The sequence below is a fragment of the Varanus komodoensis genome, unplaced genomic scaffold, assembly GCF_004798865.1.
Source record: "Varanus komodoensis strain SLA01 unplaced genomic scaffold, ASM479886v1 scaffold8, whole genome shotgun sequence".
In the NCBI taxonomy this organism is placed as follows: domain Eukaryota; kingdom Metazoa; phylum Chordata; class Lepidosauria; order Squamata; family Varanidae; genus Varanus; species Varanus komodoensis.
The window spans coordinates 12,454,456-12,598,634 of NW_025336481.1; the positions used below are offsets into that span (position 1 = coordinate 12,454,456).

The window sequence follows — 144,179 nt, forward strand, 5'->3', positions numbered from 1 at the left end:
CAAATGCAGGGAGGTATTGGTTACTAAAGAAAAGGCCTTTAAGACACTGATACCCCATTTGTAAAAGAGGCTTACCTGACACCTGTGGTCTTTTTGGCACCTGTGGAAACCCTTTTAGTTCTTCAGTTGAAAATCAGTTCTAGATCTTTGTGCTACTGCTGGCCTTTACTTTGATTTTTCTATTTATTCTATAGCTTTAACTTTTTATCTTTTGGTATTCTATTGTGTCAAATCTTGTTTTGTGAAGCACCTAGAGAACTTCAGCTATTGGGAAATGGCTTAAGAAATGCAGTGAAAATTAGAAACATTTTATAATCAGTTGTAGAAACTTTGGCTTCTGATCTGGACAACTCTTCACTTGTATTTTTATTTTAGTTCATTACCATTCTTCCCTTTTAGTGTCAGTGACGTCCCTTCCAAAGTATTGACTGTTTCCTCATCCAGAAGATACCAATCAAGCACTGTTCCTTGGAGCACTCTACCCAGGATCTAGTTTATTTTTAAGTAATTTATTTTCACAAGGTACAATTAGGTACAATTAAAAAAAGAAGGAAATATGTAGGAGAGAAAGGTGTCAAGGGTCAACTGAAAGATACAGCATGTAATAGCAACATTTAAACACATTCATAAACAAGCAAAAATCTCCATCAGCCCCAGCCCCATCCAAACCATTCAATTCTCAATCAAAAATTTCTCCAGTCTATAAAATTAGTTGTAAATTATAATATTGCATTAGTTTTAAGATGAGGATAACTGATGTTTGTAAAAATTATATTTTCCTTAACAATTAATTAATTGGTCAAATAAGCTTTCCATTTTTGAGAACCCTGGATCTAGTTTTTGATGCTCTGGGAAAATTGGACACTTAATATTTCTCCCAGAGTTTCCCCTGCAGCTGTGCTTTTAACAGCAGCTTAATTGGCATACATTTGTTTTAGCTGCTAGCACATCGAGTCACTCTAAAAGTCACACTCGCAGGCCTTTAAAAAATGATCAGCCTTGAATTCATCAACTTGCATGGTAGCCATAGGTGATTCAGAATTTCACAGGAATGAATATACAGAAGCTCATATAAGTGGGTTTTAACTGAGCAAGTCTTCTATTCTCCACTGGCCTGCTGGTGTTGTTATGTGCCATCAAGTCATCTTTGGCTTATGGTGACACATGAAGGAAAGCCCTCCAAAAGGTCCTGCCTGTGACAGCTCCATTCAGCTCTTCCATGCGCAAGACTGTGGCTTCCCTTATGGAGTCATTCCATCTCATACTTGCTCTTCCCTTTCATCTTCTGTCTTTAACTTTCCCTAACATGATTGTCTTTTTAGGCAATCTTGCCTTCTCATGACCAGTGTGAAGTATGACACCTTCAGTTTTGTCATTTCTGCTTCTAGGGATAAATGCTGATAGAAGGCTTATTTCCAACTAGACTTAAAGGCTGATAGCTTTCTTTGTGCCAGCAAACACAGGCTATTAACCTCTTAGTGGGAAAATGTAGGATTTCCCCTTCTCCAGAACCAGTATGGAAATCGCTATTAGCTGTTTCGTAGCCTAGTCATAATTTTTGCAAGTTTTATCTACACATGGGTTTCATGCCTTGTATTATACAGCAAAGGTACGGTCATCAAGCACTCCATTATCAAGCACCTTGCTGTCTTAACCCTTAGATTTGGGTGGTAATAGCCTGGATGGAGGGGGAGAGTTGTTCTGCGCTATATGCTAAAGTGTCATTGGAGCAACTGTAGATTCCTAATGCGCAAGCAAAATTGCACCAGGGAAAACCTGCTTGCAACAATCTAAGAAAAGATTGAGAGTTAGAAATGTTTTGAGAATCATGCAAGGCAAAGGTAGATGTTTAAAATCTAGAACTGAGTCTGATTGTGGGAGATTTAGGACAGATAAAAGAAAGTGCCTTTTCACATAATACATAGTTAAACAATGGAATTCATTGCCACAGGAAATAATGATGACCACCAATTTGAATGGCTTTAAAAGTAGATTGGACAAATTCATGGAGGAGAGGCTATCAATGTGCTGCCTTCATTGTTAGAGGCAGTATGACTGCATAGGCCAGTTGCTGAGGAGTTCAGGCATGTGGAAGTCTTGCATCCATCCTGCTTAAAGGATCCTGTGGAGAGCTGACTTGCTACCACGTGAAAGGATTGCTGGACTGGATGGACTTTGGATTAGATCTAATCCAGCACCATTTTTCTTATGAAATAACAATTTGTTCCATATGGTTGTCTGAACTGACAATAATTTCTTGTATAAAAGATTGATTGTCAGTTGAAATAAAGGAATAGCATTATTCATTTCTGAATGTGTTATTAGTTCTACAATAACACCATCATTCCAATATATGTAAAATCTATATACACTCTATTTGTATTTTTTCAGTCATCATAAACTGGAGCTTTAATAGTTTCCCTTAAGTAGCCTTGGAGTCCAGTCCTTTAATAGAAAATGAAACAAGTTGAAGAATTGAATGGGGTCACACAATTCCATGAGAAAACAGAGTAGCTGAGAACTAGATATGGCTACAGATGAGAAATTAGTATATCGAAGACATATAAATGGTTTTGACGCAAAGAGGGTGGGATAGAAATTTGAATTACTAGATTAATTAAACATTTGTGAATTTACATATATAATATAGGGGTATGAATAACAATAGAAGATTAATTGGAATTGCGTACATATTGTGCTTAGTGCAAGTCCACATCCGCCTAAACCTGTTTCTCATAGCACTGTTGTTCAGCTGGTTTCTTTTCACTGTCACCCAGATCATTCAATTAAATGAGATTCAGAGTAATGCAAATCTAACTTGGAAAAAGAACAAACAAACAACACATGTTTCTTTTCCCAAGAACATAACTTGACATTGGAAATACTGACATACTATTGTTCCGATGCAGAGAACAGGCGACATAGTACTGTCTACGGATATAGGACCACCTTAGTATATCCTTTTTTCACTTAAGGTACAATCCTAAGCATGTTTAGACTGAAAAGAATGCATTTTTGTCTAGATTTGCATTGGATTGCGCTTCGAAATGTAGAATTATGTCAAGAACTACCCCATGTCATGAAGCTTGTATATTTCTAGACCTGGGTTTGAGTCTACCCTCCCAGATTAGCCATTGGATTTTTCTGGGCCGGAAGCAAAGGACTTCTTGGTGCAGCTGAGTCTGGCCTCAGCACTGGGGTCTGCCTGATTTCTTCCATCTCTTGTGTCATGCTGTTTGTTCTTAACTTGTTCCTGGCTTATTCTCTGGTTCTGCCTTCTGGTTTGCCCTCTGACTGGTTCCAAACCTATTGCCAACAGACCAAGTCTGACAGGACTAATTACTAAAAGGGCCTTCCAGGCAACTCTTCCCTGCCCTCCTTTAAATGTTAGTGCTAAAATACTGTTTGCCATACTAAAGCATATAACACACAGTGGCTTGGGTCACACTTTATGGCAAATAACCCTGTGCATTGGAATTTCTTGTTTTCAGCTTTATAATGTGCTTTTTAAAATTGTTGTTATTATTATTAGCATTAGCATTATTATTAGCATTTCGATCCTGTCCTTCACCTGGTTCTCAGGACAGTAATACAAGAATAAAATACATTATCAATGGCTTTGGTGCCTCATTGCTCCTCCATTCCATTTATCCCTATGATTTTATGTATTTTAGAACTGAAGATACCGAGTACAAATATTAGAATTTGTCTTTTTATTGATGGTTTATTGATGGTTTTCTTTCACATTTGTAATATAGTTGTGCATGTATATTCATATGCTGCATTTAGGAAAATACTTTGAGGAGGTATGAGTAGATTCAAATAATATTTTCCACTTTGCATGATGCTTTAATGACACTAATATCGCCAAAAGGATATTTTGATTTTAAATATTTTTGTGCCTTATAGAAATTTAGTTTTTCAAAATGAGATGTTATGTGAGATTTTGGTGAATAGGGAAAATCATTTTAGAGCACAATCCTATGTGTGTTTACACAGAGAATAGTCTTATAACTCTTACTGTGTCCCAGCCAGATGCATGCATGAAAAGAGGGTGTCATTCATTACCAGCAAAATTGCAAACACTAGCCAGTTGTTGTTGTTGTTAGTTGCGAAGTCAAGTTGTGTCCGACCCATTGAGACCCCATGGGCAACATTCCTCCAGGCCTTCCTGTCCTCCACCATCCCCTGGAATCCACTAAAGCTCATGCCGACTGCTTCAGTGACTCCATCTAGCCACCACATTCTCTGCCGTCCCCTTCTTCTTTTGCCATCAATGGTTCCCAACACTAGGCTCTTCTCCAGGGAGTCCTTCCTTCTCATTAGGTGGCCAAAGTATTTGAGTTTCAGTAGTGCCCATGAAAGTTAATACAGCTACAGTCTATGTAGTAGTTTCTAGTGCAATGAATATATTACCTGGAGAAGAAGATGCATTTCCTCTATTGCCAGTGTATGAGATTGTATACACTGAAAATGCCACTTTATTTCAAACTTTATATACATTATCCAGCATACACAACACAGACACACATATCTACACACCCCAAACTACATTACAAGAAGTCTTTAATTCCTATCCTAATTTCAGTCTCATATTCTTTCTTTAAAGAAATTGGTAATTAATAAAATCTGCACAGCATTACCTCATTATAAATGTGAGTACATGAAAAATGTGATTTTTTCAACACTTTTCCAATAATGGGAATACATTAGCTCCTCAACAGCAAATAACCATACAAATTTGTAAATCAGCTTTCCCTATTCTGATGTCATATAAATGTGTCGTATTACAATGCCTGCCATCTCCAGACAGCATAAGCTAGTTGTCTGGAGATAAGGTGCAGTTCAATAGATCTGCAGGGCACCAGATTGCAGAAAGCTCCTATAAATAAGCTATACAAAAAGGGTGGGACTTGCCATGAAGCAGTTGCTTCAGGGAGAAATTTTTATAGTGGGCACAACTAGCATTAAGAAATTTTATTCAGGATATACCACTTTAATTTTGTGTTTGTGTACAAAAATGACAATAATGCTTGGAACGTGTTATCAAACTATAAGAATGGTGTATAGGAATAGAACACAAATACTAAAATCTAGAATTAATGTTGAGTTTCCTGTTAAAGCTGTTACCAAGATTGATGTTTTTCACATAAACACACTTTTCTTTATGATGAACATGATGCTTCTGATGATGAAATCCCTGAGGGTGTTAATTAAGCAGGACAATGATGATCTACCAGTGATTTATAGTTATAGATTGCTAGTCCACAGTGGTTGGTCTGATAGCCATTTATTGCCTACTTAAACATTTTTTAAAAGAGTTGTAGTACAAAAGGTGATGAATGCTTTTTTTCTGCTAAAACAGTCCATTAAGATGATCCATTAACATTACAAAGAGGTCTGCAGCCTTCATTGGTGCCTGCAAAAGTCTGGGAAAATGTGAGAGGCATTTCCATAGGAAATTCATGCCGAAATGTGCTGATAGAATCTAACAAGTGCTTTCCGTAAATAACATACCCCCTTCCTCAATAGGTTACCTAGCCAGGTTCACATGGATGCTTTGTACAGCTTGCTGCCTTTGGCATAAGAGAAGTCTTATCTTTCCAACATGAGAGGTACTGAAGGTGTGTAATAATAAAATTCAGGTGCTAAAACTCATAGTTCTCTTTGAAACATCTTGGTTGGAATGTCAAGCCACAAGTTGCACAAGCACAGAATGAGAGAGTCGACTGTAACAAATTATGGTTAAGAAGGCCAATGCTTTATTAAACATATGTGAAATAAAAAGAAGTACTACATGCAGTCATTTGAGGTCAAATAACACCATGTAGCTGGGGTCTCTTTAAAAAACAATGGGAAATACCACATTTTCAAACAGTGCAAGTTTGATTTAGAAGGGCAATATTTAGGTTCCTTTCAACCCTGATACTTTTCTGGCATGAAAAGCTACAAGTATTGCCAGAGTAGAAGAAAACAACAAATATAAATTACTCTCCTGTCACCACAAATGCTTTATGAACGGCACTGGCTGGCTTTCAGAGAATATAACTTAAGATATTTTTGGAAATTTATGTGTCTGGAATCACAAACATGGTTACTTACCACCATCTGTGAAGTAATAATTTCTACTGTGGTTATTTTAAAATGTGCCAGTATATGGCTTTCTGTTCACTGGCAGGACTTATGATGATGGAATTACTATACAAATCAGTGTGGTAAGGCTGGTAGAGTATTTTATTTAAAATGGAGAAATTTCAAGTTCCCACTAAGTCAGAGCACTTAAGGGATGACTGTGTGCGAGAGTCACATCTCTCAGTACAACCTATTTCTCAGGGTGTATTTATTTCTTACATTTGTTTTTGCACCTGCCAAGGAGCCCAGTGTGGCTTGCTTCTGCCTTCTCCTCCTTTCCATTTTATCACCAAGGTAATAGGCTGAAAGTCAGTGACTGGCCCGAAGTAACCTGCTGAGCTGCAAGGCTATGTGGGGACTAGAATTCTGATCTACCAAGTTCCAACCACTATACCACACTGGTTCTCAGTGCTTTGGGAATGTAATAAAGGTAAAGGTTTCCCCTTGACGTTAAGTCCAGTCATGCCTAAATCTAGGTGGCGGTGCTCATCTCCGTTTCCTGGCCGAGGGAGCCAGCGTTTGTCCGCAGACAGTCTCCGTGGTCATGTGGCCGGCATGACTAAACACCGAAGTGCACAGAACGCTGTTTACCTTCCCACCGAAGTGGTACCTTTTTATCTACTTGCATTTGCATGCCTTCAAACTGCAAGGTTGGCAGGAGCTGGGACGGAGCAGCAGGAACTCACCCCGTTGTGCACATTCGAACTGGTGACCTTTCAGTCAACCAGCACAGCGGTTTAAACCACTGCATCCCCTGCATCCCCCGGGAATGTAATAAGTTAGGGTAAAATCCCATGAGGACACCTATAACCCTCCAAATTCAGAGAATTACAGGCATCCTATGCAAAGTAGGAGGAACATGGAGGTGAAGGTCCCCCCTACACTCCTCTCACCCTGAAGCACACCAATTTTGCCTGACTGGTGCTTCAGAGTGGAAAGAAAGGAAGCTAAGGTGCTGCTCGGCTATGCTGTCTTGGTAGCACTGCTCTCCCCTCCTCGTCTGCTGGAATGTCCCAATAAAGACCAGAATGATTTTCTGACAGTGGAGCTGGGAATCTGAAAAATCCTGTGTCCCCGCTAGATTCTGTCTAGGGGGGCACAGGATTGCTCTGCCTGTCCCTTATTATACTCTCCTCCTCAGGGCAACCAACAAATGAATCTTCATATTTATGTTTTCTGGCTGATTGGAGATGGTCCATAGGTCAATAAGAGAGCACGTGCTTTGCATATAGAAAGTTCCAAGATCAGCCCCTGGCTGGGAAAAGCTCCTGCATGCAGGCCAGAGAATCCTGCTGCAAACAATATCCAGTTATACTGATCAACTCTATGAATCATAAGCCACTTTCCATAATCCTGTGCATTATACTGAGTTTCTGTACTGTTCTAACTAGATTGAACTTTGTTTTAGCTTAGTATACTTGTTGGTTCTTGGGTTTCCTTTATTTTCAGAACGTTTGGTGGCTTAAAACTTGCACTGATTTTATATTATGGGTTTTTATATAGGAATGCCTTGGACGGGTTTGCTCCTAACAGATGTTCTATTAACATTTTAAGTAAGTGTTTGCTGAATGCTTACAACCCACTGAATCAGGCTGCATGAAATCAATTAGACCACCTGCTATTTTTGGTCTTCCTTGAAGGGCCTATGCCTTCAGGAAAATCCTCACCTTATCTGCACACACAGAGTGGTGTGGCAAATAGAGATACAATCGTTATGCATTAAATACAGAAGATGATGCATTGGATCAAAGGAATATGTTCCATAATATCCAACAGACAAGTCACGAAACAGTCTATGTTATGTTCAGCCGACACGTCTTTTAAAAACAGATTAAAAGGGGAAAAAGAAGAAAGGAAATCATGACATTAAGAAGCTTACAAAACATATTTGCTCATTTTGTCCTGGATAAATTAAAAATTCCTGTGAGCTTCTTTGGGTGGCTTTCAGAGAATAAGGTAAGGTGTTTTCAAACTACTTCTTTTTTAGCTGTCTGGAATTTCCAAACCATGATGTCTTTGAAGCTGAAGCCAGCAGACTACACTCAGTTTAGTCAACGATTTATCAGAAAGCCTCACAAGTAAACAGCTGTCTTTTGAGGAGAGACTTTTGAAGTAACAGACACATGTGGCATAGCTTAATGGTATGAAGCTGTAATACATGATACATTCATTGGTAGGCTTTGTCCTGAAAACAAGATCCCAAATGCCTCATAAACATGTGTGCATAAATGCAAGGCCTTGTAGGTCATTTTATTTAAGGACAGACAACTGGCACTGAAGGCGGATAAGCAAGTCCTTAAGAGTTTCAACATAAACCTGTGCTGCTAAGGGCACCTCCCCTTTAGTATACATTTTATTATGAGCTCAAGTCACTTTCTGGCAAAACGAGAGTTTTTACTCCAGTTGTATGGCACCATTGAGGTGATTGGTCCTCAAATATGACTGTGCATCTTGTTGTGTTTGGTGCATGTACCGTGCTGTTAAAATCTTCTCAGAGTTGTTGGTTGCAGTGTCTCACAAGGAAGACAGTAAGAATCTAGCCATTCACAACTTGATCCTGGGAACGTTTATTCTGAAATAAGTTTCCCTGCATTCAGTGAACCAACATTAGCTTTTTTATGTGAGAAGCAAATATATTGTTAATGACAGAAAGAAATGTCATTTTGTGGAGATTCACAGTTGCTCTTCATACTCCTTTTTCTGTATTGCTGGATGGAAAAACAGCATGAGAACATTGCATGTTTTGCTATGAAGGCATTAACAGAATGTGGTTGTGCATTGCAAAGCTTATTCTCTGTTAGATATGTGCTAAAGTTATAGTGGACAGCATAACTTTAGTGTCATAACAGAGTAATGAAGTCATGAAAATATAGTGATGGGTGAAGACAGACTCCAGCCTGCTCAATTGCCTCCTGTTCACAGAGCTTGCCAAGCATTTTACAGTACAGTGTCATGCATACCTACTCAGAACTAAATTGTACAGTAGGGGTGGAAATTTCAGGAAATAATGGGGGATATTTTTTTCACCCTGGTTTCCTCCATAGGCACCAAAATGTGGGGCAAAAGTAAGCAAATGGAAACAAAATTTTAAAATTGTATACAGAACTGCTGTGGAATACCAAAACAGATCAAGATTAACTTGCAAATAAGCTAATTTTGATCATTTTGTAACTTTATAGAGCTCCAGATGCCATTTTGTCTGAAAGGTTTTAACCAAATCTTTTGGGCTTCCCCTGAATTTCATGAGGTGTACACGTTGCCCATTCTTTTTATAGGACTGAAGCCTTAAACTCTCTCCCCGCTCCCTTCTCATTCCCATTACATTTGGTCCTTCTTTAGGAATGGTCCTTGGGCCATCTCATGTGTGCCTCTGTCTGTTGTGGCATTCCACTCAAGACTGCACCAAGAGATGGGAAATTATCCTTTATCCTTTCAGGTGATTGCATATTTCCATCTAGCCAGGTAGCCTATTGGTTCCCTTTGCCCAGTAGTAAATGCTTCTAGGTTCATCTTAGATTGTTGCTTCGAGGACCAAGCAGATCCTGGTTTAATTGATATGGCTCTCTCCGGATGATTTCCAGATGGAGGGTTCTTAGCACTAGCAAACAGAAGGCATTGTGTGTCTGTTCTGTCCTCCACAAATTTTCTATTTTAAGAAAAAAGAAGCAAGAAAGGAGGGTTACTGGTAGAAGCCAATGATATCTTTTGTAAACTTCTGTGAATCAGGAAACATGCCCTAGCACAAGTATCTCTAGGCCTTTCTGTCTATTTCCCAGGCTTTCTGTTTGTTCACCTTACCATCACTTTACAGTTCTTCCTTTTCCCAGCCTAATGTGTTTCCTTTGGCCTTCTACCCTCCCAGAGCTATAGTTCTCCTCTCTCCCAGACTTGTATTTCTATCACCCTGCATTCCTAGCTGCCAGTGCCACCCCCACCCACTCCAAGTGACACTAACCACAGTCAGACACGATGAAGAGTTTCATGCATGCATCCATTTTGATAATACCCACTCCGATGCACATGCCGCAACTGTGATATCACGCTTCTGTCGTCATTGAGTTTCAATAAGAAAGTAGGAGAAGCTGCATTTTGAAGCCTTTTCCAACATTTATGATACATTTAACCTTTCAAGCATAATTTTGTTTTGCTTTGTAGTGTAAAACTGCCTGTTACAAAGACCAAGCCTTGGATAAATTATTCTCCTAGCATGAAGAATGCAGACTAAGGATGTGTGTCCTAGTATAAACTTAGCCCATGCCAAACATTCAGATTATGAGTTCACAAAGCTCCTGACCCCTTTCTGAAAAAGTTAGGCAGCTCTTTCTTTGGCAAATTTAAATCAGTGTCAGTCCAAAACTCATCCAAATGAAGGGGTTCTATTATCAGACCAATCATCACCTCTTAATTACTGGAAAAGAGGCAAGAAGTTCAATGAGTACATTTTCTTTTCCTTTGGGTTTTGATGTAAGGTCACCTTTTGCATTGTATTTCAGAAACATTTGGTGTACCAGATAAAACAAAGGCACTAACCCAGAAGTGATTCATAACCTCTGTAACCCCAGAATGTATAGAAAGACACTTTTCTGATAGCTGCTTAGTTGTACACAACACCCGATACAGAACAGGCATTCATTTTCAGTAGCTGCAGGTCACCATAAAGCTTAGGATTTTGACAGGACTTAATAGTTTATGAATGGAAGATTTGATACAGATTTGCCCCTCATGGAATTTTGTAAGGTCAAGCGTGCTGAGGCATTCTAGTTTCATATCTCTTCTATTTATCTTTGCTCTTCTAGCCCAGCAGTGGGGAACTTCCACTCTGGGGTCAGATGCACCCCCTACTTAATTTCATCTTCCCCAGGCATTTCTGTGGAGCTCTTCTCTCACCTCATGACTGAGAAAGGCCATTGATGAGAGTGGCTGATTCGGTGCCACAACAGGAATGTGATCCAAGTCTCTTCCAAAAATGGTACCAACACCTCCCTTCTGCTGGCCTCTTCTGAGGGAAGTGCCACCAAACGGAGCAGCTAGTTGAATGCCACTGCTCCAAGCACCATTCAACAGTGGTGTCCAGCCCTCCTTCACCCATTTTTGTTGCTCCAGTAGAACTATTCCCTGACGGAAGGAGCACGGGTTTGTCTTCATCTACCTCTCTTTCCAGGGATAGTTATACTATTGTTCCAGTTAGTGGATTCCAATGTGAGTAGTCAGAGCTAAAGGAGATGACAACACTTGAAAACAATACAATAATTGTATTTATTTGTATTTATAATACAGTCAAGAAAATACAGTTAACAATTTCATAGAACAGTAGAGTTGGAAGGGACCATGAAGGCCATTAAGTCCAGCCCCCTGCTGTTGCAGGACACCAAGTTATACCATCCCACTCAGATGGCTGTCCAATTTCTTTTTGAATGTCTCCAATGAGGGAGAGCCCACCACCTCTCTAGGCAGCTGATTCCATTGTTGTATTGCTCTGACATTGAGGAAGCTTTTCCTAGTGTCCAGCTGAATCTGGGTCGTTGCAACCTGAACTGATTATTCCATGTCCTACACTCTGGCATCAGCAAGAAGAGATCCTGAACTTCCTCTTTGTGATAGGCTTTGAGGTACTTACACAGAGATATCATGTCCCTCCTCAGTCTTCTCTTCTCAAGCCTGAACATGCCCAGTTCTCTCAGTCTCTCAGTCTCATACGGCAGTTTCCAAACCCTGGATCCTTTTTGTTGTCCTCCTCTGGACCCTTTGTAATTTTTCTGCATCTTTCTTAAATCTTGGTGCCCAGAACTGGACACAGTATTCCAGGTGAGGTCTTACTAGTGAGGAGTATCGAGGAACTACTACTTCTCATTATTTGGAAATAATACTGCTAATGCATCCCAAATTGTGTGTAGCCCCTTGCCCCCACCCCATGTTGGGGATCACTAGCTCTTAATAGACAAAAGATTTACTACCTGTTGTAGTAAACATTGAGCAACATAGTGGTGGAGAGGGCCCAGCAGTGGGGTTACATGGAAGAGCCTGGTTCAATTTCCCTTTCAGTCACGAAGCTCGCTAGGTAACCTGACTCAGTTTCCTTCTCAATCTGTTAGATTCTAACTCATAGGAATATTGTAAGCACAAAGTAACAGTAGGAGAGCTACAAACAACCCTGCACCCTTTTTAGTCCCCCACCCTCTGCCCTTCATTAAATAATTTCTGTCAGAGTGTTTCCCTCAGCCCACAAAAGTCTCTCTCTCATTTGATAATTTCCTGAGACCATTTGTCAATTCTCCGAACACTGCTAGGGCAATTGTACTGGTCATGCTTAACTTATGTGATAAGACATTCTGATTAACTTGAATGAACTGAGCCACTTATTACTAATAAAAGCAAAACAAGATGCTGAATTCTCTTCAGTGAAATTTAGCTGATTTGCCAACTATTCATAAAAGCCAATTTATCTAACCACTCCCATTTTTCTAATTTCTCTTTCCTAATCCCTGGACCTTAGCCAAAAGACTTAATATTTACAATGGGAAAAATCCTATGGGAAAACAAACATCATCACAGCTTATTTTAACCCCCCCCCCCACAAAAAAAAGGAAGTTGACCTTACAACACAGGTGCTGTTTGCTGCCTCTCTTGCTAGGGACATTCTGACCAGCTCCATATCAGAACACTGCAGAACTCTACTGGGGATGAATTATTTATTTATTTATATAATCTGTATGCTGTCAATTACTTGCATCTCTGGATGGCTTACAACATAAATCATAATAAAATAGATAAATTGACTATTCCATGCTGGCTGTAAATAATAAAATACAAACAATAAAATCCAATTACTATTAATACATATTAAAATACTGATTAAATAAAAAGGTCTTAACCTGGCACCAAAAAACATATAGTGACGGCACCCGGCAGACCTCTCTGGGGAGCGCATTCCCAGGGTGGGGCGGGGGGATTACTTAAAGGAGTAATATTAAACAAGTGACTATAACCAAGGAACAAAGATAGGTGTGCTAAGTATCCATACATTAAAATTCTTCTAAAGATTACATTTTTATCTTATCTTTCTACCTCAAGGAATTCCTCAGGGCAACTTACAGGATTCCCACCCTCACCTTTTTTTATTGCTACTATATCCCAGTGGAGTAGAAGAGGCTGGGGGAATGAGTTCATATTAGTCATGATTGTGTGCTGTTGCAGTCAGAAGTTGGAGGAGGAAGGGGTGAAAAAGATGTCATCTGTTTGGAGTCCACCCTGAGTATATTAGCTTCCTTTCAACAGAACTCTCAACCAGTTGGTGTCAGACAGGCACCAACAGTGTTTTGGTTTTGGCATATGCTGAAAACATATTTATTTAAAGAAGCCTTCCCTGACTAACCTGTTGCAGTTTCACTGGGGCAATCTTGGTTCACAGGGTTTAAGCCTGTATGATGGTGACAATGGTTTCCCTGTTATTGTTCACTACGTGGATATTTTATTGATGTAAAGAAGTATATAAATTATGTGTATGGATGGATGAATAAAGGATGTCCCTGAACCACCAATATGGCACTCCACCTCCACCTCACATGATACACACACACATATCCATGAAATTTCAAGAGCCCTTTCCTGAAGACTCTTACTTGAAAATGGAATGAGGCCCCAGGGCAATATTCAGACATGTCTTGTTATTTCTACTCTGCTAAATCAGACCTCTATCTACTTTTGCTCGTTTTCTCTAACCCATTTTCTCCCAGTCAGACCACCAAGGTGGAGCGCAGAGCAGGCAACTCTCTGCGAGTTTCTACTTCATGTTCTGCTCTGCTTGGCCTTTTGAAAGGGGTCTCAATACAAGGCCTTGTTGATACCTCCACTGGTGCCACTGCTGATACAGGGGATCATTAGGAACAGTTTAGCCAGAACAAAAGGCGTTTTGTTTCCATTGTCCTCTCTGCAATTTAATGTCTTAACTGGAAAAAATCATATTAATTGTCCAACAATATATATTTGCCTACAGGGTTCAGCAAACCACAAAGGGAAAGAAAAGTTCCAGTTGACTATTGAAAGGGGGGGATAATTTATGACAGAGAGCCATGACATATATTGAACAAAGTTTTAGTCCATCACTTAGTAAAAGTATGCAAGAAAATAATTCTAGTTTTGCAGGCAGGAAGGCATAGTTGTGGTTATATATGATGGTGGAATCAGTTTTTAAATTAATTCCTCACACAAAAGCTCTTTGCCTGAAGTAATCAGGTACACCAATGAATGTTACACTATCTTTTTTTTCCTTGGTGAGTTAATGTTCCCTCTGCAGTGATGGTGGTGGTTGTTTTTAATATAGGTGACTACTCAGAAATATGATGTCTAAATCTGCCATCCAAACTGCTTCCTCTGTATAAATGCACGATATTTTCTGCAGATAGCCAACTTGCCTCACCACAACATTCCTCTTGATGGCTAATCAGTATGTTTTAAACTTGCTGTTTTTATATTGGGGCAACTCCCATCTGGAAGTCTGCTCTTACATTGCTGTGGTTCTACTTGATGCACAGAACTAGCAGACCCGACTTCTTGCCTTCACATGGCAGCAGAATGAGATGGTAGAATCCAGCAAGAGGAAAGTGGATGGTACCACTTTCCAACGCCTCTATGCTAAAAAAAATCCCAAACCAATGTGCATCTGGTTCACCTTTTTCTTTTAGATGTTCTTTTTTCATTGCATGATTTAAAAAAAAAAAAAAAGGTTTCTTTTGATAAGGCTTTTGTTGCATTTTATTGCATTGTATTTATTTATTTATTTATTTATTTATTAAAACATTTTTATGCCGCCCCATTCGCCGAAGCCTCGGGGCGGCTTACAACATAGATAAAACAATAAGTTAAAATATCCATATAAAATAATCTTAATTAAAACACACATGTGTTTATGTTTATGTACTGCCCAGGCAACTTTGTCTATTGGATGGTATGTAAATTAAATGAATAATAATGTCCTTTAGATCATAAGTTACAGGCAGGAGATGTCTACTTTTTATTTGTGTGTAGCATTTAGTATGCAGTGCAACAGGATGACAGCTCTAGGAGGAAGGGTAAATAAATGCTCAGTTATAATAGACATTGAGAAAAATATACAAAAGGATGAGATTGGCTCAGTAAAAAGAAACTTGAATTGTTCGGGGGTACCTTTACTATTAACTAAATCCTGTTATTGCATGTTGCCTGTATGGTTAGTTTTCATTAACACATACAGCAAATATCTAACCACTTTTACTTATGGAGATACAAGTAAAATGTGCTAGCAACTATTTTGTATGCTCCTAATGAATTCATTTCCCAGGAGTTAAGGAGGAAGGTAGCAACAGGAAAAATAAAAGGATGGGGAAATGCAAAACAGCCAAGCATGTTCAGTGAGTGACCATGGAATGTTGGCTTGCTACTGGAGAGGGAAAAACAGAAAATAGGAGGTTGGTGGAGTGGAATATCTTGGAAAAAGATGGCCGGCTAGCTGGCACATTACAGGTTCTACTTGTTTGTCATGAAAAATGAAAACTCTCAACTTCCAGTAGTCTATTAGTACAAAGGCACAAAATCAGACTAATGAACACTTGGCTTTTTATTTCTAATATAATTTATTTAGCAATTTAACTTTAATGTAAATATACTAAAGTATATGCCTTTAGGTTTTTAGAGTAGAATAGTATAGAAGTAGACGTGGAATGGGCCTCTAAGGCGAGTAAGTCCAATCCCTTGCTCCACTTCCACATGTGGTCGCCCATCTGTCAACAAGCCCGCACCTTTCCAATTTACCAAGGATGACTTGACGTACCAGTGAGATGTATAGCTATGCAGGCTATACATCTTTTGCCACATCACCTTTTTTGAGAGAGTATGGGCCTATTTAGGAGCACTCCCGGAACAATCAGTTCTTCTTAAACTGTTGTAGCAGTGGATGCCATTTTTAATACTTGAACTGCAATGGGAACATGCCATAGCTTATTACTATGTGTGAACTCACTGAGGATGGGTTGTTGGGCTGGTCAACAAGCCCCACAGAATCCATGGGAAATTTTATGGTTTCATGTAGCTTATTAACCACCCAAGCAATCTACCTTTGCCAAGTTCGTGGGGAACAACATATTAGGGTGCGCCACTGCAGCCTGAATGAGAAGCCCTGCAGGAAAATTCACCCATGTTGGTTTCTCATTATATCCCAACCAGGCCTATATATTGGTGTTGGATGTTAACTTCTTTTTGGCACTGGGTGGGGTGATCTCTTATCTATCAAGGAGATTCTTTCAACATAAAGCCCTGTTTACCTAATCCCTGTTACTGCTGCTGCCTATGGAGTTAATTTGCACACAAATTACCATAATGCATCATTAGCAAAGACTTGCTCAATTGGCATTCAAAATTACAGCAAAGGTGAACATGACAAGTCACCACAGGGAGGCTGGCCAGCTTAATTACTTGCCTCTTCCTTTTCCTGCTTGAATCTTCTTTTTCTAAAGGACTAGCTTTCACCTGGTCCAAATTCATGGATAGATGAAAAATAATTGTTTAAGAGGAAGGCACAACTTTTACATAGTTTATGAAGAAGCCCAAATGCAAGACCTTGGATATTATACTAGCAAGAGTTGCTGATCTGGTCATATAGCCTGAATGAAACTGTGGGAAGGAGGCACTGGGCTGGGTGCTTGTAATCGCTAGAAAGGCTCTGCAACAGCAGCTGCCAATGTACAGGTTACTTATCCTGGAAGAGACTCCTGGAAGAGAGGAGCAGGAGAAAGGCAGTAAAGAAGAAAAACTGGTTTTGTCTGAGATGAGATCATGGATTTACAATATTCCCATCAATCTCTTTTTATTACATGTATGAGCTAGAAGTGTTTCTCATGGATATATTCCTGCAAATTTGGAGAATCCACTTGGGGAAAACACACATTAATATATAAATATCAAATCCAGGAGGGAAGAGTGAGCCATACAAGTATCCTCAACAAAATAGGGCCTCCACCTTCCGCTTCCATGCCTGTGCTGTTTCTAGGCCTCAAACCTCACCTGGGGAGGCTGGGCCTGGATAGTATCTATCCTAGGCTTCTAAAAGAACTTAAATGCATTTTGTAGATCTGGCAAAAATATCTAAGACTTATGTGTTTACTGTTATCACAGAGAGCCAGTGTAGTGATTGGAGTGCTGGACAGGAACTGGGGGAGATCCAAGTTCTAGTCCCCATCTGACCATAAATCTCACTGGGTGACTTTGTGCCAGTTATTGGCTGTGTTTACACAACACAGCAAGCAATCCTGGATGGTTACCATGTTGTTGGTTGTTTTTTATTTTTACCACAGTCTACCTGGCAATCAAGTATTTCTATTTTGTTGTGGTCTCCATCATCCTCGCTCAGTCCTCCTGCTGTTGGCATGTATCTCATCAGCTACCATACTTGAAATTATTATTTAAAAATTCAATCCCAAGGTACATTGCTTCTTGCCTGTGTTGCCTGTTTCTTTCTCACTGATCTGCTCATAGTGGCTCCTGCAGTTGCTGCTCTTTCCAGGGGATTCTGGGGTAGTTGCACAGCATGGCTGTGGAAAGCATGCTTCTGGGTTCAGACAACAGAGAAAGCATAAAACAAACCATTGTTTCTTACTGTGTTTCCTGAAAGTTGTGTTTTCTAAAAGCTAAACCACAACCGGGTTCAGATAACACAACCAACCAACAATGGTAATAAACCACGATGGTTTGCCATATTGTCTGAACCCAGCCAGTATCTGGGTTCTGCCTAACCTATTTCACAGGGTTGTTGCAAAGATAAAAATAAAGGGGAAGAGGACTATGCAAGTCACCTTCAGTTCCTCACCAGTGAAAAATGGCAGGTTGTAAATATAAATAAATCATGTTGGCCAGTGCTTGTTACTCATTCCAGCGCTTCATTGATGAAACTCTGAAAACAGGAACACAGAAAAAACTGAGTAGACAGTACTTGGCTAAGTGGCTAACAGCTGAATCTGATACTTGTTGTGACTCTGCTCTGCCTTGGCTCTTCACGCTGCCAGGGGGCGGTCTTTCTTATTATCTGCTATCTGCTCTTCCGGATCCTGGAGAACGGATCTGGGACCTTCTGCACGCAATTCATGTGCTCTGCCACTGAGCTATGATCCTTCCCATACAACTTATTTCAAAATGAACAGACAGAATATGATGTTGTTCCTTATGTCTCTTTAACTAAATGAGCTGGATAATTTAAAAAAAAGCCAAAAAAGGAAGGAACCTGAAAACAGGAACATAGTCTGGTATAGCCTGAAGGGTCAGATTCATGTCACACCTGGTTGAAGCCTTGTGTGAAGCCCTGCTAAGAAAACATTTGCAGCCCAGACATAACTTCTTAAGTTTTGTGGTTGCCTCATTAATACCTTATACAATACACAACCTGGAATGGGTCATGAGCAAACAGAACAGACCTGAACTGAGGCAAATGCCCATGGAGAAATGCCTGCTTGGGGTGTGGGTGAGGGGAAGGACCTTGGGAATCACTGGACTAAAGTGGAGACCTCTGGCTCCCTTTATAATCATCCCTCAATAGCCATGCTGACTAGAAACTTGTTAGTGAACCAATCTATTTTCACCAAGATTGTAACAAATGTCTGGTCACCTTGGTAAAAAAAAAAAAAAGTTTAGTCGCCCTGGGCATTGGAGTGACTTTTGCATGCCTGCCTTGTCCGTTTACTTTCTTTACTCATATACAGTAAAGAGATACAGCCAAGTTAGCATGGAACAAATTAGCAGCAACTCATGTCACGGAGCTCAATCAGTAAACTTTTACTCCATCTTTTACATAGATGCTTGACCATTGTACCCGAGAGTTAGACTTTTGAGGACAGGCTGGGTAAAAATGGTTAACTACCATACAACTGTTTGAGGACAAAAGAATTAGGTCCACCCACACTTCCAATAATCCACTTTCATAACAAGCTTGTTATGTCAGATGAACTCTTCAGTTTCTAGCACCTGTGACCTGATTTCAAGTCTTTAAAACAAAGCTTAAGACATGAAGAATCATGAAAGCCTCTAACTGGAGAAATGCTGCTTTCAGATATGCTAAGTGCTGCATATATGCTTTCTGGAGAAACTTGCAATCTATCCAATTAATTCAAATGAGAAGTATTAAGGAAAGAACAAGTTCTTATACTTAGAATGTCAAGAAAAATCTTCTTATATAAAAATGAGTTCTACGTAAATACGATTAGGATCAGGCTGTTAAAGGAACGTCATTATGCAATCTAACCAGTAAACAGTCTAAGCATGTTTACCTGGAAATCTCACTGTATTCAGTACAGAGGACTCCTGCGTAAAAGGGCATAGAATAGCTGCTTAAGGGCTGGTCATACATAGCAAAATTAATATGTGGAAGGAACTTGGCTAGGATATATGGAATTCTCTCTCTGTCCTGGGAACAGTGGCATTGTAGATTAATGTATCCTGAAAGCAGATAATTTGATAATTGATCCCTGGATTGCAACTTTTGGACTGGGACAGAGGTGGGATGGTGATGCTGTCACATTTCAAAGCTCCAATGCAAAATAAAACACTTTTGCTTACACAACTAGAATGTCAGGGAGAAAACTCATACTGCTTGTCTCTGACATTTCAATGTGCTAGAAGGTTCATTTTTTAAAAATATGGAGAATTCTATCATGTACTCTCCCCCTCTGCAGACTGAAGTGGTACAATCCAGGAAAAAAATTATTGCCTGATCTGTTGTTGTTTGCATATACTAGGACTGAAATCACTTGGGCATTTTCAGTTGTTGCAATGATCACTGTGAATCTTCTCACACTTCCGCGAATGTACTTCATTCCTACTCAGCATTTGTGGGGAGGGAAGTGTGACAACAGTCCCCCTTCAACTGCTGTCACACTTCCCTCCCCACAAATGCTGCCTCAGACTGATATGTGGCTACACTTGTGAGCAATCCCATCACAACATGCTTCATGACAGTCTGAAGTGCGTAATTCCCCTCTGTATTTATCTTTTGTCCTCATCACATTCTTGAGGCTCTGGTTACCAGTGAAACGGACATGTTTGGGTAAAAGCCTGGTCTAATTCACTCCTTTCTGGCTTCAGCCTGTAGCAGAGCTGGCAAAATTGTGGGAAGACCTTCAGCATGTCACCAGCTTCCCTCCCCTCTTCCAAAGAACAGGTATAGTGCCATGCATGGGGGGGGGGGGGGACAGGGGACAGCAAAGGAAATGGCAGTGCAACGGATATCCACAGTCACATACAAAGAGGAAGGGGGTAATAGCTAAGGGAACCATATTTGCAACTCTTAATAGTAACCCTTCCACAGGGCAGGTGAGAGGAAAGCATTCCGAAATATGCACTACTCTGTGAAAAAAATGGTAGGTGCTGGAAGTCCAAAGATGTACTTTCGATAGAACATAGCTGAAAGATAGGCAACTTGTCGTGGTATGTTACTACATAGCCAAATATTTAAATTTCTGATGAAATCATTTTTAAAACTTTCACATGTCTATACCAACCATGAGAATAAGGCTCAGAAACGCTTTAGTGAAATTGTCTACCTAGCTTTGTATCAGTGCTTCAGAACTTCAGATCTGTGGGCTGTATCTAGCCTGCCTGGGCTCCCCTTCAGACCTTCTGGGACTCCTTAGAGAAGTCACACCCTTCTCCTCATCATTGGGTGGTTTCCTGGCTTTTACATGTTTTCCTAAAAGTTTGAAATGCCCCTTGTAAAGTTTAATTATTGGCAATAAAAGCTTTAAGCAAAAACCACTGGAATGCACCCCCGGGAGCTTCTCCAAAGCGGCACCTAACCCTCAGGTTGAGAGACGGTCAACCTCTCTGTGCTGTATGTTTGATCGGGAGAGCATGCCCTTCCTTTCCTCAGGGTCTGGATTGCACCTAACTGCAAGGGAAGAGGGCAGCTGGACTATGGAAAGGTTGGAGGCAACAGTGCATTTTTTAGAATGTGTTGCTACATTCTTAGAAGAACGATCCGCCTCTCTAGGCCAAACTGGAGCACTTCAAGTGCCTCCCATCAAGGGGGCAAACAGCCAGAATTCTGAAATCGTAGCACAGAAACATTATTTTGTTGATGTACTTATATCCTGCCTTTCTCCCCCTGCCCCCAGTTGGCACTCAAGGCCATGTAGCTTGTGCTAGCCAGAAACCTGCCTTACCTCTTTAAAAGTCTCCAAGGAATGTTCATGTATTGTGGCAGTCGGAATCAGGTCCTCTATCTGTGAGGCAAGATTATAGCAGTTTAGCATAAAGTGTTGGATCACCAGTTTGTCTACAGTCAAACTCAAGGCAAGATGCAACAGGCACACATGGGTGGGGTGGGCCAGATCGAGCACTGTTAAGATTGCGCTGCAGTGTAAGCGAACGACGATCGTATCAAGCTATTGCACGACGTTAATTATTTCAATCACCTCTCATCAACCCACAAGCTGGCTCTGTTTCAGTAGTCACCTTTCTTTTTTTCCAGTGAGCATAAGTAACCTTCAGCAGTCCTATGATTACACTTCCATACAGAATCTTCTTGAAACTGCGCTCGAATCAGACCTGTATGGAGGGCAAGAACTCTCTCATCTGGTTCTAATGTTTGTTTACTTTCAACATTTATGTATTGCCTTATTTGCACCAAGCCATTGGGAGCATCCAACAATTTAAAACAGTAAACCTCTGCAGCAATAAAAGCACGGAGAACACTAAGGGCCCCATCCAATGTTGCTTCCCACAGTCTCCTGAACTGGGAGGATTATTGGCATCCAGTGCAACACAGGCGGAACGTAGAGGCTAGATGGCCTCTGTGTGCCTCCCATCTTCCAAAACATTTAGATGGCCATTTCAGCTGTCCAATTGTTTTCCCCCTCCTCATGAGGAGGAGAGGCAGCGGCATGGCCAAGGATTCTTCAGAGGATGGAAGTGCCCTGCTTCTCCCCTCCATGTGTCCCTGAATGCCTTCCACTCTGGCTTTGCAGATGGTCTTCCATCTTTGGAGCTGGGCAGCATAGAATGAACCATGGTTGGCCGGGAGGGCAGAGGGAGGGCCTTCTGCAGCTGAAGTCCCAGTGCTGTTCTCAGACTTTTTCCAAGGTCACAGCTGGGACTTCCACCTGTCCTATGCATTCCAAACAATATTGGGTGTGTCCCCTAAAACATTAAATTATGAATAATTAAACATTTGAAGAGGCTAAATTGAAAGGATGCATCTTTGACACCTTTCTAAAGGCTAATAAACTGGGGCCAATTATAATTCTACAGGGAGCTCATGTTGCAAGTTGGGGACAACACAGGAAGAAGCCCTTTTAGGTGTGTTTGAGAAATGACTTTCTGGGGATGATGGTACCCTCAAAAGAGCTTCTCCTACAGATCTTAAGAGCTGGGCTGAGTCATATTAGATTATGTGGATAGGCAGGTTAAAAGCTGATTAATGGTTAACACCTTGAATTGGATATGGGGGTGGGAACCTGACAACCAGTGCAGGGCTTTCAGGCCAGGGGTAATAGGCTGTAATATGCCTGATGCAGAAATCTGGAGATCCCAAGAGCTTGCACATTTTTTGGTGAGCTTTTGTTCATCATCTATTACACTGATGCAGCTTTTGGGTTTTCTTCAGTACCCTCTTGGATTTCTTCACCTGGACATAAGAAGCCTGCCAGAATGTTTTTATGAAGCCCTTAATCATAGAATTATGAACAGTAGAGTTGGAAGGGGGCAAGAAGGTCATCGGGTTCAGCCCCATGCTCAGTAGAGGACTCCACTAAGTCTGCCCAGGAAAAAGAGTTTTTACACAGAGGAAGATTAAAAAATAGAGGAAGCAGGGAGCATTCCAGTCATATGATCTGCCCCCTATAGGTAGTAGCAGTGGTATACCGCTAGAATACTGGTAGTAATCCAGGACAAGTGTTCCTATGAGATGAGTTGTTTTTGTTTGGAATCTACCTACCATCTGAACCATGTTAGGCTGTCCGCTTTATTTGGTAACTGGTTCCTAACTTTTTGCAGACATGTAGGAAGTTTTCAAAATTTGGGAGGAAATGTCAGTCACTTCATCAGTTACATGTCTGATAAAAGAAGCATATAAATGCAACACCTCCTTGTCAAAAGAAGCGAATCCTTCTATTCCAATATGGTTCATTTGAATCAACTCTTTTCTGGTTGAACAGGGTCTTGTCAGATCCTTTTCCAATTCAGAGAAAAGAAAATCTCGAGGGAATATGAAAATAATGAGAGAGAGAGAGAGAGAGAGAGAGAGAGAATAAAAGGAAGGAAGGAAGAAGGAAGGAAGGAAACGTTAGAAATGAAACGTTAGAGAGAAAAGAAGCAGGATTCCTTGCAAGGAAGGGAAGTGTAAAGGCTTTGATTCAGCATTAGTGTGAGCTTATGCGGTCTGAAAGGAAACAGAATTCATCTGTATTTCCTAAGACCCCCAATGTATTGCTTCTCAAGGAATGGCTTGGCTTCCAAGCGAACTCCACACGCTCAACTACAGAAAAACTTGGTCCTTGCTTCTCAAAGTGTGTCTAGTTGGACATGAGAAACAAATACACCCCGGACCAGATTTCCGAAGATCTTCTTTGCCCAGGCGCGGCAGCGCCGCATGCCCGGAGACGATCCAAAGCGAAGTCACACAGCGCCTCGATTCCCTCCCAACGCGCTTACCTGGGAACAAGCTCCATCGGAGAGAGCCGGAGGGCGGACGTCCGTGGAAACACGCCCAGGACGAGCCGCACGACGCGTACGTAAAACAAGTGTATCGCTTTCTTTCCCCCTTCCCCCTATGGGGAGAAGGCAGTCCACGCTCGAGCCCCGCGCGTTGCTGTGGCGCTGGCAGGACACCCCGAGCTCGCTTCCCGCGCGTGTGAAGGAGCGAGCGAGCCCCCTTCGGGCGCCCCCCCCGCGCACTCGCCGCCCGGTCAAGCGAGCGATCGCACGTTCGAGCCACCCGGACGGCCAGGAAGGAGCTTGAAGATATTTTTGTGACAGGGAGTGAGAAATGCGGAGCTCCGCCCCTTGAGAGACGAACTCCCGCTGCCGCCTGCTTTGCAACAAAACAAACAGAAAAGCAAGCTGCATTTCAAAATTTCCTTGACTTGTGGCGAAAGGAGCACCGAGCGAGCGAGCGAGCCAGCGAGCAAGAATATCCCGGGGGAAGCGGCGGCGGCGGCTAGGCAGGGCGATCGCCCTCTCGCATTTCCTCGTCTCCTGCGCCCTGCATGGATTTTGCAAACTAGCCGCCCCTCCCGCCCCCCGCCGCCGCGGTCGCCTCGGCTATCATGCGCGCCTCGAGGTCGGCTCCTCACGGCAGCGCCCCGGCCAAGTGATCCCTCCGCGGGGCGCGCAGCTGCCCGCTTCCTTTTAATGGTCAGCCCTTTCGCCCGGCCGCCGCTCCTGCCGCCGCCCGGCCCGCCGGCCCCCGTGGTCTGCCCCCCGTGACGGAGATGCACGCGCCGGGGTGGTTCCAGCGGCTGGCGGCTGCTTCCCGGCTCCTCTGGATCCTGCTGGTCTGGGCGCCGCAGCCCCGGCGCGCCCTGGCGGATTTCACCCTGGAGAACGAGGTGCACTCGAGCTTCATCCACAGGCGGCTCCGGAGCCAGGAGCGCCGGGAGATGCAGCGCGAGATCCTGTCCATCCTGGGCTTGCCTCACCGGCCGAGGCCGCATCTGCACGGCAAGCACAACTCCGCGCCCATGTTCATGCTGGACCTCTACAATGCCATGTCGGTGGAGGAGGAGGGCGGCGGCGAGGAGGGCTACTCCTACCCCTACAAGCCCATCTTCAGCACCCAGGGGCCGCCGCTGGCCAGCCTGCAGGACAGCAACTTTCTCACCGAGGCGGACATGGTCATGAGCTTCGTGAACATGGGTGAGGCGCTCTGGCGTGCTGGCGGGAGGCGGCTGGGCGCAGGGGCTTGCTCGGAGAAGGGGCACTCCCGGCTGGCGCGCGGGACGCCCGCAGGAAGCCTCCGGGATGTGGCGGCTGCCGCCCTCCGCGCCAGGCCACACCGCCCCGGGCTCGGCTCCGACACGGGCATCACTCCCGGCCTCCCGGCTGCGTGGCGCAGCCCCCGGGGTAGCGCCACTCGGGGGCATTGTGGGACATTAAAATGGCCCGGCGTGGTGGGGCCCCCAGAGGACGTGTCCCCACGGCCCCTTTCAGATCCATCGCTGGCCCCACAGCAGTCCCCTTTTTGATGGGCACCCATCAGGTTCAGAGTTGGCATTCGCGTCCACTCCTTCACCCAGATGAGCCAATGGAGCTTTAGAATCAGCTACCCACTTTTTAAACCTTCTGGTTGTGGGAAAGAGGCAGTGGGTTTGACTGCAGACTTTCTCAAATGTTTTGATTTCTCCCCCGCTTTCTGGTTCTACGTTTGTTTTATCTTCAGTGCTTGCCTCTCCTAGCACCGACCATCCGGACAGAAGAACGTGGCCAGATCCTTGGCTTGCGCGTGTTGTCTGTGGCTGCTGTGTGCCAGCATCTGTGGATTGGGGCCCCTGCTTAATACTGGCGTTCAAAAGGGGAACTGCTAGGGTGGATTTTCAGAGCCCGCCCTAGAGCCCCTTTTGGAGAAGCACCCTTAGGTCAAAGCAGAGGCTCTTTCCCTCTGGCGGAGGTGGCTGGGCAAAGGGAACGCACTTCCCTCCACAACAGCACTTGTGAATTAGTGTGGTTTATCACCTAGGGGGCTTCAACTCACCAGATATCTTAAATAGTGAAAGGGTGGATCCAGTGGCCTCTAGATCTTATCCCTCCCTAGTACACAGGACCATCCGAAGCTGCTTTGTACTTGGCTAGACCAGTAGTCCATTTACCCCAGTATTGTTAACACTGACTGGCAGCAATAGCTTTTCAGGGTGTTGGAAAGAACATTTTCCAGCCCAGCCTGGAGATGCTGGGAATCAAACCCGGGGCCTTCTGAAATGCAAAGCATCTGCTCTGTTGCACTGAGGTATGCATAGCCCCATCCTTTCCTTTGCACGGTGCCTTCCAGGCATTCTGTACCCTTTCAAGAGTGGGGACTGCCCACAGTGTTTAAGAGCTACAAGCTTAATGGGTAACTAGTAAGCACTGAATGATCTCCAAATATATGCCGTTGCTTAAGGACAGGTGTTTATAGGATAGCCACAGGTGTTTATAGGATGCTTTCTTAAGGGTCAAACATTTGACTGTCTACTGCCTCCAGTTCACTTCTAAGGTATGCAGAATGGGCATTTAAGTCAGCAACTGTGGCACATCGAAAGGTGATATTAAATAATTAGCAGCACCGATGACCAATTAAGTGCCATTGTTTTGACCACTAACATGAACTAGAATCCTTGCTGGGACACTTTACTAACAGGCATAGATTGGAAGAGATTGAGAAAGTAATTGATTTGGCTGTTCTTTACACTTCTTGTGTGTATAACGGGGTTAGAGCCCGGAGGTTAGAAAATCATGAGTGTGGGTTCCATTAATTACCCTTTAATGCTTCTGATTTATTGTGCAGTTGAAAATAAAGGTGGGGACTAGCAGTACGTTTCTGACTTGTGTTTTAACAATATGCAAAAAGAACATATAATCTGCTTTATGGATTGAATGTGAAGGTTAGGAGAATGTACTTCCCAGAGTTGCAGTGGTGTGAGAAAAAATGCTATGAAAAAACTATGGTTTAAATATGGTTAAAGAGAGGTGTTCCATATCAAGGAGTCTTGAGAGCTAGCTGTAAAAAGAAGGTTCTTAATTACATATGTAATTGTGGTGCTGTTTATCACAACTTGATTTATTGCAAGCAGTGTTATCTTGAGAAAAGATGCAAGAAGTAGCGCAGAGATGTTTGTTGTGGTGGCTAAGTAATAGTTACTTCTTATCGTAATTCAGTTTGTTGTCTTTGCTCAGAAGTGCATCTTTAGGGCTTCCCTTTAGTTGTCGTCCCCTGTAGTTCCAAAACTCATTCAGGCTTGGGCATGTGAAGTGCAACAGGCCACAGACCATAGCAAATAACAAATGAGGGGGCTTAGAAGGCCTTTCACTAATTGTGATACTGAGGCAGCTGCTGTGGATGGGCAGGTCCTGGTGGAACAGGGAACATACAGAGAAAGCATTTAAGATGCTTTACGAGCCAGCTTTCGAGCGGCTTGCTGGGGTTCTTTTCTTCTTCGAGCGGCAGTCTACTCCAGAGACATCCTGTTCAGACCAGTGGGAGAGCTCTGCATTAAGTTGGCTGTGGATTGTGATCTTAATGACCTAAGAAAGGTTCCCTGGTAAATCCTCATTTGCTGCTCTTTCTAATGAGTGGAGTCTGGGTTGCCAGTCTTTCGGTGCGCACATGTGGATGGGTTTATGCAAATGAGGCAAAACTTGTCACTTTTCCGCTTGCGGTTGGCTGAGCCTTTTTAATGGGACACCCTCGGCCAATGGGGAGTTCTCTTTGTTGGCCATGGTTCTGAATACACTGGCTGGATTTGAGCAGAACACTTCAGGGGCAAGCATTCTATTTAAAATATATAATTATAGGTACTAGTCTCTCTGTATCTGTTTTTAGCCAGTGTCACGTGTGCCTGTGAAACCACCACATGTACAGATTGGATGCCTGTGAATCCAGACCAAATCCAAATTGAACTTCAGAACAGAGAGAGCTCTGAAAGGAGCCCTCCATCCTACTGCGCAATTTGATCTAAACAAGAAAGGATTCTTGCTGAGCCTGAAGGGACACACCCTTTGAATATGAAGTGGTACAAATGATAGCTTGACTCATCTTGATTTTTGCAATATGAACTGTGTTTGCTTAGGACCTCATGATTGTCCAAATGGCCCATGAAGAATGCCGATTACCAAATAGTGGTTTTGGAAGAGTCTTGCAAAGAGCTTTGGCAACATAAAAGGCTAAAAATTATGTGTGAGACTTTACAACTTGGTGTTGGACAACGGCAAAATTCAATGCATGGAAAACCTTGGTAAAGCTTGGGAATTTCCAATCCAGAATCTCATACTACACATAGAGTTGGTACCAAGATAATTCTTCATTTGCACAGGGACCCAATAAGCTGGTTAAAAGGAGAACTGCACATAATGGACCGTGAAAACCACCCAGAGAGCTTCTGCTATGGGGTGATATAGACATGAAATATTATTATTATTATTGTCTATTAGTCAGTGTGCACATACACCGAGTTCCCATAATTCTTCCACCCCCCACCCCTACTTGAAGGTAGATGGATCAGGGTATCTGTACTACATGCATATGCAGAATGCTTGATCTGCATGCAGTGTTACACTCTGTCAAGCAGTAGAGTATGATTGCATTGGAGGACGTGTGAATGAAGCCTCAGTTGTTTATTTATACAAGTGGTGTTTGCATGAAAAAATGTGTGTGAGAATGTGCATATGTAGATGCATGCAAGCACACAAACGTGTGTACAGAGAATTTGGGTTGACTTTATGAATCCAGGAAGACCAGAACCATGCTATACATAATGGATCTTGATTCACAGCCTTCTTTAATCCAGTCCATGAAAGAATATATCATTTGGTGTTAGTGGAGCTTAATCCCGGGTCAGTGTGAACTGCTTCAGGTGCATGTGTGCTACCTGATGGTTATAGCGACATCAAGCATTGTGTGAATAAGTTGTCAGATAATGAACATCACAGATGAGACTGGCATTTCCCCTTAAATACACTGCTTTTGGATGACTTGGATGCATCAGACAGTGACCCAGTTCACATGATCATCATGGGTTAAACAAACCACAGTGGCTTGTTTATGTTTCAGTGTGTGTTGCAGCACTTACTCACTTGGGCATGGCTTGTTGTATTGTCTAAATCCTGAACAATATGACTTTTTGGAATGGGAAACAACCCTCAAATAACCCATGAGATGAGTGTTGTTTCCACCTCCAACAAGCCATGCTACCTGGGTTTGGACAACATGGTGGCATGTGCTGCAGTTTAAACGAGCCACTATGGTTTGTTGGTGAGGCTTGTTTAAGCCTCGGGAGACCATGCAAATCAGGCCAGTGTGTAATCACAGAGCAGACAATAGAAGTGGTTAAAATAATGCATGGTATGGGAGACATTTTTCTCCCTCTGCCACAACTTGAACCTGGGGCCATCCCATGAAGCTGATTGGTGAAAGGCTGAGGACAGATAAAAGGAAGTACTTTTTCACAAAGTGTATAGTTAAACTATGGAATTTGCTGCCACCAATTTGGATGGCTTTAAAAGGCATTGGGACAGATTAGTAAGAGAGGAGGCTATCAGTGGCTACTGCTGTGCTGCCTTCTTTACCAGAGGTAGCATGCTTGCATACACCAGATGCTGAGGAGCTTGTGCAGGAAGGGGTCTTGCTAGGGGGCAGTAAAGAAAAGCAATAAGTAAATCATAAATATATGTGTGGAGTGCTGGATTAGATGGGCAGTGGTCTGCTCTTGCATGGCTTGTCTTATGTTCTTATAAATAAATGAATCAGTCCTTATTTTCATGTGTTAATGATATTATTTTAGTATGTCTTCCTTTTGTAACATACTATATGCTTGTCTAGAGGGGAAAATAAATTAATAAATAACAGTAGAAGTCACCATCATTAGAATTGTTGTAAAGTTGATAATCAGTTGGGTCTGTACAAGATAAATACAAGTGGCACTTCAGAGAAACAGAACATTTTCTCTTCCTCAGAAGCTAGTTGAATTTTTATAAATGTCTGAGAATCTGCATCTCTCTGTAATCAGAGAGTTTGTGCAACATATCAACAATTGTGGTCCAAAGAAGAATGTGAAACTTTGTAGTCAAAACCCTGATCAGAAAGGTCTTTTTGGTTATATAAAAGCAGACAAGATGCTTCTAAACTTTCTGGGTTGATGGGACAATCTAAAAATCGTAATGTATTTCCATTTTACTGAGTCTCCTCATCACACCATACATAGGGCCGGCATGTACAATTGCCTAATCTGCATCTCTCTGTAATCAGAGAGTTTGTGCAACATATCAACAATTGTGGTCCAAAGAAGAATGTGAAACTTTGTAGTCAAAACCCTGATCAGAAAGGTCTTTTTGGTTATATAAAAGCAGACAAGATGCTTCTAAACTTTCTGGGTTGATGGGACAATCTAAAAATCGTAATGTATTTCCATTTTACTGAGTCTCCTCATCACACCATACATAGGGCCGGCATGTACAATTGCCTAGTAAACTATTCTCTGATCTGAACCATTTCTGGCTCCTTGAGTGGACTGGAAAAGAAATCTTCAGTTAGAAAAAATAGTGCATCACAGAGAAGTGTAGACTGACCCTTTCTTCTTGATGGGCTAGGTTTTTTAATGCAGGGAGTTGGTATTGCTGGATTGCTCTGAAACTCCCTGGTTTAGTTCAAGAAAAGCTTTACCATTTGACCATGTGGATTGCACATAATAGCCTAATGCTATGGTGCAGGGGAAAAAGATGCTTCAAGAAATCATGGTTCTGCGATAGCTCTGTTGAATTTACCTGCTGTTAGACAGGGCAGTAAGATGATAGGCAAGATCCAATAGTTTTAACATAGACAGGTGGAACTATTGGCAGCAAGACATGTCTGAGAGTTTTGTCTGTATGGTTTTGTTTCCCTGTCAACAGTGCATGCCAGGACGAGTTTAAGAAAGGACATAGATCTATAATAGCTTTCTTCAACCTTGTGCACACCTTTCATCTCATTATAGTCACAGTTCTTTCATCTCCATGGGACAAAGGCTGGCTTGTTTATAGACTTCTTAATGAATTAGACCAGTTGCTAGCCAGACTATAGAGTCAAACACAGCACCTGCTTTTGGACATACAGATTTCTATTGACAGTGAAAATTAGAAGATGTATTGAGGGGTGGGTTCCCCCCACCATCTTTAAAGGCTTTCTGTAGCGATCTTTTAAAATTGCAGCCTGTATTAAAATGTGGGCCTTGGTTTTGTAAGAGATACCCTTGTGGGCATTGTATTTCCCAGGTGGGGTTTTGTTACATACATTGAACAAGTGCAGCAAGAAAGCCCCATAATACCAGAAATTTCAGCAAGTGCCATAGTCTCTGAAAACCATTTCTAGTTACGTTTAAAAACACCCCAAGTTCAGAAAATCGTAAAGGAATGCAAAGCATTAGTAAAAATTAATAGATTTTAAGTCACTTCCTATGCTTTTCTCCCCTTTGTATGTCTGGCCATCAGGAACAAGAGAATTGAGTTTTTCTGGGAGGTGCTAGGTTGGTGAATTTTTCAGGGAATGGGAGAAGATTGAAAATATTTTGCATTTTGAATAAATGCTCTTTTATGAAAAGATACAGAGTAGTGTTGTAAATTTCAGGGAAGCATCAAAAGGCACAGGAGTGAGTGGTGGTTTTTCTTTTATTTTTACACTTAGGCAGTAATGTATGAAATTTTAAAGCCTTGAATGCCCTCCTGATCCTCAGAAGGAGCAGTTTTTGGTGGCACTTCCTGGCCCTGAGATTGCCTTAGGAACAGTAATAATACAGCATTTAGGGCTGCAACACCTGCCTTCTGGAACACTCTTTCTATTGACATCAGACAGTTTTGACTTTTAGTCATTTCCTGTTTGGGAGAATTGGGCTTTGGATAGCCGTGAATATGTCTAGTCATACAAATGTGACTTAAGGTGCAACCTGAAGTGTGCTTACAGAGAAACATAGTGCTATACTTCCCAGCAATCCCTGGGAAAAAACTGGGAGGTGTAGGACATTTTCTATCTAAACTTGTGTCAGGTTATGGCCTTAGATAGCTTTGCAAGCACAGGCTTTCCCCAGTTAATTATGGCTATATTTTCACTGCTAGTCAGTGACTGCCAACATTAATGCAGTATACAAATCTGAGCCCCATTTTTTGCAGATGCCGGACAATCAGATAAATCAAGGTTGTTGGTTCCTAAGAAGAGTGAATTCACTCTTAAGCCAATTTATGTTTGGAGTCGGTGTGATATGTTCTTAGTGTGAGAATTTCATCATCAGTTTGCTATAGATCCTGCTTCTTGCACATTTGTGACTTCAAATGTGAAGAACTGTTGTGACTTCATATCACAACAGTTGTACATAAAAGGGGGAAAACCCCTAAAACACAAAAGTATACATTGTTTAATTATTCCAGTGATGCTTTTCCTTTCCTCCAGGGAGGTCAAGGGGTCTGTGTGCTCTCCTTCACAGCTGTACATTGTAGCTTCACAGCAATTGTGCAAGGAAGGTTAGACTGAAACATAGTATCATGTCACCTTTTGAAATAGTCCCCAGATACCCCTAGTCCATTTCTCTAACCCAGTAGGAGACAGCCTGGCATCTTGCAGATATTTTGGGCTACAACTATCATCCAGCATCCCCAGTGCTTGAGGTCTGCAACCTTGAGACATTTGGCAAGGTAAGGTAAGGAGGTGTACTCATTCTTACTCACTCAGAAATGGCTTATTCAAAGTAGCCCAGACATGATAGCAACCTCCTTGTGCTTTCTGTTTTTGCATCCTCAGAATAGGCCTCAGTTGCTGGTTTTCTCAAAGCAATGACTATGTCCCCCATACACTTGTAAATAGCATTTGGGGTATGGAGAAAATAGGGTATTGCTTCTTGCTTTCCGTGGGCTGCTTACCAATATGAGCATACCGATATGCAGATTAGGGACTGAAAGTCGGCAGTCTTTCTGGTGTAAGTTGAGGTTTGAATTTATTGTTCAGAGCTCTGTTGCACCTCAGCCTATAGGCCAAACTCAATTTCCAAGAAGCTCTTGGGGAGCACATCCCAGTGGTGGGAAAAACCAAAGGAAAAAGGGGAGTAAGGTCAAAATAACAGCATAGTTTAGCCAGAGGTTCTCGGTGCCAGTAAATAAGCCTTAGGAGATGCATTTCAGCCTTTTAGAATGATGGAAAAACCATGCAAAAGCCAAGGAGGTTCCAAGCAAAATCAGGTGGTGGGGGGGTTGGGGGGCAGGGTAGGTATGGATCATATGTGGCCCAGGGACTCTAGGTTCAACATCCCAGCTTCTCATTTACTTAGAGAGTGAACCTTACTCATGGAGACAGTTTTGGCTTGGCTTCATAGGGTAGATTTCCCTAAGCAGAGTGGTCTTTGCAGCATGGCCAGGACACTGTTGGCAGCTCACATACCATCCTCTGCATGTCTGCCCTTGACAGTGCGCGCCCTTGGCTGCTCCACTGAGAAACATTGCAGTGCATGTGGAAGCGCATCACACAATATTAGTTGGTGGCACAAGCTGTTGAAAAGAAGCATCGTCTGCATGCTAAATGCATGTGTGAAGCCGCCATGCTTTTCTGCTGAACTTCAAGAGCTGCACCTTGCTTTTGATACAGCCGCTTGGAGGGATTACTCTAAAGAGAGCTATCCTTTTCTATTGTTTCTGCTTTCCCCTTGTTTTATGCTAAGAGTGGTGAACTCATATTATGGTTCAGTGAGTGAGGGTCCTTCCAGATGAGGCCTCATAATGTCACTGCCCTGCCTTGTTCACAGCATTTCATGACTCCAGCTAGTGTCCTCTTTCATTCCTAATTCCCCTGTCCTTTTCCACCACTGCTTCTGTGGTTTGTAGAAAATCCTTTAATAATAATAAAAAGATGGCACAGTTGCACAGTACCCTTTAAGTGATAGTTCTAGCAATCCTCCATCTGGCAACTCTTGAGAAAAGGGGAGGCTGTGTAGTCCAGTGGGTAAAGAGTTGGATTTGGGTCTATAAGTCCAGAATGCTACTCCCACCTCTGCCATAGTCTTCTGGACTTGGTCTTCTTGTAAACATAACAAGTTGTGTCTACCTTCCCTGTAGATCATAGTTATTCTCTAAAACAGCAAAGATCTCCACCTGCAAGTAACAACATCATTCTGTAAAAGTATAAAACTCAGACTGAAAAACCACCTCTCCAGTTGAGGTATTAATTGTTTGACCATTGGGAAACCCATAATTACTGAGGTGCCTGACGAGACTCTGTCCTGTTAAAAGCCAAATGTGGAACACTCAGTGTATTTGGCCTGGTGAGTGCTTTGCAGGTGAAGTGACTGGAGCAAACTTTAAGAGGGGGCAGTGAGAATGGCTCTGTGATGATTCTGGAACTCAGGCCTCCTGCTTGCAGAGATATGTTTCCATATTGACTTGATTGCCAAGGAACGTCTGTTCATCTGCTCCAGACAATCTATGTGTTGCAGAAGATCATTGGGTGTATGTTGAAACACATGCTCAGATTATGGGGTACATCAGCCCAGCCAAGTTTGGGCTTATCTCATGTGACTTCTGTCCTCCAGTTATAGGGAAAATCAGTAATGGGATCCAACATTCTTTCTGAAATGTTTGTTCATTGTTATTGTCAGTCCCTTTTGGTACTGTCCGTGGGGTTTTCATCTAGAACCCAGTTTGGAAACCACCTTTCTAGAACAGCCTTCCCCAACATGGTGTCCCCAAGCCTCAAACCTTCCAACGCAACCCAGCAGATCATACTGGTTGGGAATGATGGGAGTTGTAGTCCAATATATCTGGAGGGAACGAAATTGCTCTAAAGGCATCCATGCTACTCCTTTACATATTTTTCTGGGGGGCAGTCAGTCCAGCTTTAACTCTTGGCCAACTGATTTTATCATTGACAAATCAGTCTGAGTGCTCAGGCTACAGAGTTGGAAACTGTGACTCATTAATTTTCGTAAATAAAAAATTAGGGCATGAACTCTTCCTTCTAGTGGTGATTTTAGTGGTAAAGTAGTGCTAAAAGGTTAGTCCTGGCATACGTGCATCCTCACTCCAGGTGTGCTCGTAGCAGGCATTGTTATCTTTTTGCTTTGGCAAATGCATTTTTGTAGGATTGAAGAGGGATCAGAATGGAAGCAGTTTCTCCCTGCTCACTCAGCCCCAAGTAGCCCTGTAATCTTCTACGTGGGCTTCAATTTGACAAGGTTTCCACGAACAGCAGTCTGCATTGCCCTCCCACCTGCTTGCAGCTCCTGGCTGAAAATATTTGCTAGTAACAGCACCCCCACCTTCCCTTTTTCCTCTTGGGCTCACCCTGAGTGAAAAATGCTGTCAACTCCAGTTGCCTCATTGACAACTATAAAATTGTGGTTAAATGCTTGACAAAAGTGAGAGAGACAGAGAGAGAGAGCAGCAGGGAGGGGGAATAGGAAAATTACTCATTCCTGGAAAAAGCAGACAAAAGTGGCTTTTGGTTCATGTAAACGAAGATGCAGGAACCCTTGAGTTTCAGTTTACTTCATACCATCTGGCTGTGTATCCCCCCCCCCCGCACTCCCTCCCCCCTGCCTGCTGACAAGTGTTTGGCATCAGAAATCCATCTCTTTGCCCCCTTTAATAACAAGCTTTTAGCACTGTAGGGTATTAGTCTTCATTCTATAGCAGTTTAAAAGAAAAGAAGACGAAGAAAACACACACACACCCTCCTCTGGGAATTACTTTGTAAAGTGAACGCAGGGGGCAGGCATTTGCAGCTGTAACCTGGCTTGTGTTAAAATTTGGAAAGGCAGCTTTAAATTCCATCTCGCTACAGGCCTTCCTTGGTGTACAGCCAAAGGTTAATATAGATGTCGCAAACTTTCTTTTTCCCCACCCTTCCACCAAACTGCCCCCCACTTCGGACAACTTCAGATATAAGCGTATGTGTACAGCTGTGTTTGCAGTAACCCTTTCATAATCACACTTTTAAACTGCATTTTCCTGCTTGTGTAAATCAAAAGAATTTTTTGAAGGATATTTGACCTACATTTGAACTTATTTGATCTTCGTGTATTTCCCACTTGAAACAAAGCAGATTAAATCTTGGCCCTGAAATGGCCTGTCCAGGATCACATGATGATGTGGTCCATACATCAGGGTAAACACATCTCTCTCTCCTTTTAAGTCTCTCTGGCTGTTTTGAAAGCACGTACATTGGATCATTATATACTGAGGTTTGTAAGCCACCCAGAGACTTGCAGCAAAACAACATCAGTGTAAAAAAGACATTCCTACAACAACATGAATACTGTTAATAAGGATAAGCTGACAGGTACTTTGATCTGCATGTATGAAAACCATTCAGATATAAAAATAAACTTAGCTACCTGCTCATTTCTTATTAAATGTTCGCTCAGTTAAACAGCTGTTACATGGGACTTTGGAAGAATAGAGTTTCAGGGCTGGGCAGCAGCATCTGTGGTCACTCCCCCCCCCCCACAGCCCACCCTATGTATGTGCAGTGGGTGTACCTAATACATAAGCAGAACTATTAAGCAAACAGCAAGCCACAGTAATTGCATCAGGATAAAGAATGGGGGATGAGCTCTCAGGATGCACGAGGCATAAAAATGGCCATATGTAATGTATCCAGAGTTCAGGTGGTGTGAAGTTTTTCAAGAGAGTTGATAATTTATAGCCATGGAAAGAATAAAGGGGGAAATGGGAAACGTATGCTTCAAAATTCAGATCCAGCAATGCATTTATAGGGGTGGGGGGACACAATCTGCATGCTTTTAGTAATGTTCCTGAAATAACCCCCTTTCCCTTCTCCTTTCTGCCTCAGGAAGTTTTTAAAACTTGCTCTCTGAGTTGGGAAACATCCAAACTACTTGGCCTGCTTAAAGTGCTACTTAAGAGTGCGGCCAAACTACTGAAGTGTAGGGGTATCAGAAGGACTACACGACAGAGGAAGTGAACTGTGGGCATGCCAAGTCTATTTTGGTATTTCATGTTCTTGTCTGATGTTGAATAGTGATGAGGGTATTATTGCTGTGAACTCCAACATGAGAGGTATTTTCAGTTCTCTTGAAAATGTTTGCTGGGAATATTTTTTTGGGGGGGCTATTTATTGAAATGGGGAGAAGTTTCTTAACTAGACACAAATTTAAAACATACTAGTTTCACGGCAAGGATTACAAAGTTTAGGATACCAGTGAATTCATCTAAGAACATCTTCCATTCTGAATATAAACATTTTAAAGTACTATATTCCCTATATTTGTGGCATAATTCTATGCTTGTTTAGGTAGGAAAAAAGCCCTGCAACTCTCAGGATTGCTCAGCCTGACTTAGCAAAGCAAAAATACTGCAAGTATAGGATGAAAATGGGTTTGATATATCATATAAACATCTTTCAAGGATCTATCCAAGAAATCTCATTCTAGAGATTACTGCTCTGTGGACTCTCACTGGAGCCTTTACACTTCCTTTTGAACCAAACAATGCGATTTTGCTTAACCTGTCTGGTCTGTGGAAAGGAGTTAGTCAGCCACTAGCTCGCCGAAACAAAAACAAAAGTGCCTGAAACTTACCACCACCCTGGCTGAAACTAGCCACACAGGTTAGTTGACTGCCTTTCTCTTCCCCAACATGTCCTTCCTTCAAATGTGGCAGAGTGTGACTTCCATAATGGGTATCTTGGCCAAGGCTAGAGTTAGAGTTGATCATATCTTGGATGAGGTGGCTACAGACCGAACATGATTACATCAATGGTAAATTTCCTAACCACTTTCGGACTTAGTTGTAAGTTGTGTGTTGCCCAAGCAAATCTGCATGAAGTAAGACGGTAGTTTTTGGTCAGTCGGTTTGTGTGAATGGCATGTACATGCTTGTTCCAGTACCAGTGCACATACACACCCTTTGAAGAGGACCTCCCCTCTGTAAAACATGCCATAGGCTTAGGGAGAGTTTATTGTACCTCTCAGTTTTGATATAATGGACCTGTATATATTTGCATGCATCTGTATAATGTGTGAATATAATCTGAAATCAGTGAACATCATGTTGCAGATAAGAACATCTGTATTCTTACCAGGAAGGCAAGGCTGGGAAATCTGGCCAAAATTTATTTCTTAGAATTATAGACTGCATTCTCAGACTGCCGTGCAACCAGGGGGATGGACAATCAAAGCATTAAAATTTTTGCTGTGGTCTTGCTCTTGTTATGTGCCATCAAGCTGTCTCTGACTAAGAGTGCCTCTGTGAATGAGGACCTTCCAGAATGCCCTGTCCTTCCCAGCCCTGCTCTGCTCTTGTAAACTCAAGGCTGAGAGCTTCCTCTATTGAATAGATCCATCTGATAGGTGGTCTTCTTCTGCCTTTGATTTTTCTTAGCATCGTTGTCTTCTCCAGTGAGTCTTGCCATCTCATGTTGTTTCCAAAGTATGACAGCTCCAGTTTTGTTCTGTTAGCTTTAGGGTGAAAATGTGTATAGGCACCAACATTATATGACTCCTCTAGAATAACTGTTGGAAGACAGGTTGAGTGAGATAGTGGCCACAGTCATTCTCAGAAGTCTTATGGAACAGTGCAGAGGAAATCCATTGAACCCAAATTATGAAGTGCAACAGTCTTGGGAAAGCTGTGTGTACTTTTTCTGAACATGCTGACCAGCTCTAAATCACAGAACTTTGACCATCACTACAGCTTACTGTGGGGCAAAATGAAGGTTGGTGTGGAGTGTGCAGGAGGAATTTCAGATAGAGGCTAAGGAGAGTTGTAACGTTGGTGTGGAGATAGACCAGGAAGTTATATGTGTAAATGCCATGTATCACTTGAAATAAATGTCCAAAATGCATTGATTGTGCTATCATACCATCTTCAGACCATCCCTTTCAGTTTGGAAGGACTCATCTATCCTCTAAGTTGTAGTTCATTCGGGATTTTAAGAAATGGCAAGGCCAGAGACCAGGGCTCAAGTAATTGAATCTTTTAATAGCATAGCCTGGGTAAAGCGTTGGACAAGGCATTGGGTAGGATCCAGACTCAGTCATGCTTAGAATGGACCCACTGAAACCTGTGGGATTCATGCTGGCCATGACTGTCCCACTGATTCCAGTATTAGTGACAGGATGTTTGCTCTTTTTTAAAAACTCAAAAGTGTGGCGACTTAACGGTTCTGCTCAGCTCCTTGCAGAATGACCTTCTGGAAGATCCTGATCCTTGTTGTACTGTCTGATTGGAGGAAAATCTTCTCAGCATGGTAGGCTGGTGCCTTCTGTACTAGAGAAATGATAGGGTTTTAAATTGTCCATAGAGCTTCAGCTATTATGTGGCATGAAAATAAACATAATCATAATAGGGTGCAGCTGATACCTAGAAGTCAAAAAAATGTTGTCACTGTGCCTACCTGAGTGAAGAAAGCAACATCTACAAGTACTTTTTAACCTGTTGTGCTCAGATAGAAGAGCTGATGTTAAGGAATAGCTTTCACTTCTGACACTTACGGGATATTGGAGTATTGAAGTGTCTTATGATCCACCACAAGCTAATTGACTCTAGAACCTTAGGAAGGAAGCTTTGTGGTCTTTGGAAATCACCCCCTTCCCCTTTTGTAGCCTCTCCACTCAATGCCTCAGAGGAAAAATGACTCCTCGTGACATGTTAATGAGGTGTTAATAGCTCTAAGAGAGGTGTGAATGGTTGCTGAAATGGTCTTAATAGCAGCTGTACAGAAGTCATACTACAGAGGAGAACGAAGAAGAACAAAGGCGAAGGAAAGGTTCCTTTAATAGGAGTGGTCTACTATGTAGAGCTATTTATCTGGAGGGAGGAGGAAAGCAATTGCCCAATGAAGGTTTGGCATGTTAGTTTTGGCAAGTCAGTTTTGGCATGTTAGCCCTATTACCTTGTTACAAGCCTGCAAAAGGATGAGTTATTCTTTGTGTAAGAATGTGGAGAGATGAAAAGAACAGAGCAAAATGTGCTAGTAAAGTTTTTTTTTTTTTGAGCCAATCTTTTTCAAGTCACTTCTTCAAGTGCAACTGTTTTATTCAGTTCACAGGATAACTAAAGCAGTATTTTTATAGAGTCTCCAGATAACTGACTTTGGTCCATTTAGGGGGTAACATCCTTAGTTATCTTCTGAATGGCTCAAACCAAGTGCCCGGAAGAAGAGTTAGAAGAATTGCAGTGAGCAAATAATTTGTTTCAAGCCTTTGAAGTCTTTTATCCTTTTCTTGGTCACCCATTCTTTCCCTTCCTTTGGCCAGAAGCTCGGCAGAGGGTGGTCTTTTTCTTCTGTCCAAAGCTGTAGTTTTGATTCTACTTGGCACAACCATTTATGAAAGTCTGCAGGTTTCCCCATGCGTAATAATGTACTGGGAGAACATTCCCAAAGCCATCAATAAACAAGTGGGAAAAATTTTCCTTCCTGCCATACAATGGTGGCTAAAGCTAGAGAAGCATTCACACATGATAGTCTCCTTTAAATACTCTGTAAGGTATAGGATGGTGATTCATATTAGTGACCCAAGGAACACCCCAAAAGACCATTTTTATAGCAGATTGATGCTTTTAGTTTGATGGGATGATGCTGTGTGTAATTGGAGAGCATCTTCTTGTGGAAAAATGGTGAATGCGTTCAGATAAGTGTTTGACCAGTGCAATTATCCCTTGAGTTCTGAGGGCTTAATCCTGAGTATGTGCATATAGGATTACAGCCTAATTCATGCTTTTGCATCTCAATACATTGCTGCCATGATTTGACATGGCATTCAGGCAGACCAGGCAGGACAAGGGCAATTCTTAAGTGCATCCAAACATGTGAATCTGCTTGACTTCCTTGGATCATCAGAAGCCGGTACTCTGGGAGCAGATGCTGCCAAGGCCTGTGGTTTATGAAATGCCAAAGGAAGCTTCTGAAGTAAGCTTATATTCAGCTGCCAAAAGGCTTAACACCGAGTTCTTGTAATGCTGCTGGGTTTATTGATGGACAGCTTTGATATCTGTGTATGTAGAAGGGAGCAGGAACAGGTATTTGCAATAGTGACAATGTGGGCTTCAGGTTTTCTGTGGGGGCTTGGTCAAAAGAACCCCAGGGGACCCAAAACCTGAGTGTTTCCTCCTCCTGCTTGTGGTCCAGTTAATTTGTCCTTTCCTTCTGCACCCGACTGGTATAAGTGCACAGATTGCCCTTATTTACATTGAATCTTATGGGGAAATTTGACTTGGGTCACGACCAATATGGGTCACAACCAGAGTCATGGAACGGATTAAGTTCGTGAGCCAAGGTACCACTGTACGAGGCAAATGAAGGATGGTACACGGCTTGCTTGCTTAGAGAGGGCAGGTGAGTAAGTTGTGAAAGGGAGGAGGAGCAGGGAGGGGAGAGAGAGCCCGGGGGGCTCCAAAGATTAGCAGTGCATCCCCTGCAGGATGAGTGGATCTGAGCACCTCTGAACAATGAAGGGAATATTTTTATTCCAGGATCCACAGTCCCCTAATTTGGCTTTTGTGTGCTTCACTCCATTGTTACTTGTTTGGCTGTTCTGATTAAATGCATGGATGCCACTTAGCTTCTCTTAATAAAAATTGCATCCATTTGGGGACATACTTGGAGCGGCTGAGGAAAGGGGGAGGTAGGGAGTGAAAGTGGCTGGAAATATATGTATATATTTAAAAGCTTATAACTCTTAAAGCCTAGTCAGGGGTCGTTGACAGATTTCTTTTTAAATGGGACAATGTTATGCTTTCATTTAATGCTTTCTGGCAGTGTCACCAGGGTTAAGGCTAATACAGAGATGAGTGGATCCTGTCTTGTTATTGTCAAGAGGAATGTGGGGATTAGGTTTAAAAGGGGTGGCGGGTGAGTGGTGCAGCTGTGTACACTTATTATATATATAAAAAAGTGGCTTTTAAGTCCCACTGCTAGAATCAATATATTAAATGGCAAGAACCGTTGCTTTTAATTAGTCGAAATAAAAAATGCCATTGGAGCGGTTATGGCTTCTCTCCTTGAACCGCAGTGAGGAAATGTTAATATTTATACAGAAACTGTTAATTTGTGGTTAAAATGATAACATGTTCGGTTTTTACGCAGCTCAGTGGTTCGAATAAATGTCACAGAGTGGCCAGGATGATGGATTGAAATCAGCTGAGCGAATGAATAAAAGAGTTTGACAGTGGCCAGGTGGCGGATTTTGGCTAGTGAGGCCCTGAGTTGGACAACAATGGTGTCCCTCTGCCTCTTCTAAACCCTTCAGTCACCCACTAGATTTCTTTCAACAGTGCTCATTTAGGATCAATTTAATTGTCCCAGTTTCATTCCTTTAAGAAAGAAATTGGAGATTGCTGTTCATCTGATTTTTTTTTTTTTTTTAAGACAGGGCCTGGCACTTGCTTGCCCCCAGGCGGATGTGGGCTGGGAGCTGTGTGCCAGCTGTGGATCTAATGCTGACATGGAGAGGGGCACCTTTTTTCCTTAAAGGGTCTTTTCTCTTGGGAGCAATTTGTTGGAGACTGCATGCCTGTGGAGGGAGGGTCCGAAGCCAAAGTGGATTCCTCTCTTTCTTTCTGCCATCCTCATTTCTCTCCTTCTGCCATCCTTTTCTCCCTTTCCATTATTCCTTTCCACCATCTCTTTCTGCCATCCTGTTCTCTCTCTCTCTTCTGTATCTGTCATCCTTCTCTCTTTCTCTGTAGCACACTTTTCTTTCTTCCTGCCATCTCATTTTCTCCTGGTTTCTCTTGAGGAATGCTGGCATCCCTCAAGCATACACTCCCTTCACTTGATCACCACCGTGGCCCGCTGCTGAAGACCTTTCAGCGCTTTGCTGGGTGAGTGGTCTGTGCCAGGTGCTCTCTGCAGCAGTGGGCAGGCTGATGCATCACTCCGAGAGCCCCTCGGAGTGAGCCATGGGCCTGCCGGTCCCGAGTGGCCAAGTATGCCCTGACCAGTAGCACGGGGTGTGTGGCTAGGCCTGTGGAGGGGTGAGGCGGCGGCGGGAGCAGCACAGTGTTGCAACCACACCCCCACACTGCCACTGCCACAATCTTTGGGGATCATTTGGCACCCTCAGGATTTGGTGCCCAAGGCACCAAATTGGTTTGCTTCACAAAAATGGTCTCCAGTTTCTTTCTCTTTTTCTGCTACCTCCTTCTCTACCTTCTTTCTTACCGTCTGTCTGTCTGTCTGTCTGTCTGTCTGTCTACAAAGGTCTTTGAAGTTGGGTTAAGAGTTGAAGGTTATTCACCTCTGCAGTAACATATCATTTAATGGTTTCCGAGCTTCTCAAAACTTGGTAGAAGGCAAACACATACCCAAAAGGAGGTATACCATTCACTAGAAGAAAAAAATGACCTTGACCTTAGTTATACAAGTTTTAATCCTGCATTATTTCAAGTGACCTCACATCCTATTTATAGGCAATACAACTTGACTAGTATGTTGCCAATATCCCAGACTGAAAGGGCTGGCATAGGGCAACCTGTTGTTATGGTGGCCTCTTATGGTTTCTATTCAATTTGACATAATTGACAGGGGAAACAGAATGATCAAATGGTACTGTTGATAATATTTGAGTCTCCTTTCTTGAACTGTAGTTGGATTCTCAGTATTCAAATCTGTTATAGTTTCTTGTGTTTTCTGAACCTGAGCAGCAAAAGTTTTTCAATGGTTAAACAACCCTTAAACAGAACAAACTGAGGGTTGGTTACACACAGGGCTGGTTTGCACAATCATCGCAATGCAGTGTGACTTAAATAAGTGACAGTAGGACTGCAGTGGTTGTATAAACCTGGACCATGTGAACCTCAGTATACTGCAAGGTGAAATCAAACGATCAAATGCATATGGAACATAGGAAGTTGACTTAAGCCAGGTCAGAATATTCTTCCATCTGGCATCTTCCATCACGGGTTTCAGGAACAGCCTGCTATGGGGATCTTTTCAAGTTAAGATAGCAGGCACTCAGATGGAGACTTGTGCACAGCATGTGTGCTTTGCTTTGGGGAGCCACTGAACAGTAAAGTTCTTCCAACTCTTCCCCTCTATGAAAAAAATTCTGCTAATAGAAAACTAGCAGATTAGAGAAAAAGTTAGGGATGTTCTTAACACTTTAGCTTTCCAAAGACAGGGATTTTTTTTGTGTGGGGGGGTGTTATTTTTGTTGTTCAAAAGGGAGACAGTTGGTCCTGGAATTTCCCCCAACTACAATTTGCAGTGCTGCAGCCTCACAAGTTTGCCGAACATGTAGATCCGGTCTGAGTGTACTCAACTCAGAGACTACAAGTTCCTGTGTAATTGCCTTATTGTTTTGGAACCAAGATGTTTATAATCTAGATCCTGTGCAAACATGCTGAATGTGTGTTAATGTGTTTCAAAACCAGACCCCCTCAGCAAAATCTCTGCTTTTCATTAATTGACATCAGTAGCACATGGTACAGTATTTCAAAGTGCCGGCCAAATCTGAACTGTGTTTCTAATTTCCTTACTTTCCTGTGTTTGGAATGCCAATGTTAATTTGTTCCCATGCAAGAGCAAGTGCTGCCAACCATCGGTTTATGTAAATGGCTCTGCAGTGCAAGGCTGCCAGCATTAAGCGATCCTTGGGGGAGATCCCTTGGCCAGTCCCGCCAGAATTGTACCTAATTCTGGGAGCGCAAAAGTAAGGATGGGATGCCATGCACGGCTGTTACAGCCCCTCGCTCAGAAAAGATGTAGGAAAGAATGCCTCCAGCTTTAAACAGTAATCAGTTCAAATCCTGAATTAGTTCATTGAACAAAATAGCAACAGAACTCATTTGCTGTCTCTGCAGTTACAAGTCTTACCCAAAGCTGCTTGAAGCTTGCAGGTGGAACCCAGCCTGCTTCCTTGAAACTAAATTTCACTGATTTCAGTGAGATTTTCTGTGAAGGAAATACAATTCAGCTTTAAGAGGAAAGTACTTCCTGCAAAAATTGGGAGATACACTCGGTATCTAGTCTAATCTGTAGGCTACTTCTGTGCATTTTCAAGAGCTTTTAGACATGCACAAAGCTATCCTATGTCCACTGGATGACTTTTCAGGCACCATAAAATGTGGCTCCCCTCCCCTGAGGCTGGAAACAAAGTGTTCATCTTGGGGGATTTAGATCTGATTGAAGATTACCCTCATCCCTTTTGGCCAAGGTGGATCTCTGACCTCAGGAGGAGGATGCAGAGGCAGGGAGGGGGTGTACCAGAGGGTGGGATGCTGAGGGCAGGTGGGAGGCCAAAGCATCACTGGCTCCAAAGTCCTCTCAGGCCTCACTTCTCAGCAGTACACAGGAGCTGGCTTGGCCTGGCCACCTGGCTAGTAAAAGGATGCTGCCTCCAATCAGCATCCTTTCCCCCTCCCGTTTCCCTGTCCTGGGTGGAGGGCTGCAGTCTTGGAGCCCTTCACTGGAAGAGCAGCCATCCTTTTGGACTGTGGTAGTATAACCAGTTGTGGCATACTAACAGGCTCTCTGCAAACCCACCCTGCATGCCCTTTAGAGTTTGCTGTAGCAGTTCCATGCGGTACCATTTCGAGCAGGTGAGCTTAAATTTAATGCATTTGCTCACTTAAGTAAGAGGCACTTTTTCCACCCCCAAATACTTACATATGCACACACTTATATGCTTATAAAAGGCCTGTGACAATTATATAGTGAATTTATTTATTTATTTAAAACATTTTTATGCCGCCCCCATCACAACAAAGCCTCGGGGCGGCTTAAAACAGGAACAAAATTATACAATAAAAGTATTAAAACCCCCGGTGCATCTCGGCTTAAAAAATTTAAAATCCTACAAATAACCAATAAATTAACACTTAAAACACGTTTTTAATAAAAAGGTCTTAGCCTGGCTCCGAAAAACAAATAATGACGGCGCCAGGTGGACCTCCCTGGGAAGCGCATTCCATAGGTCAGTTGTTACTCAAGTACTTCTCCCTGACTGACTTTCTCTCCTTTTCTCCTACCTTTTTCTTCCTTTTTAAATACAGATAATTTTAAAGATATACTTGTTTTTTCCATTATGGCCTTTCTAACATCTTGATAAGTTATCATAACAGAGATGGCGTATTTGTGCTATGGGTATACAGGTTTAACAGTCATTTCTTCACCCTTGGAAGAAGGTCTCTGGATCTTAAAGCACAAATGCTCATGTTTCTGTATCGAGTAAGAAATAACTGCTTATGCTAGTGGTTTACCGATGCAAGCACCAGAAGATCTAAAGTGGGGGCTTGATGGCCATTGTGTTACCGGCTGATGCAGTCCCCAAAATGGCAAGATGCAAGTTGGAAGAAGTGTCTCCTGAGATTTTTCACTGCACATGAAGTGCTGCTGCAGTCTGTTGAGACTTTGTGCAAGTGTTCATGTCAGACATAAACTGCCACAAAGCAAACAAACTGGAAACCTTTCCAAATATACCATCTGCATTAACTTTAGCATAGAATCCTCAGCAGCTCCATTCATCCCATTTGTAAAAATTCTTTGGGGAAAGCTAATATGGTTAAATTGATATAAAAATGAAATGTTTGTAGTGTTGGTGGGTGCTACATTAAAAGAAAGCATCCCTTTTCCTAGGAGTCATAAAATCATATTTTAAACATATTCACTAGATTTATGCTTCACTTTTCAACTAGAGTCTTCAGATTGATTTATATTTATCTGTTCTAAATTTCATGAGCCTTGAATGGGGCCTTGGGGTTATCCTGGAGGAAGTTTCCAGGATGACTTAAAAGACTAATTTATAAGAGCTGGAGAGGGCCTTCTAGTCCAACTCCTGCTCAGTGCAGGAAATCCAGAGATAAAGCATCTTCAACAGATGTCTGTCCAGTGTTGTCTTGAAGGCCTCCAGCGAGAGAGAAATTATCATCCCTCCCAGTAATTGGTTCCATTGTCAAACTGTCCATTCCAGTGCAAAAATCCTTCTAATATTCAGCTGAAATCTGTCCTCCCGTAGTGCAAGCCCATTAGATCTCTTCTTGCCCTGTGGCCCAGCAAAGAATAAATATTATTTCTTCTCCTTCTCCAGGCTAAACGTATTCAGTTCCTTTGGCCTTTCCTTGTAGAACTTGCATTTCATACCACTGAATATCTTTGTTCCTGCTACATACAATTTATCTACTTTCTTGTTAAAAGGACGGCCCATGGCTAGCGTAGTGCAAATACAGCTGTTCCTTACCTTGACATGGAAACGGTCCATTAAATGCAACCTGAAATCGGTTAGCCTTGATGGGAACCTTCGCTGTGGTTATGCCATGTTTAATGCCATTTCATCCATTGGTTAACGGATGACCTCACAGATATATTTTTTTAATTTAATATTTAAAACAGTTGTATGCCATCCAATTGTGCCACATTGCCTCTGGGTGGCTCACAATTACAATCTGAATGGTACAGTCTGGTAGACACCAGACCACATGTTTAGGTGCTGTGCATGTTTCTTTGGAAGCAAGTCATGTGAACTTAAGAAGAGGATCAAAGCAAAAGGTATCTATATTTAGCATCTTTTTCTCCTGCGGTGTCCAATCAGGTGCCTTTGGGAAGGTGACAAGTAAGTCCAGAGAGCAATAGACTTCTCTGTTGTTCCCCGGTGATGACTATTTATTTAAAGCATTTTATCCTGCCTTTTAGCCAAAAACATTCCCAGAGCAGTGTACAAATATCAGTAGTAAAACCAAGCCCAGGCCTCAGGTTTACAGTAGAAAAGTTGTGACACACAAGAAAAAGGGGGTAGGGCTTCAAGAGGAAAAATGTCTGATCTAATATAATTTTAAAGCCATCTGAATAGGTGCCCAATGGTGTTTACTCTGTAGTAAATATTAGGATGACAAGCCAAGTAACACTCAAAGGGCACTGCGTGGTACAATTATTGCTGATAATTTTATGCATGCATGCATGTGTTTGTTTGTTTGAGCTACTTCTAGTGTTTAATTTACTAAAGTGCATAAAGTGCAATATAGACTGATAAAGACATTAACATGTTGAAACACGAACAGTAGAACAGAGCAGTGCAATTACAAGTCAGGGAAATCCTGGATAAACAGATCCATCTTCAGGAGGCATTTGAAGCTCACCATAGTTTCCACCTCTGAATCCACCCATGGGAGAGCTTCCCAGAGCATGGATGCCTCTACCGAGAAGGCTGGCTTTCATGCTGATGTCTGGCATTGTATGAACAACTATTAAGGCTTCTGTGGAAGATTCAGAATATATAGGGCAAGATAATTTGCTAGGTATTCTTGTCCCAGGTTCTTCAGGCCATTGAATGTCAGTAGCCAGGCTTTGAACATGGCTCGGTTGCAAACTATGTGATGTGCAATTTGTTTTTTTTTTAACGCTAGCAACTTTTAAGAAAAGAAGGAAAACCATATTGCATGGCTTCATGTGTAGTTGTAATCTTGTGGAATCTTTCTTTGAAAGATTCAGAGCAGGTATTTCAATTCAGGGCATTGTACTTGTTGTTTGAAACACAGAGTAAGATAAACAGTAGGTTTGCTCACCCACCTCTTTGCTTGAGGAGGTGTTTCAAATGCAGACTGCTTTAGGTTTCATGTGGCTAATGATACCAAATGGTTTTGAATCTCCTGTTTTATTGGAGCAGGTGTAGTGTCTGCCATCTGTGCCAATACCTTCCTAGGCCAGAAAACAGAGTACTGTTTTGGTTCAATGGATTTAAAAGTCTCTTGAGAGCAAAGCAGTGAAAGAATGCAGAAAGCGCCTGGCGAAGGAAAGGCACTTTAAGTAATGAGCTTTGTCACTCAAGGCTTCTAGTAAATTGCCTTCAAATATTTCCAAACTATTTTGTGTTGTGAGGTGGATGCAGGGGTGGGGGGTGGGAAAGAAAAAGGTTTTTTTAGTCTAAATAGTACCATTGCATGTTGTTCTTTTTCATATCTTAATCTTCTTGCAGGCGATTTCAAGGAAGATGTTTTTCTATTCTCCTATGCAGAATTGGGGCAAGGTGAGGAAAGAGTTTTCTGTTTTCCACTAGCCAAATCTCAATGCTGAGACTGTTCTGTTTATAAATTAGGGAAAGGTCCAAAATAAGATTCTTCAGAACCTTGAAAAGAGAAGGAAGAAACCATGATTTTGTAACTCTGAAGACAAAATCATGTTGAAAATGCTACTAGAGCAAGCGCATCTCCTGCCATCCTCTTCTGTGTCCGACCTGGCAGAGTTAAGTCAATGTGTCTGGAAAACTCTTAACAATTTTGTGCCTGAGGGATGGGAATGAGGTTATTTTTTTCCCCTGTCAGTGTACAGCCTGCAGTATCAGGTCTATTTGTCTTGGGAAACCAAGCTGGCATTTTCATCTGGAAAATCCTCTTAATTTTATTGCTACAGGAAACCCTTTAAAACTTTTTAAGCCTTGTCCACAGTCCTTCCCCCTTGGCACACCTTTACTTGAAATACTTTCATGAGAGAACAGTCCTCAAATAGATAGCTTTATATAGTTATACAGGTGCTTGTTAAAGGGTCTTCTGCTCAGGCCAAATGGTCAAAGAATTTCTTTTTCTCTTTGTCCGAGTGGAGGCTTTTTTAATGCAAGTGTATATCCAGTGCAATGTTGATAGACCTAAGCGGCTGAAATACAATAAAAATCCTGAATAATCCCTTTTCTTTTTCTATTTGTTTGCTTGTATTTGCATTTTGGAGTTGGAAGAAAAAGTACTTCTACCTGTTTGTTAAAAGGGTAAGAGGAAAGAAATTTTGTGTCCCTGTTGGCACTGATATGACACCCCCTTTAACGTGGTTGCAAGACTTACAGTTGCCTGAATATGAATGTATCCAAATCTTACTGTGTTTTGTGATTGTGCCTAACATTTCCTGGGAAGTTCTCCAGAATGGAATGTGAAACAAAAGTCTGTACATGAAGAAGGTTAAACTAGATTCTGTACTTATAAAGAACAAATAGAACTCCTGAGAAAATCGAAGTCTTTTTTATGTGAAGGTAAGTTTAGGGCGCATGGTAGTTAGCTCCAACAGACTCCATTTTTTCCTTTTGTCAACTACTTCTACTGAGGGTGCCATTTAATAACAAACGGTGGATAATTTCTAAGAAATCACCTTTCATTTAATTTCATTTATCATGGCTCCATACTGCCCCACAGGGAAAACTCTCTCTGCAGTTTACAAAGATTAACACCTTAAAAAATACATGATAAAAACCATTTATATAAAAACATTGGACATGCAGAAAGGCACACATAATCTAAAACCGTTTTTTTAAAAAATGATACAATGTAAGACTTAAGTAAAAAAGTGGCAAATGTCTGAGAGAAGAAGGTCTTAACCTGGCACTGAAACGATAACAGTATTGGTGCCAGGTGGACCTCATTTGGGACTCAAGCATGCCTGGAAGCCCATCCCACTGCTCTTGGAAGTTTGGAAGCATCTACACATCCTTCTCTCCCTCCCTCCCTCCTTTCTTGTGACAATTCAATGCTTCTTGGGGTTTGGATTTTCTCATGTACAAAATCAACCTATGCCATGTTTCCTCAAAATAATCTTTGGCTTTCATGTTTTTGAGCTAAGATGCTTTGATGACTTTCCGTGAGGACAGTGTTGTACTCTCTTTCCAACCAAGCCTCCAGTATCAAATTAGCAGCTGTTTTCCAACTGTTTTCTTGCTGTGCTAGAACTTGTCTGGCTGCAGTCATAAAGAGGATTAGTAGATCTTTAAACATTAGTCCTTTTAAATCATCAAACAAGTTTAGCAGCGCTAGTTTGGGGATGACAGGGTGCTGTTTGATCTATAATAACTGGTACTTCATACATTATTAGTTTCCAGAAGGACAGAACCTTCTTGCAGCTCCACCATGAATTGAATCTCTTGATGAATTACTTCAGCAATTTCATGTTGGCGCCTGAAATTCTGTAGGTTGAAAATGACCACCTGAAGGTCATTGACAGAGAGTCCTGGGAGGTTATGTACATTGCCATTCCTGATGTCAAGAATTCTGTCCGTTTACTCTTTTATGTCGCAATAGGTCTGCTCATCCTGTGTAGAATGCACTAGCGCAGTGTGCTCTTAGGCTAGGTCAGACTCAGGTTTAAGGTGACCGAGGGACAAATCCAGTGGCTCGTCAATAACTAGGCAAAGAGTCAAGCGCAGAGGTGTCAATCTGCAAGAGAGCAGTTAAGGCAAAGGAGGCCAGTAAACTGGCAATGGTTAAAAAAAAAATCAGCATTACCAGGCAAGAAGGAGAGTACTAAGAGAAACCGAGGCACCATCAAGATTCAGACACTAATAAGTACTACAATATTACCATAGTCCAAAAGGCAGAGTCAAGAAGGGGTCCAGATGTCAGTAGCACAAAGGGGTCAGTCATGGAACAAGGCCAAAGAAGGAAGGCATCAACACACTGGAAGGTAAGGTAAAATGTCATTAAGTTCCAGTGGACAACTGATGTGGACTCTTGAGTTCCAGTCAGTGCTCGGGTTCAGTGCATCATGCCCTCTGATGAAAATCCTACTTGTGAGCAGGTTCTTGTGCATGAAGAGGCCTTTGCCACTGAGAAGCCATGGAGGTGTGTGTGCCCTTTGCCTCCAGGTGACATTCTGCAGCTCCATCTTCTGGTCCTGCTGAATTGATACTTGGCTTCCACCTCAGACTCTGCAGGGAATGTATGATTCTTAGGGGCCCATGCAGGGTTTTTTTTAGTGCCCGCTGGTACTGGAGGAGCCAAGGGAACTTTCCTGGATACTATGGAAGGCTGGACCAGATATAGGGACAGAGTTGGCATCTCTGTGTGCCATTGAGTGCCGTTTCTTGGTCTGCATCTTTGTTGTGATCCCTGTTACTTGTGAGCATCGTTTTTAGGTTGGTTAACCGGAAGCAAGAACAGTATGGTATATACTTATAGTATTGGACTGGGACTCAGGAGGTAACAGTTTCTAGTCACTACTCCACTGTGAGGTTCATTAAGTGAATATGGGCCAGTCACTGACACTGAAGTCTAACCTACCTCACGTGGTTGTTGTGAAGATAAAATGGACAGGAGAAGGAGGAAGATTGTAAGCTGCTTTGAATTCCTGTCAAGCAAAAGAGTGGAAAAAGAGAGCCAGTGTGGTGTAGTGGGTCAGAGCACGGGACTGGGACTCAGGCGATCTGGGTTCTACTCCCCGCTCGGCCATGGAGCCACCTGGGTGACTTTGGGCCAGTCACAGAGTCTCAGCCCAACCTACCTCACAGGGCTGTTGTTGTGGGGATAAGATGGAGGAGGAGAATGATGTAAGCTGCCTTGAGCCCTTTGTAGGAAAAAGGCAGGATATAAACTGGCGGCGGCAGCGGGGCGAGGGGATATAAATAAATAAATGACAGAGCTACCACCAAAGGCCTGCAAGAAAGAATTATGTTTGTAATTTCCTTTTGGAGTGTTCATTCCCTAATATCTGTAAGAATTCAAAAGTACCCATTTTTCAGTTGTTTGGAAGCTGGAATGGCATATTGGCCTTAGAAGCAGAGCATGTATGTCAAAAGTGAGAGGAGAAGTTATGTCTTTCTCAGTATGCTTAGAATTAACCTTGGTGAGCACTTAAAAAAAAACAACATAGTCACCAAAAAATCATCCTCAGAGAATTTTATTCTTGCACACTTTCCCTCATTTTGTTTCAACTATAAAGCAGTTTTAAACTATGAAGTTATAAGCCCAGAGGGACCTTTTGAGGGTTAATAAAATATAAATATCTTGCCCATCACTTTTCCTGACCCCAGTGTAGCCCTATAAACATTTGCATGGGGGTTTATGTTCCTCTTTTTGATTATGAGTGAAAAAAAATCATTACTGATGAGTGGCTGGGGTTGTTTTAAAGGGGGAAAATGTAACTTTAGTTCCATGAACTGCTAAGTACATGGAGTAATAAATGTTTATTTGAGACAGGGAAAACTTAAGCTAATAGTGGTTGGTTGTTTCCTTTTGGAGGAAACGATAAATTCACCCGCTTGTATTTTAACTACATCACCACTGGGCCTCCTAATTACACTCATATACATGTAATAAGCTGTAGTGAAGGGAACTTGAAATATTTTAGAATTTACTCTTGCTCAGTAACTCCGGGTACAGTTCTCTACATGTTTAGGCAGAAAAAAAGTCCAATAACTCCCATCATCCCCCAGTCGGTTGTGCTATGCTGGCTGGGGTGTGTTGGCAGTTGTAGTCCTGTTTCTGTCTAACACGTATAGGATGGTGCCTTGTCTCTCTTTCAGAGGACTTCCTGTTCAAAATAATGCTTCTTTCCCTTCATGACACATACTCTGTAATTCAGAAGACCTAGAGGAATGTTTATTGCATTCTTCAGCATCTGCTGTGCAAAGAACTCCATTATTATCATGGTCTTCTGTGGGTCTCATGAAGATGCACTATGAATTCACAAAAAACTACCTGTATGAATGTGTGTCATTAATGATGTTCTCTTTATATTCCTCTGAATGCAAGAATACTAAAGAAAGCCATATCCATGAAAACTAGAGATCCATAAAGTTCTAGGAAGCAGGGCTGTTACTTTTGGAGCAGACCACTGTTTTTCTCCTGAGTGCAGGAGGCTAGTGAGAGTTAAGGAAGGCCACCTTGATCTCAAAACTAGCCAAAGCAAGAAAGAAAGTGAAGGAAAGCAAAGAATAAGAAAGAGAAGGGGGGGGGGAGGAGAAGAAGGCACTGATTCTGCTAAGCAGCCAGACAGAGGGTGTGCACAAGGGGCTCCTGGAACAAACACCCCCACTTCCCTAACTTTCCCGCATGCAGCAGGAAGCATCCGGGCTCAGGGCTGCAACTGCACTGCGTGGTCCATAAGCCGCTAGCCCTCTGCCACGGAGGCCGTGCATTGGGAAGTGCCTACACTCGTGCTTCTTGCTGTTGCGGCAAAGGCAAGCTGGAGAACTTATTGGATGCCACCACCAGCAAGGCAGCAAAGAGCTGGAGCTCCTGCACCCTACCGGAACTCCCCCAGCTGCCCCCGCCCCCCAAGTGCTGCAGCAGGGGACAGAAGAAGAAGAATGCAACCGATGCAGCTGGCCATGAGCCTCCAGAGCCGGGTAAGGCCACACTTCCACAGCCACAGGGGTGTGGTGGGTAAACCAAGAGGGACACCCATCCACAGGCTGACAGGAGGGCCCTCTAGGAGAGCTAGCCCAGGGCTTTCCAACAGGGCCATGTCCTGGCCCCTCAGCCTTGTGCGCTTTCCTGCTTCTCCTCTTAGGGTTCCCCAAACATCACCCAGAAGGAAGGTCCCTCGCACCCTCCCCAGACCACACAGCATTACCAAAGGCCCAAAGCAAAGCTACGCTTAAACTGTTGACGGAGGCAATCTAGCGAATGAAGGTGCAAACCTCTGCCGGGAGCTGCAGGGACTCCTATGGGTCACTGGGCAGGAAGGGCTCTTCCAGGCACAGGCATAGAGAGACAACTACCGTGGGGGGCACACCCTTCCTGACTGCCTCCACAGTAGCTGATCATGAGGAATAGCTTGCAAAAGGTACTGATCAGTCAGTTGTGATCATGGTTGCTCAGCCACAGGGAGTGATAACATAGCAGGTCCTGTCCAGCTTTTGACACAGAAGCATATCTTGCTAGCAGTTTTCATTTCTCTAAAAGAGAAAAGAGGGCTGGGTTCACACATAATGATAAGCCATGGTAGAAACCACTCTGGCATGGTTATTTGTGTTGTGTGAACCCAGCCAGAGTGGTACAGCATGGTAAAGATGGTCTCTGTGTAAGAGAAACAATGGTTTGTTCTATGGTTTTCACTTTTGCCATTGCTGTGTGACCCAAAACAACAGTGTAGTGTGGTTTCCCCACTGCTGCTGTACAGTCCTGTGGAAAGAAAGGCCACTGCTGGAGGAGATACTCCTGCCTACATTCTGCCTAGCAACAGAAAAAATCAGTTCCAGCTGTGCTCCGATTGGCCACTATGTGCTTCCTTTCACCTTTGCCTTCCAGATGCCCACCTGTGGCTTTGAAAGGCCACTGGCAGTGGGGAAGTGTGCCTCTAGCAGCAGCACCCTGAAGACACCCCTTTTCAGTGCTCCAGCCTGGTTCCTGCAGTTTATGCAAAACACTGCTTGTGAACTGCTCTGCCTTTGTTTTTCTGGTGGAAGCTTTGCTCCCATCTTGACAAACTTGCCCCTGCATGATAGGAGCACATGTAGGGGAAAAAGGACGGCACCCCAAAAAGCCCATGCCCTCCACTCTGGCTCCCTCCACCTCCACTCCTGTTTTGTCCCTGGCATTCCTTGTAACTGTCAACCAGCCCCACTGTTGCCTCGCTCCCACCCTCTGAACCTGCTGGTACCCCCAACTGCCTGGTATGAGGTGCACCTTGCCAGAAATTCTCAGTGGAAATTTCACCCCGGAGGGCCCCATCCCATCATGGATGCCAGCCACCAACCCAGCAGTAGCCACATTAGAGTGCCTTCAGGGCTTCTGCCCACCCTGCAGAGGGATGTGGGCATGGCGGATGGGCCCATGGTCCAGATGCTTCTGCCCCCACACCACAGCCCCGTGAGCTGCTCTCAGCACCCCACACGTGGCTGCAAGGTAGCTATGCATGTAGGTGTGTAGGCATATGTCCGTGCAGTTAGGGAGTGGGCAGTGCCAGACATAATGCACGGCAGGCGTGGGGCACCTGCATCCAGTTGGTAACACCCGGCACACTTTTCTCGCTGGCATACCTTTCCTTGCACTGAGTTCCCACGATGCTGCAGAAATAGAGACCTGTTTTGCAATGGGGTACGGTTCTTGTGGGGAGGGCTGGCTGTGGGGCTGGCTGGAGAGGGGAAATGGGCAGTGCCTGGTAAGTGTGGCACTCACACACGATGGTGTGGGCAGAGGGGCTTCTGGGTGTGGGAGCCCAGGCCGCTAGACGGAGCTGGCTGTGAGTGTGGCACAAAAGGTGGAGGAGGCACAGCTTGCCTGTGTGCCTGGTTTGTGTCGGGAAGGAACATTTGGCTCTGCAGCTGAGACCTGGATGGCGAGACCAGTTGCAGTCTGGCAGGTGTCCCCGTCAGGCAGACCTCTGTTCATTGAGCTTTTGGACAAGGTACTGGTTGAGACCAAAGATAAAAAGTCCATGCTGAGTATCCAAAGGAAGCAGGCAAGGGCCAAAGTCTTCAGCAGCTCCTGTCCTTTAAACTACTCTCTCTAGGAGGACAACCAGACGTGACAACCAAACCTGGGGTCGCACGGAAAGCAGCTTCCCAGAGGGGAGGAAGGCTATATGGCTTTTCAGGTGCCTGATGGCAGCTCTTTTCTGCCCACTGCAGATTGTGGAGGAGGGCTACTTCCTGGAATTCAGGACAATGTCCAGGGATACATCTTCAGGACTCGCCTCCTAAGAGCACCTGAGGACCATGGAACACCCACTGCAGATACAGACTATAGAAATGTTTCCAGATAATGAAAGGAGGCAGGATGTTTACTTGGTTTTCTCCACTGTCATGAAGAAATTTTGAGGCGCCCAGCCCTTTCTGGACCTCAGAACAGTGAACTGCTGCCTTAGGAAGCAGAAGCGTAGAATGGAGATCCTTGATCCATAAGGGGGCACCCAGGTAGGCATAGTTCCTAACCTCAGTAGACCTGACAGAAGCATATCTTCACATCCTCCTCTGTCCTTCACACAGAAAGTTCCTGTGCTTCAGGTGGGGCAGGAAGCTGTACTGATTCAGAGCCTTCCCCTTTGGCCTGGCAATAGCTCCTGAGATCACTATAATGAAGTGCCAGTCCTGGTGGCACACATACAGGTGGAGGTGTTCAAATCCACCCCTTCCTCCCCATCCTGATCTGCTCCCGCTCAAAGGAATTGAAACTTCAAGACTCTGTCACCATCTTGATGGCTTCACATGGCTTCAGTTTCCTAGCTGTAATGTTTAGACTCTTGCCTTTATTACCACATGGTATAAATTGTTGTATACCACCTGGACGGTGTTTTAGCAGGTAAGCTGGTACATAAATGTTAATAAAATCAATATTCACATTATGCGTTAAACTGAATGAGTTCATCCTATATTAGTGTGCATTGAGACTATGAGAGTCTAATGTGATAGCATCATTTTGATGTAATTTTATTTATTTATTTATTTTTTGATTTATAGCCTGCCTTTTTCCTACAAAGGGCTCAAGGCAGCTTACATCATTCTCCTGCTCCATCTTATCCCCACAACAACAGCCCTGTGAGGTAGGTTGGGCTGAGAGTCTGTGACTGGCCCAAAGTCACCCAGGTGGCTCCATGGCCGAGCGGGGACTCGAACCCAGATCGCCTGAGTCCCAGTCCCATGCTCTTGACCACGACGCCACACTGGCTCTATTAATTATTAATATTGCCCCTGCTTAGCGGTCAGATTCCATTTTGAAAGTGCAAAACTTGGAAGACAGGAATTGCCTATGCACCTTCAGGTCTTTCATTCTGTAGCCACTCCAAATGGCAGACCCATTGTTCTCCTTTTCTGTCTTATCCAATTTCCTAGCTGGTTAAATGTTGCCCTGGCTAGAGCCCAACCAGTCCTCCTGGGGAAGCAATCTTGTGTATTTTCAATTTCTCTTTCTGCTTCCTACTGGGATTTCAATTAAACTGCTAATAACCATTGTTATTTGGTGGTGGCTGCCCACCTCCTGTGCGTGACGTCATGAGTTCCTTAGAAGACTTTAACTGGTCTGTTGCGCTAAGTGCATGAGAATCTGCTTTGTTCACCAAGGTGAAAGATGTTTATGTTTGAAAAAGTTGCAAGGCAGAAGATGCCTGCATTGGAGCCTCATCGAGCAATGCCAAGTCTAGAAGGCAATAAATTAATCTGCTGTCTCTGTTGTGGGTCTTTTGAACATGTCTTGACAAAGGACCTTGTAATCTGTACATTTGCTAAGCCCTGTTTGACCAACATCACTGAAGCGAAACAGAGACACTACTTGGCTACAAGGAATCTCCTGTTTTGTTATTTTTATTCAATGACCTACATCACAGTAGGCAACTTTCCAGGACTGTGGGACATTTGGCAATTTGAGAAACTACCACAAAATGGATGCCCTAAGGACTGAGTAGAGCTGCAAGATACAGGGGTCTGAGTGGGCATCACCTGACCTACATGCTTTCTACTGATTTAATAAAGCATCTATGAAAAACCCAGAAAATGTTGACCCTTGGTATAGAAATGTAATAAATAAAATAATGAGTATTTGGCAATGAGTACTAGAATTAGCACTTGCATTTCACGAAAGAGACTCCCACAAGCATGGTTTTGATGTTTGTTTGGTTAAATCTAATAATATGCTGAATTAAGCCTTAAAAGATCCCTGGCTTACAGACAGAGGTGGGCCAAGGCTTAAAAATGATCCTCTGCCAACTTGTGTTTGATTCTGGGTATTGATTCTGGGTATGTGGGAAGCTAATAATCTGTGATTTAATCTGTGAAAGATCGTAGATGTTATATGTAGTGGAGTGATTAAAAGGTAACACCTGGCCTCTCATCGCAGTCTAATTATTGCGTGAATCTATGATACACCTTTGTTTCTAAATTTTAAAACAAACAAACCTAAGCTAGAATAAGATGTGCTGATCCAGTGCAAAGGAAAAAAGTTGTAGGTCTTCCCGTGACCTACAGCTATGGAGCCATTTTTGGGAATACCCCGTGCTGCATCCATTACCCTCTTCACCTTTCCGGTGTGATTCCCCCCTTCCTTCTCTTGTTGGTTTCAACCATGTTTCACATTACTACTTATGGATCATGCAAGCCAAGGGTTCCATCCATGTCACTATCCAACTTCAGATTCGGTTTATGCTGGGGATTATCTATTTGAAAAATACAGATCCCCTCTTCCCTAAGAGTTCATAGTGGCTAATGATCAAAACACAACTCTGTGAACAGTATGTAAAAATAAGTGCAAAACTTGCAGAACATATCTTTAAAGCAGGAAAATAAAAGCACAAAACAGCCAAATAAAGATATGGCGATTGCACAAGAGGGCAAAGCACATGTGTGAAGGAGGAAGCAATGGGAGGGAAATGGGAAAATGGCCAAGAGCCAATGAAAAATATGTTGTTATTGCGCTATGCATGTCAGAAATGTAGATGTCCTCCTTTATTTCTGAAACACAAAGGATAATAAACATTTTTCATTGGCTCTCGGGACAGATTTCATTCTTTGCCCCCCCCCCCCCCCGCCCCGGCTTTCTACTTCAAAAAGACAGAAATGTTTTGCCTAAGGCTCAAATACTGGCAGTAAGACTGTTAAGCTAAAATAGGCTGCAGAGGTTTTTTTTATTTATTATTGATTATATCTATATCCTGCCCTTTCTGCTGCAAGCAGCCAAGATGGTTTACATAATCCTCCTTCCCTTTTTTGTTTTATCCTCACAACAACCCAGTGAGGTAGGATAGGCTGAGACGGAGTGACTGTCCCAAAGTCACCCAGTGAGCCTCATGACTAGGTGGGGACTAGAACCCAGATCTCCTGAGCCCCAGCCCAGCTCTCTTAACCTCGGCAGGGCTACTGTCTCTTCTGCCTGTGGCTTTGCTCCCTTTGGCATTCAACCGGACCCACCGCTGGAATCTCCTTTGCTCCACACAAAAGCGTAACCAAAATGGGAATTGCTGTCTGGCTTCCAGAGGTCTGACATGTTTGCGGTACCCTCCAGTCAAAAAAACCTCTGCTAACTACTCTCATATTCATGGTGCATAGTCCTTTTGATATTTTTAAAGAACATTAAGAAAAAGCACTACTTCAGTTAAATTCATAGTTCATTTGAGCATTGAAAAACAAACATGTTAGGGTGGTAATCCTACGTTTGCCGTGTCCCATGTAGTTTGCCTGATCTAAAAACATTGTGGCATTGAATTTACAAAGAAAACAACTTCCAGCATCCTTGCCCAACAGGTGCCCTCCTGTTGGGCAAGGTGGGTCTGCTACTCCCATCATCCCCAGCTAGCATCTGGAAGACACCAGACTGAGGAAGCCTGCACAGGCCATCAAAGTGTGTTTGTTTGTTTATTTTGAAGAAAGCCAGAGCAGGTGTGTTGAGATTCAAAGGCTGAGAGAGGAAAGCTAAGGGAATTATATTAAGAAACTTTTTGCAGGATAAGAAGCCTTGTTTTCCCAAGACAACTTATCTAGTCAACATCGCTTGGAAATGAGTGCATTCCACTGATAGCAATAAGCCATTAGATGATTCCTTAACCTAATCTCTTTCCTTTAAGTGTTGCCAGTTGATGGATGTATGTTCTATATGCTTGAGCTTTTGAAGGACTTTTATTCTGAACTCAAGATGTGGATCTTATGGTATTAAGGAAAACAGAACAATGCTTTATTTAGCTGCACCTGCACCTTAATGCCTAATGAGTTTAGTTTGATGGAATCCAGACCTCAGGAAGGATTATAAATTCTCATTTGATTTCATTTACTTCTGAAATACCTTAAACCAGCTGTACCAGTCTGGAATCCAGTTGGCCCTTCAAGACTGTGCTTTGCAAAGGTTTGGGAGTCTGTTGTATTTGTAACTTTAACTTTCTAATATGCACACAGTAATAAAGAACAGAAGGGCAAGTCTGAGGGGTGGGGGGAATTCTCCTGGAAAGATAAATTAAACCTGCATGAATTCAAAAGCAATCACCTTAGGGACAAACTCTCCCCACACCCTTTCCTTTGTCTTATTGTGCATGAAAAAAGCATTGAAAAATAATAGAAGACTATACCTTCAGGTTTGTTTTGAGAGGTGTTTGAGAAACTGCCCTATTTATGAAGCATAAATTGCCTTTGAATCACTCTCTTTCTGGGCCACTTGTGTATCAGAGCTGCAATTCCAGCTTTTTAACTCAGGCATTCCAGGGTCAAGTGGCACACACATGTTCTTTCCTTAAATGATGGTGTAAGAACAACGGCTAGGAGAAGGGTTTCATGATTTGTGACCCCAAAAACTCTTGTTTGTTTGGGGGTTAAATAATCCAGAGTTAACCTAACAAATATGGTCAATTGTTGGGTGAACTTTGGGTTGTTTATGAGTTTCCAGGCTTGCACACCACAAAACAACCAGGAACAGGGCATTTCTGGGTTGTTAATTCAAAGCAGAAATGACAAGCATATGACCTATGTGCTCCACTTATCCCCACAATTCCTGAGTTAAACGAATCTCTCTCTCTCTCTCTCTCTCTCTCTCTCTCCCTCCCTCCCTCCCTCCCTCCCTCCCTCATATTTAATTTTTTAATATGTGGAAGAGAAAGCAGAAGAGATATTTCTAATATAGATATGCTTCCTGATAAATATAAGTGTTAACTTTTTCACTGCAAACCAATAAAAGCAGATGTCCTACTGTCCCTGCACACAACAGGTGTGGTTTTGCACAAATTTCCATTGAACTTGGTGGGGTCTGCTTCTAAATAGAAGTGCACAAGATTGGTCACATGTCTCCTGTTGAAGTGTCCAATGACCCAAGTAGGACTATTAGTTTTCCGGTTTAGGAACTTTGAAACCAGAAGTTTTTTTTATATTCAAACCTGGTGCCATCAAGATGTCTTGACCTGCAACTCCAGCCAGTGAGAGAGACTAGAACAGAGGAGGCACAAAAGAGGGTAAATGCACTGAATTATTTCTCCATCTGAATCAAGCCCTCAGGGCTCCCTTTCTTCTAAAGTTTAAGTACATGTTTTCCAGGGTTTAACTCATCCCATCTCTGGTCTTCCTCAACTAAGCATTGCCCATGTGTTGGTGTTATGAGGAACTGAGATGTGACCAGCAGTAGTTTGTTATGGTGAAACTTAGGGGCTGTTCACACACAAAGGCAACCAATCATTGGTTGACCAACTCCTAATTATTGGTTAATTGTAGTGACTACTAACTGCTAATGTCCAGATTCAGACATCATGTACAATTACCATTTGGGAGCAAACTGGCTGTGGAACATGCCTGACAAACATCACAGCAAATCATGGGTTAGCTAAACTGCAATTTGCCATTGTAACATGTGAACCAGGGTTAGTTTCAAAAAGAATAATTGACAATGATGATAAAATGACTAAAATAGTGTATGTAGTTTTTTTCCTTGATGTTTTATAAAGTGTTTTTGCATTTGCACACATCTGAGGGTACATCATCCCCCCCCCCATTTTTAAATCTGTGAACATTAATGAAGTCACACTGTGCTTGGGGAAGAAAGATAAATGGTGAGTTATCACCAAGATATGTTGCTGCCTATGACAAAGGACCAGGTGGCTTCTCCATCCATCCATTCCACAGAGTGAAGCTGCCTTGGCTGGCAGGTAAATCTTACTTCAACACTGGTGATGTTGCATCCACCTCTGTTGCAATTTGAGGGCAGCAGACTATGTAGCATACACAACTCTGACGTTTGACACTTTGATCCTGCTCTTTCTCACCTGTGCCCCTGCCTGCATTCACTATTTGAGGCAGTCAACTTGTTCTGACTAATCACAGGGCCAGCTTTGTGATAGGATCAGAAGTCTATCCTTGACGGATCTGGAACCTTTGTTTTTCGGCGCCAGGCGAAGACCTTTTTATTTAAGCGGCATTTTAACTGTTAGTATTACTAGATTTTATCTGGCCAGGGCGGCTTATTTTATATTGTATTTTTGTATTTTTAATTTAATGTTTATATTTATTGTAATTTATATTATAATTACTTTTAATTTATTGTTGTAAGCTTCCCCGAGGCTTCAGCGAATGGGGCGGCATAAAAATGTTTTAATAATAAATAAATAAAACGTGCATCATTACCGCCTGTACTTCATAGAAGCATAGAATAGTAGAGTTAAAAGGGGCCAAGAAGTCCTTTCCCTTGCTGTTGCAGGTCACCAGTTTACACCATCCCACTCATGTTGCCCTTCCCCAAAAAGCTAAGGAGGCAAGAACAAACTGCTTACAAAGGAGTGCTGAGCAGGTTGTGAAGAAGCTGTCCATCCTGAAATGCTTTTTTCCCACAACTAGTCAATACCAGTTCTTTAGATCTGGTAACCTGAAGAAAAACCTTTGCTTCCCACCTGGCCTGTATTGTTCAATTAGTCCAGCCTTTCTGTAACCTTTTGCCCACCAAATGTCATCTCACATAAGGCAAAGCAGCATGACCAGTGGTCAGAAAGGTTGTGAGTTGTAGCCCAAAACATCTGGAGATCACCAGTTTGGGTGAGTCTATATAAGTTGGTAGTGTTTAGTGTCTGGTCTCTGGCACCAGACAGTGGGTTTGTTATAATCTGCAAATTGGATTGCTGCCACTGAAGGAAAGACGTCCACAAATTTAACTCAACTCCTACGGTTCACAGAACAGCAGTGAGAGGCACATAACCATTAAATGTCACCACATAGCCACAAACACGGCCAAATTTGTTTGGAAACTCTTCACAAAACACACCCATAAAGCTGGACCCCCACAGATGTGGATAAATATGACTGTGGAGGAAATGACATTGTTGGGGGAGGAATCAAACACCCTAAAAAAAACCATGTGTGAAAGATGCAGACATGACCAGCCAAAATAATTTTGCAAACAGCCATCTTTCAAACAATTCAGTCACAGACAGACATACACATAATGGACTGTGGTTAGAACTTAATTAATTAAAGCAATGCTTAAATGGATCTATGCTAAACTTGCAGTGTTTCTTCAATTTATTATGGGAAAGGCTTGTTTGCTTCCCTGACCACCTTGCATAAAAATGCCTTCACATGATGTTACTCTGGCTGCAATAAGAGTGTGGAAGGAGTTTCAAATCCTGTTTTCCTAGAACTCATACAAGTTGTTTCCTTTCATTCCCCCATGACACCAATGAGTAAGTTGTCCCCTGCACCATCCTTAACGTCTTCACTAAAGGTAACAGCTTTCTTTAGCTTTGTCTTTCCACTGATGACTTGTTTTCTGAGCCATTTTTCATCTCTTGTTTTGCAGCTATCCTAAAATAGAGTTTGTAGAGCTAGACAAGAGCCTTTAGTTAAGATGTAGTCACTCTGGAATTGAGCACTTTATTCGTTTATATATGATATTTTCGATGCAGATGTGGCCTTTCCTTTTTCCTTGCCCTGCTACCAACTCCTTCCACCCATTTTCTGACTCAGAATGACTTGTGTCATTTCCTGCCACATAATAAAATGGAAAGCTCCATAAAATGAGGAATTTAATCTGTTTTCACCATTTTATGTATGGATGATTTTTCCCCTTTTCCTTCTTTCTTGGGTTATAGGAACCTTCAACCTGGTGGCTGCCAGTCATGTTGGATTACAACTCGTAGCCTGTCATGAGATGGTGGACGTTCTAGTCAGACACACGTGGAGACCGTCAGGCTGGAGCAGACTGGCTTATAGCCTAGTTCTCCACTTTGTGTAGAGAACTCTGGGTCGTCTTCCCAGTCCCATTGTTCCCATGTTGCCTGCTAATGTTGGTTCCCATGGAAGCCCACCACCTCAGCCATCCACTGCTCCTTTGACAGCTGGATGGCGCAGGGGCTGCTGGCCAGCAACCACCCTTGCTAGTGTACCCCTTGGCTGGCACTGTGATGGGTTGGAAGCTGAGCAGCTTCTTGCTCCCAACTGTGTCACGTGGCTGCCGTGTTTTATCGGCTGCAGCTTGGCTCCAATCCCTGCTGCTCGTGGGTAAATTCTCTTGCTTGCTCAAGGAAGAGGCTGCTGTTGGTGGCGCATAAGAGGCCCGAGAGGTGGCAGGCATTCAGGGTGCCCGATGAAGGCAGCTTGCTTAGGACTGCTGGAAACTTCGAACGGTGCCTGGACGTTCTTTCCTCTGGCTGTGTTTGCATTTATTCTTTTAGTGGTGTGTCCTTCGCTCAAACACCCAGTGTCTGGTATTTTATTCCTGCTAGGGCACATATTGCCCAAATCTGTAATGGAAATGCCGTTTCACATGTTAGCAACACTGTTATGCACATTGCAGTGACTTGCTGCACAAGTGTAAAAATGCTCAGTACTGATTACTTCCTGAAGAACTTATGAGATAGCAGGATATGGTGGGCTACACTCTTATGTAACATTTCCTCATGCTGTGGGAGCTGCTGGGACACGGGGCTATTTGACCAGAGGATTCTGATGCCAGCTTGGGATGGCATGACTTGCCAATGCTGTATTTTGAAGGTGTAAATATGGGAATGACTGCCACAGGATTGCGTAGACCATTTTTCTGGAATTCGATTCCATTTGCAAAGAGCGCATGACAGCTCAAGAGATAATTGAATCCATTTTCCTTTTTGCTCTGGCTTCATGGTGCCTACACAATGGTGCCATTGTTCATGGTTTCGTGGCACACATGTTGACATTAAAGTGTTTAATCTTGTTGTACAGTATTCACCCCCCAACATCTGTATATGATAAGAAGTGGTTTCTATTAAGGGGATTTGTTGACACAGTAATAGCTAATGCTTATACATGAGCAGATGGAAAATGTCTTCCCCCATTCTGTTCAGCAGGAGAGGGGCGGTCCTAATTTCCATTCGGACTGCAGATGTGATATGCCCCATTGCTATTAGAACTGTCTTTATTTATTTCTTTATCCAAGTGAGAAGTTTGTGTTGCGGGGGAGAATACAGAAAATACACTGTTCTGTTCTAGGTGAAATGGTTTGGTCTGCAACAACATTCTTGAGATGAATTCCTAAAGAATGCATTGGGTGACCTGAGGGAAGCTGATCTGCTCTAGAGGTTTATAAAATGGATTAGATGCTACACCAGTCCATATATTTAAAAGCCAGCCTTCCACATCTTGATGCCCTCTAATGCATTGGGACTATGATTCCCATAAACCCATCGAGCTTGCTAGCTGGGGTGATGGGAGCTGTAGTCCAGCGTATTTGGAGGGCACTAAGTTGGGGTAGGCTCCTTAAGGGTATGTTTATGTTACAACAGAAAAATGTCCTACAATTCCCAGCATCCCCCATCCAATGGGATGATGAGAATTGCAGTGTAACACATCTATTAGCAAACAGGTTATGTGGAGAATGCATAAGATTGCACCCTTAAACTGTGACAGACTTATGGAGTCCATGTTTGAAAATAGTTATATTTGGGAACAGGAACCAAGTCTTCTGAGATGCCATGCACCAAATGAAATTTAAATCGCAATATATTTGCATTAGCTACCATGTTGGCTCTAACATTAATTTGCTTGCTATATTCAGTTGATTACATGCTCTTGTCATTGTTCTAGCCACAAAGGAAGAGAGATGCATTTATGTGAAATTACTGAACTGAATCAGTGTGCATTCCATGTGCTTTTATTTCTTTAGCCACATTTGTGAGGCATAAATGCACATCTGCGAGTTGGATGGTAGAAACACAAGTGTTTTTGTCTTTTCTTGAGAAGGCCATGCCCATCACTAGAACCAACAGATCAGTTTTCCCCAACCTGATGCCCCCCAGATGTTTTAGATTCCAACTCCTGTTAACCCTGGCCAATAGAATTCTGGGAGTTGTAGTCGAAAACATCCAAAGGTCACCAGGTTGGGCAAGTTAATGTAGTTTGAGCTCTACCCAAGTACATATGATGCTAAACTTCACATTTTCATGCAGACCAAATCAGCAGTGATTCTTCCAAATGAAGAATCCTTGCCAAGCAAGATGAATTAGAAAAGTAGCACGTTTGTCGTATGTCCTTTACATACCTTGTGGATTCTGAAATGGACAAAAGAGCTATATAAGTTGTTTTTTAAATCTTGTTCAAGAAGACTTGCCTCTACTACAAAGAAATAGTCAGGATGAGTCGAATCTGTTTTAGTGGCATAGATTTCTTCTTTGGCAGGTTTGCCTTTCCTGCTCAATCAGAAGTGTTGTTCGTGCATGCAGAGCCACTGTGGGAGGCAACTCCGTGAGTCAGCAGCTAGCAGTCCTGAGTGCTGCCTGGCCCCGGAGGAGCTTGCCTGAGCTGCAGCGCTGTCCAGTACAAGCACAGGGTTAAGGACAGCAATCCTGCAGTCTGGCTTGCTGGTTGGCGTGCCCCTGTGCTTTGCACACCATGGTGCTACTGCACTGCCAATGGTAATACTTGAGGAAGCCTGTGTTTGCAAAACAGGCATGTGGGCTGCAGCAGTGAACCAATTATCAGATTAATTTACTGGAGATTAGGAAAGCTGTGTGTTGTTTTCCTAGCGCAAAACCTCTTGCCTTAAACAAAATCAATTTGCTTTCTTTTCAGGACATTCCAAAATAATCCACTTGGGCAAGGGAGCTGATGCCTATAAATTTTGACTTGTGTCATGTGAATACTGTTTTAACAGTATTAAAGAAACATTTTCGCATTGGTTACACACTGTGGGGCATTTGCTGTGTTCTGCTTCCAGAACCCCTTTTTATGGCTTTTTTTAAAGTGCTGACTCAGCTCGAAGCACATAAATCTTTTTGTCTAGGGGGCTGGGAAAAATGAAAGCTAACTTGCATAACGTTGTGTGTCTACATTTTTGCTCATTGTAGTCATTATTTTTCTCAATAATCTGTATGTCAAGCACCAAATGGAGTTAAAAATCCATTACATTGTTATTGTGGAAATTTTGCTCCGCAAGCGTGTCTATCTTAAGAGGCTTTAGGGCTCATTTCATGTACTCATCAGATTTTAAGTGCCTTGGTTTGGGTCACCACAGCAGCTTTTCAAAGATAAAGGGTTTTTGGAGACTTGGCTAGTGCAGTTCAGAGAGGTTTTTGCTGAGGCGTGAAACTGCCTTGCCAAGATCCAGTAGTAATATGCCTGAGTACATCAGTAGCTGGGGAGCGTGAGTTGAAAGTTTCTGTTGTGCTCATGTCCTTCTCGTTGGCCACTGTGTGAACAGAATGCTGGGTTAGAGGGACTCTCAGTCTAATCCCGTACGACTCGCTTTACGTTCTGAGGAGGGTCTGGATGTTGGCTTTGATCTCCCTGCAAAGGCTTCTGGCTTTGGCATGTATCTGATGATGCTGACCCCTGATGTTGGCTTTGGCTGTGGCATCTGGAATTAGAAACAGCCTGTAAGTTCTGTGATTCTGTAGTTTGAAAATGTCTTGCAAACTTATCTGGGTATATGCAGCCTGTAGGGCAGAGATGTTGAACCTCTGCTGAATTCAGCACTGAAGAAGCTGGGGGAAAAGATGGGCTGGACGAAAATACCAGCTTATTTTATCTTAAAGCTTTTACTGTCCTAGGAAAGCATTTTGACCTTTAAGAATGGGGATGACTATCAGGAAATGGCTGGGAGGTGTGGTTCTACTTCTTCTCTGTGTTTATGGGAGAGGATTATTTTTCTTCCACTGGGTTCCTTAGTCACAGAATCATAGAATAATAGTGTTGGAAGGGGCCAGAAGGCCATTGGGTCCAACCTCCTGCTCAGTACAGGATTCCCAGTTAAACCAACCATCTCAGATGGCTGTCCAGTAGTTATATGAGAAGGCAACTAGTACAGTGGTGGTGATGGTGTGCATAGGGGAGCTTTTCCAATTTAGTGCTTTCCAGTAACGTTGGAGTACAAATCTTGGGAGTTGCACTCCAGCTAGACTGGCCGCTTATGCATTGTGGAAAAGAGGAAGCATATCACTCAAAAAAGAGGATACCAATTGGTACAGCATTTGCATGCATTGATTTATATGCATTAGAAATAATATAATTTAAATGGAAATGTCATGCATCTCACCACAGTGAGATGACCAGATGACCTTGGTTCCTAATCAGGCTGCTCTCTGGGTGCTCACTGTTGGTGGGCCGTGTAAAGACTACTGCTCTCCTTTTTTATGGGTTATCTTTAAACTGTACTTGGACTGGTCAGGCTTTCAAATAAAGGACATTATCAAATAGAAGACTGACCTTCCACAGCTCTTAAAATAGAGGAGAGTCTTCCAGTGACATAGAACAGGATGCATGGCTACTCAATGTCCTGAGCATCTGGAAGGCTCCAGGTTAGTGAAGATTGGTATAGAGAATACCTTGTTTTCTCTTCTGGAATCAACTTTCCCTTCACTTATCTTTCAGTCTCAGGAATTCAAAACCTTTTCTCAAGGGGGAGATTAAAGACCTTCAGAAGGCCTTATGGCCTTTTTTGGGGAGGAAAGAAGTTGCAGGCATTTAAATGCACATTCCTGTTGGTGTGTTTCTCTTTCTGCCTCTTTCCCTTTGCTGTGTTATGGCAGTGAATTGGAAAGAAGGAATGGTTCCCTGAGGCAACCCCACCCATGTCATCCCTCTCTTTGCAGTGGTGAGAACAGAGCGCTGCAGTTTTATTTCTTTATGGAAAGTGTTTTATCCTGCCTTTCTAGCAAACCGTTGCTCAAGGTGGCGAATGATGAAAAGGAACGAGGAGGAGCCGTGCGGCACATTAGTAGGAAGCAAGTTCATTCCAGAATGAATTTATTAGGCCTCAAGGTGCCAGAAGATGCATTCTGTTTGCCGAAAGAGACTTGCAGATCTACTCTTTAGCAATCCTAAGGAAGGGGAATGTGTCAAAAAGCAGACTAGAACTTATTGAACATGTCCCGTAAGAATAACTCAGTCATGAAATGCACAGCCTTTGTAAACAAAGTCGAACCCAGCTACATGTACAAGGAGTAAAAAACGTCCCTTGGAACCCAGCCAATGGGCAGAAGGCTGTGGCTTCCTTTATGGAGTCAATCCATCTCATAGTTGGTCTTCCTGTTTTCCTGCCTTTCACTTTCCCTACCATGATTGTCTTCTCCAGTGACTTTTGCCTTCTCATGATACGTCCAAAGTATGGCAGCCTCAGTTCTATCTTTTTTACTTCTAGAGAAATCTCTGTCTTGATTTGATCTAAGAGCCACTTGTTCATGATGCCTAGGTTATTTGCAGAGCAGCACCGTGTTTCAAAGGCATCAGTGTTCTTCCTGTCAGCTTTCTTCACTGTCCAGCTTTCAGACAGAATCCTCAGCACAATGGAATTATTATAGTAAGATCACTGTAGACTGCATATGCCCTGCCCACCCCTCAACTCCTGGCAAAGCAGTACTCATTGTTTTAGCCTCAGTATCAGACCTATAAGCAGAAATGTTATGGTGAGGTAGCCTAAAGTTAGGCACAGTGATGTAAACTGCTGAGCCACTGGGGTTTTTGATCAAAAGGCTGGTGGTTCAAATTCGTGTGATGGGGTGCGCCCCGGTTGCTTTGTCCCAGTGCTGCCCTTTCCTAGCAATCTGAAAGCATGCAGATGCAAGTAGATAAATAGGTGCCACTATCTATGGGAAGGTAATCGAATCTTGGCATTTAGTCATGCCGGCCACATGACCACAGAAACAAATGCTGGCTCCCTCAGCTAAGAAACGGAGATGAGCATCTCCCCCTAGAGTTGGACATGACTGGACTTCATGTCATGGGGAAACCTTTACCCTTTTAACCTAGAGTTACATTGGAGGACCTTTCATAGTTCACTGTGAAACAGTAGAAAAGCTAAATAGTCTGGCGTAGGTGCAGTCCTACACCTACCTAGTCAGAAGTAAGCCCCATTTGGTTCCCAGAGAAAGTTTGTATAGGATTCCCAGCTTCCTTCCACTCCCATACAGCTGCCACAAGAACCTCAGAAGAGTTTAGGGAAGGTAGAAGGGGACAGGATGGGGAATGGCAGGGAGAGGAGAGGCATAACTCAACACGTTCCTACAACTTCTCTGACACAGTTCCTGCCCATAGTCAGCCAGACAAGCTCAGAAACTGTCTAGCTGAAACTGTGCACCAGCAGGAACAGGAAGCAAAATCACCTCCATCTTTCCTCCAGCCTGGTCTCACTCTAGTCAGGACATTTGAGAGGACTCTCATTCATAGGGTCACCATGAGCTGAAGATGACTTGATGGCACATAATGCACACAAAAATTACTAACCTACGAACATTTCGGATGTAACCCCTTGCATGTTTAGACAGAAAACTTCCTAGAACCCCCCTACTTACAGGGAGAGGTGGGGGACGCAGGATGGGTTGAGGCAGAAAAAGGTCCAGAATGCCTAGGACCACACCCATAGCTGCCTGCTGCAAGCTCGCATGGGAGGACGGCAGACACTGCTCCTCTGGCAGCAGGCGGGTGCATTTCTGTGCTGGCTGCAGAGTGGGGAGGGCCTGGTCCCGCCTCTGCCAGCCTCCCTTTGTAGAATTGCATGCACTTGCCTGTGGCTTAAGGGCAAGGCTGCATGAAACAATAAGGATGCCTTCTGTGAAGAAGAATGGATTAGCTTGGCCTTTCCCAACTGGCATTCTCCAGATGTTGGCCCTTCTGGCTGGGAATGATGGGAATTGCAGTCCAACTCATCAGGAGGGCATTGACTACGTTAGGCTCTTAGGAAGCGGGCAACACGTCGGCATTGCCCAGGAGTGTGCGAGTACAACTGTAATTTGAATTCCAGCACCATGCAGGGAAAGACAGGAATACACTCCACCACTGGAGCATTATTTTAAACACAGCACTCAGCATGGCTCTTCAGACTGTGGGCAGCCGGTGGAAGATGCCAGCTGCAGTTCTCACCGCAGCGTGTATGTTGCGCCATGTTCAGCACTGGTGTGGTACTTTGAGATGCCGATCACTCTGGTTGCAGTAGACTGCTGTGGAAGTAGTCCTTTGGAGTGGGGCAGGCAGGCAGCGAAATGCACGGCCTGCCTTTTCTGGGGTTACTTCACAGTGGCCTTTTTCTAATGGGTATCCACCCCCTCACAATTTGCTTAACATTGCTAGCAGTGGTGGTATCCCCATTCGGAATGCTGGTAGAATGACTTGAGTTTTGGCCCGGTAAGCATCAGTCATGGGAATGAGACCAGTGCATGGTTCCCACACGTCACAAGGCTGTTCATGCATAAAGAGGAAAGATTTTTGTTTGCAATTCCCACTGCAGCTGCACTGTTGGCATGAGAAGTGAGAAAAATCTTCAATTACTGGGGGTGCTGTCAGACTGGTTAGGTCACGATAGTCTGCTGCTCCGTACAGTGCCCTATTATTAAATTATTTGAAAGCAGGCCTAGTGCAATTGATGGCTGGCACAAAGAATGGAGGCGAGATCCTGACCTCTTGATTATTAGAACCCATTCTCACGTCATTTAAATAAAGTCGTTAAGTGCTTTGAGTTAGATATCTGGAGTCAAAGATTGGAAGTTTCAGCTGTGATTGAATCAGTATGTGACTTTCCCACAAAAATAGTGTTCAGAACCGCTCACATTGCTCAGAAAATAGAACAGTGACAATCAAAGCACAGTTGGTTATTTCCAGACTAGTCCCATTCTGATCCCACTGAGTGACTTACCCACTGATTTCTGCAGAACTCAAGCATGTCTGACAGTTTGGATTCAGCCAAGTACAGGTTAAAAACATTAACATCCCAGTATGCAAAGTATCAGCATTTATTTGAAGACCTTCAAAAACATTATGAAGAAGCATGATCTTAGAAAAGTTATCTTTTGGATATTTATGAGCGGTTGGGGCGGTGGGGAGCTCTTCAGACAGAGCAGACAGAATGTCAAGCAAACGGCGTATCAGAAATGGGAATTGCAGCTCATTTGATGTAGCAAAGCCTTCCGTCAGATGCATGCACTTTGTCAGAATTGGATGCATTGTGGCTGCCCTCTCTGAGTAAAGCCACGCACACTGACATTGCTAGGCACAGTGCCTGCCTGCGCACCCCCGTAGCCCTGGGATCTGTCCATGCCCTGAGTGGGGCTGCCATACTCTCACTGGGGGGATCTGATGACTAGCTGTAGCTTGGGCTGCTAGTCTCCTCCGATGTGACTATATCAAGTGCGGAACAGTGTGCTCATTAGGGCAGACTGCTATGGCGTGACTGAAGAGGCAGCTGAAAGATTCAGACACGGGCACTTTTAAATCCATGAATAGTAATTAGAGAGAAATCGTATGACTCCTTAACAGTGAGGGCCCACAGGATAGTTTGGATTCCCTGACCTAAGGCTGCAGACGGCGTTATGAGACCCCTGCCCCCTGGCATGGGAAGAAGCACGTGGGCTGTGCTTCAAGGTCGGGAACTCAGCCTGACGAAGGGGATGAGTTGCCATGATACCTCCTTCCCTACAACTTGCTTCTGCTGTCTATTGCAGAAATACAATTTGCTTAATATTGCTAGCAGTGCTGGGAGGCAGAAATGGTCTCTGCCACTCTCCTGCCCTGCAGGGGAGACTTGTGAGCCCCTGAGTTCAGTGGCTTGTGATGCTCAAGGGCACCACCTGTAGGGGCGCACTGCTGAAAGCTTGGAGTGCCACGTTTTGAGTCCCCTGAGTCTGACTGCCAACTTGCAGGTGTCTGTGTTTCACAGTCTTGGCACTGCCAAGGAAACAGCGAGAGGTGAAGGCACTTACATGTCCCAGAACAGAACGAAACATATTCTTAGGTGCCTAAAATACTTCTTATTATACTGAATGTATTCCTTTCTCTTACCTTTCTAAAATCTGTTGCAAAACCTTTTTCCAAAGCTTCCTTAAAATGCTCAGGCTGAGTAAAAATAATAAAAATCATTATTTTCAGGTGTCTGGGAATATTTTTTCTTCATTTTGAGATGGTGTCACTGACAGACAGAAAGACTGTCCTTTTTTATTGATGCATATTGAATACAGCCCAGACTTCTATTCTGCTATCCAAACTATTCTATTATGTGATATTCTTAAAGGTTGCTTTTCATTAATCAGCTCCTTTTAATCCATTCAATTAATTAGTTTCTTTTAAGCCAAAGCAGATTCTGTAAAGCAACTTAAAAATGTGAGATAGTTTAGGCTGAAAGTTGGTGACTAGCCTAATGAGTTCGTGAAGCTTCAGAAATGAGCGGGGATTTGTTCTCCTGTCCTCATCAGCCCTTCCTTCCTTCCTTCCTTCCTTCCTTCCTTCCTTCCTTATTTATTTATTTATGAATGATATTTGGATATTTATAGGCCGTCCATCACTGTTGTCTCTGTCTTAACCACTGTACCACACCAACTCTCACAGGAATACACTGAGAACATACTTGTCTAAATGGATTTTGAAAAAGAAAATAATACTGACAGATGCTACCCAGTGTTTGTGAAGTAGAGGCCTGTTCCCATGCTGAAATTCCTCCAAGCAATTATCCTCCAACATGTATATGTTTGTGATTTCATGGAGAAAGTACCAGGTGTACACTTCAGTAGTAACCTCCACTGTAATCACAGCCATGTTTAGACTTGGCCATCACAATAACAGAAATTGCTAGAAAGTATATTGGTTTATTTCCTGTTGGCTTGGTTCTTCTCCATGCCATCGCACACATGGGTGGGCTTGAATGGAGAAAATTTAGACCAAACTGACCTTGCGAGCAGGCTCTCAGAAACAAACCCATCAGTGCGGCTGCTTGAGGTTTAACTAGTCAAACAAGAAGGTCAAGTGGGGATTTGTTGATAATATATGTGTAGCTACCCAGGGTTAATTGTTAACCGGGTCACACAGGAAGTGTAAGTGGGATCAACGGATACAAGCTAAAGCCAAACAAACACATACAGGCACCCAGGCACACATTTCAGCCATGAATGGGTAATTAATTTTGGGGTCATTTATGAAGGGACTTGGTTGTAATAAGAATCTTTTTTCTTCCTAATTAGTTTTCAGGTCAAAGATACAAACAGACATGACAAGGAAAATGTAGATTGTGATTGAACCATGTAAGAATTCACATTTAAACATGACCTCATTGCATGTGGAATTCTCATGTTGGCACTTGGTGACTTGAGTGTATGCTGCGTTGTGAGTACTTTATCCAGTTTTCTTCACCTGGGTATCTTTCAGATATGTTGGATTCCAACTCAGCCCCAGCTGACCTAGCCAAACAGTTGTGAGTGCCAGACTTTGCAGTCCAAAACATCCAGAGGGAGCACCAGGTGGGGAAGGTTACTTTACCATAACCTGTATCACATCGGGTTTGCCTTAACTTGGTTTCAGAAAAATGATTGGATTAAATGCCCAGTTATATCTAATCCTCCATTAAGTCAGATTATTCAGTTTGGGAGTTAACCATACCATCCATATGAAGTCTGTGGTGGCGGATTGTCAAGATAATGTACTGCTAGGCAATATTAGATGCATTCTGCTGAATCACCTGTCACAGCTTTGCTGCCTGGCTCAGGTTGCCAAACCATACTTGGTGGGAAAGTGGACATGGAGGACCTATAGGGATCTTCCTGAATCTCCTCCTAAGTTCTTGGGAAAGGGTAAATGACAAGTGGTAAAACTTTGGCAAGGTGATGTTCCTGATCTGTTTACAGATGAACTTGTACCGACTGGGTTCATACGATAACATATACTCAAGGGTTGGACATAGGTTGCCAATGAACAATGGGTTTTTGTTAAACCATGGATCATCATGTCATCTGAACTCAGTCAAAGTAGCAAACCATGGGGAGCAGTCCACTGTTCATAGCCCAACGACAAACAATTGATTTACTTCATGGGTTGGTTGTGGTTAACAATCCATGGCTGGGTTCAAACTACCTGGTAATCAATGGTTCAACAACAACCCTGGGTATGGGTCATTGTGTTGTCTGAACCCTGCCACTTCGATACAGTAAAGCAGGTGATTTGTGCAGGAGAGAGACTAGCTCATTCATTGGTAGAGGAAATGCCTTGTGCAGAGAAGGCCTCAGGTTCTGTCCTAGGCAGTGCTACTAAAAGGATCTCAGAAGGTGATGTTTCTCCTTTGCTTGAGATTCTGGAGAACCACTGCTGCATAGAGAAGACAGTATTACATTAAATGGACAAGAAGTTTGACCTAGTATAAAGCAGCATATAAAGTGTCTCATGCACTGAGAAAAGTTCAGGGCAGTGATTCCAGGTGTGATGCCAGGGCATGCTAATATGACATGGCCCACAAGAAATAAATGAAAGGCTTCCATGCACCACAGGAATCCATCTGGAGACGAGGCCGCCTGTTTTGTACATGCATGATTTGGCAGTAGCCTTGCCTTGTTCCTGTCGTCGCTCATGGTGTGTATGGGAGAGCCATTTCTTCTCCCACCCTCTGCATTACATATGATTGGAACATACCAGATGCATTTCAATCATCTAAGACGGTGTGCTAGTTAATGGATTTTTAATAATACAAGTATTTCTAAAAAGGGTGTAGGTGGGCGGGGGACCTCCAGATGGGCATGCACTGCCGTCGTGGTCTCTTTTCTTCCCGTGTGTATTCATAAAGCAGAACAGAGTCAAAAGGTGTTATGATTTCTTCAGTCTGGTCATGGGGCTATTACATTAATTTCTGTATGATGATTGGAGGTTGATAGGATCATAGTACAGCACATCTGGAGGGCACCAAGTTGGGGAAGGCTAATCTAGACTGTGTGACTCATTACTTTTATTCAGGTGAACAAACTTAACGCTTCATAATTACTGGATGATAAAGTTGTGAAATGCCAAGAGCACCAGACTCATTTGTTGAAGCTGTGATAGTGATTGTGCATGTGCTGTTGCTTTTTTATTTTATTTTATTATTTTATATTTTTGTCCATATGCCAGAACTAAGGAGAATGCATTCAAGACAGTTTTGGCCATCATATTGCTTTTACAAGTCCCCTGTTGAACCCTTGGCATTCTTGTAGCATATTTTTCTTAAACATTTAATTATACTATAAGATGTACTGCGGTCACCGGTGTAGTCACTGATGCTGATTGAGGGTCGATGTTGCTCATAAATTAGTTCTGAAAGGATTTGTTACTTCTGGGTCAGTAATTACATCCAAGGACCAAGGAGAAAAATGAGGAGGGGGAACCAATAAACTCCAGCTGGGAAGACTTTGGGGTATTCTCTTTTCAGTTGCACATCCAAAAGAAGTGTTCTGCCATGCAGTGAAAAATAACAGAAAGCTGGTCTCTGCTTCGAACACCTTTTAGACGTTCTAGCATTTTAAAACTGGCAGAATTACTCCCAAAGTAATTGCTTTATTTCAAAACTGTTCATAATGTGTTTCTTTCACTGCTTCTCTTTCAAGTCTTACATATCCACTTACATCCTCATTACTGATGGATTAGTAGGACCTGACCCCAGTGATGCCTCAGTGTGTCTTTTTATTATGTCTTGGGGAAGTAAAGATTCATGGGAGATTTTGTTGGGGAAAACAGGATGCCGAGAACAATCCATTCTTAAACTGGCTACCAAAATTGCAACTATTGCCCTGCTTGATTCTTGTGATTTAATTATTTAGTACAAATCTGCAATTTCATGCAAGTGTTGCTACAGGCTAGGCCTGTGTTGGTGGGATCTAAATGGCATTCCACATTGGTCAGAAGCAGGTCCAAGCAGGCAGAGATCAGAGGGGACCAGACACAGGTGCCTACCCATTTAGAATCCCTGTATTCCACCTTCGTCACAAATGAGCACACCACAACTTAGGTCAAGGTATAGAACAAGTACTAGTAAACCAACCATTAACTCATGCTATCCCACTAAATTTCTTTCAGCCCTAGGGTGGAATTCTGTTTGGAAGAAGGTGTTGGGGCTAAAGGGGATGGGCCAGAAATACCAGACAAACAGTTTACTGCAACTGCAAGTTTTTTCTAAGCTGTAGGCAAGGCATTTAATCAGTCGAGCAAGGGCTTAAGCAGACTGTCCTCAGGCAAGGAACAAGTTTCAGGGACCAAGGACAAAGCGCTAGGGCGTTATAGTCTTTGTAAGACATGGTGGGCAGGGACTGACTCTTAGTTGTTCAGTGTGTTAGTTTAGTTGGTGTCCTTGAAGCACAGCTCCTTTTGACGGTTGTGGACAGGAAGGAGTAGAATACTTCTGGTGTAGGAGATAAGGGTGCAAATAGAAAATATTTTTTATTTTTTCCTCCCTTTCCTTTTTTCTTAGTTTATGGTGTCCTATTTTATATTGTTTTAACTATTGTGGTTTTATTACTGTATTATTGTAATTTTATATTATGTAATCCATCCTGAGCACTTGTCAGAAGGACAGGATATAAATATTTATAATAAATAAATAAGCGGATGGCCATTTTGTAAAGTGCCCCCACTGATAGTTTAAAGACCTCTAGTAAACAATAACTTGTAAACCAGTTGGGGCATGCTTGAAAATGTGCTTGAGAAGTATAGCAATTTTGGTTGGTTGGATTTTTAATTTTATTGTAGTCCTGAACCTGGTTTGTAAATATCTGCTTGCCTGGTCTTGCACTGCTTAAAGAAAAGAAAAGCTGACCTGTGGATGACCAGTGAAGGAGTCTCTTTCTGTTTTATTGGAAAGTTTTGTCAGGCAGTAGCTACGGATGACTACACTAGGTATGAAAGGGCAGGTGAACTGCTGAAATGGTTTATGTGCTGCTGACTTTTGTGAACTTGTTTACAAGCCAGTTCTAAAAGTTTTGTAATTGTCAGCTAGTCAGTAATGTTGAGAGTCGCCCTGCCAATGTGTAATTGTCTGGGATGGAATGTACTGACGGCTACCGAAGCATGTTATGGAAATCAAACAGTGACGTTAAGCTGAAGTAAGATGAAAGTCAGCAGCTGGGCAAAATGGCAGCCCATCTCACAGGCTGGTTGTGAGCATGAAGGTCAGCCCAACTGTGATGCAGGGGTGTGCATGGCATTCATCACACCCTTCTGTGTTCAGGATTCCACCTCATCTCCCCATGCCTGTAGCTGCCATAGTTTGAATGCCACTGACTTTAAAACAGCAGAGTGCAGCTGGATGAAGGACTGCTCAGAAGCCAAACCGAGACACATGTGCCTAGGGGTGCCCTTCAGTGATCTTGGTGGATCATGGACGCTCTGTGTCAAAAGTTTCTGCTTAAGTGTCACAAAGGTGTCGTAAACAAATGGGCCTTTTCTAGCATTAGCCTGCTGTGGATGTGCCAAACCAGTGCCTGGCTGAGGGCTAACAAACTGAAGCTGGAGGCAAGTAAGACTGAGCCGCTGTTAGTGAGTGGTTCTTCTGACCAGAGGGAGGAATTAAACCTGTTCTAGAGGGGCTGCATTCCCTTGAAGGAGCAGGCTTGTGGCTGGGGTTTGCTGCTTGAGCCAACTTCGTCACTTGCGGTGCAGGTGGCTTCAGTGACTCGGAGGGCCTTCGGCCGGTGGCCCAGCTGCACCCCTGACTGGGCAGTGATAGCCTGCTCTCTGAGATCTAGTGATGTGATCATCTCTACACTAGATTACTAAAAAGCACTGTATGCGGGTAGCCCTTGAAGACTGTTCAGAAGCTGCAGCTTGTACAAAATGCGGCAGCCAGCCTCCTAACAGGAACTGGGTGGTTTGAGCATGCGCCACCAATTCTGGCCAGCTTGTACTGACTGGCTGTTTGGTTCTGGGCCCAGTTCAGTCCTGATTGTAACCTATAAAGCCACACATTTCTCCAAGGGAGGCTCAATGGGTGGCAACAAGGGGGCGCCCCGTTTCCGTGGAGCGCCCCCCCCCCAGTGGGACAAGTTCCTCACTGAGGCTTGCTTAACATCAACATTACTATCTTCAGTGCCAGATCAGTGCCAGATCAAGACTTTACCGCAGGCATTTAATTAGTTGGGACCCTGTTAATTTTTTAATCCAGGTTCAATCAGGTTTTATCAGAACTTTATATTTTAAATGGGGGGGGGTTGGTGTGGTAATTTTTTCTCCAATATTTTTAGATTGTGATGCATTTTAGACTGTGTTTTCATAGATTGCTGCAAACCTCCCAAAGAGCTTTGGCTATTGGGTGGTATGGAAGTTAAATAAATAAATAAAGCCAGCTGCCTCTTCCTTCATCCCAGTAAAATGCTTTTGTGTAATATTTCCTACATCCCAATGAGGTGTTCTGAAATGTGTGCATATTCATGTGCCAGAAGAAGTTTGTTCCAAGAAAAGCTACCCTATGTTTGTTTAATCTCCCCTTAAAGCAGTTTCATTAATCCAAGAAAGCAAGTGTGACGGAGGTGGTTTTGATCTGGAAGAGATTCTGGCTGCAGTCCTGTTCACTGGGGGCAGGCAATAAGCAACCCAGAGGTCCACATGCCACTCCCACTGCAGCCTGCTTCACATCCTGCACCCCCCAAATAACAATGATGCTGATGTTGATGCTGGTGATGCTGATGGAGGCTCAGAAGAGTCAAATTTTGATTGCAAGCAAGCAAGCTCATTTTGATGCTTTGAGCTCTGCAGGCATTTTTAAAAATGTCCCAGTGCACATGGCATGTGGCTCACAGAACAAGGAGTGTTTTTCGCAGGAAAAAATGGTTCCAGACCTCCAGCACTGGCCTAGACATTTACCTGGAGTAATCACCACGTGGCATGGTTTACTTCTCTTCTGAACAGACATGGCTAATATGGAACTGTTAAATGTGGTTCTGAATTCTATGATTTAGGATGTTGGCTACCCCCTCTTCCTTCACTAAAAGGTCAAGCAGTTGTCTGGTTGCTGGTTCCTTGGGGTACAATTCCATGCAAGAATGGTGCATCTGTAGCCATTACATAAGCAGAACTGGCTGGAGCAGAGGGTCAGACTAGATGACCCAGGAGGACCCTTCTGACTTGCTATGTCTCTGTACTGAGAGCCAATGCAGTATAGTGCTTGCACTGGGACTCAAGAGATCCAGGTTCTAGTCTCCACTCAGTGATGAAGCTCACTTTGGGTGACGGGCCAATCTCTCACCCTCAGCCCTGCTTCATAGGGTTGTTGTGAAGATAAAATGTAGAGGATGGCCATGTTATGAATAAAATAAAAACAAGGCAGACACATTTGATTCATATCATTCTTTTTTGTCGGCTGGTCTTTAGCTGTAGCTTTCAGAGGAACGGACGAAATAAGATCATAAAAGCATAGTAAAATCAATATACAAGCAGAACACAAAAATAAAAGACCTGGGCAAATAAAAAGTTTACACTGGACACTGCAAAAGAAGTAGACAAATCAGTATGAGCCTCTCTGCGAGGGAAGGGAATTCTGGAGATGATGCACCGCAACAGAGAAGGCCCTCTGAGTGCCAGCCAACTCGACTCTGAGTGGTGGCAGGCAGGGACAGAGCAGAGGCTGTAGCTCCCTGGCAGTTCAGCTGCTCTGCATGCAGAATGTCTCAGACCTGCCTGGAGAGGAGTAGGTTAAAATCCTGCCCAAAGCCCTGGATTGCAGGTGCCGGTCTGCATTCGCTGCCTTCACTGAGATGGACCACCCCCCATGATCGTATGCCTAGGCCCACCAGGATGAGCTTGATAACTAGCCTGGCTCATGTGGGAACATTTTATGCTTGTTCTCTGGCCTGAGAGATTCTGCACAACTTTGTTTGCAGCCAACAGACCACCAGACTGGACTGATTCCTGTTTGAGCATTTGCTTAGAAACACTCTTACTGGAAATATAAAGTATCCCTATATCTTACTTTAAGGACTGCTTAGACCCAATCAGCAGGTTATCTTGTAATGCTCACTGCACTTGATCATTAGATTTATATCCCACCCTTTTTCTTCCAATGAACTCCAAGTGGCTCACATAATTCTCTTCCACCTGCTGTCAATCAATAGCCATGTGAGGTAGTTGGGTTGGGACTCTGTCTGGTCTGGGCCTATGCTGCACCAGAAATATCTTGGATATTAAAATGCCTGTGCACCAAAGACTGACCTGCACCCTCATGCAGAAAGCTGACTTCTGAAGCTCCTGGAGAGGACACTGAACCCTGAGGAACAGAACTGCACCACTGAAATTTTAACAAGACATTGAACCCTTGGGTGAGCAGATATCATGTTCCCAACCTAAGCCAAGATGACACAGTGGATAGCAGTTCAGATCCCTCAAATGTCATCCTGCCACTGACACTCTTAGCATCTCCAGGGAAATCGCACCAGGCGATCCAGTCCTGGTAGGCACTGAGGACTCCTTTGATGGCACCTCTGAAGAACATAATTCTCCTGTAGACTCTGAGAAGGAGGCTGAGTCATAGAAGATGGAAATAAAGGCCACAAAGTGTCACAACAATAGGGTTGATTATGAAGCTAAGCCAGTATTTGAGGACTCCTGTGCATCCCCAACCAGCAAGAACATTACCTGAGATTTACTAGTGATGGGGACCATAAACCAGGATCTGTCCCTTGCAGATAGATGCAACTGGAATGAGTGGTTCTCTTATTCATTCAGTTGATAATCCACCTTTTCCTGAAAGGAAACCTGGGTGGCTTACATCTCCTCTTCCTTCTTTCCATTTCATCCCCATGACAACCCATGAGGTAGGTAAGGCTGAGAATTAGTGACTGGCCTAAAGTCACTGAGCGAACTTCCTGACCAAATGAGACCTAGAACCCTGGTCTCCCAAGTCTCAGTCCACCGCTTGAACCACTGCTTCATACTGGCATTCTATACATGATAACGGAAGCAGCCAGCTTATTGAAATGGCCTCTGTATTGGTAGGGTCAGTGTTTTGGCATTCTATGGCTCCTTATACTTGCCCCCTGAAGAAATGGCTTTGGGTTTTCAATGAAGTTCTGGCTAGAAAGAGAGGTTTGACCCCTGGCACCTTCAGTTTAAAGTCTTGGGTGGCCGTTGATGTGGCCTGGAGGACTCCAGGAGCCCAAGACTCTAAATTGTTGGCACCAAAGCCAACAATTCAAAGCTCGAAGGACAAATACCGTGACCTATTTATAAAGCAGGTTCCCATTTCAACCCACTATAAGGAGGCTTCCTCTGTCAGCTTAGCTGCAGGGTATTAATTTGTATTTTCCTGGGAATTGTTGGGAGGAAACCAGTGAGGCCGTTTCACTTTGAATAAATATGTGCTTGCATCGTACATAACTTGTTTAATCTTCAAAGGGTTTAATAATGAATTCTCCCAGCCCATCCCACAAAGTGGTATTGCTACTTTAGCAGATGAGAAAGCTGGCAGGAAGATAAGAAGCTTTCCCGTGGGTACATACGAGCAACACAGTCAGGATTGGATCATGGTTTTCTTTGAGCAATCTGTGCTGAGTCAAGTTAAAAACATTGTGGGGGGTGTGAAGGGAAGGTGGATGTGGATGGAATAATATTCTGAGGCCTACAATGGCTTTCCACTTAATCCCTTGTACACAGGTCATGTTCTGGCAATGAGCTGCTTCATTTTAATACATTGCTTGCCTAATCCTATTTGGATGCTTTGTGTACAAGAGTGCATCTCTGTACATAAAAATGTAGACTTCTTCTGGATCAGACCAAAAGCCCTTTTAGTCCAGTCCTGCTCCCTCCGTAGTGGCCAGTCAGAGGCCTACAAGAAGCCCACGAGTGAGATAGAGGATCAGTAGACTAGTCCTCCATGAAATCTGTGTGGTCCCCTTTTAAAGCCATCTAAGTTAGTTGCTGTCACCACACCGTGTTACATGGTCTGAAATAGCTGTCCTCTCTAGTCTTGACTTTACCTAGATTAACTTCCTCCACAACTGTTCATGGGATGTGAAAATATGCATTTAAGGGGCAACATTATTATGGTCACAGGGAGCCTCTGAACTCGAAGGCTTTTGCTCCTCCAGGGTGGGAGGAATGGTGGAGGCAATCTTCCGCACCTCCTCCGTGCACTCTGCAGTTTTGCCAGACAGGCCTTCTTGCCAAGCCAGCGACAATATTTCAAGGAGGGAGGGGAATAATCTGAAATAACCCCCAGCCTCTCAGATGCTGTCTAGGCACCACTGGATTACAACCAAAGAGAGACAACCTCCAACCTTTGAATGAAATTCATCCCTTGAATCTTCCTGATTTGGACACCCTGGTTGTTTGTTTGTTTTTAATCACTTACTCTGGAGCTGGAGCAGGATCTGACTTGGGGCACTGGCTGAACGGAAGCAAAAACTGAGGAAAGCTGAGAAGGAGCCAGAGGGCTCCAACCCTCCTCACTAGCTAACTGCACGGTGTTGCACTCCCAGCACTGGCCCCAGTGAGCCTTCTTACACACATGGAGGAGTGGGGTGGGAGATGCAAAATGGCGGCTTAGGAAGCAGGGAGGGGTGCAATGTCTGGCTTGAGATGTGCAGGGCATGAGAGGCTGCAAAATCCTCAGCTCGAGAATTGACGGCAGGTGTGGAACCTGGTTGATTGGAAGGCTGGTGGTACATTCTTGGACCTGCCTATTTTCCCTGTGACCCCAGCCTTCATGGAATGCAGGTCCCATGACCTTTCCAGGTTGGAATTTGGCCCTCTGGCGGGAGAAAATTTCATCAGCTCTGACCTAAAGGGTGAAATACTGTTTACCCAGCCTAATTATGAGTAAAGCAGCAAAGAGCGTGCTTTAGAGGGTACCCAACCTACAAAAATAATGAAGAGCATGCACTGGTCCCAATGTGATCGCATCTGCATTCCCATGGGACGCATGACAACACTGGTGGCCTCCCTGTTCCTCTGAGCACAAATGGGAGGAATGCCCCCCCCCCCCCACATACAATGCAAGGTGCTCATGTTCCAAAGGGGAACTAGTTCTTGCCAACCCCTAGGGAGAAAATTCGTGGGTGGTACTACCCTGTGGTGAGACAGCCTTCCACAAGTTAGAAAAAATAGTCAGAGAGAATTAGGCATGGCTAATAATTAAATGCAGCCCAATTGCAGAGCCTCCTTTAAGCAGGGATTGGACTAGATGATCTCTGAGGCCCCTTCTAACTCTATGAGTCTTACAAGAGCAGAAGCTATTGTACAAAGTGACATCTACATCTGCATTAAATCCTTGTCTGCTGACCAAATGTAATGTCATGACAACAGAGGCTGTTTAAATTTCAGATTTTAAGAGTAAAAGTTGTTGGTGGGAGGGTGCTAAACACATCTGCTCAAATGGCTGAATTCTCCCCAGCCTCTTCTCCAACCCTACTTTTCCCTCCAGTACTGGAAATATATGGAGTACCCCTGAAAAACGGTAATCCTGGGATGATGGACTATGTAGAAGTAAACTACATGAGAGCAGAAATCCTTGCGCATGTGCCCATTTGGCTTTTAATATCCCTGCCATTTCCCTGTGTGACTGGGTCATGCCCGAGTTTAAATACACACATTGGTACAGTCACTTCTCCCGAACCCTGTGTGATTCATGCTTTATTTTGGTTTGAGTGCAGCCCTGAAGGCGCACTTCAAGCAATGCACCTAGACTTTAGCATGCTTAGGGAATGGCACCGGAATGAGGGGTCTCATCAGTGATGTGCAGACTCCGTCTCATTGGTGCCAGCAACATGCCGCTATGTTCTACGCTGCACTCCAGAGTTGCAGTTGTGGTGGTCTCCAAGGAAGGTGTGTTAGGAAGGGAACTGCATTAGCCCAGGGACAAATAATTGCAGTTAGAATGTGAAAAATGTGAACAAGCACAACTCAGAGGAAAACATCTGGATTCTTGACAGCAAATGAACAACAACTACCCTCGTTTAAAAAAAAAAAAATAGTTGCTTGGAAAAACACTATCAGAGACTTTCTGAACTTTTGCTTTTCAGATCTGACTTTGCATATCTTAGCATTCTTAGTTCATATGTCTTGTGACCCTTGTTTGATTGTTGTGCTTTGGAAATGCTTATGAATGAAAAGCCTGCAAATTGTCTTTACCTCTGTGCTGTTTGCTTTTGCTGCTGCTTTTTATTTGCTTCTACTGACATTTGATTTTGCTGTGTTTTAAGATTTTATTACCAGTTTTTTTTTGCAAGGAAAAAAAGATGATCTAAAGATGATCTCTCTGATGGATTAGATGGCCATTATCCTGTCTTGAATGGGGTCCCACTTCCCCTAAAGAACAGGGTCTGCTACTTGGGTGTGCTCCTGGACCCAATACTTCCATTGCTGTTTCAGGTGGACTTAGTGGCCAGGAGTGCCCTTTTCCAACTGCAGGGAATATGACAACTATGACCTTATCTGAACAGACAGAGACAGACCACGGTTACACATACGCTGGTAACATCCAAATGAAATTACTGCAATGTGCTCTACATAGGACTGCCTTTGAAGATGGTCTTCAACTGGTCCAAAATAGGGCTGAATGTTGGGTGTCAGTTCATGTGCCTGCACAACACCTACTCTGTATAAATTACATTGCTTGCTGGTTGAGGCCTGGGCCCAATTTAAAGTACTTGTTTTAACATGCAAAGCCCTAAATGGCTTGGGGCCTGGTTACTTGAAGGACTGCCTTTTCCAATGTACTCATGCCTGCCTATTGAGATCTGGGAATGAGGTCCTTCTGAAAGAATTACCCCTAAAGGGAGTAAAGGGGATGAGGATTAGAAAAAGGGCCTTTTCAGGGCCTGCCCCCCACTTTTGGAATGGGCTTCCTGCAGAAGTCCACCTGATTCCCCCCTCCTTGCAATGTATAATTGAGTGATTGTATTTAATGCATTTTAACTTGGTTAGCTGCTTAGATAGGGCTGTTGGACTATTCAGCAGCATATACATTTGAAAAGTAGGTAAGTAAGGAAATGCTGGATAAAGGTATTTTAATAAATAGAATCAAATAGAAAGTTTGGTTGTCTGAGAATTTGGAACAGCCTTGTGGGATTTGGGAGTGTAAACTCAACCCCCCTCGTGGAAAGAAAAAGCAGTTATTTAAAAAAGGAAATGGTAATAGTGAACAAGGCTATCATGATGACTAATGTTGCTGTAACTGCTCAGAGAACGCCAGCTATTGGATGGCATAGAAATTAAATAAATAAATAAATGATAATAATGACTCTATATTACCTCTGGTATTGGGGGATTATCCCATTACTAGAAACATGAGTAGGAGGGTATTGTTACACTCACATTCTAATTGTCAATTTTCCCTGGATGTTTTGTTAGCCACTGTGTAAACAGAATAGGAACACAGAAAACTGCCTTTTACTGAGGCAGCTCTTTAGTCTATCTAGTGCAATACTGTTGAGGCTGACTGGCACTGGCAGTAACTTTCCAGGGTTTCAGGTAGGAGCTTTTCTTTCCTTACCTGGAAATGATGGTGATTAAACCTGGGCCCTTCTGCATGGAAAGCATGTGTTCTACGAGGGAACTACAGCCCGGAGTACTAAATGCAGGACTAAACAGGCCTTTGATGTGAGCCAGTATAACTCATCTTACGATGTGATGCTTACTATACCCAAGCGGTGCATGGAGTACCTCAGTCTCATGGCATGCTTAGCTTTGGATCAATGCTTTCATCTGGCTCTTGATGGGCAAGGCCAAGGAACATAATAAGCATTTTTTGTGTATGGATTCTCTGGAGAGGATGGGAAGCAGACAGCCACACAGCCAGCTTTGGGTGAATCAAAGGTATTACTAAGATCCATGATGTGCCCTTCAAGTTCACCACCACTCCTGCATGACTCAAGCAATACGACGCAATGGGAGCAGTGGACACTGGTGCGTGAGTCACAGAGGTGATGTGGCCAGCTGTAGGACCTTTGCTGGAAAAAATAGCGCTCAGCATGTTTTTCCTTCTGTACTTACTACTTGTTTCCCTACGTCATTCCTCTGTCTAGTCTACCACTGCTGCCTCATCAGGGTTTTTTGTAAGAACAAAACAAAACCCCACACATTCGGTAGCATGGGCTTGTCTACATCAGTAAGGCATTCTTACAGGTACGTGGAGTTACTGTGAACTGAATGAGGCCAGCAAAATGAAATTTTGTCCAGAGAAGATAAAAATATTGATGATAGGTGGCACTTTGTCCTCCTGCTCCATTGTCCGCTCTTTCCTTGTTCTCTTCCTCTTCCCTTTCTGTAGCGTCCCAAAGCTCTGTCCATGTAATTCACAACAATTTATACATACAAGTAGCATAATAAAAATGGATGACAATAGCATACAACTACATAAAATACAGCATAAAGATTACTATGCAAAATGTAAAGCAATTTAAAGGACTAACATGATTTCAATAATGACATTGGGGCGGGGTACTTGGTCTGCCCTTGTAAGGACTTCCCTTCCCCTTGAGGACCAGTTTCACAGCCTGTTGTTAGACAGAGCCCTCCATGCCAAGCAGCATCCGTGGCGAACAATGCTTTTCATCTGCTTTGGTTACTGCTCCAGCTCTGTCTCCTCCTAGAAAAAGATGACCTTGCCATAGATATCTGTGCTCTGGTGCCACCAAGCTGCATTGCTGCGATACGTTTTAGGTGCAGAGGGCAGCCTGGCGGACAGGTTGTGAACTCGGGCCTTTTCCACTCAGTGACAATGCACTGACAGTGATGGGAGTTGTCCTCAAGATGCTTTGACTGCATCCGGTTGCCTAGCCTTGCTTTGCAGGAATGGCTTACAACAGAGAATACTCCTAAGTGGTTCTCACCGGTGCGTGGTCCCATCCAGCCAGTGTGCCTGTCCCCCTGCCAAGACCACCAAACGTCCTGTACCTTAAATATTTTCCTGCATCTGTGGTGGGTCTCCACTGTTGAGGGAAACCTCCTTTTAGCCTGCTGTATATTCCTTTCTCCCCAGCGGGTTGTCCCTGAGCACAGACATACCACTCTCCTAATAAAGGAAGTTCATTCTGGCATAGGATGGTTTACGGGTTGACTAAAAGCATGAGTACCAATGTGTTGCCTTTTCTTTTGCAGTGGAGCATGACAAGGAGTTGTTTCACCAGCGCAGCCGTCATCGTGAGTTCCGGTTTGACCTCTCCAAAATCCCTGAAGGTGAAGCAGTGACTGCTGCAGAGTTTCGGATTTATAAGGACTACATCAGAGAGCGTGCTTATAATGAAACATTCCAGATCAAAATCTACCAGGTCCTCCAAGAACACACAGGAAGGTGAGTGGCTAATGGAAGACCCCGGTCACAGTTCAGAATGAAAAAAGCAAGACCCAACCAGGTTGCGATACAATCACACTGCAATCATTGCTTTGGGCTTATTCAATTATTTTAATTTTATTAATTAATTAAAAGCTTTTATAGACCGTTCTTTAGCAAATGCTTTCAGAACAGTGCACATTAGCTGCATTTACATGAATGAACAAACTGATTCTTTTGACTCTTGGGGCAGGATAAACATCTAATAAGCAAATAAACTTGTTTGAGATGATGTGAACGAATAGGAAAGCTCTGTCTGTAGTGCTTCGTTTGCAGAGACTTGGTCACATGCAAATAAATCCTTAGACTACCCTGACTACCCATAGCTTGTTGTAGGGTTTTTTCTGAACCCGTGATCACATTGGCCAAAGATAGTTAACCGAGTCCTTTGTGGGTTCCAGAAACTGGTGATGTTGCTGCTTGGGAAGAGCACTGTTCTTTGCAAATGCATCTGGGTTGGTGCTTTCCATCCATTTATATACCCATAGTCCCCTGTCAAAATCTCATTCAAAAGAACACCCAGGGTTTTGATATCTAACTGTCAAAACTCCTTTACCTGGAAAAGAGACTGAAATGTTGTTTTGCTGTTTCCTGAGCAGCTGGAGTTCATGGAGGAAAGTGCAGCGTGAGTAGACGCTCTGAGTATAGCCAGGAAAAAAGATGAAGAACTTCCTGGGAGGCCAGTATACATCGCACCACACTCTTTGTACAAGACCTCTCATGCCTTTGCTTTCCCTTGACAGCTTAGCTTTTGACAGTTGTCAAGACAAGGAAAAGAAACCTGTTTTTTCAGTCTCCTTGGCTTAGTGGACAAGGTTATCACTAGCTGCCCTTTGGCAGCAGGGACCCCCTAGGGCAGCTGCACTGATAGAACTACACAGATCTACACTCACAAGGGTGGCCAAAAAAGTAAATGAAGCAAATATTTGTGCCCCTTGTGGGTGCTGCCCTGCCAAAAAAAGGAGTGTCCTAACCACTGAGATCTCCAGAGTGCCACTGGGCACTTTGAAGTGACTGTTGGTGGCTGCTAAATTTATTTATTCATTTATTTAAAGCTTTTATAGACTGTCCCATTACTAGCGTCTCGGGATGGTTTACAACAAACACAGATAAAAATAGTGTGGCATCCAGCAAAGCACAATAAAATCACAATTAAAACCAATTACACATTAAAATAACGGGAGAATAAAAGGGTTTTATCTGGTGCTGAAAAGAAAAAAGCGCCAGTGCCAGGTGAGCGTATTCCACAATCAGGGCGCCACTGCAGAGAAGGCCCTCCTCTGGGTAGCCACCCTCCTAATCTCTTTCATGAAGGGCTCCCGAAGAAGGACCTCTGCCTCAGATCTCAAGGCAGGAGGGCACATAGGGGAGAAGGCGCTCCTTCAGGTATCCAGGACCCAAGCTGTTTCGGCTTCATAGGTCATCACCAGCACCTTAAATTGGGCCCAGACTTAATTGGCAGCCAGCGTGAGCAATAGAGGTAGTAAAAACTGTTTTTCCAGCCACGGAAAGCTATCTCGGGGCAGGTGACAGGAGCAAAACCAGTATGAAAGCATTCACAGTAGGGGAGCAGGCAACTCGGTCCTCTTGCAGAGTCCCTTGGGATACCAAAGAGAAAGGCTGGAGAGGGAGGGAGAGATGAGTAGCCAATTGCAAGTCCAGCTGTCTCTTAGCTGCACTGCAGGTTCTTTGTACAACCAACCCTCTGTGGTTTATGGCGACGGCAGGCTGGCATTGCATGCAAACATGCCAGTATATCTTACTGGCTGTCCATGCAAGATGGAGGGTTTCAATCAAAAGACATTGATCAGTTAGTTTGTCTTTCTCTCTTTAATCTATTTTCTGTGATAAGAAAAAATGTACATGGAAGAAGTGAGGGGAAGAGGTTACAAGAGGAAGACTGTATCTTCTGGACCACCTATACAATTCCAAGAGCAATTGCACAGTAAAAGTTCAGAGTGATTGCACAATAAATAAGGCATTTGGAAGCACCCCAGGCTTGGTTGGAAGAATCAGCGAATTTTGAGTTCATTTAAATTCTCCACAATTCACTTCAAAGTTCATTTTGAATCACTCCCATGTTTGTTTCTGACCAGTTTTAGCTCATCGCATGATTTGTGAACTGAAACAAAATTCTCAGCCAGCCCTGTCCCAGGATGCAATTTGCTGACTGCCTTCCTTGCTGGTCAGTGTTGCCACCTCCCTAGTCCTGAAGAGGGCTCCCAAAGCTTTTGGGTGGCTTCTTGCAATAGGCTTCAGTAATGGATAGTAGAAGTCCTGATTCTGAGATCTGGCTCACCTTTCCAAGGCCTTCATTAGGGTTTGGTTGGGGCATGTAAAATATGAATGGAAAGTTCAGGTCCTGACTCTGACCTTGCCAAGTGCCCAACCTTGCTCTGTGCTTGCTGGAAAGCAAAGTGCAATGCGTTCTTTCCCTTGCAATTTACTGTGGCTTTCCTCAGCTGAGTAACTTATTAACAGGCATACCTCGGTTTGATTGTGTGTTGTGTCTTCTGCCTTCACGACATTGGATTAAGAAATCGTGTCTTTTTTTTTGTAAGCAGAAAAAGAATAATGGAACAAATGAGTTGTTTTGCTTGGAATGAGTTCCATGCTTACGGACGCGCCTCTTCTAGCATTCATCGGGAGCTGGAATAGGGAGTGCTAATGCATTATTGCTGCACAGTAAATTATCGGACACTTGGGTAGGAAAGTTGCAAATGTGTGTGGGAAGGATGACTCCTTTTGATCTCTCTTGCTGCAGGGGTTTCCCCTCCATGCCTGCTGTTTGTACAGGATTATAACAGACTACAGGAAAACAAATGCATTATACAATTTCCCAGGCTGACTCATGATATGTACTTGGATGCGTCATGTGTTCGTTTCGGCATGGGATTATAATTTTTTTAAGGACTGCCTTTTTCTGAGTAAGGTTAATAATAAAAGCAGTAACTTTGAAGAAGTGGTTGCTTTCTCCCACTAGGCTCCATTAAACAACTTTTTTCATGAATTGTGGTTTGTGGGTAAAGAAAGATGGTTGAGTCAGGCTGTAAAGGAAGCATAAAAGTCCTTCACCTCTGGAAAGTTCACATCAGATGTTGGTATGTGAGTCCAGCAGCAATGCCTTCTCATCCTTGTTTCCTGTGGGAATTGCTTGGTCGAATGTTGGTTATGATTTTGAAAGCCCTAAGCAGACTCTCAGTGATAAAAACCTGGCTAACAAGCTGTGCGGTCTTCATGACTCAAAACATTGTCTGTTTCCATGCAAGTACTGTCAGGGAGAAAAGGGCAGTCTGATGCCCTGGCTTTCATACTGTGGCTCAGGGAATAGAGGAAGATGCCTTGTGAGCACAGTTTGGCTCATATGGCCCTGGGATGTTGAGCTTCGAATCCTCTGGCCCTTTGCGGTGGCAGCCCCCAACTCTGACAACTTCAAAAGGGAAACAGACATCTTCACAGGGATCAGTAGCTGCTAGTCCTCAAGACATCTGTTCCCCTGTGCTAGGGTGCTTCCCATAAGCACCTGGTTGGCAACTGTGGAGACTTTGTTCTAGCTTGGTTCTTCTTACATTCTCATAAAAGAAGCTATCTATGTCTTTTTTAAGTGTACATTGAACAACCATTCTTGATCTTTGAATTTGTAAAATGCAGTTTGGGTCATTAGGATATAGCAATATGTTTTATAGCCTCCTCACAAAGAGGCAAAGCAGACATTAACACTCGTCTCTCTGAGAATCGAGCACATCAATATCCAAACTGACTGGCTGAGCTTAGCAGTTATACATCTTTCTTCCAGGCCGCTAACAAGTGCATTTCCTGCCAATTTGACCAATTCATGGATTGGACGATGAATCAGAAAACTAATTTGAAACTTAATGCTAACGGATGAATAGCAAAGAAGGATTTTTGCGACATGCATTGAAAGCCCAAGCCAATTGTATTTTCTTTTAAATCACCTCTCAAGGGCTGCTTGGATTTTGGGGGGCCTGCAATCTAACACCTGCTATATGGAATAGTTTCCCGGTTTCTGAGCTAGTTCATGCATGAACCTTTGAAGGAGGCTCCAAATGCTTAGAAGGCCCTCTGTGACTCGAGCAGGCGTAGTGGTGCACTAGAACAGTTTCCTGGATGGCTTTCCCCTTCTCAGCAGAAGGTTCCTTCTAGCTGCACAGAAGAACAAGGAAGGCACTCCATTTCTTTCGCTATTTCTTTGCTCACCTTGGCAGCTTCAAAAAAAAAAAAAAAAAAGCCAGATGCTGCTAAGGAGTGTGTGGATGCTGCTGCTTATTATTAAAAGTCCATTTAAGGTGCCAGCTTTGAGCAGTTAAGACACAAACAGAATCATTCTCAGAGGCAGCTCTTTCTTTGAAGAGAGATACCTTAGAGTGGTCACATGTGGTTTATTCTATGTATTTATTTCATTTATATACCACCCAATAACCATGGCTGTCTTCATAATGTAATGTTTAATGTTTGGGTTTTAATTAGTGAACCCAAATCACTGCATGCTGCATTGATTGCATACCAGTGAGTGGACTTGGTCTGACACAGCTGGCAGTAGTCTGAAGGCACTTCTTCTGGTGACTCCGGGCACCGCTGACCCTTGCCTCCCAATCTGCTGTGGCTGGAAACTGTCTCCCATGAAGCCTGGCACTAGTGGCTAAAGATGTTACTGTAGTCTTCAACCAGATGGATCAACTTTGAATTAAAGCAGTAGAATTGAGTGATACCTTCATCAGAATTTAACCTAGATCAGCCCTTCCCAGTTGTCCTCCATATAGTTTGGACTGTAGTTGTCAGATTCCTTGTCCTCTGGCCATGTAGGTTAGGATTGTTGTGAGTTGTTGTCCAGAATATCTGGAGAGGACCAAGCTAGAGAATGCTGTTCTGAGAGGTCCTCTGTCTCACTGCATACACACAGATGACCACTCAGGGAACTAAAAGCAGTCTGGTTCTTCCCCCTCATTTCTGCTTCTCTCCCTGCTCTTATTCCTCTGCGTTCTCCATCTGTGCCTTTGTGTTCTTGCATTCTTCTAGTCTGTTGTTGCTTGTTAAGCCCCATACGTCTTCACACTTTCATTTCTTATTGCTACATCTCTCCATGGTACTCCTTACCAGTTCATACTTATTTGCATGATTCTTGTCCTTTTTCAGAAGAACATTGCTCTAAGGTTAACTCACATATATCCAATTCTGTTTAGCCTTCTCCAGCAGCTTTTAGTTTAATTTTGCTTTTTTAAAAGTGTCCTTATTACCCAAATTAGATTATAAGCCCATTTATTGTATACCATCTTCCCTTTTTAGGCACTTCACAAATAATAAAGAAGAGCACTGTTTGCAAGAATGCGTAAATAACCCTAAGCCTCTCTCATGACCACACAGATGGTCTTATCTTTGTCTCTGTTGAAACAGTTGCAATGTAATTAGTTATGCAAGTATCTATGCAAAGTTGTCACAGGATGTTGCCAAGATGATGCATGCAAATCAGCAAAACTGGCCTTTAAATGAAGCCGGTATGTTTGCATATCCAATTATCCAGCTTGCACAAACAACCACACCATCTAACCTTTTATTTTCATGGCATAAAGCACATATGAAAGTGGGACCATTTATTATACATTTTGTTCAGCTTCTGCAGTGGGATAGACCAGACCTCCAGAAGCCAGTGCATGTGGTTGGATGTTCCACAGCCTGCACCATTACCCAGCTCTGGTATTCAGCCCCTGAGAAACTCAAATAACAGTGGTGCCATTTCCTGTGCAACTTCATTTGCTTGTAAACGCACTCTCTTCAGTGGTAAAAACTGGTTCATGCAATCACCCACAACCCACTGGGGCATCCGTAATCCATGATGAGCCGTGGCACCCATGGCTTCCAGGTTGCCTATTCAGGCATAGCTGTGGCAGGTTACTCCATCCAAAACCAGGCAGCGTGGCTTATCGGAAGGTGAAACAACCCTCCAGTAACTCATGGCCTTTTGTAAAGTTGTTCTGGAAGTTCCCCGTCCAACAAGTCTTGTTGCCTGCAAAACCATGGCAGCTTCCCACTAAAGGATGATGGGTGCTTTTATGTGGCGCAACCCAGCATGACTTCAATAAGCCATTTTGGCCTGCAGTGATAGTGGGAACTGGTTCATTGCATGGATAAAGTTATGGAATTTGTAAGCACATATCATCATCATCATCCTAATTTATATCCTGCCTACTCTAGGCACCTGTAGCATTATAGTGATGACCACCAGCTTGGAGGACTTTAAGGGGATAAGACAAATTTGGAAAAGGTAATGCTTTCAGTGGCCACTGGTCATAATGGGTATATATTACTTTCAGCATTGTGGGCAGTATCTGTGTAAACCAATTGCTGGAGACACGACGGACTCAGTGGTATTGTACATATCTACTTGTCGGCTACTGTCAGAACACACTGGCTTTGGACTGATTCAGCATGGCTCTTCTCATGTTAAACAAACTACTAAACTCATCTCAGTTGCTTTAAATTGTAGTGGTTTATGGAAGTTTTAGGTTTTTTACTGTACATTACTTTAAGTTCCTAATAGATGGAGGATGTATTTAGAAATCAGTCAATCAATTTGGTTAATAATTTTACTTCAAGTAAGTATTCTGTTTCCCCCCCTCTTAATTAGGAGGTATATGCAGCACCTTCCAAAATGTTAAAAACTACATTTAAAACTACATTTAAAGAATATTATTTCTTGGGGTTATCCCGTATATTGTGATCTAAGCATACTGACTGTTAGTTCTCAAGATAATGCATTCCAATTTAGTAGGTGCCCTTAATTGTTTTGTGAACATTCTAGTAGTTTTGAAAGCTATTTCCCACACCCATCTTGCCATATTTTTTCTTCTTTTTCTTCTTCATCTTTCTAGGGATTCAGATTTGTCCTTACTTGATACTCGGACAATTTGGGCTGCAGAAGAAGGTTGGCTGGTGTTTGATATTACTGCAACTAGCAATCACTGGGTGGTAAACCCTCAGCATAACCTTGGCTTGCAGCTATCAGTGGAGAGCACAGATGGTAAGTTTCAGAAAACAGCATTGCCAGTGAATCTTCATTCCAGCCTTTGCCATGGACTTTGTGACCAGTAGTTTTTAGAGATGGAGTATCTTTATGCCTTACCTCCTGACACTGCATTCTGGCTCTCTGCTTGCTCATCTTCCTTACCTGCTAAATATGGAGTCTGATCAGTAAGGGAACATGCTGGGGCAGCTCCACAGGAAGCTTTGTAGCAAGGACTTCCACTTCAGCCTTCATCGGTTCTGAAGAAGGCATGGCTTTGGCCCTCAAGATTTCCAGGAAGAACTTGGAAATGGATGGGCATGACCTACTGAAGTCTCAGGAAGAAAGTTTCAGGGTCAAACCTTACATGGCATTCAATAGGTAGCATGTAGCTCTGTCAGATAATTTTTTAACTTAAAAGGTAAGCGCTGGGGGATACAATATCGATTGAAGCATTCAGGGAAGGAATTTTTTAAAAACTCTTCCCTGTTGTGCCAGGATCTTGAAAAGGATCATCCCATCCTGTGCGCCAATTACGGGTTTCAAAAAGGCTCTTGTTTGTGTCCAGAAAAAATGATGTAAAATGAAGATGGCTGCACTCTAAAGTGATTCCAGCTCAGCAGTAAAAAATAATTGGAGGGGTAGCATACCTGGAGAGTATTCCACAGGCTTCATGCTGCAGTAGTTCAACCTGGAGATGGATAAGCTTTGAGTATCCTAGAACATCTGGATTCCAAATTGTATGGAGAGCATGCACAGATGCAAGAGACTTGTCAGAAAGTCAGAAAGTCTCCATGCGTGGAGCATGATGGACGGGGTGGGACTAGCCCTGCCCCTTTCTCCAGTCATCTTTGAAATGCTGGATTGGAACATCTGAATAGAGCTCAACTCAAACATCCTGTGCATCTTGGTGACCTCCCAGCCCAAATCGCAGCACATGTGCCATTTCTTTGTGTATTCAGATGACCCAGCTCTCCTGGGGGAATAGACCCCAGAAACAGACTTCCCAGTTCTTCATATAAGATTGAATGAGGACCAAGAGGAACAGAGAAAGCTGTGCAGGGTGGTAGCTTAGGTCCAGGAAGAGATGCAAGCGATGGCATTGGTATGGCCTGTTCCATCTCAGATGCTTCATGGAGACCTGGGCTGAGCTTAGACAAAGTTGTTCTGAAGTGTTGGTTGAAGCTATACTTAATCCATTAGTTCATGTATAACAGCAATCCCAATTCCTTTGAGTTAATGCCAACTAGATCCAGCAACGATAGCAAAAAAAGGGAATTTTAAAGGGTTTTTGTTTACACTTAGAAACTTGGATAAAGTGAAGCAACGCAAGAGAGGCTGAAGTAATTCATTAGCCTCGGGCACTCTGTCATCTTCTAAGCCCTCTAATGCTTTCTTCCCTGACAATATATCAGAGCAACAGCTGACTTTGAAGAGTTTACTTGGTTTCTTACATGCTGCTTCACATCCTGTCTGTCTCATTACTGAGGAAAGTAAAGAAAGCTTTTCCAGCCTGAACCTATGCACGTTTCCTTGGCAGTAAGCCCTGTTGAGTTTAATGGGATTTGCTCACAGGGAACTCTGCATCAGATGCCCTTCAAGGCATAACACAGAAAACAGAATGTTTGCCTCTTTCCATCTGAATGAGGGAAATCAATATCAACTCTTAGTCTGAATTGCTGGGGGAGGGGGTGTTAGTGTAACACCACTCTTCCTTTCTGTCTGAAGTCTTAGTGTAAATCTTCCTTGGGCTGGGATTTGCCGAGGAACCTGCATAATGGCCAGGACCTAGCCTAACGAGCTACGCCATAATCTGAGTGTGTGAGAACCTGCTACAGCAAAGGTTGGTGGAGATGCACAAAAGCACAGAAGCCACCTTATACTGAGTTGAGAGCATTGCTCTAGCTAGACTAGTCAACTCACCCTCCTCAGGGTTTCAGGCTGGATTCCCTCTGAGCTCTAGCTGAAGTAGGCAAGGACTGATCCTGGGACATTCTGCTTGCAAACATGATGCTCTACTCCTGACTTGAGGCCTTGCCCCTTCAGGCACATGGGATATACTGTTTCTCCCCAGAACCCCAAGATCTACCAATCAGAGCCAGTTCCACAAGGCACAGACTTAGAATTAATGAACAGAAAGCACATGTTCTGAGCCAAAGAAGTATTTTCCCACACTAGAATTGTACAGAGCTCAATGTCCTTCATGAAAGGTCTAGTGCTGGTTACTCCAAACTTTCTTCAGCTTAATAAGCCCCCAACTATATAGGCTTTTAAAACCAACAATTTGATTTGTCTTTGCCTGACTTCCGGAGGCCAGGAGTGCCAAAGAAATGGAGCCACTGTGCTGAAGGCATTTGGCCTCCAGCCAGGTCAGAACTCCTCAGGACCACCAAGAGCTTGCCATCCAACGATTTAAGTGACCAGCCAGGTTGGAGGAGCTGTTCTCTTAGGTATCCTGGTACTACACTGTTTCAAGCTGTATAACCTAGTACCAAGACCTTAAACCTGGTCTAGTAGTGCATAGGCAGCCAGTGCAAAACAAGTGGTATGCTGAAAAGCAGATGCTCCCAACAACAGCTGGGCAGCTGTTCTGCATGAGCTCCAGTTTCTGGAGCAGCCTGAAGGGCAACTGCACATGCAGCCCATTGCAGTGATCTTGGGTGTGTATAAAATAACCACATCTTATAAGATTTGGTAAAGCCAAACCAGAATCAGTGATAGATCTGTACAAGCAAGGTTTTGCATACTGTGCCACTGGCTCAGGCCTGTTTCTGGAAGAGACAGCGTGGGTGCAATTAAGCTAGTTTGAGGAAGAGCAAGATTGGATTCCCTCCAGAACATGCCCTCTCAAGAACTACATGCTCTAGAATACCTTGGGCATAGGCAGGAGGGAGGGTCTGCTGGAGGGGTGAACGAACACCATAATAAGCAGGGGCATAGATCCCAACCATTTGGGAAGCCAGTACTGGTAGTCAGTCAGAAATGCAAGGAGAATAAACAAGGGGCGCTAAAACCACATGTATTTATTTATTTAAAATATTTATATGCCACTTATCTCATCATTGGCATCCCTAGGCCAGTGTATGTGTGTGGAGGGCATGCTACCATTTTATGCATCCCTTCTGCCAAAATGATACTTGAGTCCATCCCTGGTTTTAGGGTGGCTTGGTGTCAGGTTTTACAGAAAACAGTCCTCTATTTCCAGCACTGTCCAGTTCAAGTCCAGTTTAAAAATGGTGAAATATGGGGCTTCAAAGTTGCTTTTCAGTGGTGCTTGGACAGTAGACTGACTGGGAAGGCGCCAGCTCATCCAGCCAGTCTTCCCCTCTGTTGTATGCAGAAACCTTCTATAAATTGGTGCCTTCTTTTAATTCGGCCTTCCTTTTTTCCTGCTTTCCAAAGCAGCCACCCTGTCTGTATTGGCCATGTATAACTAGGAATCCGACCAGGCAGTTGCTGACCACTTGGTTGCTTTTCTGTACACACCCCTCCTGCCTTCCCCAATCTCCAGAGCTGGACTGCACCTCCCATCATCCCAGCCAGCATAGTCCTGATTGGATGATGGGAGTTGGTAGTCCAACACTTCTGAAAGAAAGTAAGGTTGGGAAAGACTACCATGGACTTCTGGGTGGGAGGGAATCAGCCCAGGTGTAGATCTGCTGCTTTGACCAAATAGCCTGACATTCTCAAATTCAGTTTGCCCATCAAATCTAAATGAAAGCATCAGTAAACAAAATCTCTCCCAAGCCATTGCTAGCCCTCCACTGTAATCTTTCTGGAACGGCATCAGCCTTCATTTAAGCCTAAGCATTTTATTTTAAGCTAATAACCTTCCAATGAGAATTTAGTGTTCCGCTGGGCTTGGTTTTATGGTTCCTTTTTACAGGATCACATCAAATTATAGGTTGGTGAACTCAAAGAAACCCCTCTTAAAAGAAAAAGAAAATAAAAAGCAGGGAAATCTAATATTGAAGCTGACCTAGTGTAATGTAAGTTTCGGTGGAAGCGTTCGCTTCAGCTGTTGCACGCTGAGACGCAAAATGAAATTCCCTGCATTGAGCCATTACACGCACAAGAAGCTTCATTAGGGAAAGGACTCAAGTCTTGCGCTGTCCTTGTACAGATGGAAGGCTGTGGGAAACGGGGGACATGGGTTGTAGGTGGGTCTGCCTGGTTATAGGCGAGTCTGCTCTTGCCGGTATAAATGGAAAGCAAATAACATTCCTCTCTGGAATTAATGTGGTTTCCCCCCCTCTCTCCTCAGGACAAAGCATCAATCCTACATTGGCTGGTCTTATTGGAAGGCATGGCCCCCAGAACAAGCAGCCCTTCACAGTGGCCTTCTTCAAAGCCACAGAGGTGCATCTGCGTAGCATCCGTTCCGCAGGAGGCAAACAGCGAAACCAGAACCGCTCTAAGACACCAAAGAACCAAGAAAGCTTTAGGGTGTCAAATCTTGGAGGTATGCAGGCATTAGGTGTGTGCTTTCTGTCAAACTCACCCTGGGAGATCCAGCTAAACCTGGAGCAATCCAGGGTTTGCCTCTGTCTTCATCTTGAATGTGTGTTTTGCCCATCTGCTGTTGAGTGCTGTTGATGGACAAGTTCAAGGGCCCCTCTTCATGGTAGCCAAGGACAAGAGTGCTCTGTGGAGACGGACTGCCTGCTCTGATAGCAAACTGAAAGCTTTAGGTGTTCAGGTGCTTGGTCTTTCTTACCAAATCAGAGACAATTTGCCACAGATGTGCAGCACCTCTTCACACAGCACATAGTTAAGCCAAAGAATGTACCCCCACAAAGCTACAGTACTGGCTACCAGCTTGGCTTTAAAGGGGGATTAGACAAATTCATGGAGGAGAAGGCTATCGGTGACTTGATGATGAAAAATCAGGTCCACCAAGAGGCAGCATGGTTGGAAAAGGTGAGCACGTAGGGGCTGTTGCACTTAGGTGCTACTTGTGGGTTTCCCGTAGGGAGATGATTAGCCCCAGACCCTTTGAAACAGCCTTGCACTTATGACAAAGGGGGCTTCTCAGTGGCTTAGCCAAAACTTTCCAATCCTCTTTCTAGGGAAATCCATCTGTCCCTCCCTAATGGCTTTCTGCTAGTTGCTGGAGACTTCTTTTAATATAGACAACTAGTAACAAATTCATACAAAAATGTTCAGAACATTGGAATGTTCTGATTATGTGGAAAGAATATAATAAATAATAAAAGTTTCTAGGCCACATGGCTGCAGAGATAAGCCTGAGGTGTCTTTGTGTTTGTTCTTCCTTAATTAAAGATATATCGTTTAGTGACCTTGCATTTACAGCATGGATTGCTAGGCTTTATTTATGAAATATGGACATAATCAGATTGCTGATGGGACCTGGAGAATGGGGCTATCTGCAGAATCCTGGAAGTCCATATTAGAACCCCATACCTGAGGTTCTACCTCCCTAGATCACATGATGGCATGGCCCCTATCCCTACTCTAGTCAAGTATGCATTTTCATATGGTGCTGGAACAGCATTGTGCATCTGGGTTTGAAAGCAGTGCCCACTGGGTATCAGAACTCCATGCCATGGTGGTTCATTTTATGTTTGCTCAAGAAAAGCAAACACGGTGGCCTTGGGAGCACTGGGTGCATAATTCGCGCCATAGTAATGCATTATTCATGGACAAAACCCAGCAATGGCATCTATCAAGACATTGCAGAGCCTCCCACCCATGTTCCATTCCCTCCATGTCCCCTGCAGAGTTGCAGATGTATAGTAGTGGCGGAGAATCTAGCTGAAGAAGAGTTGCTCTAGAAAAGCAGCAAGGGTGGCAGGCGCTTCCTCCTGCAGTGCCTCGGCCTTGAATCAGCCCCACTCTGTAGGCCCTTGGTTATAATAGAAGAGGGTGTACATGTTTGGTTATGTGGGCCCATGTGTCATGGGGATTTCTGCCTTCTGCCTCCGAAGATCCATAACACTATTTTTTAAAGCAAGTCTCTTAACTTTCCTTTTGAAGATATGCTTGAAAGTGAGTAGGACAATTTAGATGCATATTGAAGCTGCTGTGTGTCCTGAATTGCAGTGGTCAACGCTGTGTGCCTTCTGTAACTCCTTGACACTCCCCAGGTCAAGCAGTGGACAAACAGTTCTTTGTGGTCTCTGTGCATCACACACATGGGCTTTGGTGCCTGCACAAGGCCTGGGCTGAGAAAAACTTCAACAACCCAGTGTGCTGGGGTGGGTGGGAGCCACACCTCTTCCAGTTCCTGGGTATATAAGGGTGGAGCCAACCCAGTCCCTCAGGAGCCTTCCAGACTGCCATGAGTCCCTGGCAGCTGAAGGGTGGGAAGAAAGAGAGAGAGAGTAGTATTGACCCTGGCTGAGACCTGTGTCCCAGGGGGATGGAAGACATGGCTGGCTGATGACAGCCAGTGGGGGAGCGGGCAGGTTGAATGCACAGATGACCCCTCCAGGAATGATGGTTACACGTAAGCAACCTGCCTTTCTTCTTTGTGGTCTCTTTGTAATCATACATATGGGTGATTAACAAGCTTACCCGACATAGGACAGAGGAGGCTGTTGTCACTGGAGCCCTGAGGAGAGCGCCACCCTGCTGAAGGGGCCGTCCTGTCTTGCACAAATGTCCAGCTGGTAGTGGGTGGTCAAGAGGGTGGCCCGTGTGGCAGCTCTGCACTGGAGCAGGATACTGGCTAGGAGGGTGGTCAGTGTGGCCTGCACGTGTGTGGACTGTGCCCATGGACATGCAGAAAGTCTGAGGCCTGCCATCGCATATGCTAGGCAGATACCCATTTGGAGGGTTTCTGAGAGGAGATCAGTTGTCTCTGGCCCTCATAGTGTACAAAGAGGCGGTCAGAGCAGGAAACCCATGCAGTTCTCCTCTTGTAGAATGCAAGTGCCCTGTGGGCATCGGAGGAGGTGCATGTGGCTTTTATGGGTGTAGAGGGGTTGGAGAAGAAGGCTTGCAGGACTATGTCCTGGTTGACGTGGAATGCAGATGTAACCTCAGGTGTGAACTGAGGATTAGGGCAGAGCGCTGCTTTATCCCTGTAGAAAGCCAAGCAGGGTATGTCAGCTCGCAGAGCTGAGAGTTTGCCAACATGCTGGCAACAAGGAAGGCTGTCTTTCATGATAGGAGCCATAGGTCCGTAGTTGTCAGAGGCTTGAAAGACCTCTTGGTGATGGGCTGGAGGACCACTAACAGGCTCCACAATGGGGTGAAGGGGCAGGTGGGCAGGGCAATGTGCTGGATGCCCTGCAGGGACTTGTGTGTATGACGTCCAAAGACGACTCCCTAACTGGGGGGGTGGAAGTGTGAGATGGCCGCCAGGTGTCACCACAGTGACAATGGGGTGAGGTCTGCACTGAAGTGGGTCCGCAAATAGGTGAGAATGTGTTCTGTGGAGTTCTTGGAGGCATCAAGCCCTGCTGACCTGCTTTTCATTTGGGTAGGTAAAATTTGCAGGTGGAGGACCTAAGGGCCACTTCCAGTATGGTGGAGAAAGCAGGTGGGAGGGGTGCAGCGGTGTCGGCTATCTCTAGGTGGTCAGGTTCTGGTGGAGGACACAACCCTGGTCCTACAAGATCAGGTTGCAGTGTTGTGGCAGGTGGAAGATGTTCCTTCTGGAGAGGTGGAGGACAAGAAGCCATGTCTCAGCCACCAGCGGTGACAAGGACACAGTCCATTTTGTCCCTCTGGATTTTGGAGATCACCCTGGTGATCAGATGGAAGGTGGGGAAGTGTAGACTAGTGTGCCTTCCCATTTGGGGAGGAATGCATTCCCCAGGGAGCTAGTCCCCAGTCCTGCCCTGGAACAGAAGTGGTGGCACTTGGAATTCTGGAACGTGGTGAACAGGGCTACCTCAGGCATGCCCCGTGTGTCATGGAGGTCCCTGCTGAGCTCCCATTCATGTGGTGCTGAGGTGATGCAGCTGAGGGTGGTGGCCAGGGCGTTGAGCCTGCCCGCCACGTAGATGGCTGTGATGGTGATGTTCCAGGTTATGAACTGGTCCCAGATGCTGGATGGTTGGTGAGGTGGTGCGGACCATGTGCCGCCCTGCTTGCTTAGGCAGTACATGACAGTGGTGTTCGCCATTGCTATTTGAATGTGGCAGCCTCTGAGGGTGCTCGGGAAGATACCAGCGCCTTGTGCACATCCAGCATCTCCCGGGGGTGATGTGTAGAGATGCAGGCCCCACAGGCCTCGCCTGCGCATGTTGCTGCAGTGAGCACCCCAGCCTGTGTTGGAGGCACCTGTGGCAATTGTGGAGGAGAAAGCGAAGTTTTTCCCAATCTAGGCTTTGTGCAGGTGCAGAATGTGTGAATGCACAGATAGCCACTTGAACAAGGACAGTTACAGGTAAGCAACCTGCCTATTTTGCCAAAAAATGGCAGAATACAGATCACAGAGTCCCCATGATTTTGATACTTCCCTTCTCCCTGCCACAGTTAGAGGTCTGGGAGCATGTTGCTATAATGGCTGGGCTGTGTGTGGTGCATCGTATTACAGCATAGGGTGTTGTTGGAGACTTGAACTTACACGACAACTCCATGTTTCTCCCCGCTGCCCCCATTTCTACCCAAAACCCTCCAAACACAGAGAACAGCAGCAGCGACCAAAGGCAAGCTTGCAAGAAACATGAGCTCTATGTCAGTTTCAGAGATCTTGGCTGGCAGGTAATGTTCTTTCTGTCCTTGGAATCGGAGAACAGCAGAGCATTTTGTTTTGTTTTGTTTTTTGTCCTCTGTTATTGTGCTGGTAATGTGAATCCTGTGACCCAGTTTTCCAAGTCTGACCCAAGTTGCTATGTCTGCTTTCAGAAGTACAAAGGCTGCTTCCACTCTTGCATGCGGAAGCTTGCAAACCTCCATGAACTTGGCTGCCTCCATGTTTCATTTGCTGCATGTATAGGAAGCCTCTTTCATCCTAAGAGTCCAATTTAATTTTGGAGAAGCTCCTGGAGGCTAGCTTGTAGTGATGGGCAGGACGGAAGGCGGTGTGTGGGGGCAACAACAGCAAAATATCAGCATATTGTAGTTTTTGATGCTCTGTATTAGTAACTAAACCTTAGGAGAAGCATTTCAACCTGCACAAGAGACAGGAGACTTCCAAATCATCACTGTTGGTGAGCAAAGGACCAGGGCCAGCAGAAGAGTGCATAGCCTTCTAGTGAACCTCAGAGGGTTGGATTTGCCCCTTGGGCCTGAGGTTTGCCGCTCCTGACTCCTTCGGGGGAACAAATATCTTCCTCCCCTGCACCTTGCCAGGGACCCTTTTGCCTCAAGGGTCTTTGGTGAGTGTGGGGACATTCATTCTCCCATTCAAACCAGCAGGCAGACTCACTGCCAAGCCTATTTTATTTTATTATTTCATTTTTGGATTTATTGTCCACTAAATCAGCCGGAAGGCCCTCTAAGTAGATTACAGTGCAATTTTCCAATCCATACGTGTGCTTGCTCTTTCTAGTTCAGTGCATTGCAAGCTTGCTAGCCTTCTTTGCACTTTTTGTTTCTGGGATCATGACACTGCTGCTGGATCACAGATGCGTAGATGCTAATGCACTGAGTCATATTTTGGTTCTTCTGACTCTTTCAGCAACCACCCATGTATGGGGGTGATACATGGTCAGATGTACGGGGGGGATACATGGTCAGGCTGCTGCATGTGGAATCATCCGTAAATGTCTGAGCTAGGCTGGCCCAAGGCATTTTGATGCCTGAGGTAAAAAACCTAGTGCCACATCTAACCTTTCTGCCCCCTTCCCAGAGTTACCAGCAGACCACAGTTCATCTGGCCATTCTCCTACTGAAGTCTCAGTGAGATGATCAGATCAGGATGAATGCAGAGCCAGACTGTGCTCTTAGGCAACCCTCCTCATTCCAGTTAGCCTGAATATTGTATTGGGCTACCTTAGTGTCACCTTCCTTTCAGTCACCAGTTTTGGCACGCTAAATTTGCTTCCTGACATCTTAACACATTCCTTAAGCACGTGGCTTGCAGTTCTCACTCATTCTCAATTTTACTCTAGAGGAGGAGCAAGGGCCCTTCTCTGGGTCATAAAATTCTCTCTCCTCCCTGTTCCTAAACAGTGGTGGGGAGAGAACTGTGATGCTATCCACACACTTAAGTTAGCATCTATTTTGGCCCTAGAAAGGTGGTCATAAAAAGAGCTTTCCTGGGTAGGTCCCATGGTACGTCTAGTTACAGACCCTGTTTCTCACTGTGGCCAACTGGCTGCCTCCAGTGGAGGCCAGAAGCAGGAAATGCAGACAACCTTTCTCTCGCACTGTTGATCCCTGGCATGGGGTATTCAGCAGCACCCTGCCCCATATATGGAGGGCTCCATGGCCAGTGGTCCTGGCACACTCATTCTCCTTTTATGTGGCTATGTAGTGGCATCAACATGCACCCAAAGCCAGGTTCTTCATCTTGTGCTCCCAGCACTGTCCAGTAATGAAGAGGTAGAACTAGCTCCTGTTGTGCCCATGGGACACAGGAGTTTTGGGAGCAGCTACACACATCATGGGCTTTCATGTATTCAAAATGCTAGAAACTGGGGAAAATACTCATTTCTAGAATTCAACAGGTCAGCCAAGGATTATGTGTTAGAGCATGAAAGACCCATTCTTCAGACTTGGCATTTGGCTTCTGTCTCAAGTCCTCCTAATTACTCCTTTGGATGCGGCTTGTGTTTTTGTTCCTAACTGCTGGCTTTGTCCCATGGTTCCTGATTCAGACCCCCTCACTCACCACACCTGTGTACCCAAAAGCCAGGCTGGATCAGCTAAACCTGCTGCCGTGAGAATCCACCCTTTTGTGAATGTGCAGTATCAGCCTTGCCCACAGATGGGTTGTGCTACCGCTCTGAGCGTCCTCAGCCCATTGGCTGTCGGCCATGCATGTCTGAAGGGTACCAAGTAGATGGAGGCCCTAGATGTATCAAAGTATCCCAGAGTGAATAATTTCATGGTGTCTTTTATTAACTCCTCTCTCTTTGTCTGATCTAACCCAGGACTGGATCATTGCTCCAGAAGGTTATGCTGCATATTACTGTGAAGGTGAATGTGCCTTCCCATTAAACTCATATATGAATGCAACAAACCATGCTATTGTACAAACACTGGTAGGTTCATTTTAAAGTCCTTCCTGAGAATCTCATTGAATTGCATCACATTTTCCCATTTAAATGAATTGCAAGTGTTGTGGGGCGTTACTGATTTTAACAGGGTAAAGGAAAGGTATGTATTAGGCACGGTAGCATTATTAATTCCCATGTCAGTGTTGACTAGTTTGGGGTACCTGGCTTAAAATCTGTTCACAGTACTTTAGAGATGGATTTAGACATGCAATGGGCAGGGGGCCTTGCCTTCCTTTTGTTTTCTAGATGCTTCCCACTGCCAGTGCAGTAACCATGGCTCTGTCTCCTGAGTAGCTCTGGCAAAGAAGCTTGCCTGAGCTGGCAGTGTGTGCATGCATTTGTGTACACACAGACAGACATGCATATGCTTCTGTATATTTTTCATTTTAGTCAGCCTGAACATTGGGATCCATCACAAAGCCCACTCCTGTAGCTAACAAGGCTTGTCATATTGACTTGGTAGTTTGCAGGGGAAGGCAGTGTGGTGCCCCCCAGGTGTTCTGGACCAGGACTTCCAGAAGCCCCTGCCAGTCAAGGATTATTGGGATTATAGCTGAAGCAATCTGGAGGGCATCAGGCTGCCTACTGGTAAATATGCATGCATGGACCCCCCCCCCCCCCGGTTCTTGTGAGCATTTCTCAGGGCTTGCTGAAAGGGTGGCAAGGTTGATTTTAGCAGAGCTCTGGACATTTCCAGAAGAGGTGGCTGGGCTGGGTGTTGGCCAGGCCGGAACTGTATTTGCTTCCTGAGCAGTGTTTCTTGCAGTGTTCCATGTTGCAGCAACAAAGGCTGGCAGGAGCCGAAGCTCCGTACAGAGAAGAGGGAGCTGCTGTCGCCCCTCCCAGGTTACAGATGGGGGAGAGCTTCGAGGTGTGTGTGTGGCTCCAGGATGCTATAAACGCAGGAACTGCAGCTGGACTGGTTTTCACTCCATGCCAGTTGGGCCAGCTTGGTGGTGGTGTTAGCTGGTTGAGTCCAGGTTTCCATTGCATTAGCAAGTAGTACGGATGTTGTGCCAATCTTGGTTTCCACCAGTGTCAATCGCTCTAGTGGCCAGACACTGCTTTCCTTAATTTTCTATGAATTGCACCCCTCATGTGCACAGGTTGCTACCTAATCAGAGGAAATCTGTTTGTAATAAGAAGTGCCAAAACCAGTTTAGTAGCTGTTTGAAAGTACAGGAAGTACATAGACAATCACATAAAGCTCAGCCCTTGAGCTCATAAACTTGAATATATAAAATCTTCTCAAAAGATTAACCATTGAAAAGGATTGCAAAGAAGAACATTAAAGTGACACCAAGAACTTTAAATATTGCTCTAAAGTTACTGGTATCAAAAAGTAGAAGTACTTTTTACAGCTGCTTAAGCCAACCTAGAGAGGACCATTGTAAGAACCTAAGAAGAGCCGGTTCAGACCAAGTGTCCATCCATGTGTCGTGTTCACATAGCAGCCAACTAAGTACTCATGAGAAGCCCACATGCAGGACACTGGTATAACAGTACCCTCTCTCCCATGTTCCCCAGCAATGGATACACATAGGAATACTGTGTCTGATAGTGGAAGTAGGAAAAAGCCTGCAGGACTAGTACTCATTGCAAACCTTTTCCTCCATGAGTAAGTCCAATCCTCTTTTAAAGGACTGTTAGCATAGTATAACTATGTGCTGTGGAAGAAGAATATTCTTTTACCTGAATCTCCCATTGATCAGTTTCATGGGATGAGCTCTTTGGATTCTAGCAAATCCAAAGAGGGAGAAAAATGTCCTTTGTTAGCTAATGATGCTCTGCCACTTCCTGAACCTTTGTGTGGGGAACAGGTACAATAAATTCTCCAAAAAATAGGAACAGGAAAAAGGAAGCCTACAGAGCTAATGCTGTTGATGACAATCTACCAAGGAATGGGTCACAAAACCCATATTGCTCAGCTGCTAAAACACTCAATTCCCAAGAGTGTCTGTTAGGATAGAGCCAGAGTTTGATAGCAATCAGAGTAGTTTTGGATGCCTGCTGAGTAGTAAAGATTGCTCTAGAAAGGGACAGAGAAGCAGGCAGGCCAAGACCCCCACACTGCCTTCTTCACCTCGCCTGTCCCGTCCCACTACTTACGACTAACTGTTCTATGGGGGGATCTTAGGAGAGAGGCCACCTCAGGGTTCTTCACTTGTTCTTCCTTCCCTGACACAAACCATCAACTGCCCTGAGGAAGACACCCTGATGAGTTACTCTTAACATTGTTTGCAGTGTTTGTCATTAACCTGTTGTTGTCTTCCTTGTAAGCTACCATGGAAAGATGTTTATCCTGAAAGGCAGAATATAAATCACTGTAATACATAAAATGAATGGGAACATTCTAATGTGCTACCTAACTTGCTTCACAGGTTCACTTTATAAACCCAGAGACTGTGCCGAAGCCTTGCTGTGCCCCAACGCAGCTCAATGCCATTTCAGTGCTCTACTTCGATGACAGCTCCAACGTCATCCTGAAGAAATACCGAAACATGGTGGTGCGAGCCTGTGGCTGCCATTAAAACCTCCACTGCGAAAGCTATACATGGTTTGCAACATGCGCAGGTTGTGTCATTCTCTCTCTCTGTCTCTCTCTCTCTCTCTTTTTACATGGATCATTAAAGAAAAAAGAAAGGAAACCTTCTCCAAGAACATGCCAGCGTTCTAATGAATAACATTTCCAAATGGGCCAAAGAGTCAGAAAAGTATTCCAGATGCAAGTGGCATTTGGAGCTGAGTTTGGATTTAGCTTGCAAATTGAGCACTGTTCTGCAAACTGGTGCACAATGGAAATAAGGACTGAGGATCAGTTTTTTTTAAACAGGTCTATACTTCTGTAAGGCAAGCAAAACCTGAAAGTTTGAAACTGCTTTGTCAAGGGGAACTTTTAACAAAAAGCCATCTGTGGTGAGTAATCTGTGTGTGTGTGTGTGTGTGTGTGTGTGTGTGTGTGTGTGTGGGCATGTGTATGTGCACTCATGTACATTCACAAAGATTTATAGATGCTATAAGATTTTTAGAGACATGAATTGTTTGAATTAAAAGGAGTGAATGAGGTTGCCTGAATGGAACAGATTCTGTTTTAAGTGACTAGTGATATGTGAATTCTGATCTCTTGATTTCCATCTTCCCATGGTGGTACATGTTTGGAATGCTTCTCCATCAAAGTGGCTATGCAGATTTTGCAAAATGGAGCTCCGTTTTGTATGTATTATCTGCAGATCTGCACCATGTCCCCTGCAGAGAAGCACAGACAGCAGTACAAATCCAAGAATCATTGTGTGTAACATGCACCTTTGTCATAATTGTGCATAATGTTCCCATCTGGACACAAAAACAGCAACATAAGCTGTATGTGGATCTAACTCATGGTTGTGCATTCTAAGTGCAATTAACTTAATTGTGCATCAGCCTGCACAATTAAGCCTCCACTCTGTTTTGTTGGGTGTTAGGAATTTTTTACAATAAAATGTGCTGTAAATTGACAATACAATTTGCAAATCTGTTTCCTGGTCGCAACACTTAATCACAGAAGCAAACATGCAGTTTTCACTCAGGAAACAGAAAATTGCTGTTATCCTCACCATTCCTAAACTTTCATTTGGTTTACTTCAGCTTTATAGGTCTAGAAAAGAGTCCTAGTCTCCAAAATAGTGAATCTCTGTATGTGTTTGCTAGAGGAATGTTGCCTTTTTGAAGAGCGCCCTATCCATACCCATTCTGATTCCAAAATGCTGGGTCAAATTCTCTTTAAGTCAAGGATGGGGGAACTGCCATAGAGTTGTATGTGAGAAGCTAACAAAGTAATGCAACTCTTCACTGATTGGGTTTACATGATAAGCCATCAAGGATAGGTAGTCATGGTGGTTTGCCATGTCATCCAAAGTCAGATGTGAAATTTGTCAAAACATCCCTTTATTACCCTGTCAAAAATCCTGCTGAAACAAAAAATGTGATTTTTGACAGAGTAGATGCTTGCAAAGAGGACCTTTCTGGAGTACCTAAAGGAAAAACTGAAAGGCACTGGGAATTGTCAGGGTATTACTGAAAAACTAGCGGATCCCCCTGCCAAGGGGGAGATCTATTCACCACCCCCTATTGTGAATGAAGATCCCCTTGCGACTTAGCTTTACTGTTGGCAGCTGGAAAGTGAAAAGCAAAATAATAAATTGCCCTGTTGCAGCACTAGTCGTGGATGTTACTTCCTGCACTTTGGCAGAAGACAGTTACATGAATCAGGCAAGTTTTCATAGGTTGGCTAGCAGAAGTCTGACTCCAAACAACAAAAGAAAACAAAGACAAAACAAAAGCTTTAAAAGAGTTTTTAAGGGTGGCACATCAGGGATGGCTGCTCGAATGTGTTGCTTGGAATGTGTTGCTGGAAGATCTCACAAAAACTCTGCAAAGGAATGGAAAGAAGGGGAGAGTGGCAGTGGCAACTGAAAAGTAGTCGCAGTTGGAGTGAAGGGAGAAGACCAGCCAGGTTCAGCCACCAAGTGCCCTGGGATACTGGTGGAAAGGCCAAGGGAGAAGGAGGGTGGGCACGCTGTGATGAGCCTGATTGTCAGGCACACTGTGGGTTGTTCCACAAAGAACCCACACTGTGTAGCTTATTCACAATGAACTGTTCTGCAAACTCTCACTCTATCTAATTAGAAAGAGGTGTCCTATAGTTTTCCACCACAGTCGGTCTCTGAACGTATAAGGATGTTGACATGGGCACTATGCTCATCAAATAACCAATTGGGAAAAATTGCAACGTGGTGTAGAGCAGCTTTCCCCAGCTTGGCGCCCTCCAGATGTGCTGGCCTGCAACTTCCAGTTCTCTGTTGAGCACTCTAATCCAGTACATTTAAAGGGCACCAGGTGGGGAAAGGCTGCTGTAGAGGACAGACCACACGTTCAGAAGTATGAGCTGGGAAGGTAATGAGAAATGAAATGCCCTGATGGTGACAAATTAGGCAGGCACTGACAATCCTAAGGAAGATTCAGGTACAGCAGCAGTGAATGGGTGCCATTTCAGCTTGCATTAACAAGGAGAATTGTTTCCAAAACCCGCAATATGTTAGTGTTCCTGTGCTAGTAACGGTATGTTTGTCCTTTTTATTTCTTGGTACCAGTGGTCAAAAAGTGTTCTTGTGGACATAATTGAAAAGTTTAAAGTAGCATGCAACAAAGAAATAATTTAAAAGAAAGCAAAAGGATCTGGGTTTGTGACCTCCTTAGGGACGATTCGGGCAGGGATCGAACCCAATGCATTATGTATTATGTATGTATTATGCCATTATATAAACCTTTGGTTCTTCACCTCTGTAACACTACATACAGTTCTGGCTGCCTCACCTCAAAAAGGGTGCTGTAGAGTTAGCAAAAGTGTAGGAAAGGGCGACCAAATGGATGAACAGAGTAGAGCACATTTCATACGAGGGAAGGTCAGATCAGCCTTTTCCAACCTGGTGCCCTGCAAGATCTGTTGGACACCAGCTGCTATATGGACATATACAGATGATAGGATTGTAGCCCAACACACTTGGAGGGCTTTAGGGTGGAAAATCTGGATTCATGCCTTGGAGGCATTTTTCCCTAGGGTGGAAATGATAAATAGAAAAAGGAACATCATGATTTTGTCATTCTCTGTGAATGCTGGGGAGTGTCTTTCCCTCATAGTCCCGATGAGGTCACCAAGGAAGCTGGATTTGTAGCAGATCTGCAGAGAACACAGAAAGTACAGCTTTGTACGATGCATCATTAATATGTGGGATTTGTTGCCACGAGATGTCATGATGATCATTGCAAGGCTTTTTAAAAGGATTAAACTTATGGGTGATAGGTCAATAAAGGGCTGCTAGCCATTAGAACTAACTCTTAAATTTTCACACACTGATTTAGTTGAGAGATCCCTTTTTAAAAGAATGAATGAAGAATGAGATCAGAGGGGTATTTCACATTAGTTAGGGTTATGGGGAAGAGGTGAGCCTTTTAATCTTGATTAGCTGAAAGTCTTTACATCTGAGCAGTCATGCATGGAAATACTTGGGATTGAGCAATGTATATTCAAATCCCAGATGTCAAAGATGTGGCTGAATAGCATTATCAGTGGTTACGGACAGAGCTTGTGATGCTTTGCTTAGCTCCTTGCCCTTTCCCATGACTAGGAGATATAGAATGGATGATATAGAGCTGTTAAGAATAGGATTCTTCAGATTCCCGGATTGGAGCTCAGAAACACAGTTCCAACTTCGGAGCTGGGGATCGATGTGCTAATCCCCCGCCCTACTTTGGACACCATTGAAAAAGCACATTAGCTGGCACTCCACTGTCAGAGTATTGACCTTGGAGGATGGGTAAAGGGGGTGTTCAAGGCAGCAGAGAGGAGAGAATGACTGGGAGCGTCAGGTCACAGTTTATCCTGGTGCTGGTCCCTTCTCCCTTTCTGAAGTGCCTCTGTTAGACAGCTGAAATTGGCCATGTAGCTGAAATGAAGAGCAGGAGGTGTGTGGAAGCTAAGATCACCTCCACTGCACCTCCCATTCTAGAATGGATACTCATAAATGCCCCAAGTTTGGAGGCTTATGAATGTTGAGGGTACAATCAATAGGGCTGCACCTTAAAAGTTGCTAAATACGGTCAATAATGTGCTTATTCCGTTAGTAGGACAGAAAAGCAAGTAATACAAATAAGAAAAGCAAATAATGACTTACCCCAAAATACTCAGATGGATTCATTACCAAGCAATAATTTGAACCTTGCTTTTCCAGACCACTGCATCCACTGCTCTTCATAAGTTGCTCTATTCTGCAACCAGAAATAGCAGTAGTAACTTTTCTAAGGAAATACAAGAGATGCACCAGTCATGTTCTCAAATTCAAACCTTGTGCAACTTGTATTGGCCATATAAACATTTTCTGCAGTCATATGGATGTTGTATATCATAGCAGAATCAGAGAACACAAGTAGAGAGAAATGTTTGTGTCACATACCAGTACCAGAAGGTCATTCTTTTGGGATAGAAAATTGCTTAAAATGCTCCAGGATCTAGATTGATGCTGAATCAGCTGTGCTGGTGGAACTGAACTTCCCAGGCACTTTCTCCAGTGACCTGAGCATGTACAGAGCTGTAGGAGACTGTGCAGAATGGAGTAAGCCACGGTATAGTTAGGACAAAGGGGTAGAGGAACCTTCTGTGATCAGAACCCATTTCTCACAGAAAGCAAGTCCTGGATCTGTCAAATTCTTCCTTTAGTGAGAGAATCGCTGAAATAGAGGAAAGTTTTACGATCTGCACCATCCTTTTATTTGCCAGTTAGAAGCTCGGAGTTGTAAGCATGCAAATAAAGCAGCAGGTAGAAGGAGTGGGTTGCCTTATGGGCAGCTGCCACACCAATTCTTCCAAGAGCTTTTCTTTCATGCTCTTCCAAGCGGACAGGCAAATCCAGCGGCCAGGTGGAAATTCACATGTTCTCCAAGTGCAGTCTTGTCACCAGACCGGGCATTTGGGTGACCCCTTGAGGCAGCTGTTGGAAGCCCCCACTATCCCTGGTTGTCAACCACTGAGGGGTGTCTAGGTTGCAGCGTTGCCCCCCTTTTCTGTGCTAGAAGGGAGCAGGGTCTCCTCTTCCCATCCAGACCCCGAGGGTAGGCAGAGCAGGCCTTTTGTGTGCCGCCCAAGAGAATGGCAGGTACATGGAAACACTGGTGCTGACTCTTCCACCCACTTGCCTGCCTTCCCCTTCTGGGCCTGATGGGTAGGTGAGAATGGAGAGAGGTTCAGGGGCTCAGGACCATGTTACCAAGGGCTCTTCCCAGAGGTGGAGCTTGTCCTGTCTGTTACCAGCCTTCCCAATCAGCTTTGCAGTGGTGTCTCCCCTCCCCTCGCCAGGGAAGCCGGGGTGAGGCTGACATCTGGTACATTATGCCTGAAACATTCACCTGCTTATTATATACTTCTAGGGGTTTAATGAAACTTGTTCAGGGAACTCGAATGCTTCTTTTAATGCTAACCTGAGATGTAAAAGACAGCTTCTGAGTGTGTATGTATATAATATATAGGTGAGCTATAGTGCCTTGTGTTCCAGGCCATGTTGGTGGCTGTTCTGTATATAGCAGGGCACCCCGCAGAAACTCTTCCACTGTATTCAGTCCAGTCTTTTGATATGTTTTATGGGGAAATTGTTTCCTAAGGCAATATCTGCTCTTCTCCCCACCCTGCCCCACCCCTGTTGCCCCTCAAAAATAAATGGCAGAGTTTCTGACAATCTCTGTGTAAGCTCCACTGTTTGTACATGTATGTGTAAATAGTTTTCACAAAAGCAGAACAAAATTATTTATTTCAGCTTCTGTATTTCCTCTTTTCTCAAATCACATTCAGGAAGAAAGATCAACTCTTGTTTGAACACGTTGTTTCCTTATTTAATAAAATATTTATTAACAACTGTTTTAAATAAATGAACAAACTTTGGGGGTCTTTTTCCCTTAGAGCAGTTGTTTTTAGATGGTTGTTTGTACAAATTAATCAAATAAATCGTTGCAGTTTTACATGGTTTAAAACATCAATTTGTTTTGTGTCTTAATATGGTTATTATCTTTCTTTCTTGCAGCCCTTCTTTCTAATTTGTTGTAACCAACCCTGTGCATATTCACGCCAAAGCAAATCCCTTGGTTCTAAACCCGCATGCACCTTTCCATTTATAACTCAACTTCTTAACTTAATTTCTGAACTGAAATGGGTTTAAAGCATTTACATAAATTTGAATATATCATTTTCAATGTATGCATTTGCATTGTGTATATGAAAATATAGCTTTCTAAGAATTATTCAGCAATACACCAAATATCCAAATGAGTATCCGTTTGCAGGTGGCATCTATATACCAGCCATGCATATGTCGAAACTGTTACAAGTCTACAATCTATTGCATTATAGGAGGTAAGCATTTATCCCTCCGTGTTGTAAGAGGGTTTTTTTAGCTGTCAGAAGGCTGTGGTGAATCTATTTGTGCATTAACTTCTAGTATATTAAAGAGGGTTGTAACACAAAGATCTGTATAATAAACCTCCTCCACTACAAAAAAGGCAACTTCTATGCACAGCCGGGGCATATGGTTAAAAGAAGCATCTGTGGTGTTACACCTCCAGCAATTAGCTGCTTTAAATAAACCCCTATTAAACAGATGTTGTGGTCCAGTAGACACAGTACAACAGTTTTTGCTGAATAAAGCATAACCTGAGATCCACAGATACTTCAGTTACATGAAGTAATGGTTCATTGATTAGGGAAATTGGGACAATCCAGTTCCTTTTTCCAGTCTTGTTTTAGACACTATATAATATATATTCAGCAATAATAAGCATTTGTAAACACAGGTTGTGGGTCAGTGTAACTAATTTGCCTCAATAAGTGTTTCCAGTAATGAAGGAGACAGAAGGACCACCTAGATTCTAACAACTGTTGTTAATTGCACATATTTATTTTCAGCCGTAGCAGGCAAAACATAGCAGAATGAGAACTGATGATCCATGCTGATCCAGTGTAAAAATAAACTTATCCATCCAGGTTATCCATCCACAAAAGCATTTTCTTGCCATTTTTTTAAAAATTGTGGGGATGCCTTCCTCCCAGATTCATGTCAGCCAAGACAATGGACTGAAGTGTTGTTATGCACCACTCATCTCTCACAGCTGTGACTGGGGAAGATGAACCCTCCGGAACCCTAACCCTGTCCATTCAGCGTGCCAAGATCCTAATGCTATCTGTTGAGAGAGTGGATCCAGACAAGAATATTTCCAAACTGATTCAGTGGAGAATGGAAATATGCAAAAAGGTCTGGCAAGGGAGGCATTTTCCTTCTGCAGCCATGACCTGCGAATACAAGTACAAATCTGTATATGGGTTAATATATATCAGTGCTTCTAACATTATTTTTGGCCTGTGTGTGTTGGGAGCTTTCCACTGCTGCTGGATTGTTTCTTGTACTTGTCTGTTACCTAAAAACCAAAGTACTTTGGATAGTGTATAAGTAAATTGAAAAGATAAAATGTAGAACAAACCATTAGATCAACACACACTGTCCATTTGGTTGGGTTTTTTTTTTCAGTTTCTTTTTTTTCCATCTTAAGTTTGATTCATTCCAAACTTGGAGATTAAAAAAAAAGTATGACAATTTGTCTCCATGTTTTTCCTAACATATACATGTTTGTGCAATTTTGCCTAATATGCACATGTTAAAGCAATTTTACTATTATAATTGTAAAATATTGTCTCTCATACTTTTGCATGGAGTTTCCTGTAACAGATGTTTAAAAAAATAGTGAACACTACAAAATTCAGAGAGGTACCAATTTAGAAGGATAACTTGAGTTTATGTTTGACTGTAGAAAAATTAGGTCTGAGAGTGGCAGTAACTTGGACTAATCAGATGCTGCCTTTGGAGGCATGCAACCAGTGACAGCATAGGGCCAAGTAACAGGGAAATCTTCTCCCTTAGACAGCAAATTCTTAGACTTCTAAGAATTTGCTGTATGTCACATGCAATCATGGCTCTTTCATACCATCTTGCAATCTCTGAAGAGCTATTGCCTGGGTTCCAACAACAGGCTGAAGAGTTGAGGATGGGATGAGTGAGTTGCTGTTGAACTGAGGATTTTTGCTGAAACCTGGGCTATTGTGTTGTCTGAACCCAGCCAAGATAATACATTGTGAACAACCCACAGTTTGCAATTCAACCACAAACCATGGGTTTTGTCATGTTGTCATTGTCTCCATCAATTGCACAACGATAGTCATTGTCTCCATCAATAGGAAGTGTAGTCATAAAGTATGTGCACGTTCTTCCTTGTACTTACCAACAATGACAGATTGTAAATAATGAATGTTGCACTATTTGGGGTCAGGGAGCCATAGGGAAGCATGTGAATTCATTGCAGGCCGCCCTGCAAAGATGCCCAGTAGATTCTAGCACAGCTGTCAGCAGCTGTTTCAAAGAAGTAGGAGGTAAATTAATTCTGTTTACTGCTGGCATAGCTCAGAGATTTAGTCATTCCAGTAAAATGACTAAAGGGGAGGCACAAGAAAGCAGAGGGGAGGAAAAGAAACACTAAAGAAACATCAGCTAATAAACTGGTAGCTTTTTTTCCAGATTAAGTGGACATGAGATATTTTGGGAGATGCTGCCAGCCTGCACTATTTTTATTTCTTATATTTATTACTGCACATGGAGCACAGCATTGCCATAGGGGCAAAAGAACAACCATGCAGGATTATACTGACAAGCACATACTTTCATGGCATATCTCAGCACTCCCTGACTGCTTGCTTTTTTAAATCAGAAGTGGCATGGAAAGCTTGCACAACATGTGCTGAGCTAACTCCTTCTCAATTTTCATATGTGCAAGTAAAGCAGGGGTCCCCACTAGAAGACCCTAATGTGGTCCTTTAATGGTGCCCATGTTTATTTTTTAACAAAAGCCTTGGCAATGTTAGGGTGATCGTCTTTGCTTTTTCTTACCTTTTTTCCCCTTTGGCTTGTTATTTCCCCTTTCCTTCCACCCACCCTCTGATCTCACTATTTCTCGTTCTGGCCATTCTTCAGCTCACTTTGGCTATCCAGTTCCCCGCAGCAGCCATAGTGTGAGTTGCCACATCCACCTTGAGGGCTGTTTTGTGGCAGTGCTCCCAATCGTTTCTCAAATTCTCAAATATGCCCATGGGTCCAAAAGGCCTTGGAACCCTTGCATTGTGACAACAGATGTTTGTCCATTGTGCTGCCATGCTCGCCAGAGCATGCGTCATGATAGGGCACCCTCTGGCATGTGTGGGAACCCATTCTGGTCTTTAGAGGCTCAGGCTCTATCCATGGGGCCCTGCTCATTCTCCTCCATTGCTGGAGAGCTTGGCAGGAGGGCGCTGTTACGCTCATGCCCTGCTTGTGGGCTTCCATGAGCATCTGGCTGGCCATTGTATGAAGCAGGTGGACTAGATGGATGCTTGGTTTGATTCAGCACAGCTCTTATGTTCTCCATGATCTACAGGCCTCCAGAACCACTGGAGAAGACAAAGAGTCATCTCCGATCACATGTTGGAATTTCCTGGGAGGGTGGCAACTGCACACTTGCTTGGTTTCTGCAGGAACTCCTTAGCCTTCTCCGCAAGCAGTTTTGTGTGGCATCAGTCACTTCAGAATAGGTGTGTGACAACACCAGAAATTCAGTGGGCTCAGCTTCCCATCTAGAATGGATTTGTAGTGATAGGGAAAGCTGTTCCTCTTGATTTTGCTATAAAGGTGATGCTGACAGCAAAGTAGGGCTGGCAAGCTCTACCAAGATGGAAAAAAGGGAACTTTAGTTGTGTGACGAGACATGAAGTACCAAGTTTGGAGCTGCAAAGGCAGTTCAAGGAGTCCAGTGCCGGGAAAAATTTCCCCTCACAGTGTTGGTGGAAGAATATTTTGGTTGGATTTCTCCGCTGCAGCATCCTTATCCCAAAAGCTAATCTATCTGGCTCTGATATGAACTTTGGCCTGGCTAATGGAGGGAAATGATTCAATGTTGGTGGATTTATCCCTATGTAATGTGCTACTGATGTGTCAAGTTCCTTGGATGACTTCACATAAACTATGTGAAAGTGGAAAGATGCCGAGTCTGGAATGAGTTACGAAGGGTCAAAGCTCAGCTCAGTTGTCTCCCTGTCCTCTTGCAACTGAAACCAGTTCCACCCCTCTAGTATCTGGGTGTCTTATTTAACAGTTAGCTCTCAATCCTAACCACATTTTGCTTGGGAAATAAATTCCATTGAGATAAATAGTATTTATTTGCTTAAATCAAAATAAAATTTAAAATGTTTCATAGTCATACATCTTCACTGGTAAATGTATTAAAATTACTTAATTAAATTCACAATGTGGTGCTGGAGGATAGCTTTGCAAATAGCCAGGACTGACAGAAAGACAAGTGGGTCCTAGTCATATCCCATCAGAACTTTCCCCAGAAGCAAAAATGACAAAACTGAAGCTGTTGTACATTGGGCACATCATGAAACATCAAGACTCACTGGAGAAGACGATCATGCTAGACAAAGTTAAAGGCAAAAGAAGAGGAAGACCAAATGTAAGATGGATTGACTCCATGAAAGAAGCCAAAAGCTTGAGTTTATGACAGCCAAGAAGGACTATAAAAGCCAAGACATTTTGGATGACACTCATTCATAGAGGCGCCATAAGTCAAATACAACTCAACAGCAGATAGCAACAACAAATGATCTTTCCACCTTACAAGTTGGAGTGAATGACTGTTGAAGAATAGGCGGAATTGCTCCTCACCAAGCCCACCATGGGGCAGATAGCATCAGGGTGTGTGGTCCCACCTCTGACAGACCCATTTTGTTTCATGCTGGAAGAAAGCACACAAGTATGTCTCCCTGCAGCATGGTGGAAGGGCCCCATGGAAATCGCAGGGGCAGTGATGGCTGGCAGGTCTCACCCTTTCAGGGAAAACAGGATGCCCCCTTGGCACAGGTGAGTCCCATTGCTTGAATCCAATACGCCCCTCTGTTATTTCCTGAGACTGAAGATAACAGTGAAGGTTACCTTGGTGTTCTCTCCAATTTCAGAGCAGAGATAACTGTGGGGAGGTACCCTCTGAGGGGGATTCCTGTAGAGGGCTCTGCTTGGGGCCTAATCCCCAGCCACCTGGAGAATTTCCAAGCGGCTGCTTGAGCTGCATTGGCTTGCAGCCCGTAGGCCAGATGAGGCCCACAGGCTGAAGATTCTGTAGCTCTGCTACAAGGGTTCTCAAGGAAATCCTCAACGGTACAAGCTAAACATGGCTGCTCCTGGTGTCTCCAAATTAAATATGTATTCTTAATTTTTTTGTTTTTACAAAAGCACCTGGAGTCCGCTCCAAGGATCATTCTTATTGTGTGCTTTATTGGAGTTCAGACCTCCATCTTTTATTTGGGTTCTTGAACAGGTTATTTTCTTTTGTTCTCACCAGTTTGTCCTCTGGTAAATGTGTGATCTGTGATTTGCTATTCCCAACATGGCCGCCATTTTTTGAATGGGCAAGCCCTTCCTCAACAGCAGCCATTTTGTGTGTGTACCCAAAACACTCTCAACATTCCAAATGTGCCTACTGACCCAAAAAGTTGGGATCCCTAAGTATAACTAAGTCTGTATTCAGCCAACTATGGCTTATTTTGATATAAATAAGAATACTTAATACAAGGGTGAATGTTTTAGTATAAAGCATGTGAGGGGTGGAAAAGTGAGAAATGAGATGCAGGCAAGAACTAGGGGAACAGCTGCAACAAGTGGGAGACATGATAGCTAGAGTTCCATAAAGACATCAAAAAGATATTATCCAATAACTGATGCAGAATTTCATGTGTAAGTATTACTTATGAAGGCTCTCAGAACTACTTGATCCTTTGCATGTCTGCTCAGAAGTAAATTCTGCTCAGTGAAGATTTCTCACAGGTAAGTGTGCGTGCAACTGCAGCCCAATGTGTGTGTGTATGAAGCCACTTGACTAAAGAATCTTAATTAATTGTATGAGTTTTACCCAATTAATCAACTAAACATTACCATTTCTTTCACTCATGCAAATTTATGAGAGTCCCAGGCATAAAGGCATTCTTTGGTTGTACGTGATACACACATGCACATGTCAGAGTTGGCGGCATCTTAGAATGTCTGTCCTATGTGAGAGAAATGCAGATACGCGACTTTTAAGATGGTGTTTGACACCCTCAGGTTTTTTAAGGACTTGCACCATTCCATCTGCTCAGATGCTGTGAGAGAGATCTGGGCACCTATTAAGTCAATTGAACTGTTTTAGACTGCCATCTTCTCCACACCCACTGGCATGGCACCTGCTCTTCAGCTCCTCTTTCGGCTGAATTCGGATTACACTCTAACATGTTGATCTGATTTAACATGGTGTGTTTGTAAAAGAAATGCAAAGAAGAGCCCATTGAAATTGCAGTACTAAATGCAGTTCTCTTCTACTCCCCACCCCTTTATTTATTTATTTATTTATTTTTCAATTTATATCCTGCCTTTTTCCTACAAAGGGCTCAAGGCAGCTTACATCTCCTCCTCCATCTTATCCCCACAACAACCCTGTGAGGTAGGTTGGGCTGAGAGTCTGTGACTGGCCCAAAGTCACCCAGGTGGCTCCATGGCTGAGCGGGGACTCGAACCCACATCATCTGAGTCCCAGTCCCATGCTCTTAACCACTACACCACACTGGCCCTTCTGCAAGTTACATGTAAAAGTTCATTTTCCCCCCTCTTAAGTTTTTGTGCATTCAGCTTTTATGAAAAAGAAATGTGAAACAGAATGTAAAATTGCATATGACAGTATGTTCCAGACTTTTTTTAAACTATCCATTATTTTGGTTTCAGATTACTACTGAGAAGTTGACTGTAAAGAGGGCAAGGTAAACTGTGGATATATCATACACAGAATGTCTAAGTAGAAATACTGTGAGGGCAATCTGGGTTTAAGAAGCTGTAGTTAACTGTCTGTCAGCAGCACCCTTGGAATCACTTATTCTCTGAGATTTATATCTTGATTTTGGGAGGTGGGGAAGAGAGAGCGAGTGGTGGAGGAGAGATTGGATACCCTTGGACCATGGCCCATACATTCTAGCTATCAGGCATTTATTTTTCTATTTTATGCTCTATGCAGTGTGGGATGGATTCAATTTGTCTGTTATGAGTTTCAGCAGATCATGTAACTGTAGCACTATTTACTTCCAAATATTTTTTCTATTGAATTATTATTGACATATTTTCTGCTTAGCAGGAAACAAACCCTGTGGATACAGAACATTACTTGTTCAGAACACCATTAACCCTAGGGTGATTCTGTTTTTTTAAAAAAAGTTTGGAAACACACACTGAGGGAGAACGTATGTGATGCAACCAGCTTGCCCTGTATATCTCAGATTTCGCCAAAGGCTGCCTTGGACCAGTAGCTTGAATCCAAACAGCATGGACTGAAGAATGCATGTCTCTAGCCAAGGAGGCATAGATTCACAGATCTGTGTATTAGGTGGTGCCTAGCCAGCAATGCCAGAGGTCCCAAGAACAGGTTACAAGAAAGACCAGGAATGCCTCTTCAGTGGCCCACCCTTCCCTCGGGGAACCTACTTTCTGGTCACCATTGTCCCAACCTGCCCTTGCCCCTCTCGTTCTCAATATTCCCAATGCTTGCTTGACAAGCTGAGAGAAGTGGAGCAATGAGGCTGTGACAACTGCTTGTTCTTCCTGCTGACCAACCCTGTTTCCCTGGCCAGAGAGGAGGGTGAATAAGCGAGTTGCAATGGGGATGAGGAGGAGCCATTCAAGGGCCCCCTGGTCAATAGGCTGCTGCTGGGTGGGACCCTTGGAAGGTGCCTGACGTGTCTGGATTCACCCCTGGCCTCGTCTCTGTCTGAGAATGAGAAGGTGCGATTGCACTGGGTTTCCTACAGGCATGCTGGCCAGGAATCATGGAAGCTGCAATCCAACATACCAGGAAGGAGGCTGGTTGGGGGAGGCTGGAGAAGACCCATGAAATCAGTGGGATTTTGGTTAGACTAACATTGGCCGTGACCCACTGTGGCAACCATGTGGGGAGCTGTGTCAGAAAAAACGCATCTTAAGCAGAACTGCACACACCTGTAAATCGGGATGCACATGTGCAGCGATGTACGTGTATGAGAAAGGGATTGTGAAGAGCCCGAGAAGCATTTCTGCAAGCTGAGAGAACGGACACCAACATGGCAGATGTGGCTCAAAGAAGCAAGTTTAAAGTGATGAAATAAATAGATCCCACCTTCACTTGTATTCTGATGGGATCTGGCTCTCGGTGGCTAGGGAAGAAAGCAATCTTGGGGTTGTGGGTGAGAGTGAAAAGGTTGACACTGGTGTGAAAAAGGCAAATTCCCCGTTAGGCATAATTAATTACTTGTGAACAGAATGCTGGACCAGATGGATTGTGGCCTGTTCCTGTGGCCTGTTCCTGTGTTCTGGGAATGTATAATGTGGAAGGCCATGGAGAACATACGCACATTCCCCTCTTTGGACAGTGTGGCAAGTCTAAAACGGTGGTGTGGTTATAGTACATTTGTAAGCCATGCTGCTTTCTGAAAATGTTGTGGTTTGACCACTTCGCTGAGGAGCTGGAGAATGAAACCTTCAGCTTTCTTTGGAAAAAAACATGAAACCACCAATAACGGCCTCCTGGGAAGCCAAGCGGCAGAGCGAGTGGGGCCTGATGAAACGAAGGGCATTTCCTGTTGACACCACAAGACCACAAAGTCAGATCTCACCGAACTTGACTGGTGAGCATAACACATGGAGGAGTTCTGGTCAGGGGGACAGTCAAGGCAAATGCATGGAACCATTGCCCTGCGCATGGATATTGACATGCAAAGTATGTATTAAATTCGCACTGCAAAACTGGGACATAAATTTCAGGTCAGATGAAAATCCAAGTAACCATGGACACTGGTCTGGACAGGCACTGCTGCGTGATTGTCAGGCCCTGCAAATTTTCCAACAGCAACAACAACACACAAAATGTTTTCTTTCTCTTTGTGTGTAAAATTATTTTTATACTGTATTTTAATGTGCTGTTATTGATTTGTGAACTGTCTTGAGACCCATTTTGGGTAAAGACAGGGTAAAACATGTTTTAAATAAATAAATACTCACCAGCCTTCCCATGGCCTCCTAGTATTTTGGATTTCAGCTCCCATCAGCCCTAGCAAACATGGCTAATGGCCAGGAATGCTGGGAGTTGCAGTCCAAGATCCGGGAAGGTTCACTCTTCCAAGGAAAGCAACAGAAATAAGAGCACTGTTAATGCATGTTTGCAGAAGAACTGGCTGAAACCCCATGAGCAGAAAAACACAAAGAGGACTGCACTGTTTCACCCACACGCTTGAATTATTTCTTTTTTGCCTTTTGCTTTTTCTCCGGGGGGTTCAGGTCACCATCCCTGGAGAGTATCCCATGTTAGTCTCAGCAGCTCCATGAGACTAACAGCGGCTACATGCAGTCAGTGACTCTGAAAAGACATGACTGACCTAAAGCTTCCCAGCAAATACCTTGGCTGTACAAGATAAGAGTGTAAGAAAAGCCATGCTGGATCAGACCACAGGTGCTTCCCATCCACATTTAAAGCCATCCAAATTGGTGGCCATCACTACTTCCTGTGACAGTTAATTCCACAGTTTAACCATGCACTGGGTGTAGGAGTATGTCCTTTTATCTGTCCTAAATCTCCCCGATCCACTTCAGGTATTCTAGTTCTTGTATTACGGGAGAGGGAGAAAAATCTTGTCCACTTCCTCCACACCATGCAGATGTTTAAGCACCTCTGTCATGTCCTCCTTCCTTGCCCTTTTAAGCTGAACAGCCCCAGTTGTTGTAGCTGCTTCTCATAGTGGAACTGCTCCAGTCCCCTGAACATTTTTGTTGCCCTTCTCCATACTTTTCCCAACTGTATAGTGTCCTTTTTCAGGTAAGGCGACCAGAACTGTACACAATATTCCTAGAGCAGCCACACTAAAGTTTTCTACAACCCGACTATGATCGTTGCAGTTCTTTTTTCTATTCTTGCTCCAATTACAGCTAACATGGACTTTTTTCACAGTAGCTATGCAGTGGGTCAGCATTTTAATCTAGCTGCCCACCAGTGCTCCAAGATGCCCTTCTTGATCCGTCATTGATAGCCCAGATCCTATCAGCTTCTTCACTCCCAGCATGCCACCCTCCCCCACAAATGACCTTGGTTTGGGACCCACCATGTTAGCATCCGTGGGGGAGCAGCTGCAGTCTTGTAAAGCTGCACCACCATTCAGGGCGGACCTCAGTGTATACAGAGTGAGAATTCAGCAGTGCCCCCATCACTACCCTGTAGCCCTCTCAAGGGTCAAAGGCAGCCCTCTTCACGTAACTTTGGGGAAACTGTAAACCGAACACTGCAGGGGGAATGGGTGTGACTCCATGCCTGTTTCCTAATCCTTTCCTCTTCCAGACTCTTGCAGTTCTTTTTTTATTCTGGTAAGGAAAACATCCACAAACTTCTGATGGCCTTTACAATAAATTAATAGAGATGTGACCTCTAATTTCCAGTGCCTTGTCTGGTTTGATGCTTAGATAGCACAACCACCCATGATAGCAACTAATTGCCTTGAACATCTTCGTATAGATGACGACGACGACGACGACGACGACGACGATGATGATGATGATGATGATACTGGGTGGGGGAAGGGCTGACATCAGACAATGGTGTCAGGAGTTGTAATTTCATGTGCCACAGAGCTATACTTAGCACTGCTGCACGACTGAGTGCACTGCTCTCCTTCTGCAAGCCACAATGCCACTAAGATAGATGGAAGGAATTACAGTCCTCTCCAAAATTGCTAGCTGCAGAAGAGACAGCCCAAGCGCCGTCTCATGTGCATCTGCAGTGCGACTGCTGGATGGGTGGCAATTAAGATGTTCTGGTCCACACTGGTTGTCACTGTTGCATCTGGAGGCTGCAGGCAGCTGTATGAGGTCCAGGCTAGGTGACACTGGCCAGCCACATGTCTCGTCTGTTCTTCAGGTCCTCTATCAAGCTCTACTCTCATTTCCTGATTGGTGGATTTTCTTAAGGGCCAAGGGTCAGATGCCACTTAATGCTGGACTAGCTGGAAGGCACCAGGTTAGAGAAGTCAGGATTAATGCATAACATACAGCTTCATCTGCAGATTTTCCTTCAGGAATTACAGAACTGGGGCATGGAGGTGGGATATTAACAAGGGGAGGGTCACTGTGCATGTTTGTTCCTTCCGTCCCATGCCTTGACCCCTGGAAATCCTCCCCTCTCCTGTAGTTAGGAATATTGATAAAAATGCTCCCAATGGGACCAGTAGGAATGCTCTTCCTATTGCTTTTAGCTCTGTATCTTGGGGGAGGAGGGGGTTGGGGTTGCAGGCACAACTAAGGAAAGAAAAGATCCCCCCCCACCCCACCACCACAATATAATTTAAAGAGAATCGAGAGGTGTGGGGCAAGATTCCCATATCTAAATAGGAGATATGGAGGCCACAATCCATAGCTCACATCTTTGCAAGAACTTTTCTCTTGAGCTGTGACATTGATGATGAGCTAAGACAAAAGCATTTGGAGGAAAGGGCTATATGGAAAGGGCAAGTTGTACTTCCTCTCACTTTCAGATGAGCCTTTCCTCCTCAAAAAAGCCCAGGTCAAATTGGATGTGATTAGGGAAGACCTGATGCAAAGAGATCTCTGAGAATCTCATGTCTAGCTTGGCTGTCTACATCAATTTCCCAATTAGCCCAGAGGCATTGTGGCTATACTATAAATTATAACCTGCAGAGTATACAGTCAGTCACACTTTGGTCACGTAAGATTACGTGCGAGCACTGAGTTTACACATGTGCTGAGATTAAACCTTCACCAATGTTTAAAGATACCGCTTGATGCACACAAAACCAACCACGGACAGGTCTGCACAAAGCAAAACTCCCTGGTGAGATCTTACTGCTCTGGCTTGGCTGTGTCATCTGGACCAGTTTTGGAGCTTCTGCGTGGTAACATTCATAGAATCACATTGATTTATTCCCTTTGGCCAGTAATATATGCATCTCTTTGCCTACATTTGGACTGCATGAAAAGACATGGAGGGAGAAGGGGGAAATCAGGGCAAAACTGCTTCAGTGTCATTTAATGAAAATCTCTGTGGCAGTTGGAGTGGTTGGGAAGAACCACAGACATGCGGGTGCACCCAGGAAAGGGAAGGGAGAACCTGCCTCAGGACTGCATTTAACCAATCAGAAGGAGATTTGTTTGTTTGTTTGTTTGTTTGTTTATTAAAACATTTCTATGCCGCCCCATTCGCCGAAGCCTTGGGGCAGCTCACAACATAAAATAAAATACAAAAATAACAATATAAAAATAACAATATAAAATAAATAACAATATAAAAGAAGTCGCCCTGGCCAGATAAATAAGCAAATACTGTTAACAATTAAAATGACGCTTAAATAAAAAGGTGTTTGCCTGGCGCCGAAAAACAAATAACGACGGCGCCAGGCGGACCTCTCTGGGGAGCGCATTCCATAGATTGGGCGCCACCGCAGAGAAAGCCCTCCTCTGAGTACCTACCCTCCTAATTTCTTTCACGGAGGGTTCCCGGAGAAGGGCTTCTCCCGCAGATCTCAAGGGGCGGCCGGGCATATACGGACGTAAGCGCTCCTTCAGGTAACCAGGACCCAAGCCGTTTAGGGCTTTATAGGTCATCACCAACACCTTGAATTGGGCCCAGACTTCAATGGGAAGCCAGTGAAGCTGACGGAGGACTGGAGTCATGTGAACATAACGCCCAGTCCCCGTCAGCAGCCTGGCAGCTCTATTTTGAACCAATTGAAGTATCCAGACCGTCTTCAAGGGTAGCCCCACGTAAAGCGCGTTACAGAAGTCCAGACGGGAAGTCACCAGCGCATGTGTCACTGTCACCAGGCAGTCGTACTCCAGGTAGGGTCGCAGCTGATGAATCGGCCGAAGCTGAAGGAAAGCGCTCCTTGCCACCGCTGTCACCTGAGCTTCCAATGAAAGCTCCGGGTGGAGGAGCACTCCCAAGCTGCAGACCTTGTCCCTAAGAGGGAGTGCAACCCCATTCAGGAGTAGGTTAAGTCCACCCTCTCCGAAGCCCGATCCGCCAACCAACAGGACCTCCGTCTTGTCTGCATTGAGCTTCAGCTTCAGGTTGCTGTGGTCCATAGGCAAGAGGAGGGAAGGTCCTGGGTGTTTGCTCTTGGGCTGCTGCGAGGTGTGGCAGGACTGGGGAGATGGAGTGGGGAGTGCAGAGACCTCACTGCCTGGGTAACTACATGATCATCTGACCAGTAAGTTCGGGCAAAAATCCATGCAGCATGGAAATGGCACAGGGTAGCTTGCTGACTGAGTGCACAACGTGTCTCATGTGTGCATACATAGTGCCAGAGCAGAATGCATCAGCTACCACATTTCTTCCACTGGACGCTTCTGTGAAGGTGTGGAGCTTAAGCTGGGCAGATGCTTCCAGCCCCTTCTCAGTCAACTTTCCCCTTCCTGTAATCACCCCTTCATGGAGTCGTTAGAATGAATGCCTCTACAGCGTCTCTGGAGCTCTGTTGGGCAGGAGTTATCTCATGCAAGGTGGGCTGAGATGGTGGTGCTACCATCGTGACTACCCCACAATGCTGTTTCACTGGAGGTCTTTTCCATTTTATTACTTATTATTTCATTTGTGTGTGTATGTTAATAGAGGAGTGTTATGGGCTAAAGATGTGTGTGGCTTCAGACAAGGGTTCGGTATAGGGCTTTCTTGCCCTTAATCCAGCCCTGGGTTCTACTCTGCTTGCTTTTATGGGTTTACAGGGGACTCCTCTGCACAATATCAACTGACAGTGTCCAAGCACACTCTTATCTCTTCCAAACATGAGATTTTCAGCTGCTGTGGCTTTGTTCCTATGAGATGAAAGGACAAAAACAAACTTCTTCCAGTAAACTTTATAGTACCCACAACAGAGAATTCTGAGGACACTAAGATTAAAAAAAAAATTACTACCCCTGGTCAGTAATGAGTAAGGATCATGCTGACAAAATAAACACAAAGACTACATCTAAAGACAGGGCTGAAGTAACTGAATTAAAGGATATCTTGCGGTGGAAAACACAAGGATGAGATAAACAAGCTGTTCCGTCCAGTCAGTCAGTGATCAAAATGGTCTGAAGAACTGATGTGCTGTGACTGAATTTGTGCAGATGTGTGCACACCCAAGACATATAATATCTGACTGGAGTCGGACTAAGGTAGACTTCCCCAACTTGGGTCTCTCCAATTCCCATCAACCTAGCCAGCATGATCAATGATCAATGGTGATGGGAGTTGTCCTCCAAAAGCATCTGAGGGACCCAGATCAGGAAAAACGGGGCTAGCAGCACTCAGCCATGAAGTTTGGGTTGCCACCAAATGTCATTCTTAAAATTCTTTCCCCGTTTCTTGCTCTTAAAATACCCCTATGCAGACAGTAATTTCCCCTCATCTATAATGCCTGTTTATCTTCTTTACTCGGGAATTTAAGACATGTTGCGGCAGAACTTAGACATCAAGAATCACTGTCAGAATTCTTCATGCCCTCACAAAACTGAATTTCTCAAGATTTTATGTATCCACCTCCTCCCCTCACCTCGCCTCACCTCGCCTCGCCTCTCTATATTGCTCCACAGCCAAAGCTCTCTGTGATGGAAACCATTATCAGTAGAGGGGTCCACACCAGATATGTTTGAAGTTATTGCTAGGCACCCTCTCCAGCTTGGCCATGGACTCCCTGGCTGTATATTTCAGTAATAACTGCAAGGGTGTGTGTGTGTGTGTGTGTGTGTGTGTGTGTGTGTGTGTCACAGGGGACAGACAGGACCATGAACTGTAAATACCCTTCCCTAGGTCCCTGTTTGTTTGAGAAATCCTGACCTGGGCCACGCTCTGACAAGTCAGAACCCATCTTTGTAGGGTCAGAAGGCTCAGCTAATTATCCAACATTATTTGCTTTGCCTGTATGAAAATGTCAGGAAAACAGCTGTCCTCACAAGGCTTTATTCCTTGTAAACTCTTCCTATCCTGTATTACAAGAGTAGCCTTGGGCAAGAAAGCTTATCTGCCATCTGCTTTAGCTCTTCGAAAAGCTGTTCTAGAGGACAGACGGCTCAGCATCTGTTCCCTTCCATGGCACATGATCTGATTGTAAAGTTTACCCCAGACACAAGCACATCTGTGCTTCAGTTGCCTATTAAAACTGGTCTTCCCAGGCTCTTTTATGAGTACTTTGCTTGGTCAGATGAACATTGGTCCTCCAGCTCAGGGCACAAACTTCCCAAAGGTGTGCCATGTGCCCCATCAGTCCTTTGGAAAGTCTGGAGGGGGAAGCGACCATTCCAAGGAATGCTTTGGATGAGCTCATTGCCACAAGCATGCGACATGCTCTCCGGGATGAGGAGCGCGTACCATTTGCATTCCAAGGATTCCCCTTCCCATGAATTGCACATTACAGAAGGCCCCAGTCCACTGGCTGTATGCTGTACTGGTACACTCCCATTTCCAGGACTGGGACTCAAGATGGCTTACAAAATTAAACTCTGAAATACTAAGAGAAATATACAAATGTTTAAAAATAATTAAATCATCTTGAATGTTAAAATTTAAATCACCAAAATTAAAACTGCAGTAAAAACAGTAAAAAATAACACCCTCCCCCACAGGTATGCCCAATGCAATTCTCACAAATCCAGAATATTTCCACGGGCAGAAAAGTTACTTTCGGCCCCTTAAAGTATAACAGGGATATAAAGTGTATATTTTATAGATTCCAGCCTCTCTGGGAAGGTTGTTCTGAGCTTTGGGGCAGGCGCCAGGCAGTCCCTCTCCTGCATTTCCACAAAGTAAGCCTGTGAAGGGAGTAGGATGAGGAGAGGGCCTCCCCGAGGATCCTACCACATGGATACACTCATAGAGGAGGACTTGGAGGACTCTGCATTGTGCCAGGGATCAGCCCGGGGGGGGGGGGGGCAGTGAAACTGTTTCAGCAAAGGGAGTGCAGAGCCCTGTTGCAGGAGGAGGCCAAGATGGAGGAGTGTGGTGGAACCACTTTGGAGAAGCTGCCCTGAGAAAGCGGGAGGCTGTTTTATTGGTAAGTGTTGGCTGGGTAGGGGAAACACTTCAGCACAGGCTTAGCAGAGTCCCATTGTCCCTATCAAAGCTGATTTTGCTTTTGTGGCTCACTATTCAAACTCTCCTAAAAATAACACCCACCCCCAAATTCTTCACCATTCAGCTTGCTGCTTTACTAAGGGCTCCACGCAGCCAGCTGCCTTTCTACTTTTGCACTTTCTTTTACTTGCATCAGGAATTGTTTCAATTCTTTCCCTGCCTTATACAGTAGTAATATGGTATAATCTACATATCTTAAATTACTGGTGTGTCTTCTCCTTTCACTCCTTTCTCTGATCCTGCTTTCCTTATGAAATGTTCTGCATATCAACAGATTAAACAGATAGGGAGATAAAACTCACCCTTGTCTGATGCTTTTGTCTGTAGAAAACCATTCTGTTTCTCCGGACAGAATACACATCAGGGGACAGGCAAGTGCTGAGGCACACCCAGCGGACTGGTATTAGAAGGGTAAACACTTGTCTCCTAGAACGTAGTGGAGTGAGGACATTACAACATATTCAGTACTCAGATAGGTGCCATATGGGTGCCACCTTCAGATGGATACTTTTTTGAATAGCTGCTTTAGTTTTGCTGAAGCTTATGCACAGTCACTGGAAAGGGGTAGGTATTTCATATGACTTCATTCCTATGGCTATAGAAATACAGGTATTATTAAAAATAGGAGAATATTTTCTAAATTGTGTGGGTGCCCATGGGTGCCATGTTGGACCATGTTTCACGGACACCACTGCAAACACCATGGTGCTGGGACACCCTGCTGTTTATGCTCATAATTCAGTTCCAGAGGTTAAAAGGCTACTGAGCCAAGTATCCACATCTCAGCAGCAATGATTCCCCAAGAAAAGGTGGTTTGCTTGCTTCCTGTACTGGCAGAGTCCTACAGCAGGTTGTGGTGAAGGAACACTCTGCTTTTATCTGTTCTCAATGTTTTATTTATTTATTTTTGTATTCATTTATTTATTATGTTTACATCCTGCCTTTTTGCTGCAAAGAACCCAAGGTGGCTGACGTAATCCTCCTTGCTGTATCCTCACAACAACCCTGTGAGGTAGGTTCAGCTGAGGAGCAGTAACTACCCTAAAGTCATTCAGTGCATACAAGGAGGGGGGCACTGCCCGTGAGAAGATGTGGCAGCTCCTGCTTGCCGTGACGAGCGCTATAGCGGGAGTGGCTGGCAGGGCTCTGCAGAGCACCACGGGGGGAGGTGGGTGGGATGCAGGAGCCTGTCCTGTGGCTGGGGGAACGTGTGCAAGACCTGCATAGTGATTGGGCCGAGCTTGGATGAGGGCCAGACGTCATCCTGACACTTCTCACTCCATCAGTCTTTAGGACAGTCAACTGATTCAACTTACAGACTTGCTACAAACATAAATTTGATTCCTTGCCTACAGGAAAAGCATTGACCATACAGGGTCTAATAGAGGGTCATACAGGGTCTGTTCAAAAACTTTGCCACTTGCTTGGTGATTGTCTTATTTATCTTAAGGAATGGTTAAAAAGGCAACAGAAAATCCTTTATAATCGGAGTTAAAACGTCATTTCTGGCCACTTCTACAGGACAGGACAATAAAACATGGGTGTCATCTTGTTGTTATTACCTGAACAGCATCTATTAAAAAAGGAATTTTGTTGTGTCTACAAGTCAAAAGTTTAGAAGTGTGTGTGATCTAGCATGCTGACAGTATAAAAATGCCCAGTGTGAGAAACTACTTTCCTTCATGCATGGATCAGGTCAATAAAATTCCATTTGAACTGGTCAGGGGATCAACAATTTGATAAGAGAAGCCTGTGTCAAAAGTAAGAAAGTTGGTCAGAGGCTTCAGCTAGGAGAGAATAAAAGGGAAAGTTGGCAACATTGGTTGTTTGAGGACCTGGCATGTGATGCATTTGCTTGATTATATGTCCATCTGGTGGATATATCCAAAAATTCAATTTTTAAAAGGGTAACTGGGTACAATTTCTTCTTCAGATAAAAAATCATATTATTAGAGCTCTTTCAATTTCAGATCCCAAACTATACCAACAAATGGGAGGCATTTTTCTAATCATTTTGCCTGATTATTGCTAAGAAAAGTTTGTGGACAAATCTAAAGACATTGTATCTAAAGACACCTTTGGAAATCACAGAGATAAGCTTGCCATTACTCACTGAAGTCTAATTGATTTCAGGGAATTCACTCTTTTTACTACATTTCTATAGCACCTAATAGCTGAAGCTCTCTAGGTATGACCACATCTGGATCTAACCCTTGTTCACTAAAGTTTGGGAAACAGCCGAAATATTTTAAATAAATGAGGTAGTTAATGATACTAAGTAGAAAAAGTCCAGATAATAGAAACCTTTCATGGAATATTGGAAAAATAGTTATGATATTAAAATTAATATACATTCTTGTTTTATTATTCCCTAAATGATCGCTGAAAAGGGAAGTATTATTTTATTATTTGGGCTATTTATTCTTTTTACATTTGATTTAGTAATAAATCTATATATGTAGTATAACTTAGGTCTTTTTGGTTGTGTAGCTAATATTTCTTATAATTTGATGTGACAAATAATAATTTAGAGTTTATATCATTGTAGATAATGTTCTCTCTCTCTCTCTCTCTCTCTCTCTCTCACACACACACACACACACACACTCACACTCTCTCACCCCCCCCCCCCCACACGTATGTATGTATGTATGTATGTGTGTAAAAGAAAAGGTTGAAGAAAGGGGACCTGGAGTTTCAGCTTGGTGGTTTTAAAGCCAAAGGTGCTTGTCTTCTAGCCTGAGGGAACCTTGCTGGGAGAAGGTCTAAAGGCTAGACTTGCTGCCAAAATTCAAACACCAATGAAATGCCAACAGTCCCAAAGTATCTAAGTTTAACAATGTGAGGTTAAAAATGTGAATTTAAAATCAAAATTTTGCATTCAGGATCTGAACATTAAAACTGGAGAATTTTCTGTATTTTGAATACTTGTGGAAGTTTGTTTCAGTCCCACTTTGGATGAGAAGAGGTATAAACTGCACTAAATATACTTGAATGGTTGCCTATAGCAGCTAACCTCAGAGCCTTTTAGTCTAAGTGTTCCCGCAAAAAGACAGCAACGTTAACTTTCACCTATTTCTTTATACCACTCACTTCCTGCTATGAATCTAAATCTGCAGCTTGTCCCCTTAGGGGAACTTTGATGTGGTCCTTGTTATTTTCTCCATCTGGGTCCCACATTTAGGACTTCCCCACTTGGTGATGATCTAGAGGGTGGGTACACTGTTAGTGGTATCCTGGAGCCAAGTTGCCTAATGAATTGTTCACTAGATATCCCACTGTGTCTTTATCTTTTTGTAGAATGGATCTTTTCTCTCTTGAGTTTGCTGCTGGCTACAATATCATCCAGATGTTGAAACTGAAATAATAATAATAATTATCATCCTCCCTTTTAGTTGTGGGTTGGTGACCATAATGACTAAGAGAGTGGAATTGGCTGCGTGGTTCTCCGTAGTGAATCCCACTGGAATGGATTGGAGCCATGCGTGAATGTGCCGCTAGCCCCCCTTCCTTCTGTTCCAATGGGGATTGCCTTGGAGAGCTTTCCTGAGGATTGTGCCTCCAGGCTTAATGACTGGCAGAATGAGTTTTAGGGCATGTTCAGGGATGGCTACCCAGAACACACCCAACTCAGAGGATTATGGGCAAGTGTAGAGACTTGGATTGCTCTCCAAAGTGCTTGGATGGCCTCTCCTTAAAAGGAAGAGAAGGTGAGGCATGGCACGGATTCCTTGTAGGATGCTGGTGCCTCACCCTTCCCCTCCCTGTACCCCCTCACACTGGCTCTGCCTTCCATCTTCAGAACCCAGCTGGCACAAGAAGGTCCATGCTGGTTGCTCCCATGGAGGGAGAACCTTCCGAAGTCTGACTCCCTGCATTGAGCTGAAATTGTTTTTCTAAGGTTGGAGCTGTCCAGACTGTTCCATAGGCCCCAGATCCATACTAGCTAAAATATGCCAACACGTTCAGGTTTTCATCCTGCTCCTTTTGCCTGTGGCTTTCCCTCCCATCCCACACTGGATCCTTTCCAAAATGGAATCTAGGCCTCAGACTGGAAGAGGTTCCATATCTCCTGCTGCATAGAATCTCAGAACAAAAATAAGATACAATATCACTGAATTAAAAATTATTATTTTAATTCAGTAATATTGTACCTTATTTAAAATTATTATTTTAAATTCATATAAAATAAGAATTTGATTCTTATTTTATATGAGTAAAGTACTCTTGTGGGTCATGGTCATAGTGAGAGATGAAAAGATCAGCTCTAGAGGAACACCAACAGCTATGTTGGGGCTGTGTTTACTGCAAGCATGAAGAAGCGAGTTGCCATGAAGAAGTTGATATGGTCCTCCTCGTTCATAGATCAATCAGCTTGTAGGCAGAGAGCAGGGTTCAAAAGCTGGAGTTTTGCTAGGCCGTTTATGAGCATTCTATTTGCTGTCATTGGCTCAGTTAAATCCAATGAGCTGACGAATATTGAAGTAATTGTAGGCCATTGGTCAGCAGGACTTGACTAAAAAAGTATTAAAAGGGACAGCCGGAGCAGTCCAGGATCAGTTGTGAACTGTGGTCTGGTGGTCACACAAAAGAAGAGGAAGATGAGCTGAAATCACAGAAAGGCAAAGTTGCAAGAGCTAGCCAGGAAAAGCAAGATCTTCGAAATAGCTCACCATGATAGCTTCTGGCCAGAATGACGGCAAGAGGCAGTTGACTTGAGGGAGATGCCAGAGGAGGGAACTGCAATGACTTTTTGCCAGGGTCCTACTCTCCAAATGCAGAATCAGAAGGAAATGCATAAGGGAATCCAAGGCGAGGCTATAATGGCCTGCCAAAGAAAAAAAGCATTGTATCTGTTTATATTTAACATTTACTTATTACATTATTTCATACTTATTTCATCAGCCAAAGCTGTCTGGCTGGTGCACACAACAAAACTTAAAACCCTAAGATAAATAACACAATATGAAACATAAAAAGAAACAGCATAAGAAAACATAAACACATAATATATACAATATACAAAACAGCACAAGACCAAACTAGAAACCAAAGCAAAATCAGGCAACGGTGCAAAGAGTTGAAAACGAACTGTCAACATTTCTTCGGTATGTATTTCATTTCTACACTAAACTGCTCTCTGGCTTAACAACCATTCATAGAATACTATAAAATACAAACACAGGAAAAACAGCATATAATGTCAGAAGAAAATTGTAATGTAAATTTAAAACTGGTTGAACAACTAAACCAATGTGATACAGTTAGACCTTAGCGGACTTAAGACTGCCCTCCCATGCTATTAAATGCCTCACAGAGGGCAGTCTTGATCTGGTGCAGAAAGGCTGATAGAATATGGTGCCAGGTGGACCTCAGTGGGAAGGTGCATAAATACCACAGAGAAATACTTCTTCCTTTTGCATCTTTTGAGCTTCCCATGGAAGTGGCATTCAGCAGAAGGCCTCAGATATTGAGCATAGTGTTTGGGTGGCTTGAGATCGGGCAGGGGCTGTGAAAGGTATTGTGGTCTTAAGCTGTGTAAGCCTTTTGAGGTTAAACTCAGCACCTTGAATCAGGCCTGGAAGTGCACAGGCAGCCAGTGCGAGTGGGCCAGAATTGGTCTTATGGCTGAGACCTTCTGGCCACATTTATAATCTTGGCATTTTGCTCAAGCCACAGCTTCTGAACAGTCTTCAAGGGCAGCTCTACACAGAATGTATTGCAGTAATCTAACTTGGACATTACTAGAGCATAGATTTCTGAAACCAGGCTATCCCTGTCCAGATAGGGGCACAGCTGGACTATCAGGCAAAGCTCGTAGAAGGCATGCCATTGCCACTAAGGTCACCTGAGCATCAAGAGACAAAGGTGGCTCCAGGAGGACTCCCGAGCAATGAACTTGCTCTCCAAGGAGCGCAAACCCATCCAGAACAGGTTGAACACCCTGCTGACTTAGCATCACCTGACAGAGATAGAAAAGGTGGTGAAAACCTGAACTGTTCTGCAGGAATACCAACTGCCCCTTCCAATCACCTATTATTCTGCTGTGTGATTTAGCGCAATGCATCACCTGGCCCAGAATGCAGGGCAGCGATTACTGAGAAATCTCAGCATGCCTAATTCTCCAATTCCATGTGAAAAAATGTTATTACTACTTGCTCTCAATGCCCACACAGGGTTCAGAAGGGAGGGAATTAGAGGTTATAGCAAAGCAAACAAATGTTTCCAGTGGTTGGATTAAGTGTGGATGGAAGCAATTCAACATGTATTAATTAAAATCAAGCAGGGTGTTTGAAGCAGTCTGAATCTTTACTGTTTAGGATTTTGGAGCAATTCTAGGCTGACTTTCTACCATTCATTCTTTCTCTTCTGTTTCTGGTTGGAGATGGTTCCATGTCTTCTGGTTTTGTTATCATGTCAACTTTGTTGTTTTGTTTCATTTCATGTGACTGCACATCCCATTAGGGGTTAGATAGACAAGTAAACTTGGCAATGCAGGATTTTCTTGTCTTTCCTACTGGTTGGCTCTCATGGTAAGTTGCAGCATAGTATACCTTTTGTAAATCTTGGAGATGCAGGGAGAGAAAGTGATTTAGAGACCAATCTTATGCACATCGAATCTGAAGTAAGTCTCATTAAGTTAAATGGGACTTACTCCCAGGTAAGTTTGTATAGGGTTCTAGCCATAGTCACCCTTCATGATCAGTGATCAATAAAACCATCCAACTTGAATAGGAATAGGCTTGGCTAATATTTCTTTTTTATTTTAAAAATACTTTAATGGTTTCATGTGAATTCCACTGGAGTTGTGTAACATTTCCGTTTATTTACAAATACATTGACTGAACAAGGATGAAAGTTTCACAGCTTAAACCTATATCTACAACAAGTTCTCCCCCACTGATTTCTACCTATCACCTTCAGAGCTCTAAAGAATCCCTCAGCCCATTGCTGCCCTCTCCTCAGACTGACTCAGCTGCAACTTCGCAGCTGATTTTTCTGTTCAGAGGAACTGAATTAGCACATTCCACAGCAGGGAGGAGGAAGAGGGGAAGGCCAGCTCTGATTCTCAAATGGCTTTCTCTTTCCAGAAAAACCGAGGTACTGAAAGCCATCTCCATAACAAAGAAAAGGTACTTGGCCACTTTGCCAAGGTCATTAAGGTAATTTCCAGCAGTCCTACTGATTCAGCCAGTTTAGCCTATCCCACTCAAATCAAGAACTACTTCATTGGAAGGAGCCACAAAGCATCTGTTCAGTCCAGCCCCAATCCATAACACCACTATTGTCCACTGTAAATGGCTTAATTGAGCCAACACTCAGAGGGCCAGTTTGCATGGTTTATTTAAGCCATGCTGGGATGCAGAATGTGCTGATTGCTATTTTGAATATTCCAGCTAGGCTTGGGGCAAGCCCTAGTGGAATCTGCCCTTCCAATATTCACAGACTTCCTCTGGCCTTGCAAAATTAGCTGAGCTGAGAGGAAGTTCACAAACGCTTGTAAAATAAACATTGTACAACTGGCAACCTACTTCCGCACCAGCTCCCAGCAGCACAAATGGCCGCTGCCGATTGTGCAGGCCCCATTCCTGGCAAGCCTCATGCAACTGACCTTCTTCTAAGTCAGGTGCAGCAGCCAAAAGTGTACTGGCATCTAGGGGGCTGGGCGCAGGTAGTCCAATGTAGTCTTATCCTCATGCAGATCCCTCACACATCCCTAATTCAAGCCATGGTGGGCCGCCCCTAGGGAAGGGTGAGGAATCTATTTTAGGGGTGGGAATCCATTGGATTCCATGGGCAGCTCCCTGGACTTGCAGTGGTCCTGAATCTGAGTTCCCGGAAAGTGTGTGTAGCATTTGCACGGTGCTTGCCAAGAATGCAGCCCTGTATGAGCACTAGGCAAGCAAAGGCCATGTGCTGCCGCCTGTCTTTGTGCCACTTTGTGTGATGTGGCTGTGCAGCGTTCGTTCTGTGCGGGTTCATGGACTACTCTTGGCTTGGCTCACTTTCCAAGACAGAGCCAAGCACGAGGGAAAGTCTGAGAATGCTAGAGGGATGGATTCTGTGCAGCCCCAGTATGTCCTTAGTGGGCATGCAGGTTTATTGCCTTGCCCCGATCTGACAAGGGTGAGTTTTGGTGTGGTTCATATAGCTTGCTAGCAACCCTCCCTTTCCCAGGTTCAGACAACATGATAAGCCATGGTGACTGCTCGCTGGGGCTTGAATATTCGTAATGGCCACCGACTGGTGATCCTGTGAACCAGGTTTGGATCAGTGCTGACAAGAGGGCTTGTTTTGTTTCCAGTGTGCTTTTAGGGCTCAGTAACCCCTCTTCCTTGGGGTGCCTACCTTCTTGGCATCGCTGCCATTAGCTGCCATCGCTCCATAACCTCTTTCTCAGCATTGCGACCACTTGCTTATTTGACAGGCAGTGGTGTCCTCAGCTCCTCACCACCACCTGGGCCTGGCTGAGAGGCAGGTGAGCAAGTAGGTTGCAATGGTGAAGAGGAAGCACAAATTCAGGTGTGTTCTTGTCAGTGTGGGACCTGTGCAGGTGCCCAACTGTGTCTAACTTTGACAGCATCCAGGTGGGATGAAGAACTACCAACTGATGCTATTTTCTCTCCTTGACATTTTTGTGGCAAGCTAGCTATGAAGCTATGTTCTCAAACTATGACTTACAGCTTTCTAGTGAGTCCTCCCTCAGAACAGTGTAGTTAGTTGTTTTATCACATGGGATGCTTTCTCAAGACCATCTTACCCGTAAATAATAATAATAATAATAATAATAATAATAATAATAATAATAATTGCATTAAGATGTCGGGAACTTCGCTTCTTAGCATGCCTCTATGTACAAATGTTTGCATGCCCAGTACTATCTTTTTTCAAATTATTATTATTATTATTATTATTATTATTATTATTATTATAATAACATTTCTATGCCGCCCCTTGCCGAAACCTCGGGGCGGCTTACAACATGATAAAATACATTGAAATACAATAGTACATAATAAATTACCATTAAATATAAAAATACAAAAAATACATTGATTTACAAATACAAAATTAAAATTATCAGTATAAAATAAAAATATAGGAGGAGAAAGAGAAGGAAGAAGAAGTTGCCCCGGCCAGATCATATGTTTTAACGATTGAAATGATGTTTAAATAAAAAGGTCTTTACCTGGCACCGAAAAACCAGTAACGACGGTGCCAGGCGGACCTCTTTGGGGAGTGAATTCCATAGATTGGGCGCCACCGCAGAGAAAGCCCTCCTCTGGGTACTTACTCTCCTAATTTCTTTCATGGAGGGTTCCCGGAGAAGGGACTCTCCCGCAGATCTCAAAGGGCGGTCGGGCATATACGGACGTAAGCGCTCGTTCAGGTAGCCAGGACCCAAGCCGTTTAGGGCTTTGTAGGTCATAATCAACACCTTGAATTGGGCCCGGGCTTCAATGGGAAGCCAGTGAAGCTGACGGAGGACTGGAGTCATGTGAGCATAACGCCCCGTCCCCGTCAGCAACCTGGCAGCTCTATTTTGCACCAATTGAAGTGTTCGGACTGTCTTCAGGGGAAGCCCCACGTAAAGCGCGTTACAGAAGTCTAGGCGGGAAGTCACCAGCGCGTGTGTCACCGTCACCAGGCAGTCGTACTCCAGGTAGGGGCGCAGCTGATTAATCAGCCGAAGCTGAAGGAAGGCGTTCCTCGCCACCGCTGTCACCTGAGCTTCCAAAGAAAGCTCCGGGTCGAGGAGTACTCCTAAGCTGCGGACCTTATCCCTAAGAGGGAGTGTTGCACCATTCAGGACCAGGTCAAATCCACCCTTCAGTTTCACCAAACCAAACTAAAATCTGAATGAAACCACCTAAAGAAGAAAGGAATTAATTGCTGAAATGTAAGTATCAATAAACATTAATCAAAAGTAGGCCATATATCCATAGATCTGTCTGGGTATGAGCAGTGCATGTACATTATCCACTCAAATATTGAAAGCACTGTTAGGACCTCAGTCCACTGTGTTATACGAAGTGAACTTCAATTTTCTTAGTAGTATAATTAATTTGATTTCTAGTTGCTTATGTTCTCAAAAGTGTACCTCCTGTTCACAAGAGAGTGGCATTAACAACGTTGGGAAAAGCGGGGAGGGAGGGAGGGAGGGAGGGAGGGAGGGGGGTAAAGTCCTAAAGTGGGGAAGACAAAAACCATCCCTTGGTGTGCACAGAATGTTGGCTGCCTGTTAGGAGCTGCAGGGATGGAAAACCAGGGGAGGTGGAAAGACATGGGGTACCTGGCATCCTGAACAGGAGCCTTCCACACTGCAGCATTTTGTGGCAGGTCTCACTTGTAAAAACATAGAGATCTCAAAAATCAAACAGGCTAACCTTCTGCCCTTGGAAAATCTGGCCGCAGTAGGGAGATCTGGATGCTCTTCAACTGGGCCATGTGCCTCATATTTTTCACCTCGATGGGAGCTGAGCTCTTTTGAAAATACACATGCTGCAGAGCAGAACTGCTTTTGGAAATCTACTTCCATCGTGGAACAGCAGTCAGGTCTACATATTCATCCCCTGCCTATAAATACATGCCAGCATTTGGCATCTTCTAGACCTGCTGACATGATAGGCCAATTGCACTGCAAACTCTTAACATGCAACCCACTTTTCTAGCTTTCAGTTAGACAGTTATTTTTAATTCTTTTTTACTGTTTAAAGATCTGTTCTCCTCAATCCCCCACCTCTCCGTCCCCATGTCCAACCTCAGCATCTCTCATACAATCTGGATATGATTATGGGCTACAGCCACCCGCAGCTTGATAAACTTATAACAGCTGCATTGCAGGAAATCACCCGCAATTCAACCCTGATGTTGTATGGATGTCTTTAGTTAACTTAAATAGGCTTTTAACATTTCTGCGTATGTGCCTGTGTTGCGTGTGTGTTGTGTGTGCGGGCACACAAAAAACACCTATCACAACTTTGGGGCTTGAGAGATCAAACGGGTAACAATGTGTTGATCCCGGGTTGCTTTCCAATGATATATTGGAGAGTTACGAGGGATCGAGCTTTCTTTTGCTCATGTATCAAAGTCGATCAGCACATGGGGCAAAGGCACGTCCTGGGAGAGGAAACTATTAACAGCTATGCTTGGAACTTGTGGATGGTCATACTGCATCATTGCCCATGAGTTTATTGAATGTTAAGTTATATTTCCACCTCTCTCCTCCTCCACAAAACAAAGGAAATGAGTTCCTATAATCCACTGCTTTGAGCCATGTCCTCAGCGGGGTAATGAAAAATGACCTACGCTATTTGATGGGAGACTGTTTGCACACCATACATCACCGTGAGAATGCATGCTATTCAACAAATAAAAATATTCTTCCTGAGCACCAAGCAGCAGCTTTCATAATGGAATATTTATTGCTGTGTTCCAAAGTGTTTGGCTACATGGGGCATATATAGTGGGAAGGCCGCCCTCTGCCTTGGTTCTCAGTTCTCTTCTGGCGCACAAGCCACGGTGCTGCTTATGAGCCATGAAGCCCTAAACTGCTTTGACCAGCGGGGCAGAATCCCTTGGCTGGTGCAGTTCCAGCTAAGTCCCCTTCTACTTCCCACTTTTCTGTTTCCCACCCTCACCCTCTTTTCCTTAACCAGAAATTATTTTAAAATTTCTCAGTGTTTGTAGATTTTTGTCCTCTTTCTGCGTGGCTGAAACACCTCTCCTAAGGCTGGGTACTGGTAATTACAGCTTCAGGTTAAAATACACAGGTACTTTGGGTGCTTTGGCCTTCAGCCCTGCCTGCAAATGGAACATGACCCTGAAATCTCCCCAGATGGAATTCATCTCTCTGGCTGAAGGGGAGACTGCATTCCTGGCTTACACCCAACATACTTTCAATTGGAAGCTAACATGACAGTGGGTTCAGAGAACACAATAAGCCTTGGTGACCTGTAAACCAGAGGTGGCTTCTTCTGTTGTCAGAACACAGCCAGAATAGTTAGTAAGCCATGCTGCTGGATTCAGACAAATTGACAATGTACCCTGGCTTACAAACCTCCATGATTTTTCATGTTATGTGAACCCATATTTATTGGGCTGCTTCCATGAACGGTTGTGTGTCTTGTTCCTTCTGTCATATTCTCCCCTCCTAAACTAGCTGAGGAGGTTCCTACAGGTTGGAATATGAAACTAAGTCATTTGCATAGGAGAACATCATGAAATGGGACAGCAGTTTTGACATTCTGCAGAAACATGTTTGAACAGATCGCTGGATTTTACACTGACTTTGGGAGGATCTCTCAGCTTCTTCATAATCTGGTCAGAGGCTTCTCAACAAGGAGGTGGTAAAGGGGGAGAAGCTACCACCATGAAGGGCAGTGCCACCAAGGTCTCAGGGACTGTTGCTAACTGGTCCAAGTCTTTTTGTAGATCTGTGCCTGTTAAATAGAGCAAGCCAATTCTGAAGAGGGAGAAACCTGAAACTTTCCTCTCTTTTTCTGGATGGAATTTGTATGTGAGTTGGAGATGTTGAGTGATTTATACAACCATTAAACATACACTAAATCAATCTCTATTAGGGGAAAAAGGGCATGCTTTTTTTTTTTTTTTTTGGAACAGCCCCCAAGCCAGAAGTTTGAACATGAGGTCTGATGTTGCAAAGCAAATGGCCATTGGTAATTTGGGAAATGCAATATAAACTTGGTCAGTCAATTTGAATCTGCTAGTTTTTAACGTTCCACAAATTGAACAAAAATGTGCATCCAATTATATCCTACAAAAGGGTCTTGCTTATGAGGAAAAAAACGTCTGTGGTCAGGTTG

The 144,179-nt window shown here is 43.7% G+C and overlaps 1 protein-coding gene across 1 annotated transcript; it reads left to right on the forward strand.

Moving 5' to 3' along the window:
- Nucleotides 1-24,668: 24,668 nt before the first annotated feature.
- On the forward strand, nucleotides 24,669-109,468 carry BMP7 (bone morphogenetic protein 7). The gene is made up of 7 exons (XM_044455779.1): nucleotides 24,669-24,999; nucleotides 88,149-88,341; nucleotides 95,268-95,416; nucleotides 99,663-99,860; nucleotides 103,998-104,074; nucleotides 106,411-106,521; nucleotides 108,918-109,468. The coding sequence occupies exons 1-7, from the start codon at nucleotides 24,744-24,746 to the stop codon at nucleotides 109,065-109,067; spliced, it is 1,134 nt and encodes a 377-aa protein (XP_044311714.1). The 5' UTR covers nucleotides 24,669-24,743; the 3' UTR covers nucleotides 109,068-109,468.
- Nucleotides 109,469-144,179: the final 34,711 nt, after the last annotated feature.

Excerpts from the sequence above, each read along its gene's own strand:
- BMP7 (XM_044455779.1), top strand. The coding sequence starts at position 24,744 with ATGCAGCGCGAGATCCTGTCCATCCTGGGCTTGCCTCACCGGCCGAGG. Across the intron at positions 88,342-95,267 it reads CTCCAAGAACACACAGGAAG|GGATTCAGATTTGTCCTTAC; the intron begins GTGAGTGGCTAA and ends TCATCTTTCTAG. Across the intron at positions 106,522-108,917 it reads ATGCTATTGTACAAACACTG|GTTCACTTTATAAACCCAGA; the intron begins GTAGGTTCATTT and ends CTTGCTTCACAG.